The sequence below is a fragment of the Hermetia illucens genome, chromosome 3 (assembly GCF_905115235.1).
Source record: "Hermetia illucens chromosome 3, iHerIll2.2.curated.20191125, whole genome shotgun sequence".
Lineage (NCBI taxonomy): Eukaryota > Metazoa > Arthropoda > Insecta > Diptera > Stratiomyidae > Hermetia > Hermetia illucens.
Genome location: NC_051851.1, coordinates 1 through 144,179, shown reverse-complemented (window position 1 = coordinate 144,179; position 144,179 = coordinate 1). Strand labels below are relative to the sequence as shown.

Sequence of the window (144,179 nt, the reverse complement as noted above, 5' to 3'; positions counted from 1 at the left end):
GAAAAGTGATTTTTCAGCTTTTCCTCCATTTTCGTCATCATCAAATCACAGGCTATACACTTGCTCTCAGACGCTGATACCCTCAGATCTCAAGATCACAAATCAGGTTCCTTTTCATTATTTTGCAAGTACTTAACGAGAAATTAACATTTAAATCCTGGAAAAGTGATTTTTCAGCTTTTCCTCCATTTTCGTCATCATCAAATCACAGGCTATACACTTGCTCTCAGACGCTGATACCCTCAGATCTCAAGATCACAAATCAGGTTCCTTTTCATTATTTTGCAAGTACTTAACGAGAAATTAACATTTAAATCCTGGAAAAGTGATTTTTCAGCTTTTCCTCCATTTTCGTCATCATCAAATCACAGGCTATACACTTGCTCTCAGACGCTGATACCCTCAGATCTCAAGATCACAAATCAGGTTCCTTTTCATTATTTTGCAAGTACTTAACGAGAAATTAACATTTAAATCCTGGAAAAGTGATTTTTCAGCTTTTCCTCCATTTTCGTCATCATCAAATCACAGGCTATACACTTGCTCTCAGACGCTGATACCCTCAGATCTCAAGATCACAAATCAGGTTCCTTTTCATTATTTTGCAAGTACTTAACGAGAAATTAACATTTAAATCCTGGAAAAGTGATTTTTCAGCTTTTCCTCCATTTTCGTCATCATCAAATCACAGGCTATACACTTGCTCTCAGACGCTGATACCCTCAGATCTCAAGATCACAAATCAGGTTCCTTTTCATTATTTTGCAAGTACTTAACGAGAAATTAACATTTAAATCCTGGAAAAGTGATTTTTCAGCTTTTCCTCCATTTTCGTCATCATCAAATCACAGGCTATACACTTGCTCTCAGACGCTGATACCCTCAGATCTCAAGATCACAAATCAGGTTCCTTTTCATTATTTTGCAAGTACTTAACGAGAAATTAACATTTAAATCCTGGAAAAGTGATTTTTCAGCTTTTCCTCCATTTTCGTCATCATCAAATCACAGGCTATACACTTGCTCTCAGACGCTGATACCCTCAGATCTCAAGATCACAAATCAGGTTCCTTTTCATTATTTTGCAAGTACTTAACGAGAAATTAACATTTAAATCCTGGAAAAGTGATTTTTCAGCTTTTCCTCCATTTTCGTCATCATCAAATCACAGGCTATACACTTGCTCTCAGACGCTGATACCCTCAGATCTCAAGATCACAAATCAGGTTCCTTTTCATTATTTTGCAAGTACTTAACGAGAAATTAACATTTAAATCCTGGAAAAGTGATTTTTCAGCTTTTCCTCCATTTTCGTCATCATCAAATCACAGGCTATACACTTGCTCTCAGACGCTGATACCCTCAGATCTCAAGATCACAAATCAGGTTCCTTTTCATTATTTTGCAAGTACTTAACGAGAAATTAACATTTAAATCCTGGAAAAGTGATTTTTCAGCTTTTCCTCCATTTTCGTCATCATCAAATCACAGGCTATACACTTGCTCTCAGACGCTGATACCCTCAGATCTCAAGATCACAAATCAGGTTCCTTTTCATTATTTTGCAAGTACTTAACGAGAAATTAACATTTAAATCCTGGAAAAGTGATTTTTCAGCTTTTCCTCCATTTTCGTCATCATCAAATCACAGGCTATACACTTGCTCTCAGACGCTGATACCCTCAGATCTCAAGATCACAAATCAGGTTCCTTTTCATTATTTTGCAAGTACTTAACGAGAAATTAACATTTAAATCCTGGAAAAGTGATTTTTCAGCTTTTCCTCCATTTTCGTCATCATCAAATCACAGGCTATACACTTGCTCTCAGACGCTGATACCCTCAGATCTCAAGATCACAAATCAGGTTCCTTTTCATTATTTTGCAAGTACTTAACGAGAAATTAACATTTAAATCCTGGAAAAGTGATTTTTCAGCTTTTCCTCCATTTTCGTCATCATCAAATCACAGGCTATACACTTGCTCTCAGACGCTGATACCCTCAGATCTCAAGATCACAAATCAGGTTCCTTTTCATTATTTTGCAAGTACTTAACGAGAAATTAACATTTAAATCCTGGAAAAGTGATTTTTCAGCTTTTCCTCCATTTTCGTCATCATCAAATCACAGGCTATACACTTGCTCTCAGACGCTGATACCCTCAGATCTCAAGATCACAAATCAGGTTCCTTTTCATTATTTTGCAAGTACTTAACGAGAAATTAACATTTAAATCCTGGAAAAGTGATTTTTCAGCTTTTCCTCCATTTTCGTCATCATCAAATCACAGGCTATACACTTGCTCTCAGACGCTGATACCCTCAGATCTCAAGATCACAAATCAGGTTCCTTTTCATTATTTTGCAAGTACTTAACGAGAAATTAACATTTAAATCCTGGAAAAGTGATTTTTCAGCTTTTCCTCCATTTTCGTCATCATCAAATCACAGGCTATACACTTGCTCTCAGACGCTGATACCCTCAGATCTCAAGATCACAAATCAGGTTCCTTTTCATTATTTTGCAAGTACTTAACGAGAAATTAACATTTAAATCCTGGAAAAGTGATTTTTCAGCTTTTCCTCCATTTTCGTCATCATCAAATCACAGGCTATACACTTGCTCTCAGACGCTGATACCCTCAGATCTCAAGATCACAAATCAGGTTCCTTTTCATTATTTTGCAAGTACTTAACGAGAAATTAACATTTAAATCCTGGAAAAGTGATTTTTCAGCTTTTCCTCCATTTTCGTCATCATCAAATCACAGGCTATACACTTGCTCTCAGACGCTGATACCCTCAGATCTCAAGATCACAAATCAGGTTCCTTTTCATTATTTTGCAAGTACTTAACGAGAAATTAACATTTAAATCCTGGAAAAGTGATTTTTCAGCTTTTCCTCCATTTTCGTCATCATCAAATCACAGGCTATACACTTGCTCTCAGACGCTGATACCCTCAGATCTCAAGATCACAAATCAGGTTCCTTTTCATTATTTTGCAAGTACTTAACGAGAAATTAACATTTAAATCCTGGAAAAGTGATTTTTCAGCTTTTCCTCCATTTTCGTCATCATCAAATCACAGGCTATACACTTGCTCTCAGACGCTGATACCCTCAGATCTCAAGATCACAAATCAGGTTCCTTTTCATTATTTTGCAAGTACTTAACGAGAAATTAACATTTAAATCCTGGAAAAGTGATTTTTCAGCTTTTCCTCCATTTTCGTCATCATCAAATCACAGGCTATACACTTGCTCTCAGACGCTGATACCCTCAGATCTCAAGATCACAAATCAGGTTCCTTTTCATTATTTTGCAAGTACTTAACGAGAAATTAACATTTAAATCCTGGAAAAGTGATTTTTCAGCTTTTCCTCCATTTTCGTCATCATCAAATCACAGGCTATACACTTGCTCTCAGACGCTGATACCCTCAGATCTCAAGATCACAAATCAGGTTCCTTTTCATTATTTTGCAAGTACTTAACGAGAAATTAACATTTAAATCCTGGAAAAGTGATTTTTCAGCTTTTCCTCCATTTTCGTCATCATCAAATCACAGGCTATACACTTGCTCTCAGACGCTGATACCCTCAGATCTCAAGATCACAAATCAGGTTCCTTTTCATTATTTTGCAAGTACTTAACGAGAAATTAACATTTAAATCCTCGGAAAAGTGATTTTTCAGCTTTTCCTCCATTTTCGTCATCATCAAATCACAGGCTATACACTTGCTCTCAGACGCTGATACCCTCAGATCTCAAGATCACAAATCAGGTTCCTTTTCATTATTTTGCAAGTACTTAACGAGAAATTAACATTTAAATCCTGGAAAAGTGATTTTTCAGCTTTTCCTCCATTTTCGTCATCATCAAATCACAGGCTATACACTTGCTCTCAGACGCTGATACCCTCAGATCTCAAGATCACAAATCAGGTTCCTTTTCATTATTTTGCAAGTACTTAACGAGAAATTAACATTTAAATCCTGGAAAAGTGATTTTTCAGCTTTTCCTCCATTTTCGTCATCATCAAATCACAGGCTATACACTTGCTCTCAGACGCTGATACCCTCAGATCTCAAGATCACAAATCAGGTTCCTTTTCATTATTTTGCAAGTACTTAACGAGAAATTAACATTTAAATCCTCGGAAAAGTGATTTTTCAGCTTTTCCTCCATTTTCGTCATCATCAAATCACAGGCTATACACTTGCTCTCAGACGCTGATACCCTCAGATCTCAAGATCACAAATCAGGTTCCTTTTCATTATTTTGCAAGTACTTAACGAGAAATTAACATTTAAATCCTGGAAAAGTGATTTTTCAGCTTTTCCTCCATTTTCGTCATCATCAAATCACAGGCTATACACTTGCTCTCAGACGCTGATACCCTCAGATCTCAAGATCACAAATCAGGTTCCTTTTCATTATTTTGCAAGTACTTAACGAGAAATTAACATTTAAATCCTGGAAAAGTGATTTTTCAGCTTTTCCTCCATTTTCGTCATCATCAAATCACAGGCTATACACTTGCTCTCAGACGCTGATACCCTCAGATCTCAAGATCACAAATCAGGTTCCTTTTCATTATTTTGCAAGTACTTAACGAGAAATTAACATTTAAATCCTGGAAAAGTGATTTTTCAGCTTTTCCTCCATTTTCGTCATCATCAAATCACAGGCTATACACTTGCTCTCAGACGCTGATACCCTCAGATCTCAAGATCACAAATCAGGTTCCTTTTCATTATTTTGCAAGTACTTAACGAGAAATTAACATTTAAATCCTGGAAAAGTGATTTTTCAGCTTTTCCTCCATTTTCGTCATCATCAAATCACAGGCTATACACTTGCTCTCAGACGCTGATACCCTCAGATCTCAAGATCACAAATCAGGTTCCTTTTCATTATTTTGCAAGTACTTAACGAGAAATTAACATTTAAATCCTGGAAAAGTGATTTTTCAGCTTTTCCTCCATTTTCGTCATCATCAAATCACAGGCTATACACTTGCTCTCAGACGCTGATACCCTCAGATCTCAAGATCACGAATCAGGTTGCTTTTCATTATTTTCCAAGTACTTAACGAGAAATTAACATTTAAATCCTCGCAAAGTGATTTTTCAGCTTTTCCTCCATTTTCGTCATCATCCAATCACAGGCTATACACTTGCTCTGAGACGCTGATACCCTCAGATCTCAAGATCACAAATCAGGTCCCTTTTCGTTATTATCCTCGAAAAGTGATTTTTCATTATTTTGTAAGTACTAAACGAGAAATTAACGTTTAAATCCTCGAAAAGGGATGTCTGACCAATACTGGTTGTTGAATTCTCGTTAGCGTGAATTACGTGACCACACCATCGAAAACGCCTCTGTTGCAGTTTTTCCACGATCGGTTGAAACCCATATCGATCGCGGATATTCTCATTTCAGACGTGATCAAAACGTGCCACGCCACCTGTGCAATGCAACATTTTCGTCCCCATTACCGCAAGACGCCGTTCATTGTCCTTTATAGTCAACACTCAAACTATAGAGAGCGACAGACGGACGACATTGCAGTAAATTTTAGATTTGGGACGATCACTAAGAACACCAGTTGCGGAATGTCAGTTCATCCAGGTGGCGTTAGTGCTTGAAACATTTCATTACGCAGTTCTCCATTGGCTGGTAGCATTGACTGGAGATATTTAAACGGCTCAGTTCTTTCAATGGCAGTAATCTTACTATTTATTTAAATCACTGAGTTTTGGCAATGGTGGTAACCTGCCCAGAGCTGAGCGATTTAAATATCTCGGGTCAATGCTATAAGCCAATGGAGAACTACGTTGGGCTCCTCACATAGGGAAACACAACAAATTTTATACCTGAAGCGTCAGGCTTCCGGTTTCCCGACTTGTTTGTTTTTGTTTTTGGTTGAAATGATCGAAATCAGCCACTGATATGGGAAATTGATAGTGCACGTCGGGCTATGAAACTAAAGTAGGATCCGTTGCATATGGACCAAAAAGTTCGCCGGTTTAATGTGCAATTGCGGTGTCGGCGCATTGCACAAACACACTAACTGGCACAAGATCGGGCGCCGGATATCATCAAATCGTGCATCGCCGGGTATGTAAAGTGTGTCGGGTCTGTGAATAAAAAGTCGTCGCGATCAGGAACACGTATCCTGACTATGGATGGATCCGCCGGGGAATCCATACACAAGATAGTTGGCACGCAAAGTCAACCGCGCCGCGATATACACAACAAATGCCGACACAATAATGAACGAAACGCCGCGTATAGTAATAGATCCAACTTGCTATGTGTCGCAACCGGTAAAAAGGAACTTTACGTGCGGGAATAGTAAGCTCTGACATCGGATCAGAGGCAACATAAATGTAAAATAAACAAAGCACCTGAAAATTAAAGCAGTGATATAGTGTAATGAGCACAAGCTCCAAAGAGGAAAATGGATACCTCTAAGGGAATAATGAAATGTAAGTTGTATTTCACTTAATGCACGTTTTCACCTCTTTATTTTAATGTATTAATATTCAATTTAATTAATGGCTGATGTCTGAAGCTGCCTAAAATACAGATTTGGAAGGAAGCTCAGACACAGCAACACATGTATCAGGTGATCCAGTGAAGAGATGAAGTTCCCAAAGAACATTAGGGTTAGAAAGTTTAGGTAATTCGGGTGAATTATGAAATGGTATCTACATCTAACATAAAACTGGGTCACTCACCTCACACCTGGCCAATTAACTTAATAGGTGTGTTGTATTAAACACCCATGATAATCGGTACAATATATTTTCGGTCTTCTCTGTCTCTCCCTCGATATGTTTCCGATATTATAAAAAACGCGTCGCGCCCAAGAAAATAACCACTAGGCAAACTTTGCCCTTGCCTCTACGTACCCTAAAACGAAATATTATAAACGACACATTAAAAAGTGGCTAATGCTCCCACCAGAAGGAGCCAACATAAAATTCTGGTTAAAAGTTTTTCTTTTGCATTGAGGGAAACCACCGTAAACAAAAGATTCTAATATCAGGAAAGGTGAGTTGTTTACAAAGAATGATAGGTTAGAAGCGCAAATAGGTAGGGAATAACGAACATAAGCATAGAAAAAGATTACGAATCACATAAATAGATTAACTTACAAAATGTCTATAGCTTGAAGTATACAAAGCCTACTGATGACTCCACTGGGGATGGACGAAATGTGCATATAGGCGTTCCCAATAGGTCTCCAAACCTAAATATGGAGGGAAGTTTTCTAAGATCTCCAAGCATCTGCATATCCCAATGATGCAATGATCTGCCTTTTCCACTAATACTTCCTCCTAAGTAGATATAGTTTAAAGCATAGGAATCAGTTCAAGGGCGGACATATACAATATGTCAGCAGCCAATAGTACATTTTAATTTGCATAAAATAGATTTATTTAGGGAACAATTTACTATTTTTGAATATCATTTCACCAAAAGTGATACCTTGCGGTTTTTACAGATATCATACTTACTTCATCTCGGGTAACTGGTTTTAAATTTGAAGGATTGACTAACATAGGGATGAAGGAAAAACGACTTGAACACCAGAACAGTCAGGTTATTATATTATAACTACACATACATCCCACATCAGTGGGCTTCTCCCCAAAGCCTCAACGGCTAACCAGTTCGGAACAGGACATGTTCCATTGGAAGGTGTTAACATACCTTGTTCGTACCGATTAAGGTGACCGCTGGACGGTGGCGGGTGGGTTTAAAACACCATCGTACTGTTTCGCTAACATGCCTTCACGGCAATATGACTTTAAACATCATTTATATGATGTATCTCAAGCCCTTACGGCAAAACCTCTTTAGTATATTCATTTCATTGAAAGCCCATACGGCTAATCATACTTCACTAAATTATCTAGCTGAATTATAGTTAATATCTCTGCATATCGATATACAGCCTTAACGGCAGCAGTGCCCAAAAAGTATATGCAGAACCCATTGCCCAGACATATGATATGTCTGACACAGCTAGAAGACCTTGTATCATAGATAGCGAAATCATAGGAGAATATACGATTTGCAAAGGTCTCATATTGGAATAAACTTGGCATAGATAGGTTACGGGCACACAGTTTAGCAATATCAGAAACAGTTGAGATATAGCTAGTGTGACTTGACATTGACCGACTACCAAATGATATAGATAGTCTAGGGAACAGGATTTGGGAAACTCTTCAATATTAGCTAGTTGCTTTACATAGATTAAACCAACAAGCAGCCAAGCAACAGGTCCCAATAGAGACCCAAGCATAGCCTTCACGGCAGCATGCAAATCCAGACGGTAGCCGGAACACAGTTGGAAGCCCTGGTGGACCGGGTAAAATCCTAAAGGGATTCAAAACCAACTATGAAGCTTGATCACGAGCTCACATGTGAGGGAAGAAGGCCACCCGAGGTGAGAGCACCAAGGGATCCGACGAAACCACGCAAGCTGATATGTAGAGACAGCAGCGTCGCGATAAATATAATAACCGCCGACATAATAGTGAACGAGGAACCGCGAATCATAAGTGCACTGTTTACACAGAAATGTGTTGGAAACGGGAGTAAGGAACTATACGTGCGGTAATAATAAGCTCTGACACCGGATTAGAACCAACGTAAAATTATATAAACCAATCCAAGAGATGATATGGTGCGTGAGTGGATGGTATGAAGGAACAAATGGATACTTAAAGGGGAAAAATAGAAACGTTCGTGTTTTCTTAAATGCATCATAGATTTGATAAAACTGTTAATTTTGATGATGACTAGAGCTATCCTAGAATACCGATTTGAAAGGAAGCTCAAGCACATCTTTGCACGATGTTGGTTACCCAATGACAATATATTCTGATCTCAGAGAATTGAAGAATTAACGAATATTAAATAGGAACCCCTCCCCTTTTTGTGATGATGGGGATCAAAATGAGAGGAAATTGAGTGACTTACCTTGTGTGTGTGTGTGTGTGTATGGTGGGGGAGAAGCTACAGCTTCTGAGCACTCAGGCCGTGTTGGCCCATTGTACTCGCCTCCCCCGTCTAACGGAATATTCCGGATTCGTTAACGTATCGCAGGATTTCCGTTAGTGGATGTGATGCTACCCGTCGCAATTGGAGGACATCGGCACCAAAGATCTGATGCCTGATGCGTCCATAGGCGGGGCATTCACATAGGAAATGCTCCGTGGATTCCGCTTCCTCATTACAGGAGGGACACGTATCATCTTCGGTAATTCCTATTCTGAACATATGCCCAGCTAGTGAATTATGGCCTGTCAGAATGCCCACAATACACCTGCAAGTCCTCCTGCTTTTCGACAGGATAAACTTTGCGGTACGTATGTTGGGTTCTGGCAGGAAAAGTTTGGTGTGTCGAGCAGCATTTAAGCTCTGCCACCTATCGTTATGGGAAACTTGTTCCCAGTTTTTGAAAACAGATTTAGCCAATGCTACTGATACCCCAATTGCTGGCTCCGGTCCCGGCATAGGGGAGATTGACCCCTCTTTCGCTAAAGCGGCAGAGATTTCATTTCCCTCTATGCCACAGTGACCAGGTACCCAGAGTAGTTCCACCGTATTGAATCTAGACATAGAGTTCAAACGGTTTCTGCATTCCTGAACGATTTCCGAGGTAATCAAAGGACTGCTCAATGCCTTCAGTGCAGCTTGACTGTCACTGCAGATTGCGATGCGCCTGCCCTTCAACCGCTCGTCAATCACCCAGTTTGCCACCCGTAGGATCGCATAAACTTCGGCTTGAAAAACCGTTGCATATTGTCCCAAAGGAAAAGCCCACTTCTCGTTTTTATTCGAGAGGTAGACTCCGGCTCCAGAACCCTCTTCTGTTTTTGAGCCATCGGTGTAGAAGACTTCCGTATATCCCGCCACGCATTCCTCTGGGTCTTCCCAGTCCTCTCTACGCTTCAGGGTAACTATATATCTTCTACCAAACAGATGTATGGGGACAAGAGAATCGGAAGGCATTGTAAGAACTGGATTTAGTCCTCCCAATAACTCTTCCAATGCTCTGTGCCCCCCACATCCGTTGTTTTCCCATAGATCTAATCGAATTAGCCTATGAGCTGCTCTCATTGCAGTGCTTTGAATAAATATATCCAGGGACTGCAAATTGAGTAGTGCATTCAGAGCTGCGCCGGATGTCGTGCTCATGGTACCAGTGATACCCAGACAAACAGTTCTTTGCAGTGCGGCTAGTTTACGGTGAAAACCTTTTTGTCTCACCTTAACCCACCACACTACGGATGCATATACGAACATCGGCCTAATGATGGCAACGTATATCCGTATATCCGTTGTTTTCCCATAGATCTAATCGAATTAGCCTATGAGCTGCTCTCATTGCAGTGCTTTGAATAAATATATCCAGGGACTGCAAATTGAGTAGTGCATTCAGAGCTGCGCCGGATGTCGTGCTCATGGTACCAGTGATACCCAGACAAACAGTTCTTTGCAGTGCGGCTAGTTTACGGTGAAAACCTTTTTGTCTCACCTTAACCCACCACACTACGGATGCATATACGAACATCGGCCTAATGATGGCAACGTATATCCGTATATCCGTTGTTTTCCCATAGATCTAATCGAATTAGCCTATGAGCTGCTCTCATTGCAGTGCTTTGAATAAATATATCCAGGGACTGCAAATTGAGTAGTGCATTCAGAGCTGCGCCGGATGTCGTGCTCATGGCACCAGTGATACCCAGACAAACAGTTCTTTGCAGTGCGGCTAGTTTACGGTGAAAACCTTTTTGTCTCACCTTAACCCACCACACTACGGATGCATATACGAACATCGGCCTAATGATGGCAACGTATATCCACATTACCACATGAGGCCTGAGTCCCCATGTCGAGGCAAAGGTCCGTCTGCACAGCCCATAAGCTGTGAGAGCTCTTTTCATCTTTACCTCTATATGGTTGTTCCAAAGAAGTTTTTTATCTAGAGTGACCCCCAGATATTTCACTTCTTCAGAGAGTTGAAGGGTGGTACCCCTCATCTCAGGGAGACAAAGTCCATCCAGTTTTCTCCTTTTTGTGAATAAAACCATTGTGGTTTTATTTGGAATAACTGACAAACCATGTCTAAGGCACCAGCTGTCTATCAAATCAACGGCACGCTGTGTGTTCCTACACACCGTTCCAAGATCCCGATCAACAGCAAGTACAGCCACGTCATCAGCATAAGCTTGAGCGTGTATTGGCAAATTTTGACGTTCGCAAAGCAGTGAGTCGATCAGCATACTCCACAGAAGCGGCGAAAGCACACCTCCTTGGGGGCAGCCCTTCGTCGCTTCCGTAGTCAGGTAGCGATCGACCCCTACCTCAGCGCACAACAATCTTTGCGTTAGCATAGCATGAATCCACTTAATTAAAGCATCATCAACACCATGCGCTCTGGCGGCATCACAAAGTTTTGGAAAAGGCGCACAGTCAAAAGCCCCTTCAATGTCCACGAACACCCCCATCGCGTACTCACCATTCAAAGTTGCATCCTCTATCTTTGTGACCAAAAAATGAAGAGCAGACTCACAGGACTTTCCACGTTGGTAAGCATGTTGGTTTTCACTAAGTGGGTGGGACCTAAGTACGTTTCCACGAATGTGACGCTCCACCAGTCTCTCCAAACCTTTCAGCAAGAATGAAGTCAAGCTGATCTGTCTGAAGTTCTTTGGATTAGAATAGTCATCTTTCCCAGGTTTCGGTATGAAAACTACCTTAACCTGTTGCCAAGAAGAAGGCACGTAGCCCAGAGCAAGACATCCTCGAAAAATATTTCTTAGAGGTCGCTCTAAATGCTCCATACCCTCCTTTAGCATTGCCGGATAGATGCCATCCATGCCAGGTGCTTTGAAATGTTCAAAGGACAGTATGGCAGCTCTCACCTTTTCATTGGTAACAACCGCTTTCGCAGTGTTCCAGTTCCCCTTGCAACGCTTGCGTGTTGAAGGGGTTGCAAGAAGCGTCAACTCTCCCCCTACCACTTCTCTCACCCGTTCTCCCGGGTGGTGTACTTCCAGGAGAGTCTGTACTGAGTCCAGTCTGGAGCTCGTGAAAGTACCGTCGGGTTTTCTAAGAGAATCCAACTTGGCCGACTCATCCCTTTTGAGGACTTTGCACAGCCTTGAAGTCTCCCTTTCGCCTTCCAGTTCCTCACAGTACGCTCTAAAGGAGTCTCGTTTCGAGCACTTCACGAGCCTATTATATTCACGTTGTGAGTTCCTGAAATTTAACCAGTCTTCGTCCTTGTTACTTTTGCAAGCACGATTTAGAAGTCGCCTGGTTGATTTTCTGAGTTTTTGCAGTTCTCGGTTCCACCAAGGAACCGTTTTACCGCTGTGGCCTCGGGAAATAGGACAAGCCTCTTCATAGCACTCTAAAAGTGTGCCGTTCAGAGCTTTCAATTCATCTTCCAGCACCAAAGGAGTCCTTAGTCGCCTAGGGAACTGTACTTTATTGCCAAGAAGTTCATTGAACTTTGCCCAATCCGTTTTCCTAGGGTTCCGCCTTTGTACTGCAGACTGTTCGCCAGCAATAGTCAGATTGAATTCTAGATATCGGTGATCTGACAGTGAGACCTCGTCTAGCACTCGCCAGTGTGTAATCAACTCTAACAATTTTGGGGTACAGATTGTTAGGTCAATTACTTCGCTTCTTCTCGGTCCCACGAACGTAGGGGCACACCCTACGTTTGCAGTCATAAGACCAGCTGAAGTGATGAAATCAAATAGCTTCTCTCCTCTTGGATTGCATTTGCTACTGCCCCAACAAATATGTTGAGGATTCGCATCGCAACCTATTAAGAGTTCGAGACTACTTGATTCTGCATACGCCACCCTAAGTTCTTGCGTCGGTGGAGGATACAAAGAATCATAGGGTAAATAAGCGGAGGCAACTATGATGTTTTTCCTCTCGCCATTTATTTGGTATTGTATGATGACCGTAGCTAAATCCTGGGAACAATATTGTCTCAGCATAGTTGCCTCTAACCGCCTTGACATCAGGACGCAAGCTCTCGGTCTTATAGATCTTTCGTCGTAGAAGATCCTAGCCCCCTTCACTGATCCAATGCCACAGATTCTGTTAAATCGAACCCACGGTTCTTGCACCAGAAAGATATAGGGGAAATCCTGCAGCTTTGTCATTCTCGCTGCCAACAGGTAGGAGGGAGCTTTGGCATGCTGCAGGTTGATTTGACCAATCTTTATGTTTTTCGACATAAACTTAGTCTATTGTCGCTGACAGAAGAGTCTGGTGCGTCCAGTGTTGATCTTACCGGGGTTTCCAGTTTATCCCCACCTTCCGCCGGAGATTCCGCTTCCTTGTGTCCGATTTCTCTGGGCGTTACCGCGCCTAGTGGTACAGCCACGTCCATGTCCTCATTCCCAAGGTGCTTCATCTTCCTTCGCAGTGCTCTCTTCTGCCGTCGGCTTCGGGCCTTTCCAGGTTCACGGTGTCCGGACCGCTTGGATCCATTTCCACACAGGCGTTAAACCAGTAGTGTCCACGTCACCAGCTTCCCGTTCTTCCGCTCTTCCTGGTAAGGATGAAGGAGAAGGTTCTGACAGGCAGAATTCAGCTGTAGTCGGATTTCCAGTTTCTCCCAATTTGAAAGTTTCCGTACTTTCCTTTCTGGCTAACTTCGCCGTAGGCACCAAGTGCAAACTTTCCACTGAGTCGGAAAGCATGCCTTCTACAGATTGATCTGTAGGCGAATATGAATGTGGTGAGGCCTCCAAAATCCGCGCCTCGGCCGCGACATGATTGCTCATGGTCGCGGGTGGATTCGAAGTCTGTGACTTCTTACCACTTGGAGAGTTTAAATCCATCGTTTCCATATTCATATTTTTGGACACCCTTAGTGTAGTAGTAAACTACTACAGGCTCCCCCACCACGACAAGGTGGTGTCCGAGGGGGAGGTGACTTACCTTACTCCTGACTAACCTATCGAACGGGTTTTGGAGTGAGAATATTAAAAACATATTCTAGTGCATGTTGCCTCTATCTCCGTCTGCTTTCGAAAAAAGGCCGACTCAGAAAGACTACAACCGCGCCGTGCGCGAAGATCATAAGCAGCCACTAGGCAAACTTTGCTCTCGTCTCGACGTACACCAAAATAAGTTTATAACGGAAAAAAGAAACCACATTAATAAGTGGCTAATGTTCTCATCAGAAGAAGCCAACATAAAGTGTTGAATAAAGCCTCCTTTTTGCGTTGGGGAGAGCCAACCTACAACAACACGTTAAAGGTGTGAATTTAACATAGGTTAATGGGTAGGTAAGGTAAGGGGTAAAGGTAGAGTTTAGAGATTCTTAGGTTAGGAAAAGAAAACTAGGTATAGCTCTTTCTAATCTGCATAATAAAAACTAATAACTCTCAATGATGCACTGACCGACTTAGTTTACTAACACTTCCTCCGAAGGATAGATGAAAATTATTAAGTAGAGAACATTTTAAGGGTGAAACATATATAATATGTTATAAGCCAATAGTATTACTCAGCATATAATTTAATAAGTTTCAATAGAGGTTTTACGTAATATAGGCGTTTTTTGGCATGTGTACAATTAGGATTGAATTAGTATATGTATTCGTAATCACAATACTTTGGACAGGTATTTCAGGACGAGGAGTAGTGGCATATTAGATTAGGAAATGCTATATTAAGAGGATATCTTATAATATAAAAGTTAGTTGATTTCTATAAAGCCCTAACGACGTAACTCCCTTGGGGCATGCCTTGCGGTGCCACTGTTAGATGTGACAATGCAGCTAAGTAACACGCGAATGGGGTCCAGACTGGAATAGATCGAGGGGAATTCACTTCCAAGTGGATACCTCACCGGATATTGCTTGAAGGTTTAAAGCACCATTTGCGTGTTTCATCTTAAGCCTACACGGCTATTAATCTCTTAATGCCTGCACTGCGAATTCCCTTGACAGATAGATAATAGATTGCCTTTCTCTCCGAACGGTGTCTGTGCCCAACAAAATGGAAATGCATATGCAAGCTGGATATGTATTTTTAGACAAACCATAGGTTTGTCATAGCTAGGAAAGCTTTTGTAGTTAATTTGTCAGACTTCAGCTGTGATAAAAATTTGCCCAAGGGTCTCTGGACATTCGTATACTTGCCAAGTATAGGAAAGGGCACCAGGGAATCATAAAGATCCCATAATCAGATGGTTGGAATGCACTTTCAGCTTATTATAAGTATTTTTACATAGGGGCGGCACCTAACGGACTACAAACTTAGATAGTGGTTCATGGGACAGGTAGGATTAAACTGTCCAGATATTAACAAGTTTTTAGTTATCTATCGATAGCTTCCGATCCAAAAGCCGACCCCGCTGTTCCACGGGACAAAGGCTGAAACCTAAACAAAATGATAAACTGAATCCAATAGGCTATGTTTAAGCCAAGTTGCGAGATAGATAACAGGGACCCACCCATTGGTTTAACGGTTACCGGCAAATTTAGCTTGTAGTTGGGACATTGGCAGATTCCTGATATCTGCAGATGCTTGGTAGGATAGCATGCTAACGACCTATCTGTAGTTGGAAAAGGGAAGGGAATGCCAGGATTAATGTTCAACACGAACAACACCTTTGGATAACTTGATCATGAGCTCACAGTTGAGAGAAGAAAGCCGCCTATAGTGAACGCACTGCGGGATCCGACCATCTAATGAAATGAATTCTTTCTATTGATTATCCGTCGTCATATTTAAAACGAACATCAATTAGAGTACATAAAGAAAATGACTAGGATATGATGTACGTATTTGCAATTTCAAAATGAGTATTTACTCGTATATTTAATCGCAGTGCGGAAATGCAATAATACAGTGGAATATGGAAATGCAGTAATACAGTAATACGGGAATAGTACTTGTGCTTATACTCGAACCACCTGTGTGAAGAGAAATGCTTTGAAAAAGCCAAGTAAACGTCATGGAATACACTTCTGGTAGATATTCTTCTTAAAATCAACAAATAATGTACATATCTGTGGAGATATAATTGTCATACATTGTACCGCTTTCGAATATGTACATATATGTGGTACGTAGAGTATAATTAGAGCGACGCTCATTAAGTATGGGGAACCCCCAGACAATCACATCTGGTCATTGCATTAAGTATGGGGAACCCCCAGACAATCACATCTGGAAACCATGAGTAAGTGGGTCACGCAAGTACAGCATGTACCTAGCAGTAGATGTGAGCGCGTGGGGGTAATTAGATTTAGGATATAAATAGAATGCATTGTAATAAATCATCAGTAGCTATCACACCATCATCCTGTACGTACCTAATACTTTAAGCGCGTTAAATCAATAAAACACTTTTAGTTTAACCAAACTATCATTCTTTTAATACTATCTCCTGGACCCATAAACCCTATATATATACTCGTCGTTGAACGTATATACACATGAATACATTATAAAATCAATTTATTATGGTAGCTAATGCAACGACTATCGATGTCTACATATATGTTCGACTTCGGTCATCAGTGTTAGCAATATGAATACGTGAATACATGATTTTAATTTTTCAAATGAAATCAACATTTAACAAATACGAGTACATTGAGAACGTTACCTGTCTATCAGGCCTGCATAATCAAATGTCAAATGCAAGTAAATACTTGTACGTAAACGTTATAAGTTTTTCCAATATGAACAAATATTTAGCAAAAAGCTAGCTTAGAGAAGCATGTGCAATGGTACGGCTGAGAGATTCACTACTCACATTTTTTTTTCCTTTGGAATAATCAGTTCATTCTGCAATTTACTGAAATATTCGAAGTACCGATACGCTAGAATTTCACACGGCAGGCTTACATTTCGTATGATACACAATCTTGTACAGTTAGATGGATGCACATGTTACATTAGCCGTTCAGCGTACTCTGTTATTCTCAGACGGTGGCATAACAATCGCGCCACCTTCCACAGGAACCAATAAATAGGAGCAACGAAAACATTAAAATAGGTGATTACATTACCATATTTTCAATGTAACCTAAAATCCCTGAAATGTTCCGCACCGAAAGATGCTGTGTATGAAATGTGAGAGCGGCGTGCAGCTCACAAATACTTAGGTGGTTCATTGGAGCATGTAGACGGGTTCTAATCATCACTCCACATCACTCTATGGCGGCCATGTTGAACAAACCTCCTCGATATGGACGAGGTTCATTCAACATGGCTGCCATAGAGTGATATGCACTGATGATTAGAACACGCCTACATGCTGGGAGGAGCCTGAAACCCGAATAAAATTTGGTCGGGCACGTAAGCCAAGTGTAAGTATGAGGAAAGTTTACTCACTGACGTTTTCCCAGTAACAGGTAGTAGCGACAGTGATGAAATTTCTGCTAATTGTGTGGAGATATTATAATCGGCCGAAAATAAAGACTAATTGAAATTGTCTGAAGAGTTTCTACTTTAAAATATGATAGCAAAAATTCTTTAGATTAAAAATAATCTATGCAGGAAATGTCGTTTTGGCTATGGTAACTTAAATCGCATTGGCTATGAAAAAAATAATCGGTTGTGTAAACATTAGTTGTTTACACCTCTATAATGTTATTGATAATATTATGCTATGTATATGAATTAGATTTTATGACGATATTATAACTGTTTAGTATTAATATACTAGACTTAATAGTCTAATTGATAAATCTTCCAAAGACCATATATTGTTACCCACAGCCTGCCAGATTCTACATTTGATCGTCACTGTCCTTCCTTTACATTGAACCATTTCCATAGACGACGTACACGTGTGAAACGGTTAATGATTGTGAGCGCGTGGATAAATCCATGCGAAGAAGGGAGTGTTCCTACGATGTGAAGATGAATATGTTGAAAGCGTATATCAGGTGTTAAGAACTGTTGAAGGGTGTCTTTAATGTGTCTGCAAATTTTAGACGCTTGGCATGCTATGCAAGTTCTTGACCATCTTGCAATGTCTTGCTCATGCAAGGCCACACAAATTTCTGACGGAACCATTTGTTTGTTGTGCATCCGCTTGGATGTGAGATTCCGTGTAACTGGTTAAACATTTTGCGCCTAAGTGTAGAAGAAATATACGGTCTGATATGGCCTGCTTCAATATCACAATAAACTATCGCGCTCTCTTCGATATTTATTGGATGTAATTGCAGAGACGTTTTTTGTCGAAGGATTTGTTGTAACTCCGGGTCAGTGTGTTGTGCATCGGCGATGTCAGCTGAGGAAATCGTAATAGGCCTAGCGATGCCATTGATATGATCAGATTGCGATAGATGTACGCTTTGAAGTTTCGTGTGCCATCGACGTGGACGATGTTTGTGAAAAATTTTGCAATATATTGCAGCTGCCGCGCTTGTCTGGGGGGCTGCTTTGGTTGAACGCAGATTGAAGGCGAAAGTAAGCGGTTTGTGATCTGTTCGGATCGTAAAAGTTCTGCCCTCCAGTATGTAGCGAAAATGTTTAATTCCTTCGTAGATTGCAGAGTTATCTATCATAAGTACTGTATTTTTGTTGTGTTTCGCTTTGCTTCTGGGAGAAAAACCTAGTGGCTTCCAATTTCCGTCTTAAAATTGCTCCAGCACTGTGCCTATGGCTGTGTTCGATGCGTCCGTTGACAAGGTTAGTGGTGTCTCAAGCTTTGGATTCGCTAAAAGTGTCGCATTCGCGATTAACTTTTAGCTCAACACGAAAGCAACTTGAGCTTCTTCTGTCCATTCAACGCATCTTTTATGGTTTTTTCTGTAGCCTTTTGCAAGTGAGTCTAAAGGCGCTTATATCGCAGCGGCTTTCGGTAGAAATTTCAGATAAAAATTTACGATTCCCAGGTATCTTCGCAACTCGGCTAAGTTTGTCGGGAATTTAATACATTCGATTGCTTCGACTCGCGTTGGGATTGGTCTGGTTCTATTTTGATCGATTAAATAACCCAGGTACTTATCTCCTTTTTCCCAAACACACATTTTGAGGGGTCTACATTAATTCCAAACGTTGACAGACGTTCAAAGAACATTGTATAGGTAAGCGTAAGAGAAAGGTAGGCCGCGGAGAACAGTATCCAGAAAACGCTGGAAAGTCTGTGCTGCATTGCGGAGCTCAAAGGACATTCCATTCAATTCATAAAGGCCGAATGGTGTACAAATTACCGTTTTGACGATATCGTACGAATGAATTGATACCAACGCCCAATTGAACGATGTAGTCAAATTACGCTTTTGCCAAAGTGTTTTTTCAGGTGGTACTCGTCGGGGATATTCCGAAATTGGGTTACTTACCGTAATAACACGGTGGATGATATTTTGTGGTTGTGTTTCTAAAAGGTTGGCAGAAATGATCAATTGCGGGAATTGTGCTAATAATTGGGAGAATTTTTTGTTCTGTAGAACGGAAACGTTTGAGTATTGCCCTTGTAATGCTCTTGCCACTGCACAAAGTTGCGTAGTAACATCGGCTAGCGGTTTTCTTTTGACATCGACCAATAGATTGAATTTTTTGAGGAAGTCTGCTCCAATTATCGGCCGTGAAACATCGGCAACATGAAAGTACCAGGGCATGCTAATAAACAGACCGAAATCCAAGTTTATAAGTTTTTCATCATATCTATTTATTATGGCATTATTGGCGGCGAAAATTTTGAGTTCGGCAGACATTTGGGCGCAGGATAAGGGAGACACCTGCTTCTGTGCCGATTAGGAACTCAATACTCGTATGCCTGCAGCGGATTACTAGCCTGTGCGGTTTTGTGTCTTTGCCGCCTATTGCGCTACTAGGCGACGACGATTCTAGTTTTTCGACTGGTTTTGAAAGTGGCAAGGAGGTTGGCATTTTTGAGCTTTACTACCAAAACGTTTGTGGTAGAAACAGATTTTCCGTTTGTCGTTGCTTTTGGTTCTGTGCCGTGTATAACAATTGCGAGAGGCAAATTTACGACGGTTTCTGTTGTGGAAACTACGTTCCAGCTTGGTGAAGCTACCGATGGACTGCCAGTCAACGGGCTGGGCGGAGGTCTCGGCTGCGTGTCGGGATTATTTCTTGTGAACGGTTCGATCATAGCACCAAGGACAATATGCGCGCGTAAATTTAGGTAGTAATTAAAATTATTACTTTTCACGAGGTTATAAAAGCTGTGACGTAGCAACACTGGAGAACGTTTTGTACTGCGATGCGGACTTAAGATGGCCGGGCGTTGGGCGCTAAGATAGCCGTGCGATGCGGCGCTGAGCTGGTTACCCCAAGAGGTGTCTTCAGCATGTGCCTCTCTTAGGTTATTGCCTACTGCGCCTGATCAGTCTCAGACAATTGCCCTGCGACTCGTGTACATAAAGGACGCTGCCCGAGTTTAGTCTCCGGAACAAAAGTACGTTGCGTTCGGCGTTCGGAGTCACTTTTGGAAATAAGTAACGACGGTTAATTATAAAACAAATTTATTACAATAGAATTATATTAACAAAAAAAATTCATCATCATCATCAAAGGTGCAACAACCGGTATCCGGCCTAGACTTTCCTCAATAAGGAATTTCAGACACCCCGGTTTTGTGCCAAGGTCCACCAATTCGATATCCCTAAAAGCTGTCTGGCGTCCAGACCTACGCCATCGCTCCATCTCGGGCAGGGTCTGCCTCGTCTTCTTTTTCTACCATAGATATTGCCCATATAAACTTTCCGGGCTGGATCACCCTCATCCATACGAATTGGCTGAGCCGCCCACGCTTCCTGTTGAGCCAGATTTTATTCACAACCGGACGGTCATGGTATCGGTCATAAATTTCGTCGTTATCTAGGCTACGGAATCGTCCATCCTCATGTAGGGGATCAAACATTTTTCGAAGGATTCTTCTCTCAAACACGGTCAAGATTTTGCAGTTTTTCTTGTTAAGAACCCAGGTCTCCAAGGAATACATATTACATACATACATACTGGCAAAATCATAGTCTTATACAGTAAGAGCTGTGACCCTATGGTGAGACGTTTCGAGCAAAAGAGTTTTTGTAACTGAAATAGGCTCTGTTGGTAGTCAACAACCGTGCGCGGATTTCATCGTCATAGCTGTTATCGGTTATGATTTTTGACTCTAGATAGGAGAAATGTTCAAGGGTCTCAAAGTTTCTTTCTTTCTTTCTTTATTGTTTTCGTTTTACTAGTTCATTTCGATGTTGTTCGTTCTTTGGTTTTTGGCACTGACGATGCCACCATGTACTTCGTCTTGCTTTCATTAATGTGCAGCCCGAGATCTCGCGCCGCCTGCTCGATCTGGATGAACGTAGACTGTACATCTCGGGTTAGGTTGACTTGAAGAGGATGTTGCCTCTCGCATTTGCATCTGCATCGCAAATCACTTTCTCCAGGGCCAGGTTAAAGAGGACGCATGATGTCTTAGACCGTTGTTGATGTTGAATGGTCTCGAGAGTGATCCTGCTGCTTTTATCTGGCCTCGCACATTGGTCAGGGTCAGCCTAACCGGTCTTATCAATTTCGTTGGGATACCGAAGTCTCTAATGGCCGTGTACAGTTTTACCAAAAAAGATACAAGTGTTTAGTTTATCGTAATATATAATCGACCCGCGTAAAGATTGTGAAGCGGTTCGACTGTGTGAATACATATTAATGGCAGCGCTAAAAATGCGGTGATTAAACTTAAAAAGTTTTCATTGGAGTTGGTGTTCCACAATATTCATTCTATAATAAGAGCTGACCCTAGAAAAAAAATTGCCCAATCTAGTTTGTCAGGAGGCACATCTATTATTGCTACAGAGCTAGCTCGAAGTCGATCCTCCGCTCTCGAAGAAAGTCAACAACAATTCCGCGCATAGCTGCTGGTGTTAGAGAGCCTCATTCAGCTTACAGAAATTGTTCCGCTCAAACGCCTTAATATAGAGTCAAAGCTCAACTATCATTCTAGTCCTCATGAAGAGTGTTTGGACGTCTACAAGAGAATGGACGGCTCTGTTGCATATGTAATGATGAAATTTATGTGCGATGTAATGACCCTTGCATGCAAATAAAAGGCAGCCCAATGGGCGTCGATGGAGGGGTCACCTGATCTGTGTGAGTGTGGATGATTCAGCCCGGAAAGTATTTAAGGGCAATACCTATGGTGGAAAAGAGAAGGTGAAGGAAGTCGTCTCGGATGGAGCGATGGATGGATGGAATAATGGATCTATTGGTAGACCTCGACGAAAATCCGGGTTGTTTGAAACTTCTTATTAAAGCTGATCCATATGACAAAGCGATTGTTGCGCCGTTGACAGTAATCGTAATGATACTTCTATTTAAAGTACCTAATGTGAAAAAGAGTTACTCGACTTTGGGCATGGATGACTTTTTGGAGGTGGTTGTCTGGTGAATACTCTATATAAACATTGGTTTTTCAATGTGCGTACCCTCCTGGAAGGTAGAATCGAAATTTCAAAGGGACTTTCTATGTGACGCTTAAGGTTCAATTTTTATTTGGATTTTTTGAGAATAAATCTTTTTGTATGTTATTATGATAAAAAAATTTCAACTGATTAATTGGATAATCATTTGTAATTATTTTATACAGTCAAAAAAGTGGATGGCTGGTGGGAAGCATATCTGTAAACAGAACTTCAAAGGTTTTCTTATTCTACATATGTACTTGCCGCGATCGTCGGAACTACGATTGTAATTTTATTTTACTGAACATTAAAATGACCGAGTTTTAAAGAAAATTCTTCAAAAATCGCGTCTGTTTTTCATTGAAAATCCCATATAAAAATAAGAAATTATTAATAAAAAATATAGTTGTGGTTCGGACTAGATCTACTGACGTTCAAAATAATGTGTAGATATTCAGCCCGATCAGTTCAACAGAATTTTAGTTGGGCTTCCCACCAGTTGAAAAAATGGGTTCAAAGTTTTGGTTTTATAGGCATGTCAATATGGCGCGTGCTCTTCTATTTACTGTACTTAGTAAATATTTTGAATTTCGATGTAAAATTTGTGCAGGATAGTCCTAGCATATTCTGCTTTCAAAATATATATAAAAGAAAAAATCGATTTTTGGAAACCGTCACAAAGGAAAACTCCCTTAAAAGATTTAAGAATTCCCGCTTTCAAAATTTAACTTAATTAGACTAAATGATTGGGCCATGTTTCTTTATTTTTGGGGACAGTGTAGACCACAAAAAGAATTTGTTCAGAAAACATCCGCATTATGATATGACTTACTCAGAGGATGGTAAACTCAGGAAAAATAAGTTGCGCTTATATGAAACCTTAATTCCACTTGTATGAGGCGTAGACCCTGATATAAACTTTCGGACGAGTTATTGATGTGCTCGATTGGGTTTATCGACTATGTGCTAGGGTAAGCGATGAAGAAATACAACCTTAGTAATAGCAATAGTGCCACATATTCTAAACGTAACTCACGGTTCACAGGTCGACTCTTCCATTTTACTTGAGCCTTCTTTGATTATTTTTGACAGCACTTTGTAGCATGTGCACAACAATGATATCCTTCCCGGAAAGCAGTTGGTCTCCTTTTTTTCAAAATAAGGCAAATGAAACTTTTGTGTCAATCTTCCGGCATAGTTTCGTCAGACCAACCAGTGTTTAGGAGCACATGAAACTTGGTCCTCATTGCCATATTTCTTGCGATCTTCGGAAGAAAATAGCAGTCACGACCCGCAAAAGAATTTGTTTTTAACGTCGCAATCGGTGAACACAACGTTATACAATTTACTAGGAAAATCGCGAACACAAGACTTCTTTCCGTTTTAATATTTAATAATAATAATAATCGCAGCATTAATATTTAATCGCAGCAAATTCTTCCTTACTAGCAAACGAATGCGACACAACAAATTTTGATAACAGATCATCAGTCACACAAAAATCAATAACTTTACCTTCCATTGACTCAATAAAGACACCACTATCAGTTCGAAACCCACTCAACACTATTTTTAACTTTAAATCGCTTGCAAATTGACAACGTGCAAAAAAATTCTACTATTCCATGACATACAAATCAAATTGGAAACTTAAGCATTCATTGATCATTTGATCGGACCAATACACCACATGATTCATCAGCAACGACAACAAACACAACAAATGCAATTCATCGTATTGACTCCACACAATTTATGAATTCGAGATGATTGCCCCACAACGAAATGCCTCACCAGGAATGTGTATCGCGGATAGGGTGATTTCCGTGGCTGATCTGCTCTTATTTTACACAAAACCTTAAAAACGATTATTTTCACCAAAGAAATTTTTTTCTTATTTTCTATTAATTAGAAATGTCACCAGCAAACATGAACTCTATGAAAGCAAATAACAGTCTTAGTGCTTCAATGCCTTAAGTGATTATTCTAGCTTCTCTGCAATTGCATCCAATTTTTTTTTCAAAAAATTCTTCTCAATGAGGGTGCCTACTATATGATTATAAAAAATAAGCACAGACCCTTATTATAATGATTCATTAACTATTCTAAAACATTATTTATTGCTCAAATCAACTTCAACACATTATTACATTATTCGTGGATTCATTTCCCACTTTTCCAATTATTGTGGCGAAAAATAGGAATGAATATTGTGTCGTGTTGTGTATTCAAATTAGATTATATCTCACACAAACGGATCGAACACGTCTTACGAAATCTAAAGTTCCTATGTGCATTTTAGCTTAGACAATAAACGATTTTTGAATTCAAGTTAATTGATGACGGAAATAGATTATAGTCTATAGATCGACTTTAACAAATTGTTACCTCACTAACCTAAAGATGTTGTTTAGAAGTGGACTGGCAATCTTCAGAGTCTTTATATTTATTAGTACACTTCGTTACTACAACAACAAAAGATGAAAAACAAATGGCTTAATTACTTCATAATTTCATTTCGCCTTAGTAGTAATACAAACAGAATTTACCACTATATACGCCAAAACATTATTTGAATTTATTTACAGGTTTTATTGAAAATGGGATTTATCTTCATTGGGAGAAGGTGCAGAACTACAAAATGAACGGAAATCTCTGAAGTATGTTTGGCCTCTTCGGATCACCATCGAATTCAGGTAGTTGGAACACATTCAACATTTTATAATAAATATATTGTTATTAGAACATTTTAGTGTCATAACGATAGAGAAACGAGGAATGAATGAATTGGTTACTTCATAAATTCGTCCCAACCATTAAGCGGTAACACAAACAGAACTTTGCAACATATACAGGAAATACATATTTACTTTTATTTACAGATTTTCTGGAGTGCGAAATTCACTTTCGCTATGTTAGAGGAAGGTGGAGCTTATAAATTACGGAGAAGGAGGAACAGAAGACCCAATTAATTACTTGAGAGCTTCGTCTTCGGCCATATGATAGTAACGCAAATAGAATGTCCCTACATATGCAAAAAATATTTTTCCCACGCCTACTATGTCCAACCATCAAGATAAAACGTTCAAATCCGGTTCTAACTGACTTTCTCAGCCCTAAAATCTCCCATCCTTCAACATAATGAACGTACAATTATTTTTCCTGTCTAGTTTTTCTTACCCTAAATATAATGGATAAAACAAGTCGGGGGACCGGAAGCTGGACGCTTCAGGTATGAAAGGTTTTACGTAGGTTTTACGTTATAACAATAAAGATATTTAATATATGCATATATTTTGTGAGAAAATCCACTTTCGCGTGATATTGACATTCAAAGTCATGCAAATTTACACAGAAACGACAAATTTGACATATTATAACTTTGTTAGTAGTAGTAGTAGTTATGTACTATTGTTAATTTGATTTGAACAGATGTCGGTATGGAGACGTAGAATGATGTAATTTACTGTATGCGTCAGCGTTCACAGTTATAATTTTTCCACCAAATTTGATGTCAATCGCTATAACCGTTTCCGAGAAAAATGCGTATGACAGGGAAACAGACAGTAAGACGATTTTAAAAAGCTTTTGTTTTACACATGGTATGATTTTCGATTAAGCTCACAGTGAATCCTTTTCCTAGGTTAACAATGAACTGTGATGTCTATTATTTAATAATTAAAATACTGTTTGAGCAAGAATGCCTTTTCTTATTGTGCTTGTTAAGGTTTCTCTTAGATTAAGTATTAACTGTGATGTTGTTTTTTATCAATTAAAATACTCTTTGAGCTGAGAATACCGATTTACTTTTTTCTCTGTTGGAGGAAAATACAGACGCTTTTTAAATAAATAAAAGTTTTGTTTTATTTACACTATTTTTTTCAACATTTCCTAACTTATCTAGACAATCGGATGACGAGGCATTCAAATGCAAACATATGTAAATGACTTTATGGGAAAAAAGGTAAATCTTGATCAACTCTCTGTCTTATATCTGAAGTGACTCCGCCTTATGAAGGCATTTCCTTATCATTCAAAATGGTATCCAGCTTGTAGAGAAAAGACTTGTATCTCATTGGTCGGGAAATTGCACACTTGTGGAGCTAAACATTTTGAATGTTGATTTCATGATGGGCGCAAACTGAAATTTCGTCCTGTTCTTTTGTTTATATATGCTGTTAGAGTCATGTTGTAGATATTTCCAAGCGAAGCCGACTAGATGGTTTTAATAGAGGAGTGGTGATTCATCCTGGTGATAAAGTAAAAAGTAGAAACTGCGTCTTAACACAATTCTCAATCCTAAGCATCTGTTGAATTTCCATCTTTTGCTAGCGAAATGGGCGGTAACTGCAATATGAGGATATCAACTAATTGGGAAAATTATCTGTTACGCCGGAAGAGTTCGCAATGCACCCGCCAGCCAGTTGAACTGTATGCACCACTCATTAGTTCAACTCTGGACGTGGAAGCCGTTGAGATGAAAATTCGAGATAATTTTGTTCGGGAGCATTTATCGAAAATGTTCATTAGCGATAAAGATGCCCATAAGATTCTTGCTTACAGTCTAAACAAACATGAAATCCTCGCTCACAGCGTTAACAAACATGTCTGACCGGTTGGCTGAATCATTTTTCATTCGATCACCGGTCGCTGCACAGTCAAAAGGGACAGACCAAGTGCAACCCGTCCACGTTACGCCCGCCGGTCCAATGGGTGTAACTAACAAGCCGAACTGTACGTGGATTACGAGCTTTACTTAGTCATCAATATTCTGAAGTAATTACTTGAAGAAAAGTGGCCTTACTTTAAAAACAGAATTATTCCACACTGCAAGGTTATACATAAATTAATCTGCAGATCCAAACACGAAAACTATGGAGAGGATGCAGTAGGGCAAAAGCAAATGATGCATGTTAACACTTCGTTGGATAATTATCCAATAATCCCGTAATTGACGGGTCTCGGCTTGACTGGTAACGTCACTTATTATGGGCGCGCTCTTCAGCGCATTTGAATCTAAATTAAATGAAATCATCAGTTATTTTTCAAAATCTGTTGTTGTAAGTTTTATTAGATTGCTCTAGAGGAGTAATTTTCATTATTATTGAAAACAAAGGAGGTTTTCTATTGTTAATACGTTTCATAAGCATTTCTTAAAATTATGCTAAGCCGGTACTCTTCCCAGCAGACTGTAATTCCTTAGATCTTGGGTAGGAACAGGCATAGCGAGGTATTTGCATGTCCCTTGTAGTCGGGAAAGGGAAGCTGAATTAATCTTCGAATGAATGCAGCAAGATATTATAGACTTGGAAGAAGAATAGGCTTGCTTTTGTTTGTTTGTTTGCCGAAGTTTCTGCTGATTTTCTTTATTTTAGAATTCTGCGATATTGAGACCTTTCCAAAGTAGTAGAAGAAAGGAAATTGTTAAGACTCTAACAAACGAAACCATCTCGAATGCAATGATTGCAGAATTATTTTCTCGTTCCCTGTCATTACAAAAATACAATTTACGGAATTTATGTAACCTAAGACGATAAAAATCGATGGTTTGGTTGATGAATTATCCCGTTTCTTGGATTGTTTGCGTTCTTGGAATTTCTGTTCCGAACACATCAAAACCTAACAGATGATAGCCGAATAGTGTGGCAAATTTTGTTCTTCATTTTAGCTAATCATCGGTTGAGATATGTTTTTCGATAGCTTTAACGAAGAGCGTATTGGTAGTATTCCGCGCAGGAGGAATAATTCATAGAACCCAATAACTCTTATTAACAGATATTATAACACTTTTAGAATATGTGGGAATCGAAGTAGAACAGGTACAGTATACCTACGAATATGCCTCTTTATTGCTTAAGTTATTCATTATCTTGGATAGGTCAGTGCTCGAATGTAATTAAGGGTATGAGTAACTCGAATACAGTATACGCACTGATGGGTATGACTGTCTCAAGCGTAGCATATCGTTGACGCTTGCAGAACATTTTTTATATTGGACATACAGTAAAACGATTTAGATAAGGTTTTGTTCTCCACAAAAAAATAGCAAATTCATAAGGCGCTGCTCCTGGATACATCTTTGCTTTTATCCTATCACCGTCGTTGAAAAAAATCGATTGCATATTTAGTACGACAAGTGTTTGCATATTATTATTACCCTGTTTCATTTCTCAGAACTATTGCAGTGTTTTAATGGCTACGCCCCTTCCTTTTACAATTGATTTAGTGACGTTGACTTTAGACTAATTTCCATGTCGGCTGCTATTCTTATATATTAGCAGTACCAATGCAAGACGACTAGGATTCGAATCCGCGGTATAAAGATCGAGGGGCTTACGCGCAACCATCGCGATCAACGCACCCATCACTTTTAGTTAGTAACTCGGATACTATATTTATGGTTCAATAATATCCATATGAATGATTTAAGGATTTCCGAAAATTGATATCTAGTCTTTGATTTTTGTATATATGTATGCATGACATTGCGGATGTGTAAAATACTTGTAAAATATTGTAATTCACACATTGTAATTCACATATATACCGACAAAAACCCACATTCCTTTTCTGTAAGATATTTAAATCTACATACAAAACATACAGTATTCGTATTTCCATGTACAATGTCAATGTATATTTTAGATTATCATTGCTTCATCCATAGTACATATAATTGAATTAGGATATGCCTAATTCCTTCATGCCAGACGGCATTCCTTATATCTAACGCGACACTCATAGAACATTTCTTAAAACCCGCGAAGTGAAATATAATATGTATCATGTTTAGAAAGAGTCTTGGTGTTCGAACTAAAAGTAAATTAATGTGGGAAAATTTAGAATAAGCACTAGTGTTTTTTCGTTGCCTGTCTTAAATCTGGAAATGCAGTTATCTCAACACTAACTTCAAGCTGCGACTGCGCTAGTGCTCTTTCAGTGCTGCCCTATTGGAGTAGCACATGGAAAATGATTACCGCTGTCACTCGAAAACCGTCTGCGATTTATCAGCGGAGTACGCTGGCCTGATACTATTTCAAACGAAGAACTTTGTTGACTCACAGGTGGGAAGTGGCAGTAGTAGCAGGAAATAGCAGGAGGGGCGACAATCCTATTGAAGGCTGCGCTATGCAGTGAAACGTACTTTCCTAATGTGGGTTAGAGGATCGCCCCACGAATACTTGGCGCACAACAGTAGAGGAGGAGTGCGGGCATCTCGGGAAGTTCTAGGAGGGAACTGAAGCGCATTTTAGTAAATTGTGAATGTTGGCGCGTAGGTGTGATTGACGGCAACCATATACAATTTCTTCTTAGTTGGTCTTATTTTTGTTCTATTTGATTTTTCCATAAGATCGTGGTTCAGTTCTATTTTTGGTGTGTAGCTTTACAAATTTCTCGTTCACCTGATTTCCCCCAAAAAATTTTTTTTGAGGTTTTATGTGCAAGAAAATCTTATTAATTTCGATTCAATCTCTGTCCGTCCGTCTATCTGTCTGCCACTCCCATATTATTTCGAAACAGTTGAACCTATTATTACGAAATTTGGTGAGAATATGTGGACTATGAGTCATGGCATGATTCATATCAAATGAGAGGTAAGAGAGCTAGGACCCAAAACATTAATAATATGCGCGGAGTGACCCGTCTTCCTAACTAACAGTACGTCCGGCTTCAGGCGATCATTTAGAACTTGCCGATCCCAACACATGCTGTAAGCTCAATTATCAAGTACTCCTTGCGGCTCATATCGGTAAACCGGTCATGTTCCCGTGATCATCCCATGCTTGTATGCAAGGTCTTGATGGATCACCTTACACACAGCACTACACCTGATGATATATTGCACCGGTGCCATAACAGCGCAGCCAGAAATGAGATGGTCCAACGTCTCTAACGTCGAACCACTGATTCTGCACTGGTTGTTCTCCATCCGTTCTTTCATGATGAGCTTTTTATAAGCTTGCGTGGCGTTTCCAATATGTGAATGATAGCTGCACGTTTTGATTCGATATAAACAATACTATTGGAACAGAATCCAGTGCTACTAATAAAGGCGTTAATTGAAAGTTTCTCTGAGCACCTAAAAGCAACTCAGGCGTGCTGCTGAAATGTGGAAGCGGATCGACGAACATAAGAAGCTGGGAACTCCGTTGATGGCTGCAAGTAGAGATGATCACAACGCGAAGGTATTGCATTATTGTGAAAAGCGCAGAATAGAGATCGCCGTGACAAAAGAAATTCTGCTATTTTATTGGTCAGGGAACAGAAGCTATCGCAAATATAAACAATTTCGCTATCGTATAGCAGCCCCCATAGTTTCTGTATACTTGCTACTTTCACTAATTCGTAAATTCCCGAATCCGAGAGTGGAGAAGGTGACAGTCGGTAAAATTACTACCTTGAATGAGACAATTGGGGGTGTATTTGCGTGCATCCTGCTATGTTATTTACTTATTCGAATGAAAATGCAAAGAAAGTATATGTGTACTATGATAGGCGATGCTGATATGACCATGGATAACGCCACTGGACAATAATTCGGTAAATTTTGGATGTGCGACATTCATTGATACACTGGATGGTGTTTTGGAAATCTCGCGATTGCATTCAGATCAGGCCTTTGATAAAGCAAAGTAGCGCAAAACGAGCCGGTGCCGCTTCTGAACGGGACATAAGCTTAAGAAGAAGAAGTTGATACGTCGATCACAAAGAACGCTACTTGTGGAATGCTACTTCATCCAAGTTGCATTGATGGGCGAAGCAAATTCAAACCGTAGTTTACCATCGTTCCATTAGTAATAGATAATTTAAGTCATTATTTATTTTTTTCTAAACAGGAATATATTTAAAACATGAATTCTCAAAACGTCTTCACCAGTGTCGCGCATACTATTGTTCTATCCAAAAGTATCCCCTTTAATTTCTTCTATTATGTCGACTAAGAATGAGTCGACATTGTTCAAAGCAACACGTGGAGAGTGCATAAAAATAATATTGTTTGAGTGCAACAAGTTCATAACACAACATGTTGAGCTCTATACTGCCGCTTTCGATCAAAAATCCATTCACCTGGTGTGAATCAAAGCAAAAATCTATGCGTACATATATATATGTATATATCCATGGAACAAAACTCATTCGGTCCGCTTGGAGACGCGTAACAATACTAAAAATGTTTAATATAGCAGTTCTTTCAATCCAAATACAAGTAGACTTTTGATAATAGTAATAATTTAGATTTCAAAGGTTGAAGGAAAAGTTGTTAAAAGCAGCATCTTACAAAAAATTATTTTCCTATTAAACTTTTTTAATTAAAAATTCCAATGCGATATGTTTGAACGTAATGCACGATTACAGGGTACAATTAAGATTCATTCCATCTATACACCATGCGAAAAACCTGAAACGTCATTCTAGTAACACTACTCTATTTCCTAGCAACCATTAGCTTTTCGGTTAATAGAGTCGATGACTCACTTCTTCAATCAGTGTTCGCCGGATTAGATACAATTCTTGCACATGCGTTCTAGTCCACATACAATACACACATATGTATACACGACTGGGCGTGGGGCCATAAATGCAAGTACAAGAAAATGGATGAATACTGGAGCATCCATTATGAGACACTAAGATGTTTCCAAAGCGTGAATGATAGGCAATAAAATCCTGTAATGGAGATAGCTAAATGGCACTTCATTAGTGGGTATAATATAAAAATAACTTTTAGCTTGAAGTCGTAAATTTTAGATGTATGTTTGCAATATACTTTTAAACGAAGAACGTTCCATGATATACTCTAATTCTTAAAGCCTGAATATGTAATGTATAATATCGTAACACATTGCTTTAATAGACCATTACGAACCCCCTTTGTGGCTAGAGTCCAAGAAGTTGGATTTAATTGGATTTTATTATAGAAAAGCGGTTCTGGGTAGTTCATTTTGAGGCATGCCAGTGTGTTCTTGAAGGTATGTCACCTCCGGTATTATTTGCTATTCATGGGTCAATATTGAGAACGTTTTTCTTAAAACTATTTTATTGTCGATAGTTCTAATCGTTTCATTGAAATATCTTTGTCGTTGAAGGAAGATGAAGTGTTCTAGCTTATCAGTTGAATAACATTTCTATAGAGCAGCCTCCTTCAATTGTATATTCGAAAATGGAATTTTCCTTCAAGTCGAACTTGAGCTCAGATTTCATTGAAACAGACAAGTATAATATGTGTGCGAAAGTGTAATCTTGCGGTGTTTCTAGCGATTAAATTATTTGAAATAGACTGTTTTTGCTTTTTCGCTAGTGTTATTTATTATATTTGCATATACCGATATTTCGGGAAGCACTTGTTCTCTTCACCAGCGCTACAAGTTTTATCTCATTATCAAATTAATCAATTTATGTTGGAATTTTCATCATACTTCAAAGTGAATAATGCCCCTGCAGTCAGCTACTAAAAGATTCTACCAGCAAGTAAAGTTAGTCGTTTTCATTAATTATGTGCAAAATAAGAAAGGAAAAAAACGGATATAAAGTAGTTTCATAGTTAATACCTCATTTTTGAAAATTCAAGATTTACTAATAGAAGATAAGGAATAAATCCATCCAATTTTCTTGGAAAACCTAGTTCTTTCCTAAATCCATCCAGTAATAATTATGGTTCGTCCAAATCAAACTTTTTTCATTATTGAAAGTCATCTAAGATATTTTTTTTACTTATTTACTTACACTTCACCAGTTTGGACCCATGTTAATTCTGCCAATTGTAAGAAAACCCTGTGTAAGGCATAGTGCCTCTACCACGCCTTCGCCCCATCATTAACTGTTTCTGGAAAGCAGAGTCGAGCAAAATTATAAGCAGAATTACGTGATTACGATAACTTCGTAATCGTAATGATTACATGATTTATGATAATGATAATCATAATCGGGCTCTCGTGATTACGATTGTCATCCCCTAAGGTTATTTTCTTTATTTTGTCCTCCCGATAATTGGTAATCCCGATATTTCCCACCAATCGTCAGAGCTGTGACCACACGAATTATCGGGATTCTACTGTATATATTTGTGCGCATCTTAATTCATTTTAATTGACAGCAACCGGCGTCATATCCAATTTCGGATCATCCATATGCGTACCGTGAGGCACATGCGTATCTACGAACGTGTTCAAAGTTAACCGGAAATGGATTTTACAAAACGCTTATTACGAATTATTAACTTGCCAAGAGACCTGGACGGGTTTTGCTACCTTTCAGGATTTTGCCATAAATTGATGACAACTCGTGGCGATGTTACTAATGTTCTCCCCATTCCAAGTTCTAATTTGACTCTTTTCATATATATTTAGTCAACACTGTTCCCTTTGACATAATAAAAAAAATCAGTCAGTGGTTAGAAGCTACACAAGTACGTCATTTGTCACGGTAATAAAACTGATATGACCGAGAGCGTTTTAAAGGTTTTGTGTGAAACAAAATCTTATTAAAATTGTCTGTCTATCGAAAGCACTCTTCTCCAGAATGGCTACGCCGATTGGAACGAAATTTGGTGTACATATGGGAATTATGCTATCCCACACATACAGTGAGTAACACACATTTGTGTGAAGTCTACAAATATTTCGTGCAAATCCTAATACTACCATCAAAATTATGAAAGTTCATGCGAATTTACCGAATCTTAAGTCATAATAAGATGCTGGCGTTATAATTAACGAGAATTGACATACAAGTCAAATACTAAAGTCCCATACATGAAGAAGTTACTTTTCCCCATTCCTGTTTAAGGTTTTGTGTTTTCAATGTCTGTCTGTCATGCCTGTTGAATTTAAGGGGACCCTTACACATACAAAAAGGAGATGCAAATTTTCTTTTCACAAAATATAGCCATATGGGGTATCAATCCTATTTCCTATTTTTAATACTGGGTGAAATATAGGGGAATAAGGGGGTCAAAATGTGAGACCCGAAAAAGTAAAACATGTCTCGTTCTCAGAACCTTTCTAGCGGAGAAATCTGAAAAAAATCATAATGGTGTAACTATACGAAATCTAGCCCTCAAAATACATTCCGTTCCAATATCTGCTCAAATAAAGTTAATAATGGTATATTAATATATTTTAGAAATTTACCTGAAAACTTTCCTTAAGTTCATTCTAGAAGTACAGAATTTGGCATTTTTACATATAAAGGATGCTATAGGGCATAGTTTATAGAAAATCCAACTTTCATTTATAAAGTTATAGAAGTAATAGTGTGAATCCTATAAAGTTGACTATTATCGGCACAGTAATTTCCAGTGCAAATCATTTGTGTAAATGGCTCTTGAAAAGTAATGCACGCTGAATTTGTGGGTGCACGCGGAACTGTCTTGCACTCAAAGTTTCTTACATAAGGCAACACAAAGCCTTTCATACCTGAAGGGTCCGACTTCTGGTTTCCCCGACTTATTTCTATTTTGTATTGCATGTAATTTATTAAAATGAATAACTGGTAAATTCTTCTAGTAGCTGAATGCAGGAGTATTTTTCACTTTGGATCATAAAATTATTAATTTAATAGTGAGGTTATACTTATGAAACGCACTTTCTATGTATTATACAGATGATACACTATTCAAACAGTGTAGTGTAATCGCTTCTTTCATTGATATGTCTTGAATACAACTAAACACAATCTGTTCTAATTCCCAAAGCCTCCTGTGTTCAGTTCATAAGAGAATTCAAAACCCTTTTAAAATACACATTTTATGGCATAGTATACAATTCTCTCAACATATATATGTTTAGATAACACATGGTCAACTAAAACGTTAAAATTTGCTTCGGAAGACAAGACAACTGTTATTGTAGGTTTCATCGATATCGTAGAGAGGTGCTAACTATTGTAGCACGCTTCAATAATAAAAAGGTAGACAACGCAATGGAATTATTTTATTATGACAGTATTTACGAGAATTCGGAAAAATGTTAAAATATAATTTATTATTTTTCGAGCTGTTTGTCGGCACTAATGTGAAAATGAATGAAATAAAAATGATATGACAATTTGTATGTTCATGGCGATACGTTTTGTTTAATTTGGATGCTGTAGGAGAGATGGACCTAAAATTGAATCAAGGAGAGAAATACGATGTTTTTGATTGTTATGCAGATACAAAAGGGGAGCTTCAAGCGAGGATAACAATTTACTAATCTCATTTTTCGGCGTCACGGTAAAAAATTTCATGAACGAAAATGAGACCCTTAGTTTTAGATATACATGCATTAAAAATGGGTCGTTTTATAGAAAAAGGGGGTTGTTTCTCCTAATTATTGGGAGAGTTATAGGTTTTCACTTCAAAATGAATTCTGCTCCATATCATTCTTCCAAGAAACCATACATGTGGATTTTTTCTTGCTGTTTTCTAGCAGTATTCCAGTTCGACTGCACGACTACATTGACTATGAATCATGCTCGTTCTTCCTTGGGAAACAGAACTACAACCGATCTGTTGCAATCAATACAGCTGTCAATTGATCTGATCTCAAAATATGCTATATGCTGGACGCTGTTCTCTTAACAGTAGTATAACCTACGACTGGAGTTGGTAATTGAAGAGACATGAAGAATGTACCGTATTTGTTTGTTGGGAGCGAGATATCCTGAACTGAAGAAGATAATGCTTTTTTCTCGTTAAACAATACATCATTAAGGAGAGATATACAATTAAGCGAAAAAAGACAGCTGATTTTCTAGATTGTTTTTTGTTAACTAGAAATGGACATTACATAAATATGAAACTATACATAATTGAAAACAGTATATTGATTTGCGTAAAAACATTTTTTTTTTAATATTACTAAAAACAAAAGGACTGAATTATGGCTGACAATTCCGGCAGAAGTTTTAAATTGGCGTTGATTTGGAACAAGTAATCAATGGATTTTATGATAAAGGCTTTAAAATGCTTCTTTAACTCACAAAAATAAGTTGTAATTGAAAAAAAAGAAATCCTTCCTTCAAATTACATAAAACAGTTGATTCCAGCTCCATAAAACAAATCGCTTGCAGCTTCTGCGTGCTCCAAAGCATCCTTTTATTTTATCCTACGATAAATTCTTTCATTATAGTATAGTATTAACCTGGGTTTTGCTTTCTGCTTTCCATATGCTTTAGAAAAAAATACTTTTAACAAATTTTAAAAATCTGCATACTTTGCTTATCTTATATCCAAACCGGTTTCTAGAATGTAGATGTTTGGTACAGCTTGGATTTTGAGTATTTTTACATGGAGAAACACTGGTAGAGCTGGTGCCATGATGGTTTTATCTTTCTAGCGATGCAACCTTCTAACGCAAGAGGCCATGCCATTAGAGATATGTATCGGTAGCACAGTACGTATAGTCATTATTCATACCCAAGATAGTTTAAATAAATAAATTCGGAGATATATCTAGAGGATAAAGTTGAATCAATTTCCTTTTGGTCTCACGCTATATTCAAATCACATTAGTTCTCCACGTTTCCCTAAATTTGTTACAGTTTATGTGTTTGAAGATAATCGGTTATTACCACCACCATATAGAGGCGAGATCTACCGGCAACCTATATGAAGATTTAGACCAAACCGAGGTGGAACTCCGACGGGAAAATTTGTGGAAAGCATTTTCCAGCTAATGTTACAACCGTAAATCACTGTGTAGCAGTGGAGGCCAGAACCCAAGTTTTTCAAATTTAGATGATAGATTCAGGAAGCTGTTTGTTTGATTTTCCATATTTTCTGGCTCACCGGTTGCTAACTGTTTAATGGAGGGGTGGTTGGTTGCTGAAGCGTTATAGAAGTAACAGTTCCGCTTTGATTAAATGGTCGTTTTATCACCGTCTATCACGTCTTTTTTCGTAGCTCAGTTAATCTTGTATATATTTTCGCTATCGCAGGCGTCTTGTCTCTTTGTTGCCTTTTATTATTTAGTTGATAGATCAGCTATTTTTTTGCGAAGAGAGTTGATATTACATAGTGGAATAGTGGAAGGCATCTGCATTATTGTCAACAATGAAATGGTTAGATTAATTTTATTTGACCGATCAGTTTAATAACTATTTACATCCTACTCCACTGTTTGGAAACATTAAAAATCAAACCACAACCCCATGTTTAAGTCCATTTTGTATAAACTCGAAAATGAGTTTCGAATATAATTCTAAGGAAATCTTTTTTTCGATCTGCTCATTATGAAAAGTGAAATCTAGTGAGAAGAGCAGAGTATGCCGATTCCTTGTTTAGATACACATGAACACTGCAGGCTATGTTTGAATACAAAACAGTGGCGGTGTTCACTTTTGCTTTCAAAACTAGTGGCATTGCACCACTTTTGCTATTCTTCTAATTCTTCTAGGCACTGACCGTATAAAATTGGGTTCAACCAATTTATGGAATGGTTTTATTGCATACAATAAATATGTTTCGGCCTTTTCTTATCTTTTTACTTTTCAGTTATGTCGGATGCACCACAAGTAAACACTTAAATCGAGATTTTGTTTAAATTCTTGTAGTTTAATACATTTTGGTCCGTATGTGAGTTTCTAGCAGCTAGTTGGTCATGGCTATGATGAAAGCAAAAAGACATCATAAGTGAAAAGACGAAACGGAAAATATTACTGTAAATATTTTTATAGTATATTTTGGTTTAAAATATAAGACTTTTGGAAACTAACTTTTCCCATTTGTGTTGTTTCAATTCAAATTACAGTTTTTATTAAACGAATACGAGATGTTAATTGTAATTACTGGAGCCGTGTATAAGAGTCGTACTGAGGGGGCATGCATTCAACGAAACACTTAAGAGAAAAATACACATGACTCCATATAGCACGTTATGGAAGTGGTTATATGTCTTTTGATGATCCAATCATACCATACAATGTACTCCAATTTTTGAATCATGCTCTCCACTGCCGCCAATTTTTTCCTTGAGGGGATCATCCCGTCATCGAGTCCGAGAAATCGACTTTTTGCAATCAATTGTATCTAGATATAGTGTAGAATATTTGGGCAAAGTGATTTTTCGATATTTTGAATCAATCGGAAAATAGAGGTAAAGTGTAATGTGTCAGGTTTATGTGGATCTCCGTAATGAAAGGCGAATTTATCAGTCCGAACGACGCTCGAATGATTTTGCTAAAAGAGTTAGAACAGAAGCCAATGCTTTACATGTTTTTTTGAAAAAACCGAAAGTTTATGGATCTAGCATATTATTGGTCTAGCAGATTAATGGTCTGACAGATTAATAATCAGTTAAGATGTTATTGTTAATAATCATATTTTAATTTTTAAATACGTTTCATGAAAACTGCAACGAAATTCTTTGAAATGTTCACCACTTATTCAGGACATATTTCTACTCTATTCTTTAAGTACATTGTCTCAAGAATATTCTCACCAAATTTTATGACGTGTTACCGCGGTGTTCCAGATTAGGTGTGCTAGAATGACTGGCAGGCAGCATTAAATCGGTGTTTCTGAGTCTGTAGGAGGAATATTGTATGGCTCTGGAATCGACGCCTTAATGTAAGGAAATAGGTTATTTTTTTATGAAAGAAACAAACTTGAAACTTTAAACGCATTTATCTGGGAATCGTGTTTTGGTTAAAGGACTTTTGCTAAGTGATTTTCAAAAAATCAAAAATGTTATTTTTTGAAAAAGTAAACATTTTCGGGGAAAACACGCCGGTATGGATTCGGATGACGTATACGGATACCCCTGAATATTGTAAGCAACACCTGCTGGAGCAATTATCGAATCTAGATTGTTGGGGGATTTCGAGCGGGGTCTGGATTTCCCCCTACAAACAGAGCTGTTCGGGAAAAATAAGATCTTGGTAACCAAAACCTTTGTCATTCCTGTCCGTCTACATACTTTCGGTATGATATAGTGAAGTAATACTGATTTAGAATCTGTCAACAGACGGATAAGGGTAGTTTTTGCAAGCAACAAAATTCACTATCTCGCGACATCATGGAGAAAGGAGGATTCGTGATATTCTTTTTGAGAAACAATCCTTTAGGCAACTACACTAGGCTTCCGTCCAGCATTTCAAGAGCAGGTAACGGAACTCCATGTCGTATGTCATTTCAGTGCAGCAGAAGAATGATATGCGGAAGTCATATAAAGAATTTGCTGTTTGCAAGTATTGACATGGAGGACTCCAACAAATAGTTGAATAACAGTGAACTGTTTTACGAGACAGAAGTATTCCTTACTTCAATTCAGGATGCTTCGCTCCCAACAAAAGACCATAAAGGGTACATCATTCATGATTCCTTTAACCCCGGTTATAGGCTATACCACGGTAAAGACGAGACCATCCAGCATATAACATTTGCATACAGAATTTTGAGCAGTATGGAATATACCAGCCGTCATAATTCCGTCTGCAAGATTCCCCATCAAAACCTTGCGTTGAAGTATAACTTAGCCTAGATTAGTTCTGCAAAATTCACATAAAGCGCGGATCTAAGGGCGGAATATACATGGAGATGCAAAAAGCTGTCATCCTCGCAACCTCCGCCATAGTCCAAAGAGTCCTGTGCAGTAACAGTCTGGTCTAGTGGGCTCTATTCTATATTCTATCTTTTATTTACCATCTACATGCCTCTATAGGGAAGAATCACCGCTCGAAAAATGTTCGGCAATCGGGGATGTAGCAATATATTTTCGCAGGTTCAGACACATTTTGCGTTGAAACGCATCATCACTGTGATCTGGGAATTTGAATGTTACTTTTAACTCATCCCTACCTTGGTCACCCTTAGGGCTGGTGCGGCGTGAAGAGGGTTGGTGGGATTTTTTATATATGCGCCTACATAACTAAAAATTTCACCATCCGTCTTCCTGCCCAATTGGACCGAAGAGCGTGCAACCCACAAATGAGTTCGCATGACAGCAGTTATAAATTTTCTTGTAAAGTCTGTGCAACTACATGGAAATGTTTTGCTGCATTCCCAATTATCATTAACACCTTATGCAACGTCGCGGCGAATTAAAGCTACAGAGACTGGTTAAACTAAAAATAAAGCCCACGCGTCCGCATTATTATCAGACATGACTTTCCAGATTCCAGTAAAAATGACGGCTATTTACATCACATTGTATAGTCCAGCTCTTAGATCGAGCCTCTCTATTGCTTTATGCAAGTCTTTTGCGGCTAATCCCATCACTGAAATGACAAATACTTAGATTTTCCATAGCTCCCATGCCTGCCTGACTTTGTTTGACAAGCAGCTGAAGTTGTTACCTAAAAAGTCAAAGAATAATTGTAGATCATCCGAAATTGATATAACGAATGCTTCTGCCTCACAAAAAAAGTACATCATTAGTGAACCATTTGTAAGGGGCTACGATATAGGCATTGACCTGACAACAACAAATTTTTGACCAGTTTTCCATGAACGGGCTTGCCATATGTCCATCTTCTGCTAGAATGAAACTAATGAAACTGCTTTTACAATGCGATATTATTCTTAATTCTGCAGGTTCAAAAGAAAAATCTAATATATGTTATAACGAGTGAAGATTGTATTTTATAAAAAAAAACTGAAGAAAAGAGTGCGCTTGATTGTAGTAGAATGTTTCCACATCAAATACACTTCTTCTTCCTTGATGAAATGAGATGGTGGTCTTCAACTTTTCGTTAACTTTATTATAGGTTTTATCCCGGGTTGTGCGCGAGCATCTACCAAAAAAGAAGGGAAATTTGGGTTGTTTTCTACGTAAAAAAAATGGAGTTCGTTGAATCCATTATTTATTATTATTTTGATATTGGCATCCATCGGGGATTAAACCTCCTCCTTCTACTCTATTCTTATGGTTACTTTCATTGCCATAGTCATCCTGTGCACCCCCCGATCTTCTAAACCCTTCTATTGTTGAATTTCTTATCGACAACATTGATGATGATGTAATTGTGGTCGTGGTTTGAGAAAGAAAAGGATCCCTAGAATATTCTCCTTTAGTTTGAAGGAGAATTGCAGCGATATCGACTGGACACTATGGACCAGAACGGGGTAAGATGTTAGGACTCCGGGCAGTACTTCCTTCCATTCTGCGACATTCTACTTTTGTATTCAGCTAAGCTTAGCGATAATGGACATAAATCCGGTGTCGGGACTGAAGTTTGCAGTTTGTGTATGAAAACCGATTTCAGACCGAGCACGAAATTTCAGTCCAGTCTAGGGGATATCACAATAAGGCAATACTGTGCATAGAGGAGAAAAATATTTTCTGTGAGCAGCTACACGTAATTCACGAGAGATTTCTAACGATGAGATCATGATTATGAAGGTTGATGTGAATATCACGGGTGGACATTAACAGATCTTCCCCGAGTATGTGATGGAGATCCATGTTCTTGACAGCCGTAAAAATAACGATGAAACACTTGTAGGCTTCTAAAACTTTCGCCTACTTGTCAGTGGCGGCTCATCTTTTGATACTTCTTGAGATATGCAACAAAATGTGATTGCTTTGCAATCGAACCGAAAGAAGTTTGTCCGTACTTTGTATTACAAAGCCAATCTCACCTACACTAGTTATTTAGATCGAGTGGACTTCATGGATCTGCCAGTTTTTCAACATTTGGTAATTCTCACTTACAGGATCCGAACTCTATGTGTTTTGCAAGTACCATCCGCAGACCGTGCCTTACCTCACCTTCCCCAATAATAATTAAAATAATTAAATAATTAAAATGGTGAAATTAAAGTTCTCGGACTGATTCAAAGCATTCTAGAGGACTTGTTTTTATGTATTCATTTTACATACATAGTAGTATGGAAATATGTATTGGTGATTCAAGGAGGACTTGTTTTGATTAGGCTTACTGTCTATAACGGATTTTAAGGTTTAGAATTAGTTGTAGGAAAATTGACTAAAGGGTTACTGTAGTTATCTCTTAATAATAAATGAATGAATGAAATGTTTAGATGACAAAAGTTCATCCTAGCATGCATATGTATTGGACTACCGAAAACGAATCTCGACAAACATTTAACCCTCTCGACACAAACTGTTATCTGCAAATGGTGTCGGTTGTCAACAATTCGTGAACTACTCGTAATGCATTATCATGACCATGCAGTCTTCAATGTAATTGAATAACCTAAATCTTGTTTCTTATCAAATATCATACTGAACTTAAACCAAAGCTCATCCGAAATTAATTCAATAACATGAAATTCAATTACCCGCCAAATGTCTGTCAGGGTTACCCAGGAAGATTTATAGCTGACTTGAAGAGGCCATAATATCATACATTGATAAAAATCTTGCGTGGCAGCCATTTTTTCGTGTCAGCAATTCAGATGGGGATTTTATGACTCAATGTATCTACGTAGATAAAACGGAAACATAGAAGCCATTTTTAAGATTAAATTGGAACATAAAAGTAAAATCCCATAAAATCACTGTGATTTATGTCGCTCTTTTGTTCGAAAAAAGATTACATAATATGACTGCTCACGGAGTAATTTTGATGGTTTGGGATATATTGCATTAGTTTGTTATAGAGATGCGCCTTTGCTTTATTCAGTAAGGTATACGAGTTGGTGGGAATTCCTTTACACAATGTGTATCTAACAAATATGGCATAAATCTCACTACTTTTGGAAATATGTATATTACTGAATCAGAATGAATTGTTTGATTTTCCTTTGAGAGATTTTGGTACGAGTGGTACAAATTTAAACATGACGTATATTTGCTAACAGATAGAAAATATTAAAAGCGCAATCTACTGTCACCGAAAAAACAGCGCATCTGCAGAGAAATCGTACGCCAACTAGAAAATCGTACATAAAATACAAGAGAAAATGGGAAAAGAAACCTATAAAAAGTTTCCAGCTTATCATAATGTACTCAACAAAATACTATACATCGCATAAGTAAAAAACGACATTTGTTGTGAAATAACGAACGGGGAACTTTACAAAAGCAAAGCAAAGCTTCGGGTATAGAAGGTTTAGTGTTTTTCTTATGTGAGGAATTTGGGAGTAGAAGATTTTCTTTTATACCTGAAAATTCAAAATATCATTTATATGTTTCCAAATTCAAAGATGTATCGATATATTGAAGACACAACTACAAGCATTAAACATTACCGTTTTCGTTTTGCTTCGTACATAAAAGTGTATGCATAAAATATGACGCGAAATTAGAACATACATATGTGCATATGCACTGGAATTTGACACTACTCGCAAATTTCGTACACACATAGAAAAGTAAAAACAAAATATTCCCATGCGATCGCCGTATATATTTATTCATAGCACCTGAGAGTATAGGCGTATATTTGATATTTTTTCTAGATTTTTTGGTTAGATGTATATGCATTTAACATGTCTGACTATCCAATTTAGTATGATATTGATATTTAGTTGCAGTAAACTTACACGGTAAAGTCAAACTTGGGGGTAATATGCTCCATATTATATTTTATACTGCTACCAGCTTTTATAACTCTGGGATCAACTTAAGAGAGGTTTTAATCAATTTCCCCAAAAATATGGTAATATAGTATTATTAACTTAATTCGAACGGATATCGATATGGAGAGTATTTTGAGGCCTGGGCATCACATAGATGCAGCTTCATGAATTTTTCCAGATTTTTTAGTTGGGTAGTTTCTGAGAATGGGTCCATTAAACTCATCACTTTCCACCCCTCCCACTCCCCGCCTTTCTAACAAATCTCAAAACTAAGACCAGCAGTACTAATCGAGACCTTCCATTTGATACCTCACATAACTATCATATATTCGGTGAAAAAAAATATTACACCCCCCTTTTACATGTATGCAAACAAAACCTTAAAAAGCATTTGATATCCCACAAGACCTTATTGTGTGAAAAAAATTGCTCCCCTCTTGCGGATGTATGTAACCAAACCCAGCAGAAAATGGCAGCATTCGCTAAATGTACAAGGTTTTAGAAAACACATATTTTCATCAAATTTTATGATATGTTAGGCATGGCTGACAGACCAACTGACAGGCAAATATTGAATTGATTTGAATAAGATTCTGCTTTACACATAGCTTTGGAAACAGTATTGTACTCTATGAAAACGGAAAAAAAATAAAATCGTGTATCTTCATCCTTTCATTTGAACAACATTGACCGTCTCCGCATGGAAGAAACTAATATTAAAAGCAAGATCAGTATGAAATCTTTGATGATGATGGAAATTCTAATATTGTTTTTTTTATCACGATATGTCAAATTGTGTTTTTATAAAAATATATATCATATGATTGTTAAGCCATTTTCCACCATTCAAAGTCAGATTAGACCAAATTAACTATAACGTTACAGGCTACACAATCTTATCGATTCAATAGTTCAATAGTTTGGTGGTTCGTGAATATTATTTTCAAATTACATTATACTTTCAATTTAGTTTGCTATAATGAAAATCAGTCGACTCTTCCATCCCACTCGACTGGACCAAAGAATGACCAACTTAATGACGATTTGAAGGCGTCATGTATTCACATAACAGCATTGTAAAGCAAAGTGTGAACAATGTTGTGATTTGCAGTTTTTATGAGTGGTTGCAACATTTGTAATACACGTGAATATATCTGCCTTATTAATTTACAGTTCTTCAGGTTTGCTGTGGAGCACATTGCGAATGTCACCATCTACCTAACAGACTTCCAACGCCAAATATAAATCGAGTGACAAAAAAGTCACCGATTCATACTGCTAGCATGCTTTCAACAACCAAATGGATTCAATTTGCACGCACAACATTCACATTTTTCTCATCCGATTTGAACTTGCCTGTGCCGAACTAATATATTATCAACCCCATCAACATATCGCAAAAATGTTCTTATCCACATTCGAGGTATCCTTATATCGTTGTCAGTTTTATTATTCCTCCTGATCAGTTGCAAAGTCATGAATTTGAGCGTACATAAGTTTGCCTTGTCTTCTAGATGTATTTATAAAATCTAAGTTTAAGGATTTGGTGCAGAATCAGCTTCAATCATACATCATCACTCAGTAGTCAGTCCCTAAATAAAAAGTGTAACAATTATTTTTTATGATTAGTTGCATTTTGTACTACTAATATATACCTCTCAGGGCACATGCTTTGGACAATTAGGATGAGTTAAGGCTGCTACAAGTTATCCAAATTCCTCTTCATCGTCACTGAAATGGTTAGAGGAGATATGTAAAAAAATATGTGAGAAATTTCAGTTCAAATATTTTAATAATAAAATTTTAATAGCCTCTAAATGATAGACGGTATCAATTGTATAATGAGTGGCACACTTATTTCATTGAGTAATAAATTTGAACAGCTAAAAGCAAATATGAATAAATATTTTCAAACATCATTTTCATTTGTACACACCAAACTTAATTGGGTATAACCAGCCAGAGAATAATATGGGTGCACAGCTTAACGATTTCAAAATTTATGCCTGAAGATTATGATCGTGCTAATTGACTAACATGGGCATCGGTTAAAATTTTATAATGCTTTCAACTGAGGTGTTTATTGTTACCGCTAGTGTGAAGAAGGCAATCAGTGCAGCGACATTATAGACAATCTTCCAAACATAAACAAGGGTTCAGTTAGTTTATAAATGTGGCTGCGTATGACAAATTCTTGTGATTTTGTTATGGAGGAAGCTGGAGAAAGCAGCCTTTTGATATTTACGACAGCTGAAATGAAACAATTGCAAATGTTTCACTGGGATGAGCTTCGAGAACGAAATTTATTAAATTATATGGGTGATACATGTTGGTCAGTTATTCCCCTGTGTCTGAACCGATATCAGCAGTAAGTCTGGTGCCGGAAAAGTAATTGAGATCTTTCATTTAATACCTCACAATCATGCCATACACTGTATTCGTGGGGTTTAATAGATCATAGAACAGGAGTCTCAACCGTTTTCGAGCAGATAGCGTGTGGCTGATAGACAGACAAACAAATTTTGTTTCTATAAAACCTAAAAAGATTAAAATTTAGCTTTCTAAGTGTTGCGTCATAGACTGTGCCGAACCCGTTTGAGAAAGGAAGAGGGAAGAGTCCCTACAATCTACCCTGGAACACTTACGCGTCCCAGACAGCAGGTGGGATAAATCTGACTTATGCTAATAGTTCTCACTATTAAGGTAGGACAGCAAATTCGTAATGAACTCTTCGGTATAGTATTGCTGCTGACAACTACCGCATGGCGTGTTATCATGACCTGAAGACTGATTCCTGACCGAATTTTGATTGTGAAAATCTGTTTCAGTTTGGGTAGCATCACATTTGTACATTACAATGTACTAACGGAGACTTCCGATATCTTCCAGTTCTTATGAGCAACTGCAGGGAGTTTCTAAGATGACATTGTACTCATAGAGGATGATTTGAATGAGAAGATGGGCTGCGGCATCGTATTGCTCTGCCATTTGATGGGAAGACCTGCTTTTGATGACCATAAAAGGTCAAAGATTTGTAGATTTTTGTAACTTCCGCTGCCTTGTGGCGCTGCATTATCTGATGGTCGTTTACTTTCCCTCCTTTGTTCCAGATTGGGGAGCATCACATTTGTATGTTGCTACACACTAACGGAGACTTCCGAAATCTTTCAGTTTTTATGAGCAACTGCAAGGAGTTAAGGAGAGACTTTCTAAGGATGACATTGTGCTCACAAAGGATGATTTGAATGAGAAGATGGGCTGCGACATCGTGTTACTCTGCCATTTGTTGGAAAGACATGCTTTTGTCAAAGATTTGTAGATTTTTGTAACTTCCGTCATTATCTGATGGTCGTTTACTTTCAGTAAAAGTAAAATCCATGAATAATAATAATAATAATTCGCGTAACCATCCAATTGGATCAGGGCCTTGACGTGTGTTAGAGTGCTTCATTCAAGACCGTAACGGTACACTACAGGATTATAGTACCCTATAGGAGGCAATGTGGTCAGCATTGTGCTTGCCGGAGATTATTGCCCCGGTTTGACTCAGGTACATTTACAGCCGAGTCAACTGGTATCCGACGTCAAATCACGATACAAATTCCACTGTAAGATATTAACTCGGACCTTCCGTACGATAGCCTTGTGCTATAACCACTCAGCTACCCGGAATATGAAATGCGAAGCGGAATTCGGCAAGCTGAGTGATGACACCGATATTGTTTCTTCATGATAACGGAGATGTATATCTTGACCAGAGGACATGGAGGGATTCAATCCAGAAACGTATGTTATCTTTCTTCCCCCTTCCTTTCTTCCCCCTTGCCGAATGTCTGGGGATTGAGGTCAGAGAGGAAAACCTCTTCCACTCGAACCAATTCCCACAAATTCTACTTTTCTATCAAAGTGATAACCGTCTTTTTGACAATGAAGGTAAAGTAGTCCTCTACACAGGTCACCACCCCAACGACCAATACGTTCTTTCATTCAAATAAAACAGCTCACGCTGTTCGTAAACCTTACTTCCTCCAAAATCCCTCTCCCAACCTTATTCTGCTTACTGTCATATCACTATTTCTCTACACGATTATGAACTAATCATTAAAGATTTTTTTTTTATTATATCCTAGAAATTGAAACATTCGGACACAATTCGAAACATTGTTGGAATAAACATTTTGTCAGCATTTTATCATATTTTGAAAATTTAGCAAGAACTCATTCCAAAAACCCAATAACAACTTTAACTTTAGGGCAATATGAGTAATTATTATCATCATCAACGGCGCAACAATCCGGTCTAGGCCTGCCTTAATAAGGAACTCCAAACATCTCGGTTTTGCGCCGAGGTCCACCAATTCGATATCCCTAAAAGCTGTCTGGCGTCCTGATCTACGCCATCGCTCCATCTTAGGCAGGGTCTGGCTCGTCTTCTTTTTCTACCATAGATATTGCCCTTATAGACTTTCCGGGTGGGATCATCCTCATCCATACGGATTAAGTGACCTGCCCACCGTAACCTATTGAGCCGGATTTTGTCCACAACCGGATGGTCATGGTATTGCTCATAGATTTCGTCATTGTGTAGGCTACGGAATCGTCCATCCTCATGTAGGGGGCCAAAAATTCTTCGGAGGATTCTTCTCTCGAACGCGGCCAAGAGTTCGCAATTTTTCTTGCTAAGAACCCAAGTTTCCGAGGAATACATGAGGACTGGCAAGATCATTGTCTCGTACGGTAAGAGCTTTGACTCTATGGTGAGACGTTTCGAGCGGAACAGTCTTTGCAAGCTGAAATAGGCTCTGTTGGCTGACAACAACCGTGCGCGGATTTCATCATCGTAGTTGTTATCGGTTGTGATTTTCGACCCTAGATAGGAGAAATTGTCAACGGTCTCAAAGTTGTATTCTCCTATCCTTATTCTTCTTCGTGTTTGACCAGTGCGGTTTGATGTTGTTGGTTGATCCGTCTTCGGTGCTGACGTTGCCACCATATATTTTGTATTGCCTTCATTGATGTGCAGCCCAAGATCTCGCCTCAATTTCCGCCTGCTCGATCTGGATGAAAGCAGTTTGTACGTCTCGAGTGGTTCTTCCCATGATGTCGATATCGTCAGCATAGGCCAGTAGTTGGGTGGACTTGAAGAGGATCGTACCTCTTGCATTTACCTCAGCATCACGGATCACTTTCTCGAGGGCCAGGTTAAAGAGGACGCATGATAGCGCATCCCCTTGTCGTAGACCGTTGTTGATGTCGAATGGTCTTGAGAGTGATACTGCTGCTTTTATCTGGCCTCGTAAATTGGTCAGGGTCAGCCTAGTCAGTCTTATTAATTTCGTCGGGATACCGAATTCTCTCATGGCCGTGTACAGTTTTACCCTGGCTATGTTATCATAGGCGGCTTTAAAGTCGACGAATAGATGGTGCAGCTGTTGTCCATATTCCAACAGTTTTTTCATCGCTTGCCGCAGAGAGAAAATCTGATCTGTTGCTGATTTGCCTGGAGTGAAGCCTCTTTGGTATGGGAAAAAGATATTCTGGGCGTATGGGGCTATCCGGTCTAGCAAATTAGCGGAGAATATCTTATAGATGGTACTCGGCAACGTGATACATCTATAATTGCTGCACTGTGTGATATCTCCCTTTTTATGTATGAGATAGATAATGCTTCGTTGCCAATCGTTAGGCATTAATTCGCTGTCCCATACCTTGAGCACAAGTTGCTTGGTGTAACTGGTCGCCTCCATATTTAACCAATTCGGCTGTAATTCCATCGGCTCCTGGCGACTTATGATTTCTTAGCCGATGAATTGCACGGACTGTTTCTCCTAAACTTGGTGGTGGCAGTATTTGCCCGTCGTCTTCAGTTGGCGGGACCTCCAACTCGCCGATGTTCTGGTTGTTCAGTAGCTCATTTAAGTACTCAACCCATCGCTCTAATATGCCCATTCTGTCGGAAATCAGACTTCCCTCTTTGTCTCATCAGGATGAGCATCGAGGTGTATAAGGCTTCATCCTGCTGACTTGTTGGTAAAACTTCCGCGCCTGGTGCGGTTGCTCCCTGTACTTTTCTACTTCACAAACTTGTGAAGTCGCTTCTCCGCTCGACGGAGTTCGTGATAAGTCTCTGCGCGTGCCCGCGTTCTTTGAGAATGTAACATTACTCGGTATGCGGCATTCTTCCATTCCGTTGCTAGCTTACATTCATCGTCAAACCAGCCGTTCCGACTCCTTTTGCGGCTGGGGCCAAGTATGTTTGTGGCCGTATCCATGATAACGTTCTTCAGGTGATTGTGAAGATCATTTGTTGATGCTTCATCTCCAGGTCCTCTGTTGACTGCGGTTATTGCGGCATCCATTTCCCTCTTATAGGTGTCGCGGAGGGTTGTGTTGTGGATGGCTTCAGTGTTCACTCTCACCTGATTGTCAGAAGGGATTCTAGGTGGCATTGTTATTCGAGCTCGGAGCACCATGCCAACGAGATAGTGATCCGAGTCTATATTGGCCCCCCTATATGTTCTGACATTCATCAAGGCTGAGAGGTGGCGGCGTTCGATCAACACGTGGTCAATTTGGTAGAAAGTGGCCCCGTCTGGAGAGGCCCACGTATGTTTGTGGACCGCTTTCCGCGCAAACCAGGTACTTCCAACAACCATTTCGTGTGACGCTGCTAACTGAATAATCCGCAGTCCGTTATCATTAGTTTTTTCGTGTAAGCTATGGGAGCCAACGTATCGCCTGAATACGGGTTCCTTCCCTACTTGGCTGTTAAAATCCCCAAGTATGATTTTAATATCATATCTGGGACAGGCTTCGAGGGTTCGTTCTACTGCCTCGTAGAAGGTATCCTTCTCCGACTCTGCAGTCTCCTTTGAATTATATATTCTTTTTTTTATCTTTTGTCCGGTTTACAAGCGGGATCGGCTTATCATATAGGAAATTCATTATAAGTCTTACTGTCATTAAAAAAGTTGCGGTAGGTTAAACCTGCTCTTTCATTAGTATATTGCCACTGTTTAAAATCACAGCCGATACAATTAATAACACCATTATTTAAAGAAAACAAGTGAGACCTCTTTCTATTTCTCTTCAGCAAGTATGTCGCCTTCGAGCAATGTGAACTTTGTTGACAAGAAGCTACGATAATAGTTTGTCCATGAGTAGTGTTTACTGGCTTATCATGTTAACTACTGTACTCTAATCTATGTAGTTCATGTCATCACGGTTGGAATACAGCCATAATCACTTCGAACAATATAAAGGAGTAAAAAAAAGTAAATTTACTTTTCTATTGGTAATACATATTTGCTTACACGGATGAAAGTAAGCATTTTACTTCACAATCCTTCAGATTCGTTTCGAAAAAATTGTATAACACAATCCAATTTCTGGACATGTTTCAGAGTTATACTTAAATCAACAATGAAATGAAGCCTCAGGGAAATTGGTTCTATTTACATTCATTAAGTAAATTGGTTTTCTTTATACATCTCACATAAAAACGAAAATCTATTAAAATAAATAAGGAAGACCTCAAACCATAAACTCACTGTACAATGTTAGTAAATTTTCCCATTACCGTTCATTGGCTGCTAAAATCAAATCGATAATAGCTGGGATATTGTAGCTTTTTCCATTGGATACTTTTTGCGCAGGCCCCGACTGTGGACTTTAGGGTGCTTTGTAGATTTCTGCACACCTTCTCAATTTTATGCTCTTAGTCCTTATTATTGAACGTCGTTTAGATAGCTGCTGTTCGCAGAAGTTTCGGAAACTTTATTTCTGTTTTACAGCTAAATATTTTATGTGCAATAAGACGTGGCATTTTATGACGTCAAATAAACTTTTAAAGCATATTACTTTATACAAAAAATCGGTTTAGAGAAGCATCTGCTCTTGATCTATCCAGCATCTTCTTGGATGCTTTCTCTTAGTTATTTGTGGGTCGTGCTGACTAGTTTGAAAATATATTTACATGAAACAATCCATTCCAGGACAAAATGTTACAATTGCGACTCATGGAATTTGTTTAATACTTCTTTTGTTCTATTTGGAATGCTTTAAGAAGGCATACCACAGCGCCGCTTTTGAGAAATATCCGAAAAGGGCAACAGCAAATAGAAATATTTTCATTTGAAGCAAATAATGACACCTTCATGGTGTATTTATTATGTTAACAGATATGCGTGATTTCGTCTATGTTTGAGGTAACAGTTTACACATAAGAAACAGAAACAGACCTCGTGGATATTCAATGTTTCTTTCACTATTATTACATAAACAAACATGGGATAGTTCACTCAGTGAATACCATATTACAAACGCTTACTTATTTTCTTTTATTTTCAAACCAATAACTCGTCGCTTTTACAATACTTGTTTATCTATGTAAGTTGCGTAATCAGGAGACTATAATTGTGTTTCTCCTTCGAAGTGCGGTTACTTATTCTGATACCCCTTCTTCTCGTGCACCCCGGCATTGTTAGAGTTTATAGGATGCCCAGCATTTCGTCGGCTTTACATAAGTTAATAGTTTTTTCGAAGATGCAGGGAGCAATTGAAAAGTACAGGAAAAAATTCAAAACTGATTTTAATAAAAGTAGTGAATTGCAAATGACTAGTGATTAAAAATTGTAACTATCCGCCATTAAGCGATGCTCAAAGCGAACGTCGTTAGCTGCTATTCATAATAAAGGAAAATAAAGGGAATAAATAAAACAAGCGAGCATAATCGAACTTGAACAACAAGAGAAATCCAGAGACTGGAAAATGTGGAAAATTTTCGTAAAGAATCATCATCATCATCGTCTAGCAAATAACCCCTTAAGCAGTGAAATGCAACGTGATAATGTGCCAGAAGTGATAGTGCAAATTGGGTCTTTTGAAGCGGGAAATCAAGGGATCAATGATTTATAAAATAGAACAAAAACATTCCCCAGAACAATGTCCATACTAATCAATATCCACAAACACAACAAAAATGGACACTGTAACAAATTGAATAATCATAGAGATATAGTAATGCCAATAAATGGCTAGAAATATTATGGGTAAACTCTAATTTCTGTTCAGTTCCAGTGATAGGAAAACCATCTTTGTTTTCAACACAAATAACATAAGTGATGGAAAAGACAAAAGGAAAACTATGAAAGCTATCGACTTTTCTTTGTTTAGTCCCTAAACTTAAAATTACATTAGATTTTTCCCTGTACTAGCCCGCACACCAAAAACCAAGCCAAAGCTTTTATTACTGATTCTTACTGTTTGGGAATCGTGCAATGAGCGCTTCGAGATATGCTAATAAAATCAAAACGAAAGCAGATATTTTGTACAGTTATTGTTGAAAATCTATAAAACAGACAAATGGAAAAAAAATTTAACAATAGAATAATCCATTAAAAGGTTCACTACGTTAAGTGCATTCATGATTCGGCTGGATGTCTATAAGAACCATCTGAAGGAAAAGTATTGTCGATATTTTTGAAATATGCAGATTCAATACTATAAACAGTCTAATCTTTTGAAGTCTAAACTCCTCTAACTGAAATTTTTCGGCCTTTCATTGGCGTTCCCGTCAATTTTTAATATTCAATTTCTAGGTCGAATCCCTTTAAGTCGAAAAGTCCCTTAGACCAAGTAATTTTTCTTATTTTGTACATTACGATTCTTTTAAGTCGAAAATGAAGGATCGATTCCGCGATGCAAATCTTTCTATACTCGTACATGTAGGTGTATATTCATAAACTAACCAGTGGCATAGAAATTTCAATGAAAAAATAGGTTTCCCGCAAAATTTTCACCGCGGATCCAGTTTCTGTGCATGATTTCGGTGTACGGTGTATGAAATTTACGCATAAAGTGTCTATTTAGAATGATTTTATGTAGAATACCTACATTTAAATTTTCTGGCATTTAGAAACTTTGGCTGACTCTCTCTACAAAAATACGCCCGATTGCAAATTCCTCTTAGTACGTTATCTCCCATTTGGGCAAAAGTTTGGAAATTCTAGTTCTAGTGAAAGTGTTACAAGGAACAGAGCATGAAAATACCATACAGTTGATAAAGCTGAATGGTGCAGTTTAGTGAGATGCAGTAATCACCCCATAGGCGAACCAATATTGAAATAAAACACCCTAGAATTCGCAAAAGCTTGAAATGTCCTGTTTTCTGAGTCCGCGACGGTTAGCTGGAGCGTAATGCAGTGCAGTAATCAAACAGAGGTAAATGACTTGTTTAACGGCCTTCCTTCAATATTGTCCCATAATTTAACTGCTGAAGATATAAACGAAAATAGACTTTTTTACAAGGGCTGGTAAAATCCAATCAAAGAGTTATCTGAACTTCCAAATGCATTATCAGAAAAAATTCTGTAATTTTTGGAAAATCAAAAAACTTTTCTAGTGTCCGGATAGCTCAGTGGTTAGAGCACTAGGCTGTCATACGGAAGGTCGCGGTTCAAATCTCACTGGTGGCAGTGGAATTTGCATCGTGATTTGACGTCGGATACCAGTCGACTCAGCTGTAAATGAGTACCTGAGTCAAATCAGGGTAATAATCTCGGGCGAGCGCAATGCTGACCACATTGCCTCCTAGTGTACCGTTACGGTCTTGAATGAAGTGCTCTAACACACTTCAAGGCCCTGATCCAATATGGATTGTTGCGCCAACGATTATTATTATTATTATTAAAAAACTTTTCTCTAGATGTTAGGCTTACCATAATTACAAATTGTTTCAAAGTTTTTGAGAAATTTGAGCGTAATGACTTCCAACGGTACTGTCCAGATTGAAGACGATATCCTAATAGCTGATATTCTTGATGAAACTCAAATTCTGGAGCAGGTTCACCAAATTGCAAAAACTAAGAGCGATGGTGAAAATCGTAATGATGATGATAATGACGCTACAATAAAAATACCCGATGGGAAAGGAATCAATTCCTAATTTGCAAATAATTTTTTCAAAGCCTAATGTACCGGGTAGAGTACAATATCAATTAAAATATGTTAAAAAAAAAATTGAAGGAAAAATGTGTTAACACTAGAATAATTCCTTAAGTCAAAGTCACTAAGTGTAATCTTGAGGTATTTCTAGCGATTAAATTATTTGAAATAATTCAAACTTGTTTTTGCTTTTCCCCTTATGTAATTTATTATATCTGCAGAGCTGCAAATTGGCAGACTTGCTGCAATGATAAAGGGAGCACATGGTTCTCGAAATATCGGTATATGCAAATATACTAAATAACACTAGCGGAAAGCAAAACCTAGTCTTAATTATTTCGAAATCTCTATAAGTCGAACAATTTTTCCTGGCAAATGGAAATTCGGCTTAGAGAGATTTGATTGTAGTTATACGAAGTATAAAACAGTTAAGCTCAGTAAGCATTTATCTTTATCCCAGTCCTATTCTATAACATTTCCCAATCATGAAGGATTTTGAATCTATAGAAACCTATTGTCCTTCTTTATCCATGTGCTGCCTCCTCTACTTAGGCCAAGTAGATGATGAACTAGGTTACATAAGTTATTTAAGAAATTCTTTTTGGAATAACTAAGTATATAGCATATCTACATTAACAATATATTTTCAACTCTACAAATTCTAATTTGGGTTTTGATAAGAATTATGATTCTATTGGCGTGGCTGCTGGCTTTGGTTCTTATCTGTCCCGCTTTTACCTTCTATAGCCATCAACAGTTTGCCTTCAAATGGTCCAAAGTGTGATAGTAGTAACGCGCTCAGTTTTCTCTACTTTATCTTTTGGCTGCGTGCTTTCACTGGGAACATTCTTATCATTGCACTTCTTCTTCAGCTTTTGACCCGTTCAGAATCGGGGTCGGCTCTTCTTGATCGGTTGCACCATTTTCCTCGGTTATATGCCTGATTGGAATGAAATCGAGAGGCTCTCAAATCACCACCTAGCATATTAAGCCTGTGTTGTTTCGACCTGTCTTTTGTTTGCTGAAGTAGGCCTCATTTAGAGGTAAATACCAACCATATATGTATTATATATACTGATAAATGTTGATCTACCTTTCCAATTTGTGCAGAATATTGCGGGCTAGAAAGTGGTCACTTAAATCCCTTGTGCATCTTCAAAAATTACTCAGCTGGAAAATCAGAATGATATTAAAACTATATCTGTTCAAATAATGTTAATAATGACATATTACTATATTTTGTAAATTTACTGCAAATTCTACTTAAGCTTATTTTAGATGGAACTTCATCCCAGAAAAGTTGGTAGAAATCCCAAAATTATTAACGAAGTTATATATGATCAAACAGGTCTGTTTCGCTCTAAATCATCATATGTTGGTATGACGTTAAAGTGAATAGTCGAACATTTCAACAACATCATTGGCCCATATCAAAGAGGCTTCATTCCAGGCGAATCAGCAACATATCAGATTTTCTCTCTGCGGCAAGCGATGGAAAAACTATGGAATATGGACATCAGTTGCAACATCTTTTCATCGACTTTAAAGCCACCTATAATAGCATAGCCAGGGTAAAACTGTACACGGCCACGAGAGAGTGCAAGTCATAATGATGTCATTTCGTAGTAATATAGATGACGATTTGGCAATTGTCAATTGCTCTAATACCATTCTAAAGCTATTCTATAACCATTCTATACTGCATACTCGCTTCAATGTAGAAACTAAACTCATATTTAAGATGGTTGACGTTCTTCGCTCAGATCTTCCTGTGGATATTCTCTTCATCGTGTCATCTGGCGCCCTTATTGATTGTTTTGATAAAGCAGTACATACATATCCAACATATGTGAGTAATTTGCTTTCTTCCCGTTTTCTGGCATTCACTGTTATGCTTTGATAATCAAGCGACTTTTGAATATTGGTAATGATTCCTAGGCCTTATAACCATCATTTTAGTTGATGAGATAGGTTAATCAAATCCTTAAGCTACAACCTTATTTTTCATATATCCGTATACCACCATCTAAAAAATTCACAAGAAACATAAATATCTCAATTTGGTTGCAAACTTTTTATAACGCATGCCAAGTCTATATTCTTACTGAAATAAACTAATCTAAAACATAATACATCCTAGTTATTAACATATTTCTCTAAATACAGCTCAAGCTGTAAATTACATTAACGACTTGATTTTAACTTAAATTTAAAAGCCGTTTTATAGATTTATGAAGTTTCCTGAAACTGTTGTGAGCAGCGCGAAGTACACCATCAAATTAATTGATTTAGTGCCATGCAGTGCTACTGACACTCAGGAAGCGGTGATCCGAGTTTTATTGGATATCGTAAGGAATGGTTTAAATGCGTAGCCTCTTCTGTATAGAGGATCGGTTTATGTAAAGTCCTGCGTACACGCTTGCCTCGTATATTATATGAAACTAGATACGTGTGGCTTGGCGTCATCATGCAATGTGAGTGAAACGACACTGTACTCTTGCTTTGGCAGGGGCGAGAGGGTAGACATACATGAAATCTCCCGGGTCCGGCGTAAACTATGAACAATCTATGCGTGGACAGGAGTGAAAAAATATCCTGGATCTCAGGGTGGTAACAACCACCAACCTAACATTATATTTCAAGGAAAAGGGAGAATTCCTCCATTTTTGTTTCTGTATTGCGATTCTAATGTCGATGGCGGCAATACCTATATCGGATGACATTTTCATTTCATGTTTTCACTTCTATTCATCATAACGTAAACCAACTTCCAGTGAGAAAAGTCTTGAAAAATTTCAGGAAGTTCAATTTTGTTACGTCTGTTAGTGATTACTATTAGGGCATTGTGTAAATGGAAACCGTAAGGTTTAGATTATTCAATATCTGAAAAGACGATTCCGTTTTGGTAATATAATTTACGTCTTTCTAGAATAGTTCGATGGCAATTTAAAGAGAATTGTTTCAATTAACGAGTCAATTTAGTCACAGTTTGTGCGCGTAATGTGCAAAGTGAAATGCAATCATTAACTGTTAAATACCTAAACCAGAATTGTACATTTATCATACGAAATTCTGAAATCTTCAACTAACATTGTATTTTATTTTTAAAGCATTGTGTAAGTGGTTTTAAAAAGTACTTATGTCTAATTTCCATGGTGACTTTATGCAAAAGTTAGTGGGTATCAAACAAGGTAAGAACATGTTTCGTTATCTTGACAGTTTTCTTAAGAAACCTAATTCGTATTGAATAAACGTTTCATTATATAATATAATTTGTAAAAATATGTGAAATAATTAACTCTTGTCATTCAATCCTTCATCTCTCAAATGTTCGTAACTAAGACTTTGAAAACAAATGTTAAGACTGGTTGAAGAGTCTTGAAAAAAACGGAAAATAATAGGCCATAACAAATAGCCTTTATGTAGATATGTAATCTACATTTGCTTACGAAATGATCACAGTTGCAGAATTGTGTTTTGTTGAAAGCCATTTCCAATGAAGAGTTTCAAAGCCAATAAATACATGACTCCACCATTTCTTATGAAAAAGTTTGACAGTTTGGTTGAAAGGATCTTATGGCTCTCTACTGTATAAGTGATTGGTATTCTAAAGTAATCCTCCATTTTCATTTTTAATGAAACCTTGTTAAACAGTCAGACACTAAGACTGTTTCCTATTATTTATGAAATGGCACTATAGTCACTGGGTTTGTAAAGAATGTGGGCAGTGTTAATCGCACTGGAGAACATATGTAGATATTATAATACATTCCCTTAACGAAAGGGAATTTGCCTATATGTGTAAAAAGGGGGTGTACATTTTTTACTAAAGGCATATACTCGTACAATATCAAATGATGGTGGATATAGTACAGTGAGGAATGGAAATGTACAGGGTGAAAGAGGTTCAAAACAAGGTCAAACAGATTTGAGAATTTAACCTTGCTATGAGTCTACGGGTTACAAAACGAAATCTAAAGCTAGACCGTTACTGATTGAACAAATTACGGGTAGTTTTCTATCCCGCGGGTTCATATATTAAAATCAAAACCAAAAGTATTTCTTTTTGTTCCAAGAAGTTAGAACCTTCCATTTTATAGATATGTCTATTTTTAGAGAAATATGTAATTTATTATTCACAGTAGCTTGGAAAGAGTAATAAGAAATTAAATCTCTTTTGCTTAGAATCTGAAAACTAAACCAAGATCAAAGGTGTAATGTCAACCGGTTATTTCCGTATATCATCCAATTCTTCACCTTAAATACTTTGTCCTTCTGACAAAGAAGAATCAATGTTAAAAGAATTCTTAAAATGTAATGAAAAGAAGTGACAATTTCATACAGGCAAAGAAACACACAATATAAACAAGAAATTGCTGCATTACTCCACAGGACTGGATTAGATATGCGGTATTCACACTTGCTCCCTATGAATACCAACTCTATACGAGAGTTATTACCTAGAGATGAACACATGTGTTAGAAAAAGGGAGCAAATTTTGAGCAACCGCTCTAGTGCTGAATGCCGCAGGGATATTAGCAAAGACAAAAAATTACTAAAAGTCAATTTTTGTTATCCTGCAAGATAGGGCTATACTTGAAATTGGATAAATGAAGAAAATGGCGCGCAGGTATGCCAGGTGACATACTTCGTGCTACCTTATCTAGAGGTGTTCAACGGACTGTGACATTTATTCTCAAGCACTTCGATTATGGCAATTATATCTTACTTAGTCATGGACTTTGGCCAAATGGATCTGGATTTGTAAAGAGAGGCAAATGTAGGTACCAACAAATTGGAGGTTTTCAGTTTAATAATAATAATAATCGTTGGCGCAACAATCCATCTTGGATCAGGGCCTTGAAGTGTGTTAGAGCACTTCATTCATGACCGCAACGGTGCACTACAGTAGACTGTAGGAGGCAATGTGGTCAGCGCTACGCTCGCTCGAGATTATTACCCTGATTTGACTCAGGTACTCATTCACAGCTGAGTCGACTGGTATCCGACGACAAATCACGATACAAATTCCACTGCCACCAGTGAGATTTGAACCGCGACCTTCCATACGACAGCCTTGCGCTCTATCCACTTTCAGTCTAAAGTTGTCGATTAATGTGCTCATCTAGAAAGCGTGGTTTCCGCCGGCAATGTCACCGAACTGGATGTCGTTCGACGCATCAACAGCGCTAGATCCGCCTTTCCTGCCTTGTTTAAAATCTAGAAACGCAGCCATCTCAAAACCAAGATCAAGTTCAGACTGTTCTGTGCTAATGTTCTCTCTTTATTGCTATATGGGGGAAGTACATGTAAAGTGACCCCATTGTTACTCAAAAGCTCCGAACTTTCGTGAACACTTATCTGCAACGTATTATCGGGATACGCTGACCTGATACTATTGTGTTTTGAACGAAGAATTTGGTCGGCGCACAGGCCAGCTACCAGTGGACGATGTGATCAGAAGACTACCTCATGCAGCGGAACCCAGTTTCTCAAGATGGCCGACGAGTGGGTCGCCCCAAGAGTACTTGGCGCAGAACAGAAGAGGAGCAGTTTTGATCGTCTTGGGATCGTCTTTCAACGGACCAACGCTCCATTTCACCTTAGTAAACTTGAGAATATTAACAGTTGAGGTTCATATGCAAGTATTTGTATGATGCTCTCCTCGAGAATCTGATAGAACCTTAAGCATTTCTGGTTCTCAGAAAAATTATGGTATCAAAAAATGTGATAAAAAAGTACTCACTAGTACTTTTATATGATATAAGCGTACTTAGGTTCATGCGAAAAGAAAATATTTTCACTTCTGTGGTTTTTTTATTTGGTGTCATATCCACGCATATCATGCAATGTAGGTTCCAATGCTATTTGGTTCACTACGAAAAATTATTGTAGGGAAGAGGAGGTCGATACAATGAAAAGACCAAACATTTAGTAGTACAGATCGCACAAGAAAGGCAAAGAAAATAAACATAGCCAGGTGGAACAAAAGCATTATAAATAAAAAATCCGAAGCCGTTTTCGTTAACTGATTGATCTAATTGTTAATAAATTGTTAATAAATTTCACTATATGTGACTTCGGGATTACTCGGTACTTAAGGCATAATCTTAGGAACCTAATATCTACACTCAGTGCCGCCATACTTTTTTTTAAAATTAAAGTAAATTGTTAAATACCGCTTGTTACTTGGTTGCCGTATTTATAATCAATGCGTGTTCGCGGTATTTCTACCAAAAAGTTTTTAGGAACTAAAACTCAGCACCGTATCCGTTTCCTTTACACGGGCCAGAACCCTTCTGTGGAATCGGAAACGGTTTCATGGCTATGAATCTAAGAAATGAAGAGGAACGGTTGAGGGAACTATACTGGGCGGGCCTACCAGGGATGGAGCAGTCCAGGATGCTTATTGGGGGATACGAACTCATGCGCACAAAGGATTGCTTAAACCTCACCAAAAAGAAACTCCGAATCATAGTGGGAATTCTCACTGGTCATTGTCGGCTGAACTATCACCTAGGGAAGCTAGGGATATCTACGGACACTGCCTGCAGGTTTCGTGAGGAGGAGGACGAAACCTCTATACACGTCCTGGGACAGTGTCCAGCACTTGTGCAAAGTCGGTCGAGGCATCTGGGAGAACACTTAATACCAGATGCAAAGCTGAAAGGTCTGGAAGTAGGGAACATACTAAAGTTCCTAACGGTTATAGGCCTGCTTGAGATACTATGATCAATAGATACACTATAACCAGTAAAAGGGGCACAATAGTTCTTCAAGGACGCGGTGCGACTTTCCCTTAACAGAATAATAATAATAATAATCCGTTGCTAGTAGTAATTTTTATTTGACATGTCGAGTGAAGATATGAAGTTCTAAGACTTTGCTTAACCATCGAATAATCCCAAAGTCACACATAGTGAAATTGGTACTAAAAGGACAACACTGCCAATCAAAGGGTAAGGGTAGATACACTCTTTTTTGATGCTGTTGAAAACTTTCTTGATATCTATGAAGAGCAGACAGAGTTAAAATCTAAACTGCACGCATTGTTCTACTACGGTCCGCCAGGATATACTATGATCAGTACAAGAGGACCCGGGGTGGAAATCCACTTGTTTCTTGCGGATCAACATTTTTAAGTGTTTCTTTATGTATTATTTTAGTTATTTTCTTTGGGACAGGTGGAGTGTCATGTGTACTTCACTGGTTTCGTCAGAGCTTCTGTGCTCCACACTAGTTTTTCCTGGAAGCGGTAATTACAGCCCTGATGTTCTTTTGTAACATTATTAATAACTTGACTTGCCTCAGAGATAAATGGGCTTTGACAGCGGACTAGTGCTCATTAATATTCTTCGACGATCTGTTCTGTTCTTCTGTTGATCAAGAAAGTTTTCCTACTGCTGAATGACAGCTGCGTCGAGAAAGTGTCTCATGTTGAACTTGGAGGAGGCAAACGCTTCACCCCTACAACGCAGACATCATTCGCATGTGAAGTTATGCAGCCATTATGTAATGGCCTTTTTCGAGGTTATTGAAAATGCTCTTGTTTTTGCATACACACAGAAGTAATCGACCAGATTACGATGTGGTTGATTTGATTTGACATTCTCGTCTCCTCAGCCAATGACATCCAAATGATCCTACAGCAACTTCGGGCTCATACAATGCAGCATCAATACCGGTGGAACTCGTAGAAATATGCATTGCAGTCTTAAGGATCCTTTTCTTCCACAACCTACTCGAGCTAGGTAGGAGTTCTTCTTAGCATTCAGACCAGCCATTCCGATTACAGTTCCACCTTTAAAAAGTCCCTACTGAACTGCATTCATTTTTTCGTGAAAAGGCTCTCTGTGCTTTGTATCAGAAGTCCCCGTTCGTTACTATTAAAATGCTCCCTAATATTAATCAGAATCTTGGAGCCAATATTCTATCTGAATCAGTTTCGAAGGCCAAGAAGTTATCCCTTGCCGTTGATGTGAATATTAATTCAACACCGAGTTCACGTTTACTTTTAACAAATTTACGAGACTAAAACAGATGTGTTCACAAGGGCGAATGAAGCATTTTGTAAAGTCCTACTATTATCTTTACTTTACTTGCCTTCAGAATGTCAATTGGGTCTCGCTGTCCCATATCATGAAAATTATTGAACTCATTCTTGACAATACGGTTGCCTGACATCGTTCAAATAATCGCGAATCAAGCCGGGTCTCCAAAGAAGTGATGAACGTCTGACGTGATACACGCTGAGCGCTTTACGTTGCGATTCTGGATCTAGAGAAACCATTTGAACGTGTTCCATATAAACTCATCTGATATACTCTGCGGCAACACCTGGTGTTAGAAGAGCTGGTACGCTGGATTAAATTGTTCTACCGCGATCCGAAGAGTAAAGTTGGAAGTGTCTCAGCGTCCTACGTCCTACACGCTGCTCTATGCAGATGATATTTTCCTAGTGTCTCATAAAAAGGCTGATCTCGAGCAACTTGTCCAAAAGTGGAATGGTCGCTTCATGCAACTCGGTCTGGGAGCGAATCGCGGTAATAGGAACAGGGATGTTGCGTTGGAACAATGGCATAACATCCGAAACTGAAGATGTCCGTGATGAATAGGGGTTGTTCCGATAGTGGGAAAATTTGTGAGAGAAGCGTCTTCGATGGTATGGACATGTAATTCGTGCTAACAAGAACTCAATTGTCGAAGTTGGTGTGAACATCAAAGTCAATGGGGAACGATCAAAAGACATGGAAACAATGATGGCTTAATACGCTAGATGGTGATTTGAGAGCCCCTTGACTCCATCCAAATCAGGCCTATGACCGAACAAAATCGTGCAACCGATAAAGACGAATGAACCCCGTTTCTGAACGAGGCAAAAACCGGAGGAGATGAAGTTCTGAGTCGTGGTCAAAGTTTCGTTATTTCAAGATAATTGCGAAATTTGCAAACGACTAGCTCACAACCCTTGGGCGGAGTTTCGACTCAAAACTATCCGAGTTACATAATTTGGGCAGAATGTCTGACTCAGTTTCTATTTAACAAGAAAAAAAATCATACCTAAGTGAATCTTTTACTAAATCTTTAAAGTTTTCATAGTTAGAGTTCAACAAAAATCATCAACATCTTTTCATTGAGGTGAGATAGATTTCTATATGTATTTTACTCAAATTTGAAAGAAAATCTTACATATACGGTTATTTATACCTCATTTATTCATGATGCTTTGAATAAGCTTAATTATAGTAAGAAGCCCAACCTTAAATATCTCCCTGGCCTTTCTTAGAAAGTTACGACATCTTAAGATGTATGGCAGTGATTCTTTGAAATAATGTTTGGAGGCAGATCAATGAAAAGCAAACAAAAAATAATTGTTAGACTCTAGAGCTGAAATTCAACAAATGAGCAGAACTTAAATTGCTCTATTTTTGATTAGCAAAATCAACAGAATGTTCATAATAATAACAAATATTAAACTAAATACCCGTAAGTCCCTGCTAGTTTTGGAGGATATAATACAACATATATAACAAAGTCATGCAGTTGTATAAATAAGTATAAGTGGTAGATAACAATTTCAAATAAAAGTCTCGCAGCAGTCGTAGGTATGAAACAAACTACGGAACTTTCGACATCAATAAGTAACTTTTTTACAGTTGATTGGTTATCATGTTGAGTGTTAGAGAGAGTGTGTGGAGTTTCAATAAAACGCACCACCGTTTGCTTCTTGCCTCCTGAATTTTCTGCAGGTATAGTGACTAAAAAGAGAAAGTTAGTGATAGTAAGTAAAAACGGGTCTTTGTCATTTGTGGTGCTTGACCATATCAAGAAATAAATCATTACTGCCACAAAAAGGATATCATAATAGTTATAAAATATGCAATAAGGGAGTACACACGGTAATATCATTTCTTTCTCTGTATTATTTCTAATTTCCAACAGAATGAAAGGGATATTTCCTTCTAATGGGCGTATGATACAAGGCATACGCCCATTTCATAATGGCTGTTTGGGGGTGTGGCATATAAAGTGAGCAGGCATCCATCCATTCAAGTGCAGAATTTTGGATTGTGGGAAAGAATAAGATGTATTTCATTCGTCTTTCCGGAGCGTAGTGAAACGGGGGGTTCTTCAACATATTCAGTACTTTGTTACTATCAAAATTGGCAAACATTTGATCTAACAAGTATAATAGTTGGGTGTAGATTTTGGATATTGGAAAACTTCACGTTTAATTTAAATATGGTATAACAGCCTCTATGTTTTTAAAGGAAAGTTTAACAATGAATTTATTTCACCTAAACAAGAATGTTCATGATTGCCAAATTCCGTTCACATCGTTAGATTCCGTTGAGTAATGATTGCAAAAAGGAGTATTTGTACACAAATTTCCTAGTAAGGCGGTTTTACATTGTGGATTGTACGGTGGTTAAATCCAAATGACCACCATTCGATACAACAACCTTCTACACGATGTTTCGTTAAGTTTCATTTATCTTCACGAATAGATGGAACTGCAAATCGGCAAAATTAAGAAGTGATTCATTCCCTACCTTTTTCCAACCACTTGCGATAAAAAGAGAAGCATAACACATTTAAAGGCGGGGCTTATATTGGCGGCCATTATTTTTCCGCATTACTGAAATGAAACGTTGTTTGGCAGTATGTAGTAGGGGTGTTGCACTTTGCTCCCAGAATCAAGTTCAAAAGAAAAATCAGCTTAGTATTATGGTGGCTGCACTTGGACTTGCAGGGAAAGATTTCATTTCTTCAGAAAAATATATGGGGATTGTATTGATTCTGGTCTGAATTTTCGGTGAAATATGTTTTGTGCTTTAGGCAGTGGAGTCAATAAAATGTTTTTTCATATGAATTGTTATATTTGTTAATAATCTCCCTTATTGAGTTCTCTCAGTCAGCAACAATATTTTGATGTTTTAAAGGAAGTGTACGTAAGGAAGCCAACATTTGTGGTGTCCGAATCTTCTATTTTAACTATGCTATTACTTGCTACTCGCGATGTATCTTCTTCATAAAACCGGACATTTTGTTCTCTTGAATAGCCTTCTATCTGTGCATAAATTGTTGGAGATTTGAGAACACTTGTTTTGCGGTAGTAGTTCATTCCATAACATTGTTTAATTTTTTATATTAAGCTCCTTAAGTTGTCAATTATAAATCTGGTATTTAAACACAAGTTCGGATTAGTGCTGTTTTAACTGATGTATGTAAGCAAAAACACTATTTTCGGTTTTAGTAAACAGCACTTGGTGAAATCTCGAACCGGAAATTAATCATATATGTGTGCGACTCTGGATGGTAAAGGCCGCCCAGTGTATCCCAAAATGGGTAAAGAGCACATCCTAATATTTTCAGGATTGCAGAATTATGTGGGATGGCTCAGAAGACTTAGAAAATGCCAATATGTATGATGAATAATTTTTATATTAATAGAGTTTTGAATAAAATTGTATACTCACTCATGTTAAAAGTGGATTTATACCAAAGGGGGGAGAAGCTGGAATTAGTTGATGCAAATTATTTGTAGCATCCTTGACATCTTTATTTATTAATGCAGTATGAAACCTTGGGAATGTTTAAAAGATTTCAGGCACCAAACCCATAGATCACCTTTTGGGGCATGAATCTGCAGAAGTGAAGATTAACTTCCGTTTGTCATTTCTCTCGGTCTTAAGTTTGGTCCTGGTGAAGTCGAGAGGATTTCAAATAACTGTCCAGCATTTGAAGCGATTGTTGTTTCTGTCGGCTTTTGAGTTATTTCCCACGATTTAGTAATATGTCCAGGCTCATCTTAGATACCTAATTATCAACAAGGACAGAGAAGACAGGAGGGGAGGTCGCCTTCTTGCTGAACGGAGACACGAAGTAATTTTAATGCACCGAACACACAACGAGCTGTACTCTTTGAAGTAAAGTGGATTAGTTTAACTCATGATATTTTTCCATGAATTTCCTGTAGTGTATCGTTACGGTTTTGAATGAAGTGCTCTAACACACTTCATTGGCTCATCGAAGACTCTCTCTCGCAATTTGCCCACAGTAGGTTCAATACCATATCGGTCTCGAAGTGTTCTCATATCGTATGCGATCATAATGAGTTACAGCACTGATCCAGCCTAACATTTTCGCTTTTCTAACCGCGAGGTGGCATTCATTATCTTTGGTAGTAGCTTGAAATCATAGATAGTCACGGGATGAACAACAGAATATCATTAACAATTCGACTTCGATCTTAGGGAACTATGAGTACCATTTTATCTAGGTTTCGTTGATTCGTGGAGTAATTTTATGGTGCAGTTTACTATTGGCTGGGAACACCAATCCGAGATACTTCAAAATTAGCCATGTTGCTATATGAGGCAACCATTTGACAACCGAACGGGTTGGGACTGATACATAGTGTGCCGTATAACAAGAACGGAGAAGACAAGGGGGGCGCCTTCTTGGTGAACGGAGACACGAAGCAATTTGGATACACCGAACACACAACCAGCTGTGCTCTTTGAAGTAAAGTGGAGTATGTTTAACTCATGATATTTTTCCATGAATAATCGTGCTTCAGTTCTTACCAAACCTGCCGTGATTAACTGTGATTTCAACCATGTGCAGACATTTTTTGTCAAGTATGCTCACCGAGGTCACAGCTCAAACCTCTCTGGTGGTAGTCGGAGTTGTATTTTGCCTTGACGTCGGAAACCAGTCGACTCAGCTGTGAACGAGCACCTGAGCGAAATCAAGGTAACAATTCCTAGCGAGCGCAATCCTCACCACATTGATCCAATTGGATTGTCGCGTCAACGACTATTATTATTATTAAGGTCTTCATATAGAACTCCTCAATGATTCATTTTTGAAATCAGTACTGTCTTACGGTTCTTCTGTTTAAAAGCATGTCTTTGACAACGGTAAAGCATCCAAAGAAATTGAATCTTATGAGATCAGGATTTCTCAGCTAACGTACGTACGGTAGTATCGAGTGATATAGTTCTTCTACCGAAATTTTTATTTAAAGTTCACATTATTTCGGCAAAAGACTGCTCCCTCTGTACATACATTTTCAATGTTTCCAAACGCTGTTTAAAAGTGGATTAACTTTATGGCTGTACTTTTGTTAACGTAAAACTTAATTACAAGTCAGCAGTTCCGATTTCATAATGGAGTGTACCAGGTAACATTTTCTTGGTATTCCAGATATGGACAGCTACGAACGATTTAAGTTGTCGTAAATAATTGTAATATTTTGCCCAGTTGGGTCATGATTTTCGCGTTGTCATTGACCAATAGTACAGTCTAATATGCTGTATCGTTAACAGAGAGATAACCTCCAGAGGTTTCAATTTTAGCATTTTTTCCCTTTGCTTTAAAAATACAATGTGTGTCTGTGTGTCTGGATGGCTCAATTGGTTAGAGTGCTGGGCTGTCGTAGCGGAAGGTCGCGGTTCAAATCTCGCTGGGGGCAGAGGAATTTGTTATCGTGACTGGATGTCGGACACCAATCGACTCAGCTGTGAATGAGTACCTGAGTCAAATCAGGGTAATAATCTCGGGCGAGCGCAATGCTGACCATATTGCCTCACACAGTGTACTGTGGTGTACCAATTCGGTCTTGAATGAAGTGCTCTAACACACTTCAAGGCCCTGATCCAATATGGATTGTTGCGCCAACGATTATTATTATTAAAAATACAATAGAAAGTCAAAAAGGTCCCTAGAAAGTCAATGAATTGGTGAGCACCGGAAGTACCAAAAGCGGTTCGGGTCCTGCCATCGCTACATACTTTTAACTGTACTTTACAAGAACTAAATTTTACTACTGTTTTTGTTTTTAAAACATGTCTTTTTCCAGACTGCCAAATGTAACTTTAAAAGTAGATAATTAAACTATCAAGTTGGGAATTTTGCGCAGTTACTCTTTAATATATTGGTCTTTGCATATACCTGAAAGTATGCTTTAATTATTACTAAAAATATTGTTTTGTATAAATTGTTTATAAAAAATTTTGATTGCTTCATTTCATAAGGAGCTAATATTCTACAGCGCAACTTAGAGCAGCTATAGTGCCCCCATTTTGTTTTTTTTTTTGTTCTGTATAAAAAAATTGTGTGTTGACACTTGAACAATTATGTCAGTATGTAATTTCATTCAATGTAACATTTACTCAGATGTCGGCAGGAATTTTACTTTTGACGTCTCAAAACGAACAGGAACAGGGCAGGACAGGCTGAATTTGAACATTACACCGGATTAACGAAGGAAACCATTAATGTTATAACTTTTTAAATGTCTGAACCCATCCAGTTTTTCCTTACAAATTCTGGGCAGCATATCGTGTGAAAAAGATTTTTCTGGTGACATCATGAGGAAGTATTTTTTGAGCAATTTGTGGTTGACATGGTCCCGAAGATTTTATCCAGAAAGCTTTCAGTGATCGTTTGTAACAAAAGAGAATTTCAAGGGGATTGGTGACTAACAGACAGACAATAAACCACTTTTAATAAGGCTTTGTTTTCCACGAAACCGTAGAAATAGTCCCAGTAAATAACACACTGAGCTCTTGATTATTTTGTGACCATGAGATTAAGATTGAATTAAAGTTTGCCGCTGCTGTCACGGGTAAAAACAAAACAAAAAAATACCTCTAGAAAATTTATTTGGAATGAAGGGGAAGTTATGAATGAATGAATATTTCGGATTATTCAAATCGAAGCTAAGTCAACTGTTGTGTGAAACTATATATTTGGCAGACACGAAATTTCAACATCAGATTAAACTTCTTTAATATTTCATTTCCACAAAGTTGAACTGTACTTATTTCAGTTATTAACTTATTTTGTAGTATGCAGTATATCAGTCAAACTGTCAACAGAACTTGCCAGTTAATCAGAGAAAAGACACTCTCTGTTTGAAAACTTTTTTGCGTATAACAAAAAAAAAAAACAATTAAACTTTGCAAAGTAACTACTTTTTAAAAATGTTGAAATAAAAAGTAATAAGTAAATGATAGGAAGAAGTGGGTAAATGCATTCATTCAAAATCTACGTTTGTAAACTTTAATGGTAAAACAAATTAAAATGCGTTCACGTATTTGGACAAAAATGAGAGAGATTCATAAGTAAAATCAAAGTTTGTGCACAAAGAAATTCATATGCTGGCCCGCATATCGTATGCAACGAGAAATATAATCCAAACTCAGGGTCGTAGAGAAAAAATCCGGGCTCTCAAAAAGTCTGCCCCCTCCTCCGTTTCTTTACACGAGAAGATTTATGCTGTAATTAACTGCTTTTTACTAGAAACTGAATACATATAACATATATATATACAGTCAGTACATATTAAGCAAAATAAGTGATAATATCAAATGAAGAATATACTATTTCATTTTGTTTTCGTTACTATAAAAATGTCGTCCAGTACAGGTTCAAGAACGGCTATAAAATGATTGTAGTTTCGAAAGAGCTATAAAATTCTCAAGATATCATCAATTATTCACTCTTCTTACCTACCTGGATCTGGTTCCGTCCTATTGTCGTTCATTTTATACCTACAGTGTGAACAGTGTTCGATGTTCGCGCTAACGAATCAAGGAGTTCATTAAATATTAATTGGGTTGGGACTCATGACACAGCTTACATACAAGGGACGAAAATTTATGTTTACTTCACTTTCTACATTCTCAAGCCGCAACGCACCGCCATCATTTATATCGCTTGTTCCGAAAGTTAATCATTAATTTACAGGCTGTTCTTGATTAGACGTATGAGACGAAAATAAAGAAATTTGATATTTATGGGAAGAATAAGATGCAAACCTGATTCTTGTTTTATATTGATAAAGATTGTAAATATGAAACTTACTGCATTCATCATGAGACCTAAATGAATGTTCTGATGAAATTTGCCTCACTATGGAATTTCGACTATAACGGAACGGTAACGGAAATATGCAATTGAGAGTTTTAGAAATGATACTTTTTTGATTGTTTATTTGCTTTCAATGGTAGCTTGGTTTTAGCTGATATTATTCCCTTCTTGTTTTGATATTAGACCGAAAAGCCCTTGTAAACTCGTCTTCCTATTATTTTACCATTGCTGATCTACTGGTTTTATAATTTTAGCTTTTTTTTTAATTTTAGTCCCTCTTCTCAAATTATATATTGATATAAATACTGAAAACTTTCTGGGAGATTAGAAAATTCCCAAGCTAGTACATCGTTACTATAAGCGCCATAAACAGAGATAAATAAACCATAAGGCTTTTTTGTGGAGTTTATTTCTACATCTTCAGAGCAATTAATTAGGTAATGGAAAGAATGATAAAGCGCTGCAATTTCACTAAATGGCTTTATTCTAATTATTGTCTTTGGCAGTTAATTCACTACTACACGATTTTGGCTCTTTCTTACCAATGGCTTCAGTTCGCCGTGCGGCTATAATGTATCGACATTAAACATAACATAATTGCCTACTCAATAAAATGAACGACCTTAATAAAAGTGACTCAATCATAGCAAATATAGCTCATAAAATGCTAAATAGATAACCAACTTTTTCGTCTATGTCTCTATTACTTAATACTTTTGTGTACAGCCGAGTATGAGAAAGTTATTTTTTGCCATTGGTGGGAATGTGTGTATGCATATGTATATATCCAGATGATAATAGAATAGAGTAAAAATAGACACATTCTTCAAAGGATGTAAATCGGAATGCAATAGAATCTTGTAAGCTACTATTTGATTTTATATGGTTTAAGAAGGTTAGAAAGAGGACGTAATGACAATATTTCATCGTTCAATACCTCAATTATTCACTAAACTTTCATCCCGGTCGTCATGGATGTGTTGAGTTCGTCTCTGTGCTTGTCTCCGCTGCTATAAGCTATCACTTGCACAGCATTAAGTGCGATGATAGTGAAACTAAAGCACACTCTTAATGAAAATAAAATGTGGGGAAGAAGAAGAAAAGAAAAGATAACAATAGCAAAACATAGGCTGTGTGTGGTGAACAGGAAACAAACTTATAATACTATACATATGTTTTGTCCCCAAGCCTTTAAGGCGATCATTCCCTCCTTCTATAGAAATCTGATATAGTCGATGCCACATCGGATGCTCTTTATTTACATACGCACACATGTAGTTGCTACCAATCAGTCAATAATTCTATTATATGTAGTAATGTAGTAAAATTCGAAAGGAAAAAGGCGAAATTCCTGCAAGCAATTCAGCAAATAAAATGAATGAAATGGGATGCATGAATGAAAATCCAATTTTATGACTTTCAATTTAAACTAACAGAACGTAGAACATAGTACCACCAATACCGTATACACAATTTTCAATTACATTTGGATTTCAGAGCTAATATTATAATAATATGCGCTAAATGCCACATTACCGCAATCATTCAACAATTCAACATCAATCTAAATATTTCTTCATCTAAAAATAAGTAAATATTTTCTGGTAATATACATATTGTACATATTTAGTGCAGCAAGACTCCTTCTTGAAAGTCCCCGATTGAAGTCAAGGTGAAAAATGTTGATAGAAACATATTGAAATCCAAGTTAGCTTTTCTCATCTAAATGTAAGATTTCAAATAGTAATCGATCAGTATACTGGAAACCTAGAAGTTGATCATAAAAGCTTCACTTTATTTCCAACGACCTAAACCTATTTCATGACCATTTCATGGCTTACCCTAAGAAAATAAGTGTCTGTTTGGATTCAAGGGATGTAAAATGAATGTTTGCTAGAGATGGACTGTGTTAGTACAACATTCATTCTTGCAAAAATAATAAAGGCTGCTTTGCTACTGTGATCGCTTTAGACAAAAGATTTTGATACATTAATTTTGTTCTCGAAAACACATAGGAAAACGAATTCATGGCAATTACTATGGGCGTAAATCGTTTTATATGGTTAGCATTATATAGAATGGAAAAAATCTGGGCTATATGTCCATATGTATATGTATTTGGTGCATAGTTATACTCTTTAGCACAATTTTCCGATATAACAGAATAGGAAGAATACTTATATTTCACTTTAAATTTCTTATACAGTGAATCCGAAAATATATTTTTTTTTTTGTAATTTATTGATCTGTAATTCGTTGAGAAAATCTGTAGACAACGATTACTTGCGAGTGCGGTTCGCTGAGTACAATGTCATTCGATGATTGTTCGATGAGTACAATGTTAAATTGACTGATATGATAAGTATTTTGTATTCGTCACCTTTTCCCAAAGCAATCAGAAGTACGAGTCCATATGCACTTCTCGTAAGGAGAACAGTGACCAAAATGTTTATTGCCTGAACAACCTCGAATTTTATCCGCTTTGTTTAACGACATTGCGTTGGTTATTGGTTTTCTCAATGTCCATTCCCTATGCATAACTAATGGTCCGGTGAAGACGAGGGGCCCTTCGAAGCTGCTTAAATTTCAACTATGTGACACAATAAGGTCAAATTTACATATTGCCGCCTTGACCCTGGACTATCTGCTAAACTATTGCACAAAAAGGCACAAAGGGTTACGTTATTAGGATCCCGAAAATAATGGAATTTTGCTCTTTGCTTTGGATAGCTAATATATGTTTAGAAAAGTGTTCATTTTAGGTTCAAGTTAGTTCTTGTGTCTGCTTATGCGCAATCATAAAAATTTATTACAGTGTGAATTTTTAGATTAGAAAATTCGAATCATTTGAAAAATAAAGAATAGGTTTTTCTACTTTCATTCCATTTCCGTGTTTCTCCAGAACTTGAACTCGAAGAGAGAAGAAGCAAATGTTAACTTATGGCATTCGTATATGTGTGTATCATTTAATTGGCAGCAATCACTAGAAGTAGTGCATGGTGTAATTTTCAGTCGCAATACATGTGTATCAAGTTGTTTTATGTATTATTCATGCTAATCGTTTAATTATATTCTGTGGGGCTTACTCATTTACCGGGAATCCGAAGCATATTGCAGACAGGTTTCAAACCCTATTATGCGAGTAAATGCTCTAGTCACAGCAACGTCCACTTAATCGGTGGAAAATGTTCGGAGTAAAAGTTCAATTGCATCTAAAATATTCAGCCGTGAAAATACTAATTCTCATGCTTATTTGGGTTCAAGTTTTTCCTAAACTTAGAAAAATGTTTGTTTCTTGATACTTAGAACCTACAAACTTCCATATTAAATACTCCAGTGAACATTTCAACGATTTTGGTACATCTCAATTAAATACCCCTTGATTTATTACTATTCACTAACTACATTCAATACGATACCAACAATTCATTTGGATTGGAGTCGTTAAAGTTTTTTTTTTAATTTAATGTGTGCGGTCTTGCATGCATAAACTGTGAAAATTATTTGACACTGATCGTCGTAAACTATCAGTAAAATAAGCATCCCGTCCAATATACATATACATTTCCTACGAGAAGTTCGTTAAAATGTCACATAATTTAACCACTTTATTCTCTTGTAAATTCCAAGGTATTCTGGGCTCGTATAACTCGTAAGGTCACTGATCAGAAGATTGGACAAGTATCTTCAAACTTCTAAGCAATAAAGAACTGCCATTTTGTTTCTGGAATACAATTCTTTTGAGACTTTAGTTAACGTCCAATCATGAATAACACAAGTTTTACTCATGGAAGTCGGACCGAATCAGTGAAATTTGATGCCCTACCACACGACGATTTTTTATATTTATGAACAAAATCTGCCATTTTCAAATTTCGGGTATAATTAAATTACTCTTATAAAAATTCGAACAAGTATTTTTGGAGTCCAACTCGGATGTTAACTTTGAAATATTGTGTGAGAATTTCATAAAATCGATTTGCTTATAAATTAACACGTATTTTATTTGATTGTATTCAGAATCTTACGAAAGTCGTATTTCAAATTTGATGACTTTGGTTTGAATTCAGGTAGAATTACGTCTCCATCACATCAGAAATTGGTTAGAGCGCCTTCAATGCAGCAGATTCTATGTTGCAAAATTCATAATGATTGATAAGCAAAGGATTTCGAAAATATGTTTTTAGAAATAATTTTTCCACTGAGCTCTTACAAATATATTTGCATTTTCGATCTGTAAGCCAACAATATTCATCTCCGGTTTAACCATTTCAACCGAACAAGATTATGGGTATACAGGGCATGAATGAACATAAAAAGGTTATGTTAGGCTTTCGACTGAAGCAAAGTGTGGACATATACTGCACCAGGTCTTATTAAACTGGTTACACATTAGCCTCCATCATAGTTTACATTGTGGAACCCACAGCAGTTTAGCCTGGTAATTAATATCACCATCTACCCGCAGAATATGCAGCACCATAAATAATGTATTAATTTGTTGCATTTGAATAGCAACATTATTACGAATTTTGCTATAGGAAGCTTCAGGGTTGGGAATCGTGGCGTAGGTAGGCGTTCATATAGTAGAAGATTAGTAGCTATTTATAGTAATAGACTGGATATCGGATCACACATGGATTGCAAGAATCGAAGAATAGTATATTGTCAGAAAAACTGTGGTTTACGTTGTGATTAAAGGAATTAGGATATTTGTTGGGGCTGTGGTGAATTGAATTATTTTATTGTTGAACTAATAAAACGTGGGAATCAAACTAATAAAGCGTGGGAATTCAAAGTTCGATAAAATGTTAATAGAGCCGAAATATTTCAAAAAACCTTAAGCTTTTGGTCTTTTAAAATATCTATTTAATATTGGAAATAACTGATGTCAATAATAGGAAAAACTATGATTGTTAAGAGAAGCTAACATATCAAGCTGATTATTGACGCAAATATCTATGTATATATTATATTTATTTTAAAAACCCTTTCTCCATTGTGATTGTAATTATTTAAAAAAATAAAGTTAAATGAAAATCAAAACGCATTTAAATCATAACTCCAATGTAAAAGTGAGACAGAAACTGGGAGCGTTCCATAAAATTTGATATTTCTGGAACATTAATGGGGTTATTCGGTGAATTTCCAAAAATTAGTTAAGCTGCGATTAAAATATTCTGGGCACACTGGCCTAAACACCACTAGCAAAAATAATGAGGTACGTGCAGCATTTAGCGGTATGAACTATTAAGAAACAAGGGTACCATCAATCAACAACCCTCTGCCGAGACCAAAATAGGAAAATTGCAATTATGAGTAACACTACTTATATTGTAACTTGGTGTTTTAAAATTTCCATGATTTGCTATTCCTGATGGTGCCACAGGTAGAAAATGTTCCAATTACGGACAATCTGAAGCAAAATAATGTGCCAAGTCAACATCATAGGTGAGATCTGACCCCGGAAAACTACCACATCTATACTAAGTAAACATAAGAAAAGTCAAAAAGCAACATTTTCTCATTACAATTATAATTACAGCTGAAGTGATTTAATATATAGGCGACCAATTGCACGAACTGTTCATCAATTTATGCTCAAGGTTTTGGACAGCGGCTCAAAGCCTGATGAGTGCCAACGAGACATTATCGGCCCCTCGCTTCGAGCATAATGATTTTGTATTCATTTGATGTGAACAATTCTGTATGAATGTTTTTCCATCCGAATATAGCTAAGAATGCAAAATATTTTGCTTCATATATTGGAATATGACCATTAGATGCACCATTTTTTCATCGACTTCATAGCATAGCCAAGGTAAAACTGTACACGGCCATGAGAGAATTCGGTATCCCTACGAAATTGATAAGACTGACTAAGTTGACTCTGACCAATGGGCGAGTCCAGATAAAATCAGCAGGATCAGTCTCGAAACCATTCGACATCAACAAAGGTGTAAGAAAAGGAAATGCCCTATCGTGCATCCTTTTTAATCTGGCCAAGGAAAAAGGGATCCGTGATGTTGAGGTAAATGTGAGAGGCACCATCCTCTTTAAGTCCACTCAATTACTGGCCTATGCTGCCGACATCGATATCATAGGAAGATCTAGATCCTGCCCTGCACATCAATGAAGGCAAGACGAAATATATGGTCGCAACGTCAGCACCAACAACATCAAATCGCACTAATCAAACGGGAAGAATAAAGATAGGAGACTACAACTTTGAGACCGATAACACCTATGATGATAAAATCCTTGCACGGTTGTGCAAACACCGATAGAGCTTATTTCAGCTTACAAAACTCTTCCGCTCGAAACGACTCACCATAGGGTCAAAACTCACTGATTGTAGAAGACATTGACCTTGCCAGTCCCTCATGTATTCCTTGGAGACCTGGATTTTATTTTTTTTTGGGGAAGAGTGGGTAAATGCATTTACACTCCCGGACTCTCGGTTCGGTACGCCGTCGGACCACAAACTAAACACCTCCCCATCGTCAAAGAGTTAGCCTGGAACCGTTTGTCGCATTACTTCGGGCTAGTCCCCGAACTCTCCCGCGTTGCAGAGCCTTCAAATCAGGGAATTCCATTCACTAACTTGAGTGGAGAGGAGGAAGGGAACTGTCAGTTCAAGGAACCCCCTGCCATCCGGCTCCTCCACTGGTCGAGCTCTATCTTCTAAGCAACGAGAAGGACCCGAACGTAATGGGCAATGCGGCTCCACCTGTTAGTAAGGAAATAGCCAGTCAGTCTCACCATGCTTCCTATTCAACCACGCACCTAAGTTGCCGATGAGCCGTGCAGTCCATCTGCCTCTAGATTCATTTTGCCAAGAGAGCTGCCACTCTTCTAGGGTGCGTTGCCGTTCTTCACGAGCAACAACCTTCCTTGGCTCATCCCCCCTGCGCTTGTATATGGCCTGACGCTCCTTAAGAAGAAGGGCAACGGGAATCACTCCCGTGATCACCATCACGACCGGTTCAGAGACAGTGCGGTACGCAGACACCACCCGCAAAGCCCCCCGTCTTTGTACTTGCGCGAGACGTTTACGATATACATCCTTGCCAAGAGCGTCAGCCCATACCTCCGCGCCTTAAAGTAGGATAGATTGCGTTGAACTCATCAGGAGACGTCGCTTACTAGACGTAGGACCCCCAATGTTTGCCATTAACCTACTTAACGCTGGAATCTCAGCTGCAGCCTTGTTTGCTGCTGCTTTGATTTGCTCAGAAAAGCTTATCTTTAAGTCAAGAGTCAGCCCGAGGTACTTTACCGCTGGTTTTGACTCGATTATCGACTCGCCGAACGATATGGGACGCAGGGTCGGAATTCTCTTTTTAGTCAGGTTTTTTTCCAGTGCAAGGTTGAAACCATGAGTAGTCATCCATCCGCTTATCCGTAGCATCAATATACCAAGTCTGCTTTGCGCCTATTCGACAGTGCGTAAAACAACAAGCGCCGCGACATCATCTGCATAGCCGACCAGGCGCGACTCTTCTGGCATGTCGAGTTTATGTAAACTATCATAGGTAGCGTTCCAGGGGTCCGGCCCTAGGATGGATCCCTGTGCTACCCCAGACGTGACCTGCCTCGAACGGCCGTCGAACGGCACCCACGACTTGCATGACAGCATCAATTGTGGATCTCCCTTCTCTAAAACCAAACTGCCGGGGAGATGAACCTCCGGCAGCGCGTATCGCTTTAGCGAGTCTACCTCTGATGAGCATTTCGAGCGTGTGGGCGGTATGAAGACGGCAACTCGGGGTCGTGTTTCCCTTTGTGGATCAGTGCAAGTCTCACTACCTTCCAACGAGCAGGGAAAGTGCCCGCTTTCAGACAAGCGTTGAACGCGCCGAGCGGTAGCTCTGCCGGTGTTGGAATACCAGTTTGTATAGCTCTGCTTGAACGATCGGGTCCTGGCGCCTTCTTGCTTTTCATAGTGAGGACTGCTTGTTCCAACTCTTTTATAGAGAAAAGTGTACAGCCTTCCTGTGCATGGAGGCTCCGCAGACCGTGATTATCAGGTTCATAACTGATTTTACAACAGTGTCGGCTGCAGCGCCACCGTCCCCAGGAGTACCCTCCAGCGTGGCCCCACCTGTTCCAAGAGTTTCGACAAACCTCCCGGTGTTCACTTTCGCGACGTTTCATGCACAGAACGAGCGCCGGGGTGGCGCACACCAAGAGTTTGTGTCCATCACTTCGAAGGCAATGTATTGATGGTCACTTACCGAGAAATTTTCCAGAACTCTCTACCCGTCCACCAGCGACACCAGTGATTCCAACGCGAAGGTTACGTCTGGAATGCTTTCTTCGCAGCCCGGGCGCTGGAACGTTGGGGTGGATCTGGTGTTTAGAAGTACCAGTCTTGTTCTCGCCACCATTTCCAGAATTCGTTTCCCTCTGGAGTCTGTGTGAGGCATGCCCCACTCAAGTTTCCTAGCATTGAAGTCACGCCCGACCAAGATCCGCCCGTCTGTGCCTAAGATAGCGTCCTCCAAAGCATAAAGCCTGCGTCGAAAGTTCGGTATCGTCTCATTCGGCGTAAGATAGACACTAAAAAACGTTATCCGTGAACGCCGAATCCAGACAAAGCCATCTCCTCGGCCTTGGGTAAGAACCCTAAGGAGAGTGCCATCCCGAACCCAGATGGCAGCGATACCTGATATTTCAGGGTGCCATGAATCTGGGTCCTTGTTTTGGTACTGCTCGCTGATGAGTACTAAATCAGCTTTGGTCTCCGCAGCGAACTACGCTAGCAACTCATGAGCGGTTGCACTCCGGTGCATATTAATTTGTAGGATGCGAATCACGTTGACCGCGTCCTAGCTCTTTCCAGTTCTGCTCTGAAGACTGGACACCGCCCCGAGCCCGCAGTGTGCGCAACGTTCTCATCAGACGAGCCACGGTCCCTGCATAGGACAAAGCTTTCCCTTTCGTTGCAGGTGTTCGCTTTATGGCCTGCCTGACCGCATTTATGGAATGTTGCCCTTCTGTCAGGTCCCCGACAGGTTGCAGATGTGTACCCATAGTCCAAACATCTGCAACATTTGGTTGGGGCGGCCCGGATTCGTATCCTACACACTACACAACCAATTCTTATTTTCCCGCTATTTAGAAGCTTCCTCGCGTATTGGTCGGCAACTTTAACCACAGCGATTTTTTGGCCCTGGGAGTTCGCAGAGGTGATACCAATCCGGGCATTGGTTACCTCCAGACATTCACGTTTGATGGCCTCTTCTACCTCGATCTTTTCTATGAGGCAGTGATGGTCTCGAATTTCCAGAGAACACGTAGGTTTTAGGCTGGAAACCAAATCTTTTTCTCCCAGAATATAGGGCGAGAAGTGTGGACACAGCGCTAAAGTGAACTGGCGATCAAAGAGAACTCTTCTCCAGGAATCCACTGTCAACCTGAGAGAAAGAGGCATTCTTCGAAAGAATACCGTTCTTTCTCCTTTGGAGATTGCATACTCTTTATCTGTTAAAGGTAGAAAGAAATTGTAAGTGGTATTGTAAATACTAAGAAAAGAAAAACAAAAACTAGATGTAAATTAGAGTACTTATTCTAATTTATATCTAATTTTTGTTGTAACGGGCCAAAAGGTTCATTAGTTTAACTAAGTAGTTAGTTTAACCTTCTCGCCCGTTATCTTAGACTTACTTGGTTAGACTAAGGAATTTTTAACCTTCTCACCCTTTACAATATAATTAAGGTTAGCTAGCTTAATGTGTCGGGATGGCTAGTCACATCGAAAGGTCGCGGTTCAAATCGGAGTGGCAGAGGAATTTGTCTTGTGACAGAATAGTCGACTCAGCTGTGAATGAATACTTGAGTCAGATCAGTGTGAGCGCAATGCTGACCACATTGTGTACCGTTGCGGTCTTGAATGAAGTGCTCTTACACACTTCAAGACTCAGATCCAATTAGATTGTCGTGACAACGATTATTATTATTATAATCAAGTTAGAAATAAAATAAACAATGTTAGAAAAGTAAGCCACTTCAATAAAAAAATGTTGAATGTTGCATACTTTCCACCTTGCAAGTTAGCATTCACCCTTTTTAAATTGTGATATACATATATAGAACCATTTTCCTATCATTGGAAGTTGACTGCTGATCGCTACTGGCTCAAGGTTATTATACATAATTATTAATATATATTAATTTCCCGTATCTTTGCAACTTCTGTTATTTATAATACAGATACGAGAACATTAAACGGTTGCTGCAGGATCAAAACATTTACAGCTCCATACTAATGCATAATTTGTTAAAACTTGTTTTGCTCGTTATTAGCACCCATAAGATCGCCAAACAGCCACACATTGATTCACTACTTCTTGAACTTCTTTCTAGTTTTTATTTAATCTAAGAAAACATTTTTTTATCTTAAAATTGTTCCTGTGGTTTTAATATCTGGTTTTTCACTTGTGGATTATCCATACTGCATGTGTAGTATGTATGTATATGATACAACATATCTGGCAGTGTCACATATGTGTTTTGAGTTTACAGACATATACTTACATGCCTACGTTTGTGTTCCCCGAGTACAGCCGGGTGCCATCTTTGCTTCATACATGTAGAATGTGTATTTTATATTTGACGAAATCTCTTTATCCACAATAGATTTTTAGTACGGTCGTATAAGTTGTTTGAGGAGCATGAACAAGTTGTATAGTAGAGTTTTATATTGCTTTCATCTATGATACAGTGATTAATTTTTTGAAAGTTCAAGTAACTGTTGTGAGATGCTATGCTATTAATATATTGAAAATTTGTTCGATTTTAAGTGCTAGTTCAAATCTGGTGCATAGATATATAACAATAGTAACGGCGATAATGAAAATCTTTAATTGTGCATAATCGGCCAAAACGACTGTTGTAAAAAAGTGTGAATTAAAGATGATTTGCAGTCAATTGGAAGAAAGCAAAATTTTAATTTGATATAGTTTGTAAATAAGATAAGAATTGGCGGAATAACGTATTGGTATTTGTTTACCTCATTTAACTCAAGCGTGATTTGTGAAAATTCTTTGCGTAGATATTTTGAGTGAAAATTATACTTGTGTTTGACAATTTTCTTCGGAATATTGGATGGAAAACTTTTTTAACTTTTAAAAATTTCTTTATCGCTAATTTTGTGATTTACAATTGTGCATTAGTCAACGGGTGATAATTGATTTGTCCTCTAAGAATGGAGAGTTTTGTTATATACGATGTTTACATATTCAAGTAAGTACTTTTCATGGGCATACTGGTTTCTTAATCTTTCAAGAATAAGTAAACTCGGTGGAATTTTCTAAAATGTATTCCCTTCTGGGCGTAGCTCAATCAAAGTATATTCTTGCCCTTGTATCTACCATAACAAGAATCATTCAACCTTAGAACCTAAGAAAGTCAAAATTTACTAAATCTGTGAACTAGTTGATAATATCAAGCTACACTTAAGTGTATCATATAATGGCATTTATAGAGGAAGCTTCAATTATGCTTATAAAAAAAGAAAAGCCAAAATCCAAACGAAAATAAAATACTAAGTTCAATTCTATTTAACAAAGAATCACAATTATAATACTACCTACGTAGCCTTTTATGGTCTTCTAATATTTGATTTCGTTACCCCTTCGGGATTAATTACTTTAATAAACTACTGCATAGGATTGGTGCGGGAAGCGTCCAGCTTACACACCCTAAATAGGTTGATGTTGATATATGTATGTATAAGTAGAAGTCAATAAAATGGGGTGCGATTTGAATACTATGTTGGCTTGCTGCATTAAATTTTTAGGTTTAACGCTGTCCGCTTCTTCTACCGATAGAAAGAAACTCCGCACAGTCATGCTCCCAAACGATGGGGGAGAGGTTGCTGCTACCGAGTGCTCAAACCGCGCATAAAAGTTGATTGCAGTGTTGTGTAAAAATGCAGGACTTTCATCCCTTGATTGTGATTGGTGTTGGATACTAATTTCTATCCCCCCTCACTTTACACATTCTATATAAAGGGCAGAACATTGGCTTGTGTACATAAACCCTCGGCATGTCCAACAATATGGGAACAGTCTCGTTCAGTAATGGCGACCGAACATCCCTTCCACATAAATGGATACGAAAAATATACAGTACCTCAAACAAAATACGAACACATGGTGACGAAAACGTGTTTTGAGCTACAGAGGACTACATATAACAAAAGTTGCATAACAAACTGAAGAACGTTTTGGAATATTTTCTCTGCATGCTACTGTCCCTTCAACACGTTCAGTGTTGAGAGTAAATATGTTTTGTCCTTTATATATACATATCTGGATGCTTCCAAGAGAAATTTAAGCGTGTTAGTGCGGGAGCCTTTTCCGTTTTATATAGAGGGCAAAGAAAACGCGATAAAATTACTGTCGTATAAGAAAAGCCTTTCGTTTTCTTCATAGGTACATAAAAATTCTTCAAGTCTCAGGTCTTAAGAAAAAAAGCCCGGACGCTATATTTTTATGGCATTTGGTCATAAACTTGATTGTAGTGTAGCTGGCTGATTGTTGTGTGTTGTTTTTCCTAGTTTTTTCTTCTACGTTTCCTGCAGAAGGAAGACGAAAACACAAAAGGAAAATCCATCATCGGCAACTTGGCCGAAGCGTGTGTGTTTAATATTACTTTTATTTCTTATTAACGAGATCGTTTACTGGCATTTTGTTCTGTTATTAAAGGAACAGAGAACTGTGAGTACACCTATTCGATTGCAACAATTATTATCAATCAAAGTGCAACAAATTGTTATTGGGCCGCGAGCATACGGGAATGGAATGGTATGTGGTGTATTTTTTATTATTCTTTTTCTATTCCAAATTAACGATTTAACGAAACGACGTAAATTGTGTTACAAACCCCATTACCTGCAATATTCGCTGGTTTGAGGAATGTCATCTCGGTGATTATGAAGGTCGACAAATTTGAAGCCGAACTCAATAGCATTTCGAGGACGGACAAATGGGTTAACAGATATTCTGTCATATGGTGTCATATTCAAATTAGTCTCACGCTGATTTGCATGCTCAAGGACGAACGAGCCGTTCTCCGTTTATCGTTTGGTTGTGGAAAGTGTATAGAACAATATGGTAAAAAGTTAAAGTGTATTGCTTGCTCCTTTTCCACTGATCCAGAAATCATTAGTAACATGTGCAAGTCAAGCGTGTGTAGATTTATATTTTCCATCGGATTCTCGTCCCCTTTCTTGTTAACCCTCGGCTAAAATTTTGTCCTTTCATTGTTGAAAATTATTATAAAATGCTTTTCATGTTAGAAGCTAATTATGTGTTTCAACTGAACAAACTTTCCTTATTAAAACTTTTGCATATACCATACAATGACGACAGATAATAATGAATTTGATTACAAAAAGCTGCCCTGGAAGTGCCAAGTGAAAACAATGCTTTTAAAGGGGCGTTAACGTGAGTGGTTAGATAAAAAAGTTTTGTGAATATTTATTTTATGTGTTTATAATGTGTTTTTACTAAGGTGATATAAAAAGGCAATGGTTCGTAGTTTTATTGAATGTTGTAGCGGCTTCAGGGATTTTCCTGTAAAATATTTATATAAAGTAGCTTCTGGCAAATTTAGAAAAGTAGATTTACCTTGCCACAAATCTTAAAAAGCGGCTTTATTCGCGAAAAGCTGAATTTATGTCTAAAATGAATTTCAATCCGATGGGCTTTTGTATTACTTTTCCCCCCATGTATTTATTATATATACATCTATTGCAAATGGATGCAAATGTGGTTTTCAAGTTTCTTTATTCATTTCTTTTTCTTCGAACTGTTTCACTGTTCATGTAAACTGAGACGAATTTTCCTATCAATAAATGTTGCTAATGAAATTATTACTAAACTTAAAGGGTTGTACCTAAATGAAAAATGTCTTCTTTAAAGTGCACATAATACACTGTGGAATGGAACATTTTAAAGAAATTAAAAGATTTTCATACTTTTCCACCACTTGGTTCACAATTCAGTAGTTTTTGTTCGACGTTATTTTTAATACTATATTATATTATAATACTTAAAATCTTCACTTCTCATCAAATAGTTCCCCACATAGCATGAACCTAAGTCGATGAAGTCACCGTTGATATGAAAGTAAGATTGAGTCGCAGATTGTTTTTTTTTTCGTCGAATAACAACTAACTCCATATGATCTTAGCTTGGAGATACACTCAGAGTATTCCAAATTATCCAGTTTTCCCAACTGAGTTCTCAAACAATTTTATTTAACTGCATTAGCAAATAGTTCCAGTTTTATTTATTCCTTTCTTTGGTGCTTCCTATTGTTGAAACGTAATAACTACCTCATGAAATACCTTATCATTAGATAGGTAAGCAGTTTCCATTCTGACATAAGAGTAGAAAAAACACAGCAAAAATAAAACAAGTCTTAAGGCGGAAGCTCGTAGTCGTCTTGTGGATTTTTTATGTAAAAATATTTGAGTACACGCTATCCCAAAAACCACAAACATTGAAGCTACAACGAAGTACTCCGTTCACACGTCCTTACACGCCTCTGTGCTAGCCAGGTTCGGGAATATGGGGGGCAGGGGTCCTCTGAGCGCATCTATCGAGCTAGGTTCAAGGCCGAAATTTCCTATGTTCTGGTTACTCGAATCAGTGAAAAATAACCTATTCCGGCTTCCAACTTCGTTTTGGTGTGTCAGATAGAGATACTATAATTTCTCAACATTGTTCCCGTCTAGGTTCCACGTACACTTGACTTCATCTTTCAGATTTAAGTTTTCACGCCTTTTTTCAGAAGCAAATATTCCTAAGCCTCAATTTCCCTTCTATCCTTGGTAGTTTACCACAAGCACTGCTCGTTTTTTTTGTGTTTGTTTTTGGAACTTAGGTGGCTACCTAATCGCCTTCCCAAAGTCTCTGGATCTACGGGCTTTGCGGCTATATGTTGAGCTTCTGAGGAGTGTTCTTCCCTAACTGTTTGTGAAATAGCAATCTCTTCGTTTCAGTAACTGAAAAATTTAATAGTCTTTCTTCTTCGTCGGGAAGAAGTAACGGGTAAGATGAATCTTTGATGGAATATGGAGGCAATTGGTTAAATGTTCCGTCCTCAATGATTAATCCCCACTTTGTTCTCTAAAAGAAGATTGAATTCTCGCGATCCCTTTTGCTTAATTTTGTTTACCTAATAATAATACTGCGATTGGTGTTTCTTCGTTGATAAGCACTGTGGGCAGGAGTTTTCCATATGTTGCAACAATTTTTGAAGTGAGGGAGGTCGAATGTGCAGTCATTCTTGGGTGTTTTCCGCGATTTTCCTTTTCCATCAGAGAGAGTTGAACTAAAGATTGTAACTCATAGAATTTTCCAGAGTTAATTGTTTCGTGCAGTTTTCTCTAAATTTTGAGGACTTTATAGTCTGAAAACTGGGAAAGTTAGCAAACGTGGTGAAATTGACTGGGGGTGCTAGTGTTTTGCTATGAACTTGAAATAGAAACTCGCCAATTAACCAGCAATGTTAATGACCGGAAAAAAGTTAAGGATAGAAAAGTGCCAAAATTATTAGAAAAAAAAAGGAAAATGTAGCGTATGAAAGAGATTGGAATCTGTGCTGTGAGTAGTATTTATATTCTATCGCTGATAGCTAGTTAGCAGTGCGTTCCGCTGGTTATTCAACAGAGGTTGCTAATCAAACAGCTACAGCCGCCGAAATTTTTGACCCGGGAATGTCCTCGATTGCAAGAGAGTGGAATGCGAGAAGCTAATGATCTGAGGCAGGAGGAACATTGATCAAGAATGCGATCCGCGGTGGGTCATTCCTTTCGATCGCGGTACTCAAGTCCGGAGTTTTCCGGCTCCACGCGCGATTGAACCGTTGTTATTTTTCGTTTTTAGTTTTAGCACGCGTATTGGTCATTTGTTAGGCTCGCGTGAATCTGCTTGTTTGTTTATTTTTCAGGATCTAATGCGTAACCGCGCACAACAAAGGACATGTGAATTTTTATAAAATGGCACGTAAGGGAAGTGTTCCAAGGACCCCCTACATTTCCTAGCCTGACTAGCACAGATGCGTGCAAGCTGGTGTCCCCGGAGCACTTCGATGGAGCTTCAATTTTTGTTTGCGGACTTTTACTTTCTTTTTAGGTTTTTGGGATAGCTTTTCCTTTTTGGTCTTGTTCGGCCACTCAGGATGGTCTTTTGACCACCGCCCAACCATCCTTGCCATGACACTCGTAGTATATATGCATTGAGTATACCCCATATTCAATACGATATGATAGTCACATTTTATCTCTTAGGTAACAACAATTTCACTCGAAAGAAACAACTTTGACCTATCATAACTTTGTTAGTAGGTTTAAAAATATTAAATAACCTCCAAAGAGTAATGATCAACCCCGAGGTGACATTAAAATTTCATTTGTTTTGATGTAAGCATATCTTCTTCGGCAAGTCGATTTTGTTGATCTTTTGTGTAAGAGTATTCATCGTCGAATATAGCCGATATTCAATTCGATGTGGCACCGATATTTTATCTCTTAGGGAGTAGCTATTCGCTGCGTAAGAGGCAACAATGATTAACTATAACTTTGTTATTAATAATAGCATACTAGGATTTCCACGAAACTTGCTAGTATGAAGCTTCTTATTAAAATGTATATTGCTGCAATTGACTTCGCAGTAAATTTTCAAAGTATAATAATATTATATTATTATTTCAGTAGATATCGTTACAAAGAGTATTTCGGAGCCTAGACATCATGTACGTGAACCACCTTAATTTTTTCAACAAAACCTCAAAAAGGTTTCCAAAAGTTGCGTGATTAATGACAAAGGGTGTAGGGAAATTCGAATTACATGACAAATTCGAATAAGTGCTGTTGTTTTTGCCAGCGCAGTAAAGTATACCGCAAAAAGGGTTGCTTTGTATATAAACTGCTTAGAGAAAAAAATTGATGTTTCTTCTAAGCCTATTATTGCCGTTATACTGATTATGCTGGAAAGGACATTTTCGCGGCTATCTTTGCTTTCAAAAGTAATAAAACCATGGAATTTGTCAGTCTCCCAGTACTTTCTTATAATTAGTGTAAGAAACTTTCAATTACCTTGAAATTTTCTCTGGAAGTACTTGCACGGAAAAATGCGTTTTCCATCCCGATTTAAAATTTAAAAAATCCTCCAAATGTATTACCTACAACATTCATTTGTTTCAACCGTTCATAAATTATAGAACCACAAGAAAACTTTAGTTTTTTTTGGTCGTGAAGCTTTTGGAAATATGTTTATAATACAAATCAGGCAACTTTTGTGAAACAATGGAGCAAAAAGTGTGTAAAATGAATATGAGAAACGTAAAATTTCTGCGCTTCATGAACGGCGAAATTTCTCGCAATTTAGAATGAAACCCTGATATTATCGTGATATTTTTGGGTGAGTCCAAAACTTAGGGTACGCAAAAATCTCTGGTCGCCAGCAAGTCCTAAGTTATCGGAAAATTTTTAACTCTGCGTCAAATACAACAAAGGAGTGTCGCAGACACTCCAGTTTGGAAAACTCTAACAGAGTAACCGAACGTCCATTACATGCGAACGCTTAAAGCACCTATGTTAAAGCTGGAATATTGGAAAATTAGGGCACATTCCACAGATTATCACCAGACGTTGATAAATGAATGGGATAAGGTAAAGCATATTCCAATGTGTCACCTTTATATTTTCACTTTTTATGCTTAGATTATCTGGCTCCATAATAGAGGGTTTGACCTACCGATCCAAATGGATTTACCAGTTATGGGCATGATTTGAGGAAAGAACCGCGTTATTTTGGGCGTCCGTTCGGTGACGGATCTGTTATAATTTGAGCAACGTTTTCGGCACTTGGCACGTCGATAGAGACGGCGTTCGACGCATTCACCTAAGGCTGCCAAGAAATTCTGCGCTTTAACTTCTTGTCGTATTTCGATCGGTTAAACTAATGATAACGCGGTAGTTCATTTCCGGCGGTTTACAAAAGCCTGACTTGTCACTAATAAAGTAAGCATTCAAGATTGACCTTCACGTTTTCCTGACTCAAACCTAAAAGAAAATCGATTAGACAACAAGTTGAAAAGGGCAATCAAGGATGCCTGGAAAAAAAATTGAACGATCAAGAATGTTGTTTCTGGTTTGCTAGTATGTCCCACCTTAGTTATCAAAACCGACTGGAAGCTAATTCAATATTAAAATGGGTTTTTATCATTGTTTTCTTCATTTGATATTCAACATTTATTTATTTATTTTTCAAAATTTTAGGGTGGATAGGTTCTGAGAATGAGACCTGTTACACTTTTGGGGCATACATTCTGAACCGACACTCTCCTATGTTTCACCCAATGATTGCTGTATACAATTTCTGAATAAAGCCGGTGTGACAAACGGACAAACAGACATTGAATCGATTCTAATAAAGTTTTATTTCACACAAAACCTTAACAAAAGTTTAAAAATATGAGTGGTTCTATCATTTATGAATGGTTGAAAAAAAAACACCATTTTGAAAAAAAATAAATGCTGTAAGCGATACAATTAAGATACTTAAACAAATGCAAGTATTTTCAGAAAAACGTTTAAGGTAATTAACCATTTGTAACAGTAATTATAGGAAATGCTCGGAAAAAGTACTGTGGTTCTATTGTTTATGAACGCACTGTATAAGCGTTGCATTTACTGCAAACCGGTCAGCTTCAATTTACTGCAAAAGTTGTTCTTGGTATAAGTACCGAACTTAAGACGCTAATTAGTTAAAAAAAACGCGTCCTAAGTGTAAGCAAGAAGCGAATTGAAATTACCTTGTAAGTCGAAGCAAAAGCGTCTTAATCAGGTTTAATCAGTAATGAATATCATTTGTCGGTTTGATTCAGGAATACAGGTGCCATCGGACAGGATCGTGGAGCCAGTCAATGAGTACAGCGCACAAGTTCTGAACTCGAAATAAAATGTTATTTTCCTACTATTACTACAAATACGCTTTGCCCAGTTGCCCCTGAGTGTACAACAAAAATTAAAATTAACATTCCCTTCAAGAAATATAAATTGCATGAAATAAATGCTCTGTTTCCAATATTTGTCTGTGATCATCGAAAATAGATAGGAGACAGTAATCAGGGTTTTGTCGAATGAAGAGAAGAGAATTATAGTAAATCCTTACTTGTGTTAGATATCTTTGCAACGAATCTCATCATTATCATCAATCTTTAAATGAGATTTTACTGTTCTTATTTTATTCAAAGAGAATTCTGCTCCTGTAGTAGAAGACAATGTTTTCGAAGTTTTTTTCCCTCATTCATTTTGCTGCGTGATTCATATAATTGGCAGTTGTGAGCATGCCCTGGCTTTCTGGTTGCCATGTAAACCGCCGAATCGTCCAATGATGAAAAGCCATTTCTTGCAGCCATATTGAATCGATATCAAGCTGGCTAACATTGGGTAAAAGCCATTTCAGTCCAACACACTGCCAGTAGGGTGCAAGAACGAAACTGGATTTAACTCCACGTCAAAAACACTTGGCGACTAAAATAGTTTCACAGAGAGGGTGAAAATTGTTTCAGTAATGGTTTAGCAATTCGTCAGAAGTATTTGAGTGAAAAGCATTCATTCAACAATAATATTCTTTCTTGAATTTTGCATTAGATAAACTTGATAAAGCAGTTCTTTTACAGAAAAAAGACACTTTTTGCGCAATTTTCATATGCAGTCATTAATGGAAGGTATCCAAAAAATTTTGTGCGGCAACCATCTCGCAGAGAATTGTTATTCTAATAAGATATCATGGGGTGTTCTTTTTGGATGCTCAGCTTAGCCGACGTAATTTTATGCTGATGTTATCCATGCAGCCCATATTCTGTAGGTATGTATTTCTCAAGTCAAGTAGAAGTAGAAGACGGTTTATCTTCCAACGAAAATTCCATTTTAACAAAATTTATAGCTTTTTATTTCGCTTTCAACCTACACTGATGGCCGGTTGATCTGTTAAAATGGAAATGAGATTATTCTGTTTAGATTGGGAAAATAAGTAGGGAGGCGAAGGCGAAAGGAAAAATCGTGATATCTTGTCGAGAATTTATGGGCGCTATTATGTGTTACAATGTTCACTTATGGGTTGCTTCATGTAAATTATTTCGTGTCGTGGAAGGTCAAATATTCACCGTAAAGAAGTTTTGAATTCTAAATTATTTTCATGCAATTTCCGCCTAGCCTTTGGTTGATATGCTCACGAAATTCACATCAATATTTCATAGTAATCTACAAATGTGTCCATCAATTTATTTATGGCGATACTGCTGATTTGAATTTTTCGCAGATTTTTAAAAAAAAATTCAGTTTCCGGAAACCATTCAATTTCCCCAATATGAGGACAATCGGCTTTTCGGAAATTGTCAATCTCAGAACCTTAACATAATCAAATAGCAATCACCTTGCTCACTTTTATGAGACATACATCGATTGAAATAATTGTCGATTATTGGCAACTTAATTGATTAATGAATATACTGCAAAACAGCATATTTTAATGTGGAATGCATGATAAATCGTGATGAAATAACTACTAACTACTGTTAAACCAGATATCCGATTTAGAAAACCAATTGTACTGTTTGTGGAGCAGAGTGAAGAGTGATTTTGAAAAGGCTGTAAAAAATGGCATTGCTTTTTGCAAATAGTATTTTTACCATTTTCCCTCACAGTGCTACAGACCTGGTTTCCTTCGACATTTCCAACTAGTTACCTCGGTTCAGTAACCGTGTCCTCCAATTTCTTATATCTAAAGCAATTAACCGTCAGCATCTTTTCTTCGATTTTCCGACTGGCCTTATTCTTTCAATTTTCAATTTGAATACACTTTCAGGCCCATACGCTATGTTCGAATCATGGGCGAGACCTTTAGCTCACTATAGAGTTCATACAACACTTTGTTTTACCTGATGCGGCACTCATCCCCCGTGCGAACTGATTTCAATATTCTCTACAAGATCTTGCTTTTAAAGGCATTCCGTATTTTTATTGTTGCCTGAGTTAAGGTCCTGACTTCTCTCCCATAACACAGGTCTAATGATCAACAGACGTATATACGCAGCTTCGTCTTCCTGTGTATGTATTTTGAAATAAGACTGGGGAGTGCCGGATGGCTTAGTGGTTATAGCATTAGGCTGTCATAATGGAAGATCGCTGTTCAACTCTCATTAGCGAGAGTGAGATTTGTATCGTGGCTGGAAATTGGATACTAGTCGACTCAGTTGCGAATGAATACGTAAATCAGATCAGAGTCGTAATCACGGGCGAGTGCGAAACTGATTTCTTTGCCTTCTAGCATACCGTTAGGCTCTTAAATGAGATGATCCATTACGATTCAAGGTCTTAAATACAATTGGATTGTTGCGCCAACGATTATTATTATAATGGAAAGAATCGAGCCGTAAGTTTTTTTCGCCAGCTAGATTCTTTTCTTCATTTTGTCAATTTCATTTGTGTTCTCTGATAACTTACTTCCTATTTATTCTGTTTATGTGGTGTCCTTTTTTGGTTTGAATCATCATTATGCTTTTATTTATCTTAACTTCAACTTCCGACACTGCCATATCCAGCATCTATTTTGCATTGAAAAAAGATCGGGACAGAACAGTAATATGCTCACCGTATGCCACTATTTGGTCGGACTTAAATAGCAACGTTCTTGTGTTGTCAATGGGGAGCTCTCTGACTATATGCTGGAGTTCTAAACTGAAAAGCATACTGGCCCATCTATTGTCGTTTTTTAGTATCGATTTAAGTAGTATATTTCGAACCCACACTTGAGTTATCTTGTCCGTCATTGCTGATTTGGTGTCTTGGACTACTGGAATGTCAGATTGCAGCATTATTTTTTACACTACTGTGCGTCGTAAACCTGCTTGAAGTCGGTAAATATGTAGATACCAACATTAAACTCCCAGCATTTCTCTAAAACCTATTTCCCCTATTTGTTTATTTGAGCCTTTTACTCACTAAGACCACCTGCTTCTCTTTTGCTTACCCCGCAGGGCTGCCAATTCAGTATAACCTCGTGGGCAAGATCAGTTAAGAACTGCGGCTAGTGTCTTTATTTCTTACTTTCCTCAGTAGTTCCTCCTTCCTCAGCAGATTGTGAATCGCCCTTTTTCATTTTCCACCATCCTGTTAGTTGTTTCAGAAGCTAACATATGGTCGGGTGACAACCGGGCTTTGGGTGCTCCGAAGCTAAGCAATTAAAAACAAAATCCTCCGCATATGGGGAGTCGTCGCGGCCGATAAAGGTATGCACGATACCCTGCGTGTCCGCTTAGGAATTAATTTAGATCTGACTAGCTAACTTCATCGTGCCTTCGTTTGATCTATTTTGAGACATCTGGAATAATCCTGTGAGTCTAGCTTTATGTGAATCAACTCTTTTTTTGTCACTCCAAAATAGCTTGCTAATTGCGACGATAGATACATGACATGCCGATTGCAATATGGTGAGTCATAAAGCTGTCGAACCTCGCTCGTCAAGATGTTGACGGGGCCTTGCCTGCTATCAAACATGGTGCATCATCTGATGTTGTATGGTAAACGCACGGCGCACGCGGTAACATTCTTGTCAACAATGTAGCAACTCCGGAAGCCTTTCTTGCTAAATTCTCAAGATGGAACTTGAATTTTAGTTTTTGGTCAACTACAACTCCTAAATAGTCTATTGTTGGTTGCGAATATATGATGTATTTGTCAATGCTAATCTTTATCGACATTTGCTTCCTTCGTTTGCTGATCAAAACGACTTCGGTTTTATATTTTACGAGCGTCAGAACAGCGTCTTCTAGCCAAGACCGGATTTCAAAAATCACTGATTGTCACACCTTTGGGCAGCTGCAACAAAATTCCGTCATACGTTTTTATCTGCAGGAGAGCATCGAGGACTGATCCCTGTGGCACTATATATATACGTCTGAGGTCCATCGTCCGAATCGTAACACAAATACCTCTTTCTGAGAAATTTTATGACTATGCGCCTTAATTACTTACTTACGCATTAACAGTAGATATTGCTTTGCGGGATCCGAACTGCCTATTTGGGAGACCACCTTTCCTTTCCATGATTGGTTCAAGGTTATAGAAGATGATCCGTTCGAAAAGTTTGCCGATGCGTTCAATTGGCATATGAGTGAGCATTTACCCTTGATTGATGCCATGACTGCCTGTATGCACATGAGTCGGAATGCGCTTCTTTGCATAACGGTTATGCAACTCTTCAGACATTGGACATTCGTTTCTTGAGTACAATGTGGTGTGGCATGGAATCGTCACATGGTTTTTGTATCCTTTCAAGAACCTGCGATACCTTTCGTTCTGCGTTTCTTCGATGTCCAACCCACTGTTGCAGCTTTCTTGAAATGCCGTGCTCGCTTCCTACGCTCCATGGGAGATGATAGCATGATGGTCGCTGTACGTATATTCATCGGTCACCTGCCATTGTAGATCCTTAGATAATGTGCCGTTAACAAACGTAAGGTCTATCACCGATCCTATATCTCGTCTCCGAAAAGTATTTTCGATGCCAGTTGTTGCCAAAACGACATACATACGTGAAAATATTTCCAGTATTATCTGACTTCTTACATTTGTTTTGCGATTAACTCAATCTTCAGTCCAAGCGTTAACATCGCCAGCCATTATTATTGGGTTCTGATGGCTTACTCCGGAAGCTATTCCTTCCACCATCAATACGAATTCATCAATTATCAATTTGATTGGAAAGCGAGGAGGTATCTAGTGCCATGAAGCTGCTATTGCAGCACCGAGCAATACTATATATAAATAGTTTGAGATCAGTAAGGAAAATACGGTGGTTCATTCGACTTTTCCTTTGATTGAATTTTGTCTTCTAACAAACACAAAATCTATTTTAGTCCTCCGTGTAAAACTTCGGGCTGATTCCCATTCACACACTCTACTGCCCTTCTACACACTCAACTGCCCTTCTTGAATATCTTACCATGTCATAATACAAGATATTTTCATACTTTTGGCCCCAGGGTTACTTCTAAATTAGGGTAAAAAATTTCAATTAAATAAGTTTAAGAACAGATAGTTCTGCCCAGTTGCCGACTATTACCGGGTGCTGTTATATCAGTTTACAATCGCGAAAGCCCCAAAAGTCCGCTGCAAATAACCTTCCAATTTGGCTATTTGAGTTTGGTCTTTCATACATTATTAAAATTGGAAAGCTGCTATACATTCTTTTCTCATTTAACCATTTTTATCAAAATTTTTTTAGAGAAAGGTCGCCCATTACCTTTTTACCGCACATTTCTCATATGATTGCAATTTTATCCGTTTTTACTTTTCATGTAAATCTTGTACTTGAATAAGCCTTTCGAAAATTCCATATTTTAATTAGGAACTGCAATGTACCATTTGCGATGATTGACTATTCACTATTTCGTCGAGAGTGGGAAGAAACGGGAAATCCTCCAAAGTCTGGAATTTTCTCTGAGGCCGGAATAGAGTAATTCTTACAAAATTAAATTTGTTAGGGGATGTCGAAGATCCGCATAATTTTCACCCCGAGCCAACTCTGATTATGATGGCAAAGGTCTCGGATTAATTCAGCGGGGCGTTTGTAATTAGAGTTACATATTTTTGCTACTGATCGTTTTTCGTTCTATAAAATGAATTCAATATAGCTCACTTAAATCGATTTTTCTTTCTATTACTTCAAGCCCAATATAAACCGAATGCCAGAGAGGTGATTCAGAGGTATCGTTCACGGGGTAGCAGTTGTTTTCTACCAGAGACGCACACCACACCACTGAAATTGAACATGAATCTCTCCAAATTCTTCATTATCACATTACGCCCAAGAGCTCGAAACTTTACACGTTTCGTGTTGTCAATTGATGTACGATGGTATTTAACACACTGTACCGAAAACTACACCGAAGTCGCCGTTAAGTTTTCATGTTATTTCGAGTAGTGCAGACCCAAACATAATGATTCGAGAAATTCTAGCACAACTTTTAACCATTACAGAATGTTCCACGCTAGATGACGCACTCATATATTGGTTTTATACAGTTATTTATTGTTGGCTATCCAATGAACAATTCGATAGAAGGGGTGGGTTACATTGAACCTGATACTGGTAAGCTGACGATAATGTTTCACTATTTCTCTCTGAAATGGGAATGAATATTAATTGATGCTACCCAAAATAATGAATCTATCAAAAAGGAACTTTTACCATAGTTTTCTATATCCTGCGAAGTAGTAAGCTGTTTTTACTAAGAATTATATTTCTTCAATTCCGAGTTTAGGTGGGGCTGATTGTGTAAATGTTAGTTCATTTTAAAATACCTTCCCATTACTGCCTAAAATTTGGAAAATTTCCATGATAAAAAGATGAGTTTCATCTGGCATTTTAGCCACCTTGTTTTCTTAAAATACTACTATAAGTTTATATTATGATTCCACATGGGTAGACATTCCGTTATTCAATCCCTATGTGGAGCGTGCGTACAAAAAATGACAGGGGTGAAAACAACTTTGAATATATAAATAAAACTGGGAATCTATAAGATTGGGTGAGAATGCCTCAAGAAATGGGGGAAGCAATGGTAGCTATATAACATTTGCAGAGTTTAAAGAAAATGATTTTTCTTGGTTACAATGCGAACAGTAATGATTTCTACTATACAGAACTTCATTTTGTTTAAGACTAGATCCATGTATATTCTATTTACGGCTTCTCTGTGATGAATGCAGGCCTTAAGTTTATAGAGAGAAAAGGTTCCTAACACTGCCGCTTTGAAAGACACAATTTGATTCTCCAACAAGAACAGAAACGATAGAAATAAAGTGTTTGAATTGAAGTGTTGCATTCGACATATCAGCCTAAGGTTAAATTGCGATTATAGTTAGAACAGTAAAATATATGAATGGATTTTTATTTTATTTAGCCACAGAAGGATTTTATTAAATGGAAACATAATTTTAAAATTGCCAGCAGTTAGATATTAGGCCATCTTTTAGAAGGAAGTTGAACGGAATATTTGCCAAATTATTTTTTATTATTTAAGAGTTATACTGGCAAAATTGAGGAATTCGAAACTAGTCTACCGTTTCTCTGCTTCAAAAAGGAAGTATAAAGTTAGTTTGAGCAGTAGAGTCCATTTTCACTTTGGTAATTGTTTTCAAGACAAGCACTCAAGCCGACTGATGATTTCATTTAATGACTTCAAGCTCAGGCATTATGTATGATTAAACTTAAAATCATCTCAACATATGTTCAAATCGTTGATGGTTAATGTATATCCTAAGTAGACTGTTAACTGGAAAAAATGGAGCATTACTAGCTAAATTCGAAGAAGGCCGGTTTGAAATTTTGCTAAAAAAGACGGAGTCAGACGATACTGACGACTAAAAAATTCAATAATGTGGAATGTAAGGAGTTAAAGCTCAGGTAGGCATTAGGCGAGAGATTGGGAAGATGGTGCACTCGGACTTGAAAGGAGTTGAAGATGAAAATTGTAGTATACGCAGACACATGGTAAAATTTGATACGGCGCTTGCGTGAGAAGCATATGTAACACAGCGAAATTATTTCGATTACACATTTTTGTATTTATATAGCAAAATCAAGTTTGTCAGCTGAAGGAATCATCAGACTTCCCCTATCTGCATTGATAGACAAAATAATTAGCCGATTTATTTACCCCAGGAGCATCGCTTCTGAAATTAACAACGCAAAATTCGGTTTGCTGTTTTATCTAAAATCTAGAAATATAGCTACATCAACATGCAAATCAGGCTTTTGCATGTGGTACGTTCTCTGTATGCTAATATACGAAAACTGTAAGTTTTAAGCATATATTACCATTTGTTCGTGGGGTGGCATAGAAGTATTTTAAGCTTAATATTTTTCCCCGCACATATTCAATATTTTTATTAACACTTTCGGCAATATTTATGTTCACTCTTCTCGCTTCATTCGTGCTGTCGGTAGTACTAAATCGTTTTTAAGGTTTTATCTAAAACAAAACCTTATTAAAATCGGTTTACGATCTGTCTGTCTGTCCGTCACACGCATTTTTCTCGAAGGCGGGCCTAGTGATTGACACCAAATTTGGTAGAAAAGTGGGAACTCTGAACGCTCACGCATACAGTGAGTTACATCCTTTTAGGTCGAATTTAAGGAAGTTGTAAATTTTTTTTTCTCCAAATATAGTCATTTAGGATATCAAATGAAAGATCTCGATTCGTACTTGCCGAAGCCGATCTTAGTTTTGACATTTGTTGGAGGGTGGATATTTTACATAATATGTGCATTTATTACATGCTATGTACTAATGGGGCAAATGCACACTCAAATGTCTTTATATAAGAAATAGCCAAAGCATCCAGCTTTCGGTTTCCCGACTTGTTATTTTTTTGCTGGTGGTTTAATATTGAGCAAGGGAACTCTGAACAGAAATTGAAACTAATTCTACGCTGATAGAAGCTTAGAAGACCTGATGAAAGTTATTGCGGGCCCCCATTAAATTTCGCAATCAACCCAATATTTCCAACTAATAGAAAATTCTAAATCCGGGGACTGGATTCCATACAATAAGCTTTGTAATCAATACAATAAGTTGTGTTATCATAGAAACTTGTAAACTTGAACTGCTGAAGCTACTGATTTTCTGGATACAAGAATAAGATATTATTTGAGAGTAATTCCGTGGTATTTCTAGCGATTAAATTAATCCAAATTATAAAAACTTGTTTTTCCTATTCGCTAGTGTTGATTTATATTTGCAAATTCCGATATTTCAGGAACCACTTGTTCCCTTCATCATTATTTTAAATGAGATATTCATGGGAAATTATTATTACTCAGGGTGAGCAATTGCTTTCTGAGAATTATTAGGCCCATTGAAAGGTAAATTTACCGAAACTTGCTATTCACTACTACTTGTGTGAATCTCCACTACTAAAGTACATGTGTCATCTAAACTTCAACTTTACGTACCGCGAACTGCTAGCCTCCAGGAGAAATTTAACTTCCATATTCCACAGAACTGAGTGGAAGAACGGTGATGTGCTGCAAGGTTGCGACACCAATTTTTTATCGACTGAGTGAGTGTGAGTTTTACATACAACATATCTGAATTGCACAGTCTTGCATGGTATGCAAGCGTTTTCCATGCGAAGGTAGCAACGATACAACCGCCATCTTAACTTTAAATTCAGCGTGATATCGTATAAGCTGATGGAGTCAGAGCGGGGGTGAAATGAAAAATCGGGGCAGTTCGCTCAAAGTCCATAGAAATATAGAAGGAAACGAATGGACAGACAAACTAGCAAGGTGAACCTTCGTTGCCGCAGTCTGTGTTCCGCCGGTAGTTATGGGAAGCGAGATCTACTTGCACCACTTGTTAATTGCTGACTTCTGATAGTACAAGCTGACAATCTGTGATAAATTAAGAATATTTGGGGCGCACCATCGGACCCGGCGAACCTTATTTTAGAATAATGCTTCTCATGCATATGTCGTCATCATCTTAGCCTCGAAGTTCAGTAAGGATCGCTTTCATGATCCGTCTATCGTTCGGCAGTTTTCTTGATTAGGAAAGTTGAAGTGAATGTAAATAAGAATGAATATAGTACCGTATGTCGCATTACAAAAGAGCATGGAAGTAGTAATGACCCAATCAAGGGCGTTAATAGTAGACCCCTTATTCACGATGATAAGCGGCTTACCAGATGGATGATGAATTCTCTTCTCGTGAATGATATGGTTAATTACCGCAAAAACCGTATACAAACTGCTTTCCCGAACAGAAGCTATATAATCTAGAACATCAATGCATTCAAGTGGAGTAAAAGCATTAGGCTTGGTGGTCTATCAACTGGTATTGCAGTATTTGCAGTTGCTGCGGACCGCTCTCCCAGTTATTTTTAAATTTTGGGATTCTGCGATCTTTACCAAATGACGTACATGTGAATGATTGATAAATACTGAGTGCAATATCTTTTGGGATATTTGCGTGCTCCCTGCTGTAGCAAAAGCAATAATTCCGAAATGAATACAAAAACTTCTTTTTTTTTCCAGCTCCGGCCAACCTTTGGTCTGAAGTGTGGGGGAATTTATGTTTGGTATCATTCGCACCCATGTTGTGTTTTGCGAATTAAAAAAATCCAAATTATAAAGCGTATAACACATACTAGTCACTCCGGTCAAATATTCCCAGGGCAGAGGAAAAGCAGCGTTCGATGAGTTCCCTCTGGCCTGGTATGAAAGCGTAAACCATCTTCATCCCCTTTAGGCTTGGTCGATAAAAGAGAGCTTGGTTCTCGCTCTGCATTTTTCTGTATTAGCCACGTGGAGTATTGCGTGGAATTCAAACTCCCAACTAACTTGCTTTAAACTAGCTTTTCGAATGCTTTTGATAGAGTCAAGAGCAGATTTTCTACGAGAAGGACTACTCTGGAGAACCTAATACTGTTCTCAGAGCGCCATATAGACAATTGCGGAAAATGTTATGTGTTGCATCGAATTTAAAGTCTATTACCAATGTTATTCATGTTGCTTTGTCAGGAGAGAATATCATTTTTCAATTTCGTGTCGTAGGCAATGGCCTAAATTCTTTGTATTTTTGACGGGCAAGGAGATTCGGACTACGAATAATATCAACAAAACCAATGTTCCCAGTCTAACGTGTTATAGCCCTTTTCCTATCCGTACCAACGGAGAGAATATCGACCGCAAAAAATCCTAGCCAAAAAGTTTGAGATTTGCGGTATGAGGCTTAGAATTGCGACAATTATATCGGACACGCTATAGCACCCTGCATCGATTTAAAATATGGAGTGCACCAAAAAGCTTACAAATCTAGGTAAAGTATTCCCTTTAAGATTGGGGCCGAAATCGCTGCTACTCGACGCTTGAAAAACTGAAAGTAAAAAATAAGTTATATCTTCAACAACACCAACATCGAATTGAACTTATTTTCTTTCTGTATCTACCGGCGACGTAATGTAAACAAATAGCTGCTATCTGTCAATAGCTCAAGTTTACATCACTGATTATTTGCAATGTGCTACCATCATCTTTTAAAAAGAAGTTTGTGTTATATGTATGTGTATATATTTTGCATACTATGGCTTAAATTATCTAAACGTAGAAGGAAAACTTTGAAGTTGGAAAAAAGGGCCTGTATAAATTATTTTCAAAAATTTAGATAATTTGATAATTAATTACAGAATTTCATAACATATTCCCAACAATATTTCAATCATAGCTTTCGTAGTCCTTATTTAAGTAAATAAGTAAACAATTATTGCTGGTACTTTAACCTTTCGCTTTATATAATTCTCACTTCGTGCTGTGCAGTTTTTCTGCGTGAATTACTTTTTGCCCGGGGTTGTAAAATGCTTACAATGAAAATCTAATTATTTGTCTGCTGAGCTGCAGATTTCACTTAAATTAAACCTGCTGGAGCTATTTAGTACCCGGCATTGCGTATAATGACAAAATGAAAATTTTTGCTGAAAATGCTACTTGCTCCCCCAGGTCTGATTGTCCAGTTTTATAGCTTTAAATGCCTCTTTATTGTGTCTATCACTTCCTATGCCGCATACCGTACAGGGTGATCTACCTAATCAACTCTACTCTTTGAATACTCTAATATAAAAACATACAGACCAAACCCGGCAAAAAGGTTTTTTGATATTTGGGTCATTTTGCTGACCTTACAAATGTTTATATAAAGTTTGCTTGACGCTTACGGTTAATGCGATTGATTTCATTGGTAAAAGAGTAATCATTGCCCGCAGCCACATCCGACTGCAAATGAATAAAATTATTAGACACCCTCTAGCAACTAGCGTAAATAAACTTAAACTCACTTTCTTCATAAACCATTAACTTTACTTTGATTCTGGAATTATTTAGGCAAACTTTCTTGCAAGTGTTGTTCCTGTGTAGGGAAATCCTCCGCTTTCCGAAAACCTGACTAAAAAATGGCCGAAGGATTTTCATTATTGACAGCACTAAAAACACAAACAAGTTCTTTGGACGGCCCGGGTAATTAATTGACATGGAGTTGAAAGACTCCTGAAAAGGCCAGGCAGAATGGTGCGTTCTTCATTTTAGGCGCTTGGGAAATTTGATGAAGGATTTTAATTTCTTTGAAATCTATTTAATGCCGCGCGGTTTGAAGAACACATGGCCATAAATTTCAATTTAATTCTACGACCTAAAATCCAAGGGATGTGTAATTACAATGAGAAGAATTCAGGGAATTGCAGATGTATAGAGTTGTTCCTTTATAGGATAGCTCAATAAGTATGTAGGTTACTTAGATCAAATCGGTTTATGGTCATAAACGCAGATAGATTTCGTTGAATAGATTGGGGCGGACACAATTAAAACATTCCATTTTTCCGTAGCGCTTTTAATTTATTTGGGTTAGTAAAGTGAATATTGTAAAACTTCTAAACCCATCGCTTGCAGCGACTTCTTGTATATTTGGAAACACAAGAGAAGGACAAATCTTAAACTGAACCTTTTTGTGATGGATCGATATTGGTTGATTTTCTGATATTAAAATTTGTCCGGTTCAAATCAATGAATTAATTTCGCTAACTCCATCATCAGATCATGGCCTTAGTTGCTTGTGCGTTTTTTTATTTTGGAGTCTGAAACTTGAATTATCATTTAACTTATGATAGCACAAAGCACTGTTTTGCTTTTTCTATCATATTCAATATCGGTGTCCACAACGGGCGACGCATAAGAGCCATTATCCATACAGCAAATGCTGGGGTGACTCGCTTTATTAAAAATGGACTGTCACGATATGTGGCCATTTGGTTGAAAGACTTCACTGATGAAATTACTATGTAGTTTTACTATACTATCATTAAAAAAGGATACTTTCTCTTTCTCTTCCCTAAGTTTCTTGGATAGGGTGAATTAATTCATATTCGTGACTTGTATACTATATGGCTTTAAGTGAGTATTGCAGACGCCTGAGGATTTCATCCTGTTTCTGTTTATGTATTCAGTTCGTCTTTCGCTTAAAAGCGTTTTGATTTCATCTAGGATATACACATATAGAAAACATTTCTCGAGGATTTATGACTCCAAAGTTTTATTACATCTTCGTTTTCAGTTAGCTGATTCTAATATTTGATTTGATTTTCTTATTCGAATTCAGATAGGTATATATTCTCCTCCTGAATGTCCGCTAGATTTACATCAGCAAAGGACGTATGGTCGCGTACTATGAGTATCCCAAACTACGTCACATTTGCATGTTATCGATTCGATTTGCTTATCAAGACAATTATTTGGCATTGCAAATAATTACAAAATAGAATTTTTTTAAGCTAGTTGATTTTTAAGGTTTTGTTTGTAAAACAAAACCCCCCATGCCGAATTTTGTACTTCTGGGATGAATGAATATAAGGGGGGTTGCCGGGTAAATTTCTAAAATTTGGAAATATGCTATTATTAACTTTATTTGTGCAGATATCGGAACGGGATGTATTTTGAGGCCTAGATTTCGTAGAGGTGCACCACTGTGATTTTTTTTCAGATTTTTCGGTTGGATAGGTTCTGAGAACGAGACCTGTTACACTTTTTGGGGGTCATATTTTGAGCTCCCTCTTCCCTATGTTTGTCACGATATCAAATATGGAACCAGTTTAGAAAAGTACTATTATAATTGAGCCCTTTCATTTAATAGTCCACATGGCCATATTTTAGATCACATGCTCCCACCAAGTTTCATGACAATCGATTCAGCCGTTTCTGAATAAATCGGGCAGACAGACAGATATCGACTCGATTCTAATAAGGTTTTGTTTCACACAAAACCTTAACAATATCCGTTACGCAACCTTCGGAGTGACCAAGCCAGGTAAATGGTTCATCAACGGAGATAATTGGCTTTAGAATGCGGGTCCGTGGGAAGAAACGCATCTACCATAAGTTTCTCGACGATAAAACACTGGCTAATTGGCAAATTTACAAAACTGCTTCCGGTTCGCAAAAGATCTACACGACAAACTAGACACGAAGGGCGGCGAGAGAGATCTGTATCGACATGTGAGAAGCCGACACCAACGTACACAGGACATCGAACCCTTTTGTTGCGTAAACGTCAGAACGGTAGTTTGCATACTAACTGACGAGCTGCGACGAATAGATGACGAAAATATTTCAAGCAGATACCAAAGGAAGAATTTGTTAATCCGCTGCAAGCATTGACGACATTTGGAACAATCGCACCTGTTAGCGCAACTGAAGTCGAGGAAGTTAAAAAACGAATGAAATCGAGGAAATCAACATTATCCGACGACATGACATCTGAGCTCTGAAAAGCGAAGAGGTGCTCCCCAACCCAACCAGTGATTTCTTCAATCGGGTTATTGAGGAAGGTAAAATAGCATCTGACTGGCAAGAAAGCACCACCGTTGCAATATAGGAAAAGAAAAGAAGTCGAGCTGAGTATTCAAATTACCGTCGGATCCGGCTCTTGTCCGATACCTTGAACATTTTTAAACAGATTCCTGCCAACCGTATTCGCAACATCACTCAAATAAACGTGCATCAAGCCGAGTTTGTCAAGAACTGCTGAACTACTGCGCTGCTGCATGCTCTCACCACTTCTCTTTGTTCTTGTTGTGCATACTGTCACACAGGACACTCGAGGTCCAGCATCCTATTTGGGGCTGCTTTATGCAGATAATGTTTTCCTAGCGTCTCATAGCAAAGGTGATCTCGAACAACATGTCCAAAAATGGAAAGATCACTCATGTAGCGTGGTCTCAGATTGAATCTGAGTAAAACGAAATTTTTGTCGACCGATCCCCACGAAATAGGTACTATCACTGTCAGTGGCAATAACCTGCCCAGAACTGAACAATTTAAATATCTTAGGTCAATATCTAGAATTTATTGCAGTGTCATCGAACCTGTCGCTTCGATGAGTGTTGGTCGACTACAAAGTAAGGAAGGAATGAACGGCGTCTCGCGGTAATGAAGAAGCAGATGCTGCGTTGAACCAGTGGCGTAACACGACGTAGGGTTGTACCGATCATGGAAAAAACTGCGATAGAGGCATTTTCGAAGGAATGGTCACGTAATTCGCAGTAAGGAGAAAGCACTTGCCAAAATTGGTCTGAACATTGAAGTTGATGCTAAACGACCAAAACGCAGGCTAAAACAGCGGTGGCTTGTTACTCTGGATGAGGATTTGAAAGCCTAGCGACTGCATCCAGGATATTTTTCTCTGTTTCAAATGACAGTGTACTGTTTCATCAGGAAAACTACATTTGGGAGGAACAACTGCCGATAATTTCAATTTCAATTTATTTCCTTAGTGATTTACAACTAGACAATGATTACTTACGGCTAGCTTAAATAATAGCTAATTGTACTTAACTCTATAAAATAGGTGACTATTACATAGTTTGGCCAACCTGACCTTCTCCGTAATCTACTTTACTGTGTATATGATTCTGTATATGCATTGATCTTGACAATTTTTAGGAAATCTGCCGATCCAATGCCCGACTTTCTAACATGCGCAGATGTGTTCTATACGTCTTGATTTACAAGTATTATGTATTATGTGCGGTTCCGTGAGTGTAATTACATGATTACATGTCCCACAACAATTTAAACAATTCAAGTGTCAAGCCGAAACGCTCATTTCTAATTGAGATCTTAAGATTTTCTTGAATTACAATTTATCAATGTCAACAAAAAACATATACAATAGAGGAATATTTACAGCCAACTATGCCCAAATATATGTTAAGAATATCACTTCACATTGGAAAGCTGTATAGCTTTTTATGACTTGTTATATAGATACACATAAAAAAGAAAACCACGTAGATGACTAATTCATGTAAACCATGCGCAGAACGCAGCGCGTAAGTTGGATGCTATCCCGCACCTACCCGCAAGTGTAACCAGGGTTTTCGTTCCGCATTGAATCTCGAAGTGGTGATTCTGGCAAAAGTTCCCAAAATCCAACGCGAATCAGTTAATAAATTTATGCTTCCAATAATTCTGTAATGGGACGTGAATCAATTACTGCGGTCCAATATCAGCAACATCACAATATTGTATTCCTACACACCAATGGAGACTACTGTTATAAAGTTTACAGAGTCTTTCTAGAAAAAGCATAACGATGGTGTAATGTTTGTAATTTGAGCCCATGAGTTTCCACTCTTCAAATACTGACTGTGTAACATAATCTTTCAGTAGTGTTCACTAGAGGCTATCAGAAAATCCTGTCCCTTCATTAATAGTGCTCTTGTGTCTGGTGCTAGGAGCTATGGACAACTGGAGGTGGGCATGATACGCCACAATTGCTATACCACACATTTCTCCATCAATACTTCTGAGTCAAAAAATGTTGCTACCAATCAACTAATAGTAGTTAGTGTAATGCGTCATAGCTAAATTACGTGGGTTCCACACGTTTTTCGTTAAGCCGACAAGTGAGTGTCAAAAGTAGACCTCCTTAGCAAAGAGTAATTGAAACAAAATATAAACTTCTCGGCAGGGAGAAGGTTTAGGCACACCATCGAAGACTGATAGAGGATGGTTGATGCGCTATATCCTAGGCTTAGTTACAATAATTATATTCACATCTACATGTTCAATCATCAACATTTTATACTAAATAGTATCGAGAATCTCTTAATGTACACCTCCTGTCTTCTGCGAAAAGTTCCCAGAATTGCTTAATGTACGCTCCTTTGTGGAGTGTAGGACATCCAAACAATCTCTTTGTTGTTTTTTTTTTCAATTTTAATTTTCAATGACACTGTGATACGCTCACAGCAATAAGTGCCATCAGATTGAGAGGCTGGTGTTCTACCCTCTCAACCATTGCCCTGTCATTATTAATGCAAGGAAATATTCCAAAAATTTGATTTGCACAAAGTAAACATAAAACTAATATATCGCCTACATTTCAAGGTCTTTGCTTCAGCTTCTGTAGAAAGCATGAATAAGTGAGCCATAAATATTTATAACACCATATATTACCACCTGCGGTTGGGAAGAATGTCAACTATATCAAAAGAATGAAAACTAGATCACACTTCACTATGAGTTGCATGAGAAAATACTGTAATGCTGGCAACCAAAAAGGGTTGTTCTTTGGATTGTAAAAGAAAATACAAGCAGAAACATTTTCAGTTTTAAAAGTTATATTGGTATACAAGGCAATAAAATGGAAAATAGGTGCATGTTTGGATGACGCTTCTTTTCAAAGGCGGGTTTTCGTTCACGGTCGATTTTTATTTTCTTTATAAAATTACCCATACCCATGGTTACTTTTCCCTAATAATCTCACATTGGGCATGGCAGTTACTATAAATTTTGTTAAAATATTTTTTTAGAATTCAACCAATTTAATTGTAAGAGATTTTGGCATGACATTGTTCGGCTATGAAAAATCATTAAGTATAGTCATAAAGAAATAAAAGCTTGGATTTCAAATCAATTTAGAACACAAATTCAATTAATTATTTTAAGAGGATATTTAAAGGATCCGGAGTCAGTTTTCTCCAAACTTTTCTTTTAAAGGTTTCAAAGAATTGCTATTCCAAATCAAGTTTTTCTATAAATTCCTTTCATAAGGATTGTTGACGTGCGTTGCTTGTATTAAAACCATTAAGAAAAAACATTTACCTGTTAAAGTCAGGAATATAAAAAGGCCGCAGCGTAGAATAGATTTGTAACTATCTATAAGAAATTCAAAAAAAAAACCGAAACAGGAGAAAGATATGAGAACAACTGAATGACTCAATTCTAATTCGAAACTTGTTCTGGTAGGAAACTGAAAACTAGATAATGCCTTTTGAAGATAATAATTTATTTTCTTGAGCCCTTCGCAGCGATAACTATGTATGTAAGCCGCAGCTGTAGGATCTGACTTTATTTTAGGTTGGTTTTTGAAACGATTGGGTCTTTTCACCTAATTCGAAGTTTTCATTTCAGGCGGTGAGAACGAAAAATTGTGGCAGGTGTTTAATATCTTTCTTCTTTTCTGTAATCGTTAAAAGAAATTAATGATTCAATTCAAAACTGTTCTGTTCTGGGGTAGTGCAAGACAATTTCTTTAGGTCGAACATTTGTTTAAAAATTTTTAAATGAAGTTAAGATCATGACAGTATAATCTAAATGGAACGTTATTCATTCTTAGTATAGTGGGCAGGCTTGTTAGGATTCATGAAGGATATCTGCGTACACATAATTATTTATGTGACATAGGTTAAAACACCTTACCGAATCCGGAACTTGAAAAGAAATTCACTTCTTTAGTTGATAATATGGAATGCTCCTGATAAGCTGCTTCCGTACAACAACACAGGTTGAACATATATATATATGCAACAGCCTTCAAATTCAATTAATCGTCAGACTGGCCAAATAGTATTACCCAGTATTCATTTTGAACCGACTTTCCACACTTAAAGCAAGGATCCATTTCTGTGGGAGAAATTATATTACCAATTCTTCAAATTCTTCTGAAATAGATCACCTTTTGTACTGCTGCTCAAAATATTGTAAAGCATTCGTTATTTTTCCTATTGGCGGAAATATAGTTTAATTGGTTCTTCAGTACTTAACAACTTAGAGCCATTTACCCAAGAGCGGTGACTTTGGGAAAGGGATTACACTTATTATACTTGCACTTCCTTTGTCCTATTTAGTATTTGCTAAAAAATTGCTACAGAAGTCAATAGAGTGTAAGTACCTGGTTCACAGCATGCTTATCAGTTCTTTTAATAATTTGGTTCCGACTTTGTGAAAACAGAAATAGTTGCACTTATTCCGAACTACCACTGAATATCGTGACATCTACAAGCAGTTTCTCAAAATCGAAATTCTACAAATCAAAATAAAGCCAATGACCTGTCGTTAGTTATGTAATGTAATTTCGTCCGTTGTTAATAATTGGCTGACATTTACCCTGGCAATTTGGGTTCTTTAATTTTTAAAATAGGATCTTCTCCCCTCAAAGAAGGAATCGATCTTGATTAATTCATTCCTTTTTGAATGCTATGGGCTCTAGAGTGGAATAATAAATGTTTAAATTAGAAAACTGCTTTGTAAATGAATCCGTACAGTCAGTACGGACAATGATGTTGTTCAATGTTCCATCATTCGAATCACTTTTCAAGAAAATCCAAAATTTTATTTTATTTCTTATATACATACATGTATGCATAGTGTGAAGTGTCATGACTTATGGATATGCGTAAAAGCATTAAGAATAATTTAAGAGTCCAAAGCCAATAAATTGTGTATCGATTGAGGTTGTACTGGGAGCGTAAATTACAACTAACTCAACAACTGACCGGCTTGGATGTCAGCCAGTTCCATTGCTAGCCATTTGGGCACTAAATTTTACAATCGTTTAAAAACGCGTCAAAAACCTCTAAAAGTAAATTTTATGTCTTTCGCACATTAAAAATTTATTTTTATTCTGCTCATAAAAATTAGAAAAACTATGTGTTGTATATCTTCCGTACTACTGCAGATTCTGATTACTGAATGAATGCTTTCGCGTCTTTTGACAACTGATCACAGGTGAAATATTGCTAGAAATCTGCTCTCCTGCTTTGAATTTTCGAAAATGACTCTGACTGTCTCTTAGATTTCCTTATTTTTTTTCTTGGGCGGTGTGCAATGAGCACATGATCTTCTGGTAAGCCGAGGCAGGCGTACCTATCCGCCGAGCCAGTCCCACACGCACACTATCGTGACCATTACTTGAAGCTAGTCTGGTGTAGAAATTAAGGTGGGATGCGCCACTCGTGACGACCATATTTGAATTTGCCAAGTATGCTGCCCGCCACCGGCACTTAAATAACTTGTCTGGCCATGATGGTTCGGGGTATGGAAGAATGGCGGTAGGGCCGCATAGTGGGCTCGAGTGATTTTGCACAGACTTTTTCCTACAGTTGAGTGCACCTGATGAGTTGTGTGCTGGAATACAATAGTGCGGTGTGAGATAGTGAATGATGTGACTCAAGTCGGTGTGTATAATAAAGCAATGAAGTAATAAACGCTTGTGTATTGATCAGCGGTTATCACGTGTTGATTGCACCATGTGTGATATTCGATAGATGAACTAGCCGGACATTTTACTGCATTTGGGTTTATGTAGCTCGGGTGAGTAGAAATTGCTAACTAAATACACAAATAACATACATTTATATGTGCAATAAACCAGCGAAATGTTATTGATAAAGCTGTGATTTTAGTTTTTGAATACAATTAAATTGAATTTCGAGTATTTTTATAATATAGTAGAATCTCGATGATCCGTATCGTCAAGGGACTGACGGTTTGATACGGATTGTTGGGATTACCTATTATAGATAGTACAAAATAAAGAAATTTAATATTGGGATCCGGCAAATTTGTACGAATAAGCCGGAAATACGAATAATCGGGATGGGAATTATCGGGATACAATATATTTGGTATTTGTGTATTTGTGTAGAAGAATGGTAATCAGCGTTATATATGCGTTAGTTAGTTTAGAGAGTTACACTACATATATAGCTCATATCCAGAGGAATTATATTTAATAAGGCAACCTATGTTTCCCATAATTGATAAAAGGCAAAAACATGATTCATTAATTAAGCTGAATAAGACATGTCGATTTCGATTCTAGAGTGTTTTTCTAATATACCCAAATGTGAAGCATAGTCTATGGAATATGGAATAACTCATAAAAATAAGAGCTTCTTACGTCTAAATATATATGGCAATTATTTTCTTAGTGTTTTCTGAACATAGATCTAACTGAAATAGCAATTCACTATAGGGTCCAGATTTCAAAAAATCGTTAGGTAACTAATTATTCCTGATTTTTCCGTGTTAAGCTTAAACAATATTTTAGTTTGATGGTCCCATGAAATTCACACTCATCCTGATAGGTTGAGTGTCAATTATCACCACGGGCCTGAAAATTGACAATGTGTGCAGATATATATGCAGATGTAACTCTGTAGCAACTGCAAAAGTCCGGTAGATTTAAAGACTGATTTGTATATAGGGTTGCCATAAATCCCTATGTGTGGCATAGTACATCAACCACAACTACTCGCCATCGCTGTCGGTCCCTAGCATTGCAACAGCTTGGACGATTTTCTGAGAAGCTAGCACTCCTCCATCACCAATACTTTCGGGTATTTAAAGTTGCAACTGCTGAATCGCAAAAAGGGCGACGCTTATTACACTGCGAGTAGACGCAATAGCGACATGCAAGTGAAGGGGTATCAGGTGATGGTCCTTTTCGAAGCCGACGTCAGCACCTCTTTTGTTACGCACATTCAGAAGATAACTTCTCAATCTAATGCCGATCGCATTATGGTCGATCTGATTGAATGTTCGTAGGCGGTCAGACGCAACCCAACTGACCTTGTAGCAGGTTCTGCCTTCGAACAATTTTCTGACGACGAAGAAGCGGTGAAAATTACAAAAGTCTACAAACTTTTCACCGTTGTTGTTACGATCACCAAGACCGTGCCTCCCCATCGCAAGAAGGATTAGTGAGAGCCCTCCTTGGCATTCAGATCACCCAAAACAATCACAATGTATTCTTTAGAAAGCTTCTGAACTGTCTGTAGATGCATATAGAAAGGATATAATGCCTCTTAGCATAGAGCGAAATCTTGCGGTCAGGATCCTGTCAGAAACGGACGCCCAGCTCAGAAATGCGCGCTTTGTGGTAGTAGTTATCAGCAGTTTGACACCGGATTCGTGTCCTCCAAAAGCACAGCTCTGCAGATGGGAGAGGTGTACTCTCCAGAGTCCTCCCATTTCACTTCGCTTAGGCGCAGAATTTTGAGCTTATATTGCAAAAATTCTTATTCAGGTTTTAGAAAGCGAACGTTCTGAGGACTGTCGATACCATTGTTAGGAAGCGTGTCCACATTTCAGAAACCGATCATAAACCATTTTCGATAGCCAAAATTCATAGCCTTGAGGTGAGTCCCTATCGGAGATATTATTGACGTTTGCGTGGCAATATATTTATATATATAGTTATCCTGAATGGTACGTAGTGCGTCAACCACATCTACGTCCTATCATTGACGGTTGACTGAAATATGTTCCAGTCCCCTTTACGACTTCTCGAGAAGCTTACACTCCTCCTCACTGTCCTGTGCCATGTGTTTCTGTGGCCGCCCACTCATCAGTCTTCTTGGGATAGTAGATCCTATTGCATGACGTAGCCAACAATAGAGTTTTCGTCTTTTTGCAGTAGGTGAGCTATCCTCTGTACTTCTGCCTTCTCTTCAACACATCTACGAGTATCTGGTCGGTGTGTCAACGAAATTCTTCGGTCGAAATTATACCAGGCCAGAGTACCCTGAGCTTCCAAGTAACAGTAGAAGTCAGTACCTATGTGCTACTTCCATATAGCAACACAGCAAGATCATTAGCACGGACCAGTCTCAACTTGAAGCAGGTGCGTTTCTAGATTTTGGATAAAACAGCGAAGACGAATTGAGCGCTGTTAATGCATTGAGCAACATCAAGTACGCTTCCGCCGACGGCAGAAACCATATATACAAATTGATAAACGCTTCCAATCTTCTGTCCATTAATGCAGATAGGCATAGTTTTGGTGGTTTTTATCTTCACACCAACTGTATTTGCCCCCTTCTCCAAATCCAGAATTATTTGGCCGAGTTCCATGACTCGGTGAGAGAGCAAGCAGAAGGTCAGATGTCACATATTTGGTTACAAGTTAGTTTCAAATGAAATTGATTGGCTTCGAAGATATTTTTCCTTTTTATTGGCTAAAAGTATTTAGTAGTTGGTAATATATACAAATATGTTTTTCGGAGACCAACTGTTCCATTCTTCAGGGTTTTATCTTCTTAGCTTCGAAATTTGCAGGTTGTTAGCCTACAAGTTTCTATCCTTTCAAATCGCCTTTTGCGACAGACTGGGGATACTTCGCGTGTATTCTTGAACTCCAATTCATAGTGCTGATTTGTGAATCTTTGCTTTTTACAAAAAAGTGTGATTCATATTTGCTCACTCAGCTTTTAGTTCATCTACAAATTAAGATAAGAAGGTTAGAAAAAAATAAAACATACAGCCTTTACACAGGAACTGAAATTTGATTGCGACTCATTTATTGTTATATTCTGAGTTGCAGCAATCTCGGCAGATGCCAGATTTTACCTATCACTAGCACTAAGTGCCAACCATTTAGATTCGGACGATCCTACCTACTTACAAAGAATAGAAAGGCTTTTATGGTGGCAGCCGGTGGTGGGTCAATGGGAAAATCCGTCGAGAACCGCCTGCAACATCAAGTACGTTTGCAGAATGATGTACTTCTGAAAGGTTTGAACCAGACTGTGTGATAGTATCAGGATATCTGACGAAGCCGTGAAGAATTTAGATACAATATCTGAAGTTGACAATATAATGAAAACTTCAATCACCCTCTCGAGATGGCAATCTTCAATTTCCCTAGCCAGTGGCCCATAGTTCACTTTCTCCAAGTTATTATTTCTGAGTTATCATAATGTCGGGGGATGCCGGAGTTTACTTAATTTTAGAACTAAATGCCAAGCATTTGGTAGGTTGGTGGGAAAATCTGGCGAGAATTGCCCGCAACATGGACCACGGTCACAGAATTGTGCGTTTCTGCATGGTTTGAATCAGACTGTGTGGTAGTTTAACTTTAATAGTCCAATTCTTTGCAAATAACAGTAATTTTATTCAAGGATATCCAGGTATCACTTACGACTAGCGAAAATTAACTTAACTCATTATTTAACTAATTCACTAAATTTCACTTTATTAAATAATTTATTTAAAGAATGAAGAAAAAGTGAAGTGACTATTTGCTCGTTAGAGGCAGAAGAGAATAATCTCGCTTCATGTGTTTCTTTTCTGCCCCTAACTCATGGCACACTTTTCTCGCCAGTCCTCCACTCCCGTGGCGAGCTCTGCAAAGTGGATAGTTCCGCGCCATCTATTTGTTCGCATTCGCAACATTCGAAATAAATTTCAAATGCTGCGAATCCTGCCACGCCACAATAGTGCCAGGACACCTAGGGAAGCCGTGAGAGATTTAGGTACAATACCTGTAGCTGACAATATTATGTGAACTACAACAGCCAAATTTCCTTGACTTCCCTGGACAGTGGCTCATAGTTCAACTTCTCCTCCATCTATTTCCGTTCAGTGTTGCTATTACGGGAGATAGCTACATCAATAATAAATGCGGAGTAACTCTTCTTGTTAACTAACAGCACGTCAAGCTTGTTGTACGGTATGTGGCGATCAATTAATGTAAAAACCAAGGAAGAGATTTTCGAACCTTTTACTTGGACATTTGATGATCAGCGAAGACATTGGACTGATTGTGAAATTTTTCCACTTTCACCTCTTCATCATTCTCGGTACTTGCTACTTCGGTACTTACTTCACACCATTTTCATACGTTCCCTTATTCTCTGTCAGTGTAACTCCATCACTTTTATTGCTAAAGCATGAAGAAAGACAAGAATGTAAAAATTGTTGACAAGTTCATGAATATATTTATTTGTATGTTTGATATATATTATATATACATAATGTAAAAAGCAATCTTCATTAGAATTTGAGATCTTGTTAAGATGTTCGTCTGGTTGCATGGAACCACATTGACCATTCAAGTAAATCGTTTTTTATTTCCATTTTGAAATGATGTTAGTCCTCGAATATTTCATGTCATGAATAATTCAATCCAAACTGAGGGTAAAAAGAAGACTTTTGAGTCGGAAATCATTGTATGCATTTGTAACGTTTTGAAGAAGGAAACATACCCAATCAGATGGAAAAGCCCTAGCTTTTCAATCAAACAAATAAGAAACCATACTTTACTGAAAAAGCTGCACAGAATAGAATGCAATGGCAAAGTCGTATCTTTAGGTTTATGTAATTGTTAAAAATTCCAATGACCACCCTGACAAACTTGCGAAGGTAATTTTCCAGGAGAGCAACTTGAAGTTCTAAAAAGTAAGAGAACTCAAGACAGTGGTACAATAATATTAAAAGCTGCAGAATCGTCTTAAAGTAAAGTAATTCGATGATTCGGTATTCGCCATTTTGTCATAACAAACTTCTATAACATACTTTTCATTTGATAATCGAGGTGCAGGCGAAATTTAAATGCAAGCAATGTCACACGACACGTTTTTACCCTGCGCCATGTAGCTTGAACACCCTAACTAAATGTAAACAGTCTCTAATGTGTAGTAAGGGCATTCTACACCTATGTTCCAATGAATGTGTTGTAAATGTGAAATATGTTTGGGATTGAGCACGTAAGAAAGTTGAAAGAAATGCTACAACTGAAGGAAAATATGTCTGGTATTCTATATATATATATATATTATACTTTCCTTCAGTTGTAATATTCTATACATATTTCCTTTCAGCTGTAGCACTTCTTTATTATATTTACCATACACTTTCAAGGCAGCACAAGGCAATGGAATGCAATGTCTGACATCCTGACGTACACCATCGTTCCATCTCAGGCAGGATCTGCCTCGTCTTGTTTTTCTACCATAGATATTGCCCTTATAGACTTTCTGGGCTGGATCATCCTCATCCATACGGATTAGGTGACCCGCCTACCGCACTGTTGAGCCGGATTTCATCCGTAACCAGGCGGTCGTGGTATCGCTCATAGATTTCGTCGTTATGTAGACTACGGAATCATCCATCGTCATGTAGGGGGCCAAAAAATCTACGAAGGATTCTTTTTCCAAACGCGATTCTTTCCTTTTATGGTCCTGTACAGTTTTGGCTATGCTATCAAAGGCGGCTTTAAATTCGACGAACAAATGGTGCAACTGATAGCCATATTCCAAAAGTTTTTCCATCACTTGCCGCAGAGATGATCTGATCTGTTGCTGATTTGCCTAGAGTGAAGCCTCTTTGGTATGCGCGTATAGGGCTATCCGACCTAGCAAGATAGCGGAGAATATCTTATAGATGGTACTCAGCAACGTGATACTCTATAATTGCTGCACTGTATGATTTCTCCCTTTTTATGTATGGGACAGATAATGTGCCGTTGCCAGTCGTCAGGCATTGATTCGCTGTTCCATACTTTGAACATCAGCTGATGAACCGCTTGGTGTAATTAGTTGCCTCCATATTTAACCAATTCGGCTGTGATTCCATCGGCTCCGGGCGATTTATGGGTTAGATTGGAGCTGGTGGATTGCACGAACTGTTTCTTCTACACTTGTCGGTGGCAGTATTTGTCCGTCGCCTTCAGTTGGCGAGACCTCCACCTCGCCGATGTTCTGATTGTTCAGTAGTTCATCAAAATACTCAACCCATCGCTCCAATATGCCCATTCTATGGGAAATCAAATTTCCCTCTTTGTTTCAGCAGGATAAGCATCGAGGTGTATAAGGCTTCATCCTGCTGACTTGTTGGTAAAACTTCCGCACTTGGTGCAGCTGCTCCCTGCGCTTTTCATGTTAACAGACTTGTTGGTTCTCCCAGGCTTCTTTTTTCCGTCTGCGAAGGTGCTTCTTCGCTCGCCGGAGTTCATGATAGAGAGAATACAACATTACTCGATATGAAGCATTCTTCCGTTCCGTTGCTAGCTTATGTTCATCATTGAACCAGCCTTTGCGGCTGGGGCCAAGTATATTTGTGGCCGTATCAAAGTTAACGTTCTTCAGGTGGTTGTGAAGATCGTTTGTTGATGCTTCATCTCCACGACATCTGTTAGCTGCGGTTATTGCGGCATCTATTTCCCTCTTATAGGTGTTACGGAGAGCTGTGTTAGGAATGGCTTCAGTATTCACTCTCATCTGATTGTCAGAGGGGATTGTAGGTGGTGTTGTATTTCGAACCAGGAGCACTACACTAACGAGAATGAACCGAGTCTATATTGGCCCCACTATATGTTCCTATATTCACCAAGGCTGAGAGGTGGCGGCCTTCGATCAGCAGGTGGTCAATTTGGTTGAAAATGGTCCCGTCTTGAAAGGCCCACGTATGTTTGTGGACTGCTTTCGGCACAAACCAGTTACTTCCAACGACCATTTCGTGCGATACTGCTAACTGAATAACCCGCATCATTGGTATTCGTGTCTAAGCTTTGGGAGCCAACGTATCGCCTGAATACGGGCTCCGTCCCTCCTTGACTGTTGGATCTCTAAGTATGATTTTAATATCATACTTGGGACAAGCTTCGAGTGTCAGCTCAACTGCCTCGTATAGTACCCTTCTCCGACCCTGCAATCTCCTGCGTTCATGAGGTTTATATTTCTAAATTTGCCTCGGAAACGCAGACTGCATAACCATTCGCTTGTATTTTCAAAGCCGATAACAGCAGGTTTCATTTTTTGGCTAACTAAGAAACCTACTCCGAGCACATGGTTTACTGAAAGGCAGCTATAATATATGGTGTAGTGGCTCTTTTCCAGGAAACCGGTTCTACCCATGAATAGGAGATAAAAATATAGCGATGACCCTTAGGCTCAAAATCTTGGTTTTGTTCGTATTAACTTTCAATCCAATTTTATTTGCATCCTTCTCCAAATTGAAAGGCATTTGACTGCTCTGCGGGATGACCGTCAAGCCCAACGGCGTCCATATGAGTGCCCTGATTACCAAGATGATTTCACTTTTATTTAGAGGAGTAGTCTTTGTGCGTATATTACGGTGACTAACCATTTCATGTAGAGGTCGAATTTGACCGGATGTGGTACGATTGAACACCGCGGTGAAGTATTCTTTTCAAGCAGATTCCAAATTGCAATCGGTGTCCTTGTACGGTAGGCGAAGGTCGTAACCGAAAAGTGCATTTTAGTCCGAGGTGTAATTAACGGTAAGCATGATGTGTTACATATCCAACTTCAAAGGAGGGAAGAAGAAAGTGTGGTAAGTTTGCTGTGCCCAGTGGCATATATAACAACCATATAACTCAAAGGGGGCCCCTGTCTCAGTAGGGTAACGTGCATTGAGTTAATTGTGGTTACTATTAATTTCCGCACGTACTTCCAGAGACATCTAGCTATTACACGGCCATTCAGACTACGATGAATCTTCCCTCCTTCCTGCTTATACGGGCTTCGAACCGTCTTTAGCATAACTATGTTTGGTGCTATATTTGGCAGTTTCGTCTGCCTATCGGCTGTATTTGCAATTGGAATTTCTGAGTTAAAATACTCGTAAGGGAAAGAGCTCATGGAAAATAGTCGCGCTAGTTATTCGTTTGAAAGGAGGAACGGGAGGAAAATGATCGCAACAGATAATTGTTATATATTGTGGACGTCTGCTATAAGACTTCGTCTGAAAGCTTCCTGTGTGTTATTTTATTGTTATTGAAACTTCGATGAACCTGATGCTCTAATACCATTTCCGTTGGATCTTTGCTTTTTCCAGGATTTTCTTAACATCTTTCCAACAATATTCTTATTTGTCTGTGGAGTAATTAGCCATATCAGCACGGGTGCCGAAGCAAACGAGTTAAATTTTTGATGTAAAATTTCAATGACTTTTCATTGACATCTGTTCCTTTTAGATACTACGTTTATCTTCGATATTATGTGCTATATTATGCTTGTGTTGAAATCACTGAAAATAATTCTGGCGTCTTTAATATACAGCGAGCTATAAAATAAAAATTTAAAAACATCTACAAACAAAATGGGTAGTAAATATTGCAAAAAAGCAAATTAACCTATGGTCCTCGAATTAATAAATTTCCGCCCCTCTGTGAACTGGGATCGCAATTTTCCTTCTGATTTATAAAAAGTTTCATAAATCATGTTTTCTGTGTGGAGAAGTAGCAGGGATGCTGGGGAAGTATATCCTGCTAAATAATTACCTTCAAAAACAAAGTGAAAAGCTGACCTTTCATTTCTAACAAAATTACTTTTGTCTTATCTCTCATAATTCATAAAAGCTGAAAGACCAAATATGTTACAAGGTAAATGAAGACGCCTGTATTGCAATTTTTCCACGTTGTAGATTGTCTTTTAAAGACGTGTTTTGATAAGACGATCATAAAGAAGGTTATTTCATTGAAGTTGAACTGATGCATGAAGATATTTCATAACGCAATTCCCCACTGGCTGATAGTATTGATCCAATATATTTAAATTGTTCAGTTCTCGTCAGTCCACTACCAATGGGATCGGTCGTCAAAAATTTTGTTTTATTTCGATTAAGTCAGAGACCATATTGCAAGTGGCGATCATGGCATTTTCGAATAAACTACTTGATCAGCTTTGCTATGAAAGTGCAGTGTGAATTGTATCACTAGCTCCACAGTTCTTGACAATCTCGGTGGTTATTGGAATGATGTCGCGAATACGGTTGTTAAAAGTGCGTTCAAAGAAGTATGGGGCAGCAACCGGACGGCAACTTGAACATTCTGCTAGACTTCCTTTCTTTATACATCTATCCACCGTTGTTGGGTCTCAGTTCTCCGTTTTCCAGAACTCAGATGCGATGTCGTTAGATACTCTTGCATTCCTCGATTTCACTCATTTCATTGCTTCCTCGACTTCAGTCGAGTTGGCAAATGGAATTGCTCCAAATGTCGGCAGTACTTGTGGAAGCGAAGAATGAACAAATTCTTCCGTTGAAATCTGCTCGAAATATTCCCACCATCTGTCCATCGTGTTTAATCTGTTAGTAAACAAAGTAACGTTCTTGTCATTAATTCAACTGAAGTGTTCGATATCCTATGTGTGTTGGTGTCACCTTTTGACATGTGAATGCAGATCTGGTAATTTTGTCAATTGGCCAGTGTTTTATCGTCGAGAAACTTATAGTAGATGCGTTTGTTTCCATAGACCTTCTTTTGGAGACCTTCATTCCAAAGCCAAGCATCTCGGTCGATGAACCGGTTAAGAGGTTTGATGGCTCCAGGGATAATGTTTTTAAGTTGGGTTCACGATTCTTTCACATTTGCAATGGTTAGTAATAGCATAGGTGAGATCATTTCTCCTTTTTTATCATGAGATCATCACAATTTAATGTGTGGCGGACCAATGCGTTCATCACGATGTTTTATCGGTTTTTAATTCGCAAGACAGCAAACAATGACCGATGTTGAAGTGCGATGGTCTCACAGAAAACGGCTTTACAGTCAGTAACGGTGATAACAAGTCGAAGTCTTATCGAAAAAGCAGTTGATTTACTGTTTCCACAATCAACTGTAGGAAGATGAGACAATCGACCGCAAAATCGACCATACGCTTGATACCCTCATTCCGTGTTCCAAACCCTTTTCCCTCGTATTGAGATGGGGTGGAGCTTATCATGAAAGAAGGGTGCAGTTATGGTCAATAAAAAAGGTGCTTTTAAGGAACGAGGATACGACCAGAGAATCATAATAAATGTACATATGAGTCATAATTTTCAAATATTTTAACTATCGTTTAAAAAAGTCATCATCATTACCTTCAACACCGTGGCAATTAAAACCGTTTTGTTGTCTCAATTGTTACTTTACCTTCGGTCTGTGAATAGAGTGAGTTCCCTTTTCAATTTCGAAAAAAAATTCAGAACAGAAACCGTTTTGTTGTTTCAATTCTTACTTTACATTTGGTCTGCAGCAAGACTAGATCTTCTTTTTAATTTCGAAAAAAAACCTATATTTTTCTCAGAAAGTTTTAATCTGGACGAACATGAACATAAGTTGAGTCTAAAAAAACATTTTCTGAGTGTTCTGTTTGGATGTCAACCTACAACAATAGCTTGCATGTGATAACGTTTTTTTCAGAAACTATAAAAAGTAAATTACTTATCTATTTCCTGACAATTTCACAATCAAAATAATGAGCTTATAAATCTTTTTTTTCTTACAGAAGTGGGTAACGAAAATTACTTTGGCGGTGCATACAAGGTCGGAAGTACGATTATATTTCCAAAGGTTAGTGATAATCTTTTATTCATAAGATCTGTGAAGCCATATGATGCTTTCAATATCAAATACAATTTTAAATTTTCTATTAGTTTATATTAACAACAAAAGGCTGATGAATTGTAGATCGATATTTCCTTTTTTTCGTTGCACCGAAAAATATCAAACACGTTTAATACAAATTGCTTTTACTTATGATTCAATTTGAAATTTCGTATTATACTGTTTAACAAGTCGGAAATCGGAAGTTCGGCGCTTCAGGTATGAAAGGTTTTGTGAATTTTTTTTAAAGAATATGGTTTCATTTATACATAACACGTAGTGTATATTTGTTAAATATACCAAATATGCAATTCAATGTTTATCGCTTACGGAGTAGTAATTTAATGCGACAGATGCAACTTTGACCTACTATAACTTTGTTAATAATACTAGGATTTCCACCAAACTTACCAGTGTGATGCTTCATATTAAAACCTGTAATGGTTTATGGATCTAGGATGAACTTAAGGGGTCAAATCGCATTAGGAGATTTTCAGAACCGATTTTTTTATTACATATTTCATTGACATCTCCCACAAAAGAAATACTTCAATTCGCGATATCAACTGCGACACCTAAATTGCACCTATATGGGCAATGAAAGAGACCGCGCAATTCAAGCTCTTACAGATTTCCCTCGGGTATGAAATTTTGCTAGGTAATTTTTAAGATATTAACGAATAGTTTAAATGAAAAAATCGATTTTCCGAAAGTTCTAGAGTAATTTTCCCCTTTAATACGTCAAACGACGTCAAGTTTGGGGCCGCCATCGGCAAAAGCAACCTTAACTAGATATATAAATTGATCGACGCCTTTTGAAGCCTGAGTATTAAATTACGGTAGATGAAATTACACTCTTTATTTAGAATTAATGAAGACGGATTACGAAATGATAATCAAATCATCGAAGAGTTTTCAAATTCCGTTTTCTTCATGATTACCAGCGCATCTTCCACACAAGGTAATATGGAGAACGTGTACGATAACAAGAAGAAATAATGTCGGTGCTAGGATGTAGCCTTCGCGGATTATGCTTTGGGTTTCAAATTTCTCTGAGATGTCACCTCAATGCACTAGCTGACATTTTGCGCTATCATATGTCACTCTGATAATAGCTACAAATTTCTCTGGAATGTCCCTTTATAGGGAGCAGCAGGTACAATTTCTGTTGACACTGCCCAAAGTTTTCTTGATATCGATAAAGAGCAGGTGAAACGGGAAGCTTAAGAGGTACTTTTATGTTCCGGGATTATTTAAGTCATTATCTTTGCGATGTCAAGAAATCTACAAGTGCTTCTCCAGTTGTGGAACTCAGGATGGTAGCTTTTCATCAGAATGGTAAAAATCGTTTCCATCTTCTATTATCTCTCTCAGACTCCCAAGATTGCCGGATTTGTGGAGGAAGTAACGTCTCTGCAGAAACTGCAGGAGCTACAATGGATAGCTCTTTGGGGAGACCATTAGGCTCAGCGGCTTTACTCCGGTTAAGTGCATTGATTACTAAGTGTGCATTGATAACTAAGTCTAAGAAAAGAATATTCTTAATGGCGGCCCAAAGTTATATTCTCCCGTGGACTATTCAAGATATCTGCCGTTCGATCAGTAACAGAACTTTACTAATGTTGATTGACAACTGTATCATATAAGAAATCGATGTTAAAGTTGAGGGGTCGGAGCTCCCGGATCTCACAAGCGGACGGAACACACAAGCTAAGGCAAGCGACCTTTCGATAATAGTCCCTACGCTACAATGTTCTCTTTGGTATTAAGCGCGAAGATAGTCGCCATCATTAGTAGCTATACAGATTTTGCTCCATTATATACATAGATATATATACAGATTTTCCAATTTTGGCAGGATGTTTGTGGTATTTGCATACCATTATCCACATTTTTATCGAAAATACAAGTATATATATTGCACTTTTCGCCGTCTTTAAAAATCACGATATCAATGCAAATTTGCTCCAACATTTGGTGTTGTGTGATGAATCTAGAAATTTTTTCGTTGGAGATCTAAATAAAAAGAAATCACACTGCTACGATACTGTTAACGTATCATTAGAAGAAACCCCGATCACATTTTTTAATTTCTAATGAACACAGCGAACTTTAATAGTCTTCTATTTTCATTCTAGCTCTTCAACCGAGGTCACGGAAACTTTAGTAGTGTAGCTTACGGTAAGTTCATCTTTACCAGTAATTATTTTTACCTTTTTCAACAGACACAAACTTCTCGGAATGTGCATTGTTCGTACCTTCTTACGTGCTTATATGAGTACTAGTTACCCGACAAAATAGATAGTGTACACTCATATACATCATTATACATGTTTGTATAAAGTGAAGGAAGAGATTTTTTTTTTGAAATTTTAATATCGTACCAAAAGCTGTTCACATGCAATTAAGTTAATTAGAAGAAAACATTTTCTCACGCGCCACTACAAATATACTATGATCAAACGTAACTTCGAAAATTCAGGCAAGACAAAATAAAGAGAATATAATGTTTGGAATTCGTTTTCTTGGAAATCGCTTGAATAATTGAATTAAAGATTTTATACTGTCAGATGTTTAATTAAATCGGGTGGTTTTACGGGGGCTAGATAAATAGATATATCAACGAACATTTTATTTCTTTATGAGCTTATGCTCTCTTTAAGTAGATGGATCAAGAATTCGTGGATCTTTGCTCTACCACTCTTGAAAATTTCTATTTACATATGAGTATACGTTTATGCGATTATGATATTAGGAAGGGTACATCCCCAATATATTTTGTTAATTTATACTAAAAAATTAAAAGGACTTTGAAAAATATTCGGGAAATAAAATTAAGATAGAATAGAAAACTTAGGGTCAATGAGCACCGTAATGAATGCTTTCAAACACCATATACATACATATATCGAAATGAATGAATGTTTCGGTATATGGAGCGGGTATCGGTCTTTTAATGCATTCAAACTATCATTTCTCGGTCTTCTACTCAAGTTCAACAAGAGAAGATACGTAAAGAGTTTAATCTAAAACTTATTTGCTGCTTCCAATGGCACATAGTAGCGGTTCATGGGTTTCTTCATTCAGAAGCCTTTTTTCACAAGGGTAATTAGTCGATTAGTCGAGTATATCGTCTTGTTAAATATACACTTGTTATACGTAGATCTTCTATGCAGTGATATTTGTTATATTTGTTCCTTTTATAATTTCTTTGCCCCGAGAAATTCTAAGAATTCTGCGTGCTGCTTCCATATTGTTTGCAAAAATGAATACACAGCTGAAACAAAAACATGTAGAAAACCACAAGCTCTGCACTTCAGGTGCGAAAGGTTTAGTGCATTTTTTATGTAAGGATATTTGAGTATACAACTGTTCCATTTATACGTAGCTCGTATGGCCATTTATACGTAGCTAGTATGATAGACTTCAATATCAGTAATAGTAGGATTTTGGCTAAACTCCATAGTGTTATATTGGTGGTATTGTAACCTATATTGCTGCTATAATTCTAAATTAAAGGAGTCTTTTGTCAGTGTCAGTGATAATTTTAACACTAACTGCCAAGCATTTGGGTTCGAACCATCCTGCCTACTTAAATATCCATAGAGTCTTTGGTAGTAGCGGTCGGTGGTAAGTTATTGGGCAAATTCAACCAGAATTTCCCATTTCGATCACGTTTGCAGAATGGTGTGCTTCTGCATCGCTGGAAATAGACTGTGAGAAAGACCTAGAACATCTAGGAAAACCGTAAAGGATTTAAGCTCAATACCTGTAGCCGACAATATTACTATTACTGCTAGCTCGGAGTCAATCCTCCACTCTCGAAAAAATGCAACACTTTGGTTTGACGGTATGGATCAGGAACAAATGCCTGTAAGCCAAGCTGTAGTTATAATAATAATAATCGTTGACGCAAAAATCCAATTGGATTAGGTCCTTGAAGTGGGTTAGAACACTTCATTCAAGACCGTAACGGTGCACTACAGTACACTGTAGTCAGCATTGAGTTCGCCCGAGATTATTACCCTGATTTGACTCAGGTACTCATTCATCGCCTGGTCTTCGACATCCAGTCATGAAAACAAATCTCTCTACACAAGTGAAATTTGAACCGCGACCTTCTGCTACAACAGCCCAGCGTTCTAACCACTCGAGCCCTCCGGACATACAGCCGACAATAATATGGGACCTACAATCACCTTCTTGAGACGCCAAATTTGTTTGGGTTCTTCTTCATGTAATTTCATTCAATGTTGCTATCATAGGAGAGGATAGCAACATAATAATATACGTGGAGCGACCTGTTTTGTAAACTATCAGGCTTATTGTGTGGTGCATGACGATCATTTAGAACTTGCTGGCCCCAATGCATGCTGTAAGCGGAACTATCAAGTACTGCTGCTGCTCATATCTGCAAACCAGTCATAGTCCCGGGATCACCCCATGCTTGTATGCAAAGTTTTAATAAATCACCTAACATACAGTATTATGCCTGTCCGTATATTATATCGGCACCATAACAGTGCAGTTAGGTGGTGGTCCTACACTGCTCGTTGCCCACCCGCTTTTTCATTCTGAGATTTTAGCTCGCGTGGTGACCACGTTGTCCTGAATAGCACACATAAATTCTTGTGTGTCAGCAAAGGGTTCCTCAATACGCAGGCATCTGTCCGGCAAATTCAAAGAGACAATCCATGTGTTTACCATGCATTGCCTTCGAGTTCCATTCATCCATTCCATCATTCATCAATCCGTCCTTCGTCTTCACACAGAGGATTGAGTGAAATCAGGTAGTAACCTGCCTTACCAACAGCTGCAAACAAGGGACTCGCCTGATCCTTGCTATAAAAATACGCTGATGTTGTGCGGCAATGCCAGCTGCGCCCCTGCCTCCGATACTACGAGGTAAGTTCCTCCACTCCACGCAGAATTTGATGCATTCAAAATTTGGACATAGTAGTCCGTATCCGCCGCTGGACTTTTTCCAGATCGGTTTTCGTTTACGATAATAATCCGAATGTATAATCCAATGAAGTGATAGCGGGTGTATTCAGTGCATTTATGTTGTTCTTCCGTGAGAGATGCGATTTCAACACCAGCTTCATATATCGCAAGAAATTTAACAGTAGAGCATGCTTCGAACATGGGTTCCTTGTAGAATTCCTAGGCACTTCTAGAAGAAGTCTGTCTCGGTCATAACTTCGATGTGGAGGTCACCAATCCTATGTCTGGCATATGGCTCGTGACGGTTTCGTGGATGGCTTGAATTCGACAATCCAAATTCAATCCGAATATCACGGCTGAACAAGTCTACTATTCGCAACAAACTTCTAAGATGGTCATCAGTATCAGCATACAACTTGATGTCATCTAAATACATCAACTCGTGTCAACTCGCATCATTTAGTAACTAAGAAAGGAATAGGGGGCGCCATACAAAACTAAAGGCGATTCAAAGAATCCCCCTGGAAAATTCGTGTCTGTATGCGGATGAGCTTTGAGATCAGATGTACGTACTGAGGAGGTGGTATGTCACCCTTCCACGACCGTTGGTTTGGGACAAATGCGATACAGATGTAGGATATCGATTGACTGGTGTACGGGACACTATCAAAAGCCTCGGCGCAATCGATATTGCAACTAAAGAGATTTATTTGGCCTATAGTTGCCTGTTCTACGAGTGGATTATGAGTTGCTCTGCCAACTAATAATAGACGTTATGAACTTGTAGCGGGTTGATCGGCAAGTGATCGATCTTTTATCTGCGGAGTCCTGCACTGTGTCCTTTTTAGGGATAAAGAAGATACTTTCTGTAATGAGTAAAAAGCTAACTGCTAGGTGCCAACCGACTAAGTATGCTGGTGAACTTTTTATACTAGAAATTCTGCACACGATTTAGATCAGCGCCGATCCCTCCCCCCCTCAATTTCGTTAAGCTGTTTACGGCTCGACGAACCTCTTCTTCGAGGAGGTAATCCACTTAACCTGCTGGGCGAGTAAAGTAAGTCACTGAAAATTGAACTGCCTGGTTGCTCTGTTGAGATTCGTTGCATTCTGAACACGTCTTGAGTGACTTTTGTCATACCGCCACAACTAACTGCATACGAAAGAAAGTCAAATTTCAGCTACGGGTATCTGAATGGCAATGGCATAGTTCCGGTAAACCTTCTGCACTTCGTTCTTCACCCGCCGAGAATTCTATACACGCTCTTTGGAATTTATCTCAACCTTCAGCGGAGACTCCAAACAAACGGTAAAGTAGTGTGCTTCAACGAGTACTGAATCTGTTGCCAACAGTGCGACTTGGTGTTGTTGATACCGCCACTTCCGCCTCCGTCGACTCTTGGTCACCAGTTCCCGCGGTGACTTCATAGTATTGCGGGTAACGCTTGACGAATCTTTAGTTCACCGAGGTTCATTACAGGAGCCCGATCTAGTCACCGAATCAGACAACTCCTGCCGGTTATTCGTACCAAGCCTTAGATTTCTTCATCTCACCATTTAATGGATTTGCATTTTATACCTAGCTATCAGGACTATAACGTTCCTGCATCTTCTTCACCCACCCCCTGAGACGGTGCGGTGGTCTACAATCACTCAAACTGAAGCCATCCATTCTTCTTCCTTTCACAACCGGGCTTGAGACCGACTACGGTGGTATTATTACTATACTACTAACTTTATTTGAGTCGATATCGGTATGATCTGGACAGATAAACAGACAGCCAAACAAACAACCGATTTTAATAAGGTTTCAAAACATATGTGTTAGGGAACCTTCCCATGAAAGTTAATGAACATATACTAAGGATTCAAGTCGGGGCTATTTAGTGGTGTTTTTAATTGGTTTGGTATAGTATACAACAAATGGAGACGCGAATTGAGTGATGAATGTTTGGGGCCGTTACCTCGCTGGAAGTCCGCAATCCGCAATTTTCGCACAAATAGTAAGGTAGCATACCTGAATTGCTGATACACACCCCCATTTATACCTTTTTTGTTTCATCGTTTTAAAGGTACATTTAGAATTTAGCCTGTTTTCTGACACACTTTCCCTCGACCGTGATTCTGGGGGTGATTGGCATATTTTTTAGCGAATTCTAAGCGTTTCGACCGGTTCATTTTATTAATGTGTGGCTTCTTCCTACGGTTCTATGTCTCGTACCTGAAAATAGTTATAATTTTCTGCATTTTACGGCTGATGGACAAATTGTGGCTTACAGCAAGGATTGAAGCCGCATTTTGTATATTTATTTCCGGTTCAGCATCTTTATTGTCCGCCTTCTTCGATGTAAGCTAAATGACTTCCTTTCATTTCGAGACAAATTTTCCACAAGTCCTTAATTTTTTCATCTTTAGGTCATTCTAGTCAGTGTACTATGTTTAACGCTGAGTTGATCAGCAATTTGAGAGCCTTATTGGCCCTCGTTGCCTTGCAATTTAATAATCACTTCATGTTTTTCGATTGATAATTTGCGTCTCTTCATTTTCACAGCGGATGTTCTTAATTGTAAGTGTAATACAGAACCAATCACTCTGTGATATTCTATTGCCTACCTACCTACCTACCTGTGATATTCTATTGCCTACCTACCTACCTACCTACCTACCATCAAATCATAAGTGTTGGACAAAAAATGCAAAAGTTGCAGCAAATTACGATAAAATTGTGTTGCTGGATATTCGCATTTTGCAAAGCATTTCTGGTAACCACGAAAAGTTCTTGAAATAACCCTGAATACAGACTAAATAAGCTAATGATATTGCCCCTATATTTTTACATTAATAGATATGCATTGTGAGTGATTTTGCAATTGTCTACCGCGTTTACTCATTTTTTGGCGGAGGTGTACATATTTGCGAATTTATTGACTGAATTTCTATGTACATAGTTTTTAATCTATGAAGGTATGGAAGGCAACAAATGCGACCCAACCAGAGAAACCTCATTTGAAACATATTGCTCACGTAATGAAAAAAGGAAAAAGGGGGAAATAAAAAAGAAATATAAAATATGAAGAACATTCCGTAGTGCTAATCATCCTTATCAAGAATTGTATTCATCTAAAGTTTCTATGTTGACAGTCATATCTATTCATAAATACATACATTATGTGGATGACATCTGCTGTTTCTGTAGTTGAACCATAGACTTGGTTCAAGTAGCTCGAGGCTTGGAAAAATTGAGACTAACAATTAAGACAAACAACTCTTCCTACCTATATTTGGGGAGAATTTTTATAATTTGGTAGCGTTCTTCTTGCTTGCGGGTGGCTCGATCAATAAACCAATAATCCATCTTCGCCACCAATGATCCACCCTCTATGACCAGGAAGATTTGAAAGGCGTCCTTCCGCTACAATAACCCAGCGCTCGAACCACTGAGCCATCCAGATCTTCTCTCTTCTGACTAGCAACTATTTAATTTCGTCTTCCAAATACATAAGTTTAAATTTGCCTTATCCTTCATTATCATAGATGCAGTTTAAACCATCTTTACCTATTACCCTCCAATTATGATTGTTTGTACTTGAAATGAATGCACATCAAAAAGTTTGCAGGTATAACATCGTTAATCTTTTTTAATCTATTATTATTGCTTTCACCATGATGTTAGCGTTTTCTGCAACGAATATAACTAGGAATGATTGTTCCGTGCATAGGACATAATTTAGACTATCCACTTACATCAAGTCTTTCTTACAAAAGTTATATTTTCTAAATTACATAATCGACATTTCCAAATATTTATTATATTGTCCTACTCAAATTGCTCCTTCCCCTTTCTGTGCAAATGGAGTAATTAGAAGACATAGACATATTCGTGCCCAAGAAAAGGAACATTTGTTATAATTCTGAGATCTCGTTTTCTCTTAGTGGCAACAATCTACGATTGCTTCCAGCAGTTAGTCGTGACGGGACATTGAATGCTTGACTTACATTGAAGCAAAAAGTTAGTCTGTTCCCATATTTAAGTTGAAACAAAGACCACCAACGGCGTTGCGAGCCGAATTGTATCAGAGGCTGGCTTCTAACGCCATGTGTGCCTTCAGTAATTCCATAAAAACGCGAAACTCCAAAAAGACTCATTTAACAGGCGGATAAAAAATACAATCCCAGAATCAGAAGCATTTTGTTTGATCTACACATGGAAAAACGCCGACATTTGTTAAATACTCCGTCAGAAAAGAAGAGGGAATCTGGATTTCTCCACCTCCCATAGTATGCTGGCGGTTGGTCTTTGAACAGTATAAGCGTCCGCCATTTCCAGGTTAATCGTTTCAGTGTCTGACCAGTTTTCAGTGAGTTTCACTGTCTTTATGTAGTAATTAATATAACGAAAGGCAACTGAGTATGGCAAATGGCTTGGGGGTAGGAATAAAGAAAATACATTTCTGGTTAACTGATGAATATTCACATAAAATTAAGATTTATATATTTGATAGTACATAATCATAAGCTTTCCGAGTACCTGTTTTACCTTTTGGTTAGCAGATAAGAGATAACTCACAGTCGGTTGGGATATTTCAGATATGGGTTGGTTTGTATGTATAATACGACATTAGAGGCGGAGTGCGTTATTTAGGTAGGTACTCCTTTTTGTTTGGTTCCAAAGCAAGAACATTGTAGGGATCGTAACAGTTACGTGTTTATAATTGCTTGATTGACGTTCAATTCGATACATGAAAGAAATGAAAGTAATGATAACTTAAGGTGCCGAGTCTGCATTATTCATGATTTTGTTAAGCAGACCAATGATTAAGTGCAAATTTGGAATATACGTATGTATACATATTTTACAATTGTCAGTTCATCTTCGAATATTGGGCATAATAATGGAAGAATTCCCCCTCGAATAAATTTTGAGAAAAATCCATGAGGAAATCAACCTTGAAAATGTATGAAATGCTTTCCAGTGATTGTGGTTCATGTTTTTCCTATGTATGTATTTCTTCTGAATCTACTTTTTCAGTTGAAATTAAATTGACCTGTCTTCCTTTATCACTGGTTTCCCTCTGCAATTATTGTTTACTTCCAAGTATTGGCTTTTACCTTACTTCATGCTCTTATAAGGCAACCATAAAGGAGTCTGCGGTAATTATCCACTTCCATACGAAATGTACTGCAATACAAGTTTTAAGCAAGAGAAAACTATGTTAACGTCCGCATTACCGACCCGCTTGAGATGATAGTGACTTTATCCAAATAGAAAGTATAAACCAAATATGTATATGGATTTGTACATAAGCATGCATTTATCGCCGGAATTAAAAAAAATGAGAGTTAGCCTAAATAATTGAAGTAATAAGAAATTTCCTAAAAGCAGTTGTCGTTGTTTTTGAGAAATGATCCTGTTAAATTTCTTTTCTCTGTTGCAAATTTCTAATAATAAAAATTCATTCGATATTCTAACAATAAAATTCGGGTTTAATGTACTTTAGCGTTGAATTTGGCAGCGCGTTTATTGGGGACTTAAAGCGCTGGCCCCTCATACTCGCTACCCTAGGTTCGAATCCCTATTGTCGTGGATGCTTGTGTTCATTTCGGATTGAAAACATTGAATTTTCATCAATATCAACGAATGGGTTCAGTGGTCGTCCAAAGATAGCAAGCAAATTTAAAGAAAACCAGAACATGCACTCATGCTTCAAAGACTTTTATCCATTTTATAACAATTCGCGAAAGTGCAATGATTTATATAATAATATTTTAAAAGGTTTATGGTCAATTCAGAATATGCAATTACTATTAATGAAAGCTGCTTAGCATCAGAGCTATGTCCTCGGAGTTTTCTTCCTCCTATATTTTGTATGAATCTTTACCTACGATTTATGCGATGTTAAAGTTTTACACACGAAGCTTCTTCATATTTTCATGGCACATTATTGAATAATACCATCTAATAGGCAGGTCTTCTGAACGAAAGGGCAAAAAAGCAATATTCAACAATGCAGTAAAGCTTTCCTGACTCCAACTGAAATCTGGCAATCTGAATTCTGTTTGAAACAGCAAAAGACAAGTACAAAAGTGTTTATCATAAACGATTAGAATTGAATGGTTTCGATAACGGGCAAGGTTTTAATCCCTGAGATAAACTCAATGCTGTTTTCAGTGTGAATCGATCACTAAGAGTCAATACAAGTGAAATTAGATTGAGATCCCAGATAGATTACAGTCAATTTCAATTTTTTCGATTTTATCCAAATACCGGGGTTGTTTTTTTTTTTTTAAATTTACGTACGATTAAAAAATATATCCCATTTAAAAAAATCGGCTACTTTAGCCGTTTTTCCTTTTTAGATTACATAGCCAAATTGACAAAAGTCAGTTCAATAGTTCCGAAGCGTTTGCTCCATCAAAGCAGAAGCAAAAAAATAGGAGACTGAAAAGTTTGTTCTCTTCGCGTAAGGGGTTCTGTTTTCTATTGCAGAAGAGGAAGCAGGAATTAGTTATTTCACTTTCTCCATCATGTAAACGTAACCCGCAAGAGATTATAATTATATCTATAAATAACCGTCCATTATTATTAAACAATAACTGTAAAGCCCGAACAATGGCAGTCCTTTAAAACAATATTTCGAATAGTAATAGTAATTACATGGATTTCTGCAATAATATTAAAATAAATAATTGTCTGAATTTATTTTCCGTTCAACTCCTCACTGCCCAGACGTAGATAATTTTAAATAATAATTTTGCTACAATTTGTATGATACACACATTGCAATATTCAAAACGCTCATCTTTTTACAAATACCTTTCTCACCAGAGAAAATTGAATAAGCTAGTATTTTTAAGTTGTGTTGCTTTTTCTCATGTAAGAAAATTTGCACTCACAAAATTTTAATATGCAAATAACCAAAAATAAAATAGCGTAGCATTTTATAATATGGGACTCTGTCGCTGTATGACATTCATGTTTCATTTAATAAAACATGACTATATTATGAGAAAAAATTCACTACCTTTCGCATTTAGAAGGCCCTACTAGTGAAGGTATGTAACTCACTGCTAGCAGTGTCTTCCACTAAATTTCACGACAATGCGTTCAAACACTTCGGAACGAGTTGCTTGTGACATTGATCCGATTTTAACAAGGATTTATTTTTTTACAAAATCTAATAGCCAGACAATATAACATACTGCCTTGAGCTATTTGAAAAGAGCAACTGGGGTGAGGAAATGGAAGTGAAACCAAAAAATATAAAGAAAGAGTAAGCAAAATGGTAGAATTTATCTCAAAGGGGACATCCTGAAAAAAGCAAAGCATTCCCCAGAAGAAATATTCAACCCTTGGGAATTGACCTGAATATTGTATGAAATTATTCTTATTCCAACCATGTCGCAGTTACTTAATTTTTATATTAAATTTTTTTTGCGTGGCTTGTATTTGCTCTAAAGCGATACACTGTTTCCTGTATTCACTTTATTTACATTTCTCTTCAATGTTACATAGCTTGAGATATTCTTTTTCAAGAATGAAGTAGTGGAATCTAAAACCGGGGGACGATTTTAGGGTGGATTTCGATTAAATAAAGTTCTGGTCATATCTAGTCTCTTAGTCATTATCGGCCGCCTATGCATAATTTTCCAAAAATTGAACACGTTAACTTATAGACGAATTGTAGTTAAAAATTTAGAAGAGAAGAGAGAAGAGTGATTATTTAACTGTAATGGACCCAATATGATGGATTAGTACTGCTAGTATATATATTTAATAGAAGGGACCCCCTCATGTTTAAAGCTAAACATTGTATTCTAAAGCATATCCATTTTTTGAGGTTTCGGATTTAAATCCGTATTAAAACGGCAAGTATTTGTGAGTAGTACACCCAAAAATACCGAGTGTCCTTGACCCGATTCTGGTCTATATATCAACAAATTGTGTAAGAAGATGATGATATGAAAAAAAAATTGTTAATAGAAGAAATTCCTTACCACAAATTTGAAGGGAGTCTATATACGACGGTTCTGGACCCCGCTACATTAACTCTTTGGTTCATTATAGAGCAGTGTGGTACATCTGCTCTTCATGGAATCCAGAGGGCTTTCAACAGCGTCAATGATAATAGTTGGCGCAACAATCCAATTGGATCTGGACCTTGAAGTATGTTGAAGCACTTCATTCAAGACCGTACCTGGACACTACAAGATTACAGTACCCTATAGGAAGCAATGTCAGCAGTATTGCGCTCGCCCCAGATTATTACCCTGATTTGACCCAGGTTCTCATTCACAGCTGAGTCGACTGGTATCCGACGTCAAACCACCATACGAATCCCAGTGTTGCCAGTAAGATTTGAAACCATGGCCTTCCGTACGACAGCCTTGTGCGTCAATAGGGAGTGAATTTGAAAAGCTCTGCACAGAAAAGGCATTCAGGAGAAGTTGAACTGTCATCAGAGCGACTAGTGACGGCGAAAAATGGCATGCACTACGTCGAGTTAGCATCTCAGACAAAGTTGAAGTCCAAAACGAAGATCGGCAGCTTTGCATGTTGTCACCAATACTTTTTCTTTTTGTTTTCGGTGAAGTCCTTCATGCCGCCTTGTCCAAAGAACGAAGAGGAATTCAATGGACGTTGTGACCTTTCTTCAAACTCAAGCCATAGACTTTAGCCAGGTAGTGTTGGATCTAGAAAAAGAAGATAAGCAGAGTCGGATTGAAGATAATAATAGTTGGCGCTACAATCCAATTGATTCTGAAACCTGAAGCGTGTTAAAGCACTTCATTCAAGACCGTGACCGTGTATGCAGGACTACGATATACGATCGCGCTCGCCCGTGATTATTACACTGATTTGATTCAGATATTCATTCACAGCTGAGTGAACTTATCCGATATTCAGTCACAATATAAATCCCTCTACTTCAAGCAAGTTTTTAATTGCGAACTTCCACTGCAACTGCCTAGCCCTTTGATCACTAAACATTCGGGCACCTTCATTCAATTTCTTTTCCGAAAATAATCCTTTCAGATGAATTTATCTAGCTGCGGAGAAGGAAGAGAAACCCTCATGCACTTTCTCTGCGATTGGCCAGCTCTAGCTAGAGTCAGGCTATGGACACTAGGTAAACCATTCTTTGGGGACCTCAGAGAGATTTCTAGCTGCTTTCCTGCCTGAATGCTACGGGCTGGCTCTGAAGATCCGAGCCGGCTAGACTCTCCCATAACAGCAGTCATGGTCTTAAGAGATTGTGGCATCAAAACGGCGCACCACAGCGCTAATTGGGCTCCTCGGAGCGGCCACTAATCCACTGGTGGATTCTGTTTGCAGCCTTATTGACAGTCGACTTTTAACTTTTTACTTTGATTATTATTAAGCAAGATTATAAATCTTACTTTCGAATTGTTTGTTTTCGATATCATGGTGCAAAAAATAATATGTACATATTTATGGCAGGCATTTCTAGTTGGGTAAACATGGATTGTGGCACCTCATAAGCTGGATGTAAGAAGAATCAGCTGTAAATGACTACTGAGTTTTATCAGCATATTAATCAAAGGTGACTGTAATAACGACTGAATTTTGCCTAGCACAGTGTTGCGTTCCTAAAATGCAAAGCTCTAAAATGTTCCAATGCCTGCATTCAAATTAAACTGTTGTGCCATCGATTATTATATACACACAAACATTTCATTATATCAAAAACAAAATATTAAATATTCACTTTTATTCCAAGAATATTCCTGAAGTTATAGAACAAAACTCGTAAGCTGAAATTCTAAAACTGTAGTATTAATGCCCATATTTGGGATAAAAATTATACCTAGCTTCCATCTAGAAATGATTTTTTTATTATTGACACATTCCAAGATTAATCGATAGTAAGAAAATGTAGATGCAATGGAAAACTATAGTCTCTTTGGATCTTTCTTCTTATTCTCATCTCCTGATTGAGATATCGAAAAGAAAGCCAGATGGTCTCTTTTGTTAGCAATTTCCATAATTTTTTCGAAATTACCTTTTTTCGGTGTGACATTAATGGATTCCAGAATAGAAATTGTGGAAGCATTAGAAGTTCAGTGTTATTTCAGTTTTTTTGTACAATGGATGAATGTGATAAGAAAACATATGTTGACAATCAAAAGTGTAGCGTTGACAGTTTTCTCGAAATTAAGATGTTGAAATGCCTGAGAAATTGAGTACAGTGAATGCAGAAAGTCAGGAAACAAGTATATTACCTGAGGATTATGAAGTAAAAATTTGAATGTCATCTTAAAAAGATATGTTGTAACCTTTTCGCATCAATTTAGCGCTTCGAAGGTCTAAAAATCCAAAATTTCAGATGAAATAAATCGTGTTTGCAAATAAATACTTGGTCTGTAATCTTCGAGATTTGTAATACCCCCTGACAGATATATTCGAACCGCATACTATTAACGCGTAAATTACAAAAACTGACATTGTTCAGATTTACCAAGTTTTCATTTTCAAAATCAGAACGTTTATGGAAGTCCAGTTATCCAACTGTCTCAAATCACAAGCTCATAAATTCATAAATAACCAAAACAGGAAACTCCTACATTATAACATACACAACCATATGTACCACGTGTGTCACGTGCATTTAAAGGTACCTGTAAATATATCTACAAGAAAAAGTGTGAGGAGTGTAAAGTAAGTCTTCGCATCGTATAAAGCATATACCAGGAGTCTTAGAACATTGCTATGCTTTGCGGCTATATTCATGACACCATTTATTGGCCATATAAAAGTTTGACGATCATTTGAAAGTGAGAGTGAATAAAGTGAAATTTCTGCTACACTTTTTGACATTTTGTAATCAGTTAATGGTTCAGTTCTCTCATTTAATGGGCTAAAACCATAACAAGCTAAATAAATATTCCACTTAATTGTTTAGCAGCAAATCATTGGATATCGATTACTTAGTTTACTAGGTTTGTTCATAATATTATTATTTCTCTTCTCTATTATTTATTTTTTACCACTATCGCTGCAGAGAGTTAGTCCCTAAGCAGGGTGCACATATAATTTTTGTGTCGAATTTCTGCAATTTGATTCTCTACTTCATTTTGCATACGTATATAACTCATACGTTTTCGAAGAATACACTTCTATTATACTTTCGGTACAATTATTAGGTCATTCTTTAAAGTATAGAATAATGATATTAATGAGCATGTGGTGACTAAGTACTTCTAAGTGATTATTGATTGGTTGCTTTTTATCTGGAGAAAGTTTGCTTACTCTACATATGTGATTTTCTCAACGCCATTCCCGTAATAAAGTCGTCGTCACATACAATTATAGAGAAAGAAATGGTATGAAGTGTTGTTGACTTAATGTTCGTGTTGCACTAAGTACATTTCAAAATATTAAATAGGGTTGAGCCGTCATACGTGCTATTGCACTGGATCCGCCATCGGTAGAGGTTTCGTTTTGTTGTTATTGATTTTCAGTCGTTGTCATTTTTCCAAAACAGAGATAAGTGATAAAGGTTATCTTTGCATTTGAAGAGTACGGGGGGAAGATGCCATTGACAATTTAAATCAGCATACCATCCAAATGAAATAGAATAGAACACTAAAGACTTCAAAAACCCCATCCGAACATTAAATTTGTATGGCTATTTAATCTAGCAACGTAAAATGCTGCCGCAAAGTTCATGGAGCCCATCATGCATGCACTTTATTTGGCACTCCGAAATTATATGAGCAGTCTTGTATGGTTACATTTTCCAAAATATCTGGATACTACTCAGTTACTAAGAACATCTTTTCAAATTCTTCTTCCTAGTATTTCAACCAGAAATTGGTGGCGGGACCACGACCGAAGTAGATGAGCGTCAGCTTTTCCCACTGCTGCTCCGGTTCTGAAGCCTAGTTCCGGTCATGGAAGGTTTAGTTTGAATTTTGTCATGTAAAAAATGAAATGAAAAAAGAATTGCAATAAAGTGAGGAGGCATAGAAGGAATCCTCAAGGACGGATGAAAGGGCTGATTCCTCCAGTACCGAAGATTTCTCGGGAAATAAAGACTTTAACAACAATAGATTTATTTGATAATATAGAGGGGTCCGTATTAATTCCGGATGCCGATTTTCTTCTTACAATCCCGGTCATGTATGAATATTTTGCGAAAGTATATAAACGGATATTAATCGGTCCATTTGAACCAGAAGGTACGATGCTGTATGTAACATTTTCAAGGAATGCGACAAGACTTCAAGTATTGTTGAGGGGGATTACATAATAGCCATATTTCTGCAAGTACCAAATACCCGGAATCAAGATAGGTTTCAATTAGAACGTTAATTCGAACTCAACCTTTGAAGAGTCACTCAGGACTTATTTTCCCAGATCGCTTCCAAAGTTAACTTTACAGAAACGCCTGCAATAATGAACGGATCACACATTAGACTAAGATGCACATTCCACGCAAAAAAGTCTAATTACTGATGGATCACATGTACTAATCTGCTGTTAGGAGTTATTCCTTGGCAAAGACGAGATCGTGATTGTCATCAACGACTTGAGAGATATTTGTAGTATCCGCAGTAAGTAGAGAAGAACTACTAAAAATTTGCTGTAGGATATGAACAAGGGAAGCTTTGAGTCGAGAGGAAACTTTCTTCAAGCTAACGATAAAGACATTCCGGCCTAGGATTTTCTATCCACGGTCCTACATACCTTATTCATACTTGCATATATATAAAATCTGCTGCTTCCAGGTATTCAACCAAATGATAAATTCTGTCAAAGTAAGTTCATCCTATCTATACACCTAACATGCACATATTCTCTTACCAAAACGAAGTCGGTAAATTCGCTTTTCTCAAGATGTTTCTGACGGGACAGTAATTGAACTTTGCCCCCAATATTCAACTCCAAATCTATCAATTGTTGAGCATCAAGATTTTTAAACTCTCTACGTAAATGGTTAGTATATTGGTACATGGATTATCATCTTACATTTAATGTAATCCATGTTCTATATTTTTATGATAATTCTAGGCCACTTCTGGCAAGGAATAATGATTATTGTTATTTTTGAAGAAATTATTCATTAATTAAACGATTCCCCTTTAAAGCAACGATCAAAATGTGGTACATTTTTCGGATCCTTGCTACCCACTTTTAATTAAGAAATCCCCATTATTAACAACAAATAAGAGACGGTTCCTATTCTGGACCCCTGCTAAGTAATTTCTATTTTAGAACAGAATTGAAGCTAACTTTTAGCGTGAGCTTACTAACTAGCTGTAATGCTCCCTCACTGTTTGTTCAATTCAAGCATTTTTCCCATAATGCCACAACCCTATGAAACTGTACTATATACACAAGTACATACGGACTATATTGCTACAGCGCGATGCCACAGCCATTATAATCTGATGCTGTCGGAATTCTAAAACATGAAGCAAATGAATTCTATAAAGAAAAGACAAAATAAACCAGAAGGGAGATGTGTTCAAATTCATCGGGACATCAACATGCAATATACTATATATACATACAACAGGGTAAAAAGGGAGAAAACTGATATAAAAAGGGATGAGCATGGCAACCTCTTTCGTGTTAGTTGCTTTCTTGACTCAGCCTTTTTCTATGTAGGATGTTTACAAGGAATATTGGCATGAACAGATACATATTTTGATGATTTGCTTTATCTCTCCACAACATATATTTTTTCCATTCGGCAATTTGTCCATTCATCTTGACATTTAATCTACAGCCAGAGTTATGAATAGATCCAGGTAGAAATTAATTGCTGACGTAATAAGATTATTTATTCCAACTTTCCCTTGAATAACTTCATTTGGGTAAAACGGGTGACAGGGACGCGACCCGTTCACTCTTCCCGTACATGAGGATAATTATCACTTAAGTGGAAAATCGTTTGTTACACGAGAAGTGCAATAAAAATGTAGATGATCGTTTTATAGCTTTTTGTTTGCCGTTTTGCACGGCAAATACAACGGTCTGGATTTCTGGGAGTTATTTTTTATTGTAGTCATCGTTTAAGGTGCGTCGGAATCTAGCAAGGATTCCTTTGAGAAGAAGGTTTGGTGCGGAGCCTCGTCACCAGATGGAGATTGTGAAGTTAGACTCTACCGGCTTGAAGAACGCATGCTCCGCCAAAGGGGTATGAGTATTCGAATCGAGCGGTATTCATTCTTCAGTGCTGAGTGTAACATCGGGCGGACTGTTGTACAACGCGTGTAGCGAACGTCTTTGTGTTGGCCGCGTTGAGCACTGGCTTTCGGCGAGGGAGCTGGCATGTATTAACCGTACAAAAGTATTCTCAGGGAGATCCACTTGCACTGACTTGAGTGTGTTGAGTTGAACTGTATAAACACAAAGAGGAGTGGAGAAGGGAAAGAATAGCGCTTTGAGGGTGTTAGTACTGAATAGAATCTTCTCTGCAGACTCAATTTGAAATGCTAAGCACTGATAGCAATACATAGTGTGTAGGATAGTGCGTTGTGTTGTAGCGTTCGTATTCTATAGGTAACTTTCGAGTTGGAGTCTTTAGACTTAGAGTTGAGAAGAAAACAAACAGTGGCAGTAAGTCGAAACGAAGAGTATCTACAGTTTTCCTTGCCTCGAGTCGCACTCCACTCCAATTATAATTGACACATGTAGGAATAGGAAGAAATACGAAATTTGAGAAATCTGTTTTCAGTGTAAAGCAAGATTTCGCGGAATACGGACGTGTAGAATGTTAGCCGGTTTTTCTCTATAATTTTGAGCTTTTGGTATTATAGGTGGAATGTGTCTTCTCAGAACATTCGCCTGTACGAAACACGAGTCGTGAACGAATTCTTATACTGAAAAAAATAACGGCGCGGTAAAGAATTCGCAAAATAAAATTACTAACGAACTTCGGAAAGGAATCGCTAAGAGATTTAAACGTGGAAGTGTGGATAAAATCTGATCACTTCTTGCTGAAAAATAGCAAGCTTTCCAGCAAGCAAAAAGGATAGTGCATAATGTTTCATTTAATTTGTTGCTAAGTTATATATGTGCGGTCTGTACCGATTGATGTTTGAAAATATTCGTTGAAGAGATTAGGCAAAATGAATCTATGCGTGGGTATTGTAGACCATAAATTCGCAGCACGTCTGTGACAACAGACAACTGATAGCTGAACGCAAGGTCGTTATTACAGGCAAGAATGTGCATAACCAAAGTAGTGAAATTCGATTGGTGTGAACTGAATATGGTATTGGACGTCTCTTAAACGCTAGAGCCTTGTTCACATTTTGAACGGCTACAGCGTATGTAGTATACCCCGCGCAGTTCCGAGAATGTTTGTCCTGATATGTCAATTGATTGTAATGAACTAATGTGAATTTATTATGTTCTTATGTTATTGCTCCACATGAATACATCGACACAAACCAATCTCTTGCATTTTAAAAATAAATCTAATGGGAATCGATACTGTGTTTTGGTATTATGTAAATAACCGGCCATCAAATTAAAATATTTAATTGATAAACAACTGTGCGAATTAACCGCTTTCATACTGTCCATTGTAATTTGTGTGAAAAATAAAAATGAAATAATACATTGACGGAAATCTGTGGAACGTGTATCTGAAACTGTTGTACTGTGATTCTGAACAATCGAAAAAATAACATGCTACATACTAATAAACACGGTCATATAAAAATCGCGCGCTATTTGATTTCATCGTGACATGGTGTCGTCATCATCATCGTGGTGCTTCCACATGTATGTGCGACATTTTATTTTTACGATGCGATGAATATACGTGAATTGTTCGATTAAACCACACGCTCAACGTTCCCGTCTCGCCCCGGTGGCCGCGACGCCTATGGCTTCTGTACATGTGTTTGGATTCTCGCGGTATCCGTGGTAATTGTATGCGTGTGTGGTGCTTGTGTACGTACGACATTCATCCGGTGTACATTTTAATATATTACGGATTATTTGCCTCATATATGGAAATATCGGGTTCGGGTATGGAATATTGGGTTTGCGATCCATAATCTATTGTCTCAAAATTATTTACTGCATTTTGTGCAATAAACATGACGTACGAAAAATGAAATAATCCCGCATTTACATTACATTAATTACTTTGGTGCTGCATTATTCACATCTTTCCTTCTGTCATGATTACAAACGCTATCGATGTGCACGTAATGCGCTTGGATTGGATGGGAAAACTTTTAATAACTGCTCGATAAATAAAAAATACGCCAAATTGTTTGCATACTGTGATCGATCGATAATTATTAAAAATCAATTAAAAATAAAATACGACACGGAAACGGGACCCCGTGAAAATTTCTCTTTCTCATATTTCGATAATTGTATTATATTTCTCGGCGCGTGTGTTAATTAAAATCAATCAAAATAACCGTAACTATACCACCCCTCCCCCAAACAACCATCCCGCTGGCGTGCGCTCTTTACGACCCCCACGATGTCTCGGCAGGGTCGCACGCCACTGCCGGGGCCTGGTGGGGGCAACATCATCATACGCAACTTACAACCCAACAAACAACGCCAACACATTCCGCATCGGTTATGTACGAAGACGCTGCAATTGTCCATCAGCAACAGCAGCAGCAACAACAAACAGGACAAGGAGGTCATAGCCCGCCTACGATCCAGCAGCAACAACAGACCGCCAGTAATCACGTCGTCCCGCAGCAACAAACAAACGGACAAACTACAACGAACAGCGTGCAACAGCAGCAAAACACAGTGGCGTCCGCACAAACACAAATTGTGGCGCCTTCAACGGCAAGCGAATCGCCGGCCAGTGTCAGTTCGCAACCAACAGGTAACTGACTTCTAGAATTCTTTATTTCGCCACCCTTCTCCTTCTGTAGAACTAATAATTACTATGTCCCGAATTAATTCGAAGAAATGTCGCTCATTGCAGGACCTCTGCATATACCAGCGAAACGGCCCGGTTTCGATACCGATCCGTCTGTAATTCGACACCCACATCCGTGGGGTTACGATACAGGCTTTGAATCGCAATACCACCCTCATTCGCAATATTATCTTGAGCGAGATCGAAAACCAGTGTATTACGGGTATCCAGAAGCGCAGTTTCCACAGGTAAGGATTAGTCTCAGTCATTACATGCATGTTAGTTTTACTGGTATCATGCAGCAATCAAATATGTTTCCAATCCAAGTGAGCGTGTCATCTTCCCACTTCCCTTTTTGTTAGAGGCATCCCAAAAAAAAATCAATTTGTCAAAAGATACTTGGGGATCGTTTTTAGAAATGTATTCCCAGGTTTTTTAAATATATATATATTTCAACACCATACTCGTTTATAATATTGAGTGGTACATACAAGATATTCTCCTCGGAACTACCTAACCCATAAGGACTAGCTGGAGCCAATCAATTCCTTTAATTGGCTGTTATTCCGAGGGGAACATATCAAATAATTTAAACCCGTTTTTCTCCAAACTACATTTTCCAAGTTGGGAGAACTCAACTCGAGCAAATCTTGACCAATTGACTTGAAATTTTAATTGTTGCACTCTGCATGGAATTATGCGATACATTACATAGTTTTATTTCCTATAAATTATTTGCGGACGATGTTTGTCAAAAATTTTGAAATTCTTTTTCTTTTAAAAAATCAACTTACCGAACAGATTCTAGTTATTATTCTAACTATATGGTATATATATGTATAATCGAAAAGAAAATCGCAGAAGAAAAACTGTATTGCCTCTATTTTCTTTGAGTCACTTTAAAAAAAAATATGCATATTTTATTTGAGGATTCTTCTTCTTCTTTTTTTTAGCCTTTATCCCGTTCACAAGCGGGGTCGGCTTGTCGTGATCGGTTGCGCCATATTATTTTACCAAAAGTTGTTTGAAGATTGAGATATCCACTTGATGTTGGATCAGACCAAATGGGGACTCTCTACTCCCTCATTTTTGGCCCGCGGAGCCCTTCCTTTAGGCGGATGCGGGCTTGGGATCAATTTCAATCAATCAATCCTCAATCAAAATATTTCAGCTTTGCTCTAGCTTTGGCCCAAAGTATTGACGAATTTACGCTCCAATATAATTCGCAGTCATGTCGTGTTTTACGGATTATACAATGAAATGTTTGACATCTACGAACTACTTCGGTCATGCTGCTCCCAGGTCAGAGGTCTCACAGCGCCTGACGAGTTGCCTCTGTCCTGATACGAAACCGTAAAACCGTCTTCGCTTTTTGTAATATATGCAGTTTATTACATGTATAATTAAATACCTTTATTAGAATCCTAAAATCCGTATATTATTAGCCTGCTTACCCCTTTGAAAAACATAAACGTGTCACATCCAATTTTCTCGGAAATGAATGAACCTATTTCCAGGAAATTTGGTGGAAGTGTGTGGCTAGTAAATTCCTCTATGAACAATAAAAC

The 144,179-nt window shown here is 37.9% G+C and overlaps 1 protein-coding gene and 1 long non-coding RNA gene across 2 annotated transcripts; both read left to right on the top strand.

Moving 5' to 3' along the window:
* The first annotated feature begins 6,126 nt into the window (after positions 1–6,126).
* LOC119652572 lies at positions 6,127–25,828 on the top strand. Its single transcript, XR_005249563.1, has 4 exons — positions 6,127–6,497; positions 25,052–25,159; positions 25,217–25,286; positions 25,346–25,828. It is a non-coding gene; the product is annotated as an uncharacterized LOC119652572 (long non-coding RNA).
* A 31,919-nt stretch (positions 25,829–57,747) lies between these two features.
* On the top strand, positions 57,748–142,859 carry LOC119650797 (homeobox protein abdominal-B-like; the record flags this gene model as incomplete). The annotated part of the gene is made up of 7 exons (XM_038053932.1): positions 57,748–57,778; positions 57,984–58,064; positions 83,470–83,568; positions 120,693–120,757; positions 122,929–122,971; positions 142,225–142,575; positions 142,660–142,859. Coding segments are annotated over exons 2-7 (810 nt in total), but the record flags the coding sequence as incomplete, so codon positions are not given.
* Between the last annotated feature and the right edge of the window lie 1,320 nt (positions 142,860–144,179).